General features: G+C 41.1%; 1 protein-coding gene and 1 pseudogene across 2 annotated transcripts; both read right to left on the reverse strand.

The window, feature by feature from the left end:
• Positions 1-5,820: 5,820 nt before the first annotated feature.
• Positions 5,821-67,086, reverse strand: Dbt (dihydrolipoamide branched chain transacylase E2). Of its 2 annotated transcripts, XM_004663945.2 has the most exons (11): positions 66,982-67,083; positions 57,624-57,747; positions 53,670-53,745; positions 44,071-44,252; positions 29,817-29,938; positions 24,520-24,736; positions 23,552-23,718; positions 12,723-12,800; positions 10,962-11,153; positions 10,714-10,785; positions 5,821-7,158 (listed from the first exon to the last, which is right to left on the reverse strand). In XM_004663945.2, the coding sequence occupies exons 1-11, from the start codon at positions 67,030-67,032 to the stop codon at positions 6,991-6,993; spliced, it is 1,449 nt and encodes a 482-aa protein (XP_004664002.1). In that variant the 5' UTR covers positions 67,033-67,083; the 3' UTR covers positions 5,821-6,990. The 2 variants fall into 2 exon arrangements, with proteins under 2 accessions (XP_004664002.1, XP_044994732.1); XM_045138797.1 differs by lacking the exons at positions 44,071-44,252; positions 57,624-57,747 and having other exon boundaries at positions 66,982-67,086.
• A 43,153-nt stretch (positions 67,087-110,239) lies between these two features.
• On the reverse strand, positions 110,240-115,082 carry LOC101593921 (annotated as a pseudogene).
• Between the last annotated feature and the right edge of the window lie 29,097 nt (positions 115,083-144,179).

Here is a 144,179-nt window from a genome sequence, read left to right on the forward strand (position 1 = left end):
GATCTCTACTTCTCTGCTGCCATTTTAATTTCTTATACACCTCACTTTTTAGTAAAAGTGTGTATTTTGCTGGGTTTTCTTTGGCTTTTTCTCCCCTAGGCTGCTTTGACATAGTTCCTATGCTGCCATCTTAACCGGAAGTCGAGCTTCCCTGGCAACTTTTTTATATTCCACTTTCAAGTAGGATCAAATGGTATTTGTCTTTCTGTGACTGGCCTATTTTTTCCCCATTTTATCGATGACATAAGTGAAAGGATTTGTTTTGTTATTTTTTTTTTCAAGGCAGGGCCTCACTCTAGCCCAGGCTAACCTGGAACTTACTATGTAGCTCAGGTTGGCCTTGAGCTTATGGTGACCCTCCTACCTCAGCCTCTCCAGAGCTGGGATTAAAGGCATGAGCTACCCCACCGGGCCCAGGTTTTTTTTTTTAACACCAGAAAGTATTATATTTTGTCTATACATATTTTCTTTTCTTTCTTTTTTTAAATTTATTTACTTGAGACAGAGAGACAGAGAGAATGGACATGCCAGGGCCTCTAGCCACTGCAAACAAACTCCAGATGCGTGTGCTACTTGTGCATCTGCCTTAAGTGGGTCCTGGGGTAATTGAACCTGGGTCCTTTGTCTTTGCAGGTAAGCACCTTAACAATTAAGTCATTCCTCCAGCCCCAATATATACACATTTTCTTTATCCACACCACAGTTGAGCACTTACATTGTTTCCAGTTCTTGGCTATTAGAAATATTATTGTAATGAACATGAGACTGCAGATACCTCCTCAACATAATGATTTCATTTCCTGTTATGTAAATACCTGGGGGTGGTATTGTTGGATATATAGTAGTTTCTTTGAATTTCTTTTTTTCAGGGCTGGAGAGATGGCTTAGTAGTTCAGTACTTACCTGTGAAACCTAAGGACCCTGGTTCAAGGCTCGATTCCCCAGGACCCACTTGTTAGCCAGGTGCACAAGGGGGTGCACGTGTCTGGAGTTCGTTTGCAGTGGCTGGAGGCCCTGTCATGCCCATTCTCTCTGTGTGTGTCTGTTGCTCTCAAATAAATTAATTTAATAAAAACAACAAAATTAAATTTTTTTTTCAGAAAATTTCATTCACATTTCACACTTGTTATCTTTCTAACAATAGACTTTTTTTTTTTTTTTTTTTAAGGTAGGGTTTCCCTCTAGCCCAGGCTGACCTGGAATTCACTATGTAGAGGGTGGCCTCGAACTCTGAGCATCCTCCTAAGCATCTTCCTACTTCTGCCTCCCAAGTGCTGGGATTAAAGGCTTGCGCCACCACGCCCAGCTGAATAGTCTTCATGACTGGAGAAAGATACCTCATTGTGATTGTGTATTGGTGATGTGGACTTTTTATATGCCTGTTAACCATCTGTATATTTTCTTTTGTCTATTTAGGCTAATAGTCCCTTTTTGAGTTTTGCTGTTGAGTTTTTGTGGTTGTTTGATTCAAGTGTCCCCCATAAACTTAGGTGTTCTGAATGCTAGGTTCCTAGCTGATATAGATTTGGGAATTAACACCTCATGGAGGCAGTGTATTGTTGGGGGCAGGCTTATGGGTGTTATAGGAGCCCCCCGTTAGTGTTTGGCACACTGTCCTGTTCTTGTTGTCCACCTTATGTGGGCCAGGGGCTGATGTCCACCCTCTGCTTATGCCATCGTTTCCCCCTGCCATGGTGGAGCTCCCCCTGGAGCCTGTAAGCCAAGATAAACCTCTTTTTCCCACAAGCTGCTCTTGGTTGGATGATTTCTACCAGCAATGCTAAACTTACAAGTTTTTAAAAAATATTTTATTTTATTAATTTATTGGATGGGGAAAGAGGGAGAGAGAGAGACAGAGAGAGAGGGAAAGAGAGAGACAGAGACAGACAGAATATGAATGGACGTGCTAGGGCTCTGGCCATGGCAAATGAGCTCCAGACACAATCAAACCTGGGTCCTTGGGCTTTGCAGGCCAGTACCTTAATTACTAAGCCATCTCTCCAGTCCCTGCTCTTGGGTTTTTATTTATTTATTTTTTTGTTCATTTTTATTTATTTATTTGAGAATGACAGAGAGAGAGAGAGAGAGAATGAGAGAGAGAGGGAGAGAGGGAGGCAGTTAGAGAGAGAGAATGGGTGCGCCAGGGCCTCCAGCCACTGCAAACAAGCACTAGACATGTGTGCCCCCTTGTGCATCTGGCTAACGTGGATCCTGGGGAATCGAGCCTTGAACCAGGGTCCTTAGGCTTCACAGGCAAGCGCTTAACCACTAAGCCATCTCTCCAGCCCTGCTCTTGGGGTTTTGAAGTTTCATATGTACATTTTGGATCTCAATCTCTCCCATTCTCTAGGCTATTTCTTCTCTCTTATTTCCTCTGCTGTAGGGAGCTTTTCAGTTTGATATATTCTCACTTATTTTTGCTTTATTTTTCTTAAAAAAAAACCAAAAAACTGTTGCCATCCCAATGTCTTGAAGCAGCTCTCCTATGTTTTCTTCTAGTAGCTTTATAGTTTCTGGTCTTACATTTTAGTCTTTCTTTAAGTTGGATATTGCTGTAGCCCAGGCTGACCTGGAATTCGTTATGTAGTCTCAGGCTGGCCTTGAACTCACAGTGATCCTCCTACCTCTGCCTCCTGGGTTCTGGGATTAAATGCATGCACCACTATGCCTGGCTACATTTAAGTGTTTAAAAAGAAATTTAAAAAATTATTAATTTGCAAGCAGAGAGAGATACAAAGCAACAGAATGGGTGTGCCAGGGTCTCTAGCTGCTGCAAATGAACTCCAGACACGTGCACCACTTTGTGCATCTTGCTGTATGTGGGTACTGGGGAATCAAACTTGGGTCTTTAGGTTTTGTAGTACGTGCCTTAGCCTCTGAGACATCCTGCCAGTCTTTAAGCCACATTCAGTCCACATTTTTGTATCTGTGAGAAGCAGGAATATAATGCTGTTCATCTATACATAGATAATCCATTTTTTCTAGTACCATTTATTAAAAAAGACTGCAATCCTCCCAAAGCTTATGATAGTTTGAATGTATGTCCCCCATAGACCCAGGTGTGTGTGTGTGTATGTGTATGTTTTTTTCCCCGAGGTAGGGTCTCACTGTAGCTTAGGCTAACCTGGAATTCACCATGTAGTCTCAGGATGGCCTCAAACTCACAGCAATCCTCTTACCTCTGACTCCTGAGGGCTGGGATTAAAGGTGTGTGACACCACGACTCAGGTGTTTTATTAGAGCTTGTAACCCTGGTCTCCAACCCTGTGGTTGGAGGAGGTGTCACTGCGGTAGGATCTGAATTTCAGAAAAAAGGCATGCAGAGAGGCTTGATTTCTGCCTGGCTGCCTGCTGCTTGCTTGCTGGTTCTTGTTGGCTGCTTTTGTTTATTTGCTGGCTGTTTGCTTGTTTCTCTTCACTTGGTTATATCAAAGCAGTTTCTTCCATCTTTGATGGAACTTCCCTCCTAGTCTGTAATCCTGAAATAAATCCCTTCTTCCCTAATGTGTGCCTGGTTTGGAAGTTCATCTCAGCAACACGGAGCTGACAACACTTGCTCTTAGTATCTTTGCCAGAGTGTGGACTTCTCTGTAGGCTGTCTGTTCTGACCCACCGTGTCAGTACTCAGGCCGGCCCAGTGAGGCATGCTCTGACCCACCGTGTCAGTGTTTAGGCTGCTACAGTGTTCATTTACTTCTGCAGGTTTGTAGGACACTGAAGTCGTGCACAGCAATGACTTCTGCTTTATTCCTTTTGCTCAAGATAGTTTTGTCTACTTGAAATTTTGTTTATTAGCAAGCAGAGAGATAGAGAAAGAAGAGTGAATGGGGACACCAGAGCCTCTTACCTTTGCAAATGAACTCCAGATGCATGTGCCACTACTCATTTAGCTTTATGTGGGTACTGAGGAATCAAACTTGGGTCCTTGGGTTTTGTAAGCAAGCACCTTAACCACTGAGCCAACTTTCTGGCCTCCAGGTTTTCCATTTCTTCATGACTATATAAGCAAGCTGTATGTTTCTAAGAATTTGGCCAGTTTTAGATTATCAAATCTTTTGACATATGATTGCATGTAATGTAAGATCCTTTGTGTTTCTGTGGTGTCTCATAAGGTCTCCTTTAAAAATCTCTGATTTTGAGTTGCCTTCTTACCTCTCCTTCATCGCATTAAAATTAAAAATTTTAATTTATTTTTATTTATTTGAGAGCGACAGAGAGAGGAAGAGGCAGAGAGAGAGAGAGAGAATGGGCGTGCCAGGACCTCTAGCCACTGCAAAGGAACTCCAGATGCATGCACCCCCTTGTGCATCTGGCTAACGTGGGTCCTGGGGAATCAATCGAGCCTTGAACTGGGGTCCTTAGGCTTCACAGGCAAGCACTTAACTGCTAAGCCATCTCTCTAGCCATAAATTTTTTTTAAAAGTATATATACAATGGACTATGATGTAGTCATATAAAGCGTGATAATGTAGAATTACTTGTTACATATAAAGTTGTCCATAATATGGCAAATTTAAAAAGTCAAATTATGAGGCTGGGCATGGTGGTGCACACCTTTCATCCCAGCACTTGGGAGGCAGAGGTAGGTGGATCACTGTGACTTCAAGGCCACCCTGAGCCTACATAGTGAATTCTAGGTCAACCTGGACTAGAGCGAGACTGTTTCCTCGAGAAAAAAAAAAAAAAAAAAAAAAAAGTCAAATTATGTCAACAGTGGTATGACTGCAGGTACTATTTTGATTTTCAAATACTTTATTTAAGGGGGAAGAGAGAGAGAAATTGGGTGCACCAGGGCCTCTAACTATTGCCTTTGCCACCATGTGCATCTGGCTTGTGTGAGTTCAGGCAAGCACCTTAACTGTTAAGCTATCTCTATAGCCTAGATGTTTGTTTATAATTTTCCATGTTATCTGAATTTTTTCCTTTCTTTTCTTTTCTTTTCTTTTCTTTTCTTTTCTTTTCTTTTCTTTTCTTTTCTTTTCTTTTCTTTCTTTTTCTCCCTTCCTTCCTTCCTCCCTCCCTCCCTCCCTCCCTCTCTCTCTCTCTCTCTCTTTCTTTTTGTTTTTTTGAGGTAGGGTCTCACTCTAGCCCAGGATGACCTGTAATTCACTATGGAGTCTCACGGTGGCCTCGAACTCAAGGCAATCCTCTTACCTCTACCTCCCGAGTGAGGGCTGGGGTTAAAGGCATGCGCCAGCACACCCGGCTCCTTCTTCTTTTTTTTTAAGACAGGGCACCATGTATCATAGGTTACCCTTGAACTTACTTTACAGCCAAGGATGAACCTGAACTTCTGATTCTTTTGCCTCCTCTTCCAGAGTGCTGGAATTATAGGTGTATACCATCATGCCTAGTTTTATGGGGTGCTAGGGATTGAACCCAGAGTTGTGCATACTATGCAAGTACTACATTAAATGAGCTACACCTCAGTCCAAATCCCTTTAGTTTTATTTATTTATTTTTATGAGAGAGAGAGAGAAAGACAAAGAATGAGAATACTGGTGCACCAGGACCTCTAGCCACTGCAATCAAACTGCAGATATATGTGCCACCTTATGCACATGTGTGACCTTATGCGCCTGGCTTACATGGATTCTGTGGAGTCAAACCTAGGTTCTCAGGCTTTGCAGGCAAGCACCTTAACCACTAAACAATCTCTCCAGCCCCCCTTTAGTTTTTTGAGATAAGGTTTTTGTAGCCCAAGTTGGCTTTAAACTCACAATCTGCCTGACACAGTATGTTAGAATTAGAGGTATGTAACACAACGCTAGGCTTTGAAATTTTTTTAAGTTAGTATATAAAATAGTAGGTTTCATTATATGAATTTATAAATTAACAGAATTTACTTTATTATTTTGATCTATAAAGGAGTCCCATCTAAAACAAAATCAAGCAGACAACAAAATGACCTTTCTTTTCTGTCATAAAACTTCACTTGAGCAAGTAACTTTGCTGTGTTGAACTCACTGGATGACATTGGAAGCTACTTAAATTTATGAATCAGATCAATATGCTCTATTAGACTTACCTCAATGCTATTCCTCATTAAAGTGAGCCTTTAACAAAATGATCATTATGAAGCCTTGATTTTTGTATAAAATTTATTTTTATGTCCAAAATTTCTGAGCTCTTTGCTTATTCATGTTTCTATTCTGAAATAGGAGAACAGAATAGACCCCAAATCCTTTTCTTATCCTATTTTTGGCTGAAGATCAAGAAAATTAAAATGCAGTGAACTTCTGAGCATAAAAATGTCCATAGCCACTGTATTTAAATTACTTTTCTCATATTAAGTGAATTTGCAAAGGTAAAATTCTCCCTCAAGAAAATGTCACAGAATTTCCAAAACTGGAAAAGTACACCCATTTCAAACATACACCTTTAACAGCCTTACTAGTTATAAAACTATAATTAAGACCATATAATCATTTCCATTTAAAAAATGTTAATTTATATCTATGAGACACTTATATAAAACACTACTTTCTTACATAAAGCAAGGGTAGATCCCTGGTTTTCATAAAAGATAATTGCACTTATTTTCTATAACCGTTGCCATGATTTCAGGGAAATGGAAAATATATTTGTATATAAATTCCTTTTCCTAAATTAAGTATAACTTAAGATTTTCATTAAAAAATCAGTTAAAAAAATTAAAAAAGAAGACAAGATAAATGCTACATGTATGGGTTACTCTTAGTAACACTAACTGTGTTGCTGCTTGTTTCAATCCATTTGACACAGTGAGTTGTCATACTCTGACCTATAGGGTGTGGCTGTTCCAGGAGGACTGGTACACTACACTGTCATTCTTTTTCCACAAAGCAACAACAAAGCCTAACATGACAGCGATAAATACTGTGCTTTGAGCCTTAATCAACTAATACAAATCATCCATAATACCAGTTGTAACAAAGGCTATACATGGGCATTGCTAGGTTTTCCATACTCTTTGGAAGCTCAAAAAGTTCAAGGATGTCTCTTTTATCTTCATTTCAGATCTATAAGCATCAAAGCTGGGTTTTCTAAGTAGGATTTCCACAAATTTGAGAAGCGTGACATTGTGGCTCCATCAATGACTCTGTGATCAGCTGACCAGCTCACGTTCATGATCTGTGCTTTATAGATGTCTCCTTTCTGGTTAAATCGGGGAAGTGCCTAGAGATGGGGAGAACAAAGAAGCAATGAAAGAGTGAGTTTCAATCCCTGGAAGCTCAGGCTCTGACAGCAATGGCCTAAGAGCAGGCAAGCTTTCCTCCCCACAGCAGAGAGGAAGCACAGCCCATGACTTCTGAAAATGTGGACTCCGACTTCTCCCATGTCTGTGAGATTATGCCTCAAATTTTTGCTTTCTCTAAGGTCCTTCCTATTCTCTATACAATTTCCATATATGAAATTTCATCTTAGGTTTTAAACTCTTTACCATTGTATTCTTATTGGCTCTAGGGAGAAAAGGACAACTGTGGCAAGGAAGGTACTAAGGCTCCTCTGTGAGGACAGTGAGGTAGCAAGCCACAGGCACAATGGAGGAGGAGAAGCATTCTGAAGGGAGGGTTGGAGGAACGACAGAACAGGCAGGTGGCAGCAGAAGGAGCCAGGGATAATGGTGGGAAGCAGATAACAGGGAGAATGTAATAAAAGGCAGTGCTTCTCTATCTTTGGTAAAGAACATTAAAAAAAAAAAAATAATTCTGGGCTGGAGAGAAGGCTCAGTGGTTAAAGGCACTTGTTTATAAAACCTGATAGCCCAGGTTTGATTCCTTGATACCTATGTAAAGCCAGATGCACAAAGTGGCACATGTATCTGGTGTTCATTTGCAGAGGCAGAAGGTACTGGCATGCCCTCTCCTTACAAATAAATAAATAAAATATTTAAAAAATAATAATTCTAATCTATGATGGGCTACTTTGAAAAAATATGTTAGTGTTCAGTGGTAGAGTGCTTGCCTGGGTTTGATCTCCTGTACCACAAAACAAACAATAATAAAACAAAATACACTAAAAATGAACTATTATAAAAAGAAATAAGAAACACATAAAATATGAATTCATAGATAAAATCACTCTGTCCAATTGTCAGAAAAGCTTCTAAGCTCTACTCTTCCTATCTGTGCACACACACAGCCTCAAGGCATGGAGTGACAGCCCCAGGTTGACGCATGTTCCCTGACCTCATGGAGTAACATCCATGTAGATCTCTATTAGACACAGCAACTACCTTGCCTTTGATTTCTTAAAATATATATTTTTAAACATTTACTTTATTCACTTTTATTCAAGAGAGAGAGAGGGAGGGAGAGAGAGAGAGAGAGAGAATGGGCATCCAGGACCTTCAGCCACTGCAAACAAACTCCATATGCATGTGCCACCTTGTGCATATGGCTTATGTGGGTCCTGGGGAATTGAACCTGGACCCTTTGGCTTTGTAGGCAAGCACTTTAACTGCTACACCATTTCTCCAGCCCTTAAAAAATATTTTTACTTATTTATTTGCAAAAAGAGAGTGATAGAAGAGAGACAGACACCGAGAAAGGGCATGCCAGGCCATCCAGCAGCTGCAAACAGACTCTAGATGCATGCACCACTTTGTACATCTGCCTTTAGGTGGGTACTGGGAAACTGAACCTGGGTTGTGAGGCTTTGCAGGCAAGTGCCTTATCCAGTCAGCCATCTTTCCAGACCATCTTCTCTGCATTATTGAGACAGGTAAGACCCTGTCTCAAAAAACAAACAAACAAAAAACTCAAGAAACAAAAATTAAAAAATATATCTACTAAGTAAGGTATAGTGGTGCACTGAGCGCACAAGTTTTAGGCCAGCGATGTTACAGAATGAGAATGCATCTCAATCAATCAAGCTAACAACAACAAAAACAAAAAATGGGCTGAAAAGATGGCTTAGCCAGATGCACAAAGGTGAGACAAGCACAAGGTTGCTCTTACTCACTAGGTGACGCAAGTGTCTGGTGTTCGATTTTAGTGGCTGAAGCCCTGGGGCACCAATTTTCTCTCTGTCTTTCTCCTCTCTTCCTCTCCCCCCACCAAAAAAAATTGGCAAACAAAACTAAGTACCACATATTGAGAAGATAACGACATGCAGTATTATTTACAACAGCCAATAAAATGGAAAACAAATCCAAATATTCATTGACAGATGAATGGATAAAGAAAACATGGTTTATACACATACAATAGCTTAAAGAAAATGAAATTCTGGTTTATACTACAACTTGGTTGACCTCTGAAAGTAGCATGCTAAGTGAAATAAGTCAGGCATGAAAAGACAGATATTGCATGATTATTCTTATTCTTATGTGAAGCACCAGAAAGTTCAAATTCAGAGACAGAAAGTAGAATGGTAGCTACCTTGGGATAGAAGGAAGAAGGAATGGGAAATTACTGGTCAGTGAATATAGAATTTCCTTTTTCCTTTTTTTTTGGGGGGGGTTTTTCAAGGTAAGGTCTCACTCTAGCCCAGGCTGACCTGGAATTCATTATGTAGTCTCAGAGTGGCCTTGAATTCATGGCAATCCTCCTACCTCTGCCTCCTGTGGGCAGGGATTAAAGGTGTGCACTATCATGTCCAGCTTCATTTTTCCTATTTTAAGCTGGGGCATGGCAGCACAGGCCATTAGTCCCTGCACTGGGCAGGCTGAGGTAGGAGGATGACTTTGAGTTCAATGCCAGCTTTGGGCTACAGAGTGAATTCCATGTTATCCTGGTAAAAGAGACCTTTTCTCAGGAAAAAAAAAACCAAAAAAAACAAATTATAGACCGGTGTGTTGGTGCACACCTTTAATCCCTGCACTCAGGAGGAAGAGGTAGGAGGGATCACTGAGTTTGAGGCCACCCTGAGACTGCATAGTGAGTTCCAGTTCAGCTTGGGCTAGAGTAGGACTTCACCTGAATAAAACAACAAATATACATACATACACACACACTTTGCATGTGTGTGTATGGGTAGACCAGGACCTCTTGTCACTGTATAATTCTAGATTCTCATTTGGCTTCACATAGAGGCTGGAGAATCAAACCAGGGCCAACAAGCTTTGTAAGCAAGTGCCTTTAACCACTGAGCCATCTTCCTAGCCAGACACCTACATTTTTGTTGGCTTTGGCTTTACATACCTGTAGTTCCAGCAGTTTGGTGAGAAAAGCACAAGTATTAAGAGTTCAAAGCCAGGTGTGGTGGCGCACGCCTTTAACCCCAACACTCAGGAGGCAGAGGTAGAAGGATCACCATGAGTTCGAGGCCACACTGAGACTACGTGGAGAAGTGAAAAAAAAAAAAAAAAAAAAAAAGAAAGAGTTCAAGGCTAGGACTGGAGACATAGCTTAGCAGTTAAAAGTACTTGCTTACAAAGTCTGATGGCCCAGTTTTGATCTCCCTGGTACCCATGTAAAGACAGATGGACAAAGTGGAGCATGCAACTGAAGACTGCAATGGCAAGAGATCCTGATTTATCCATGTTCATTCTCTCTCTCTCTCTGCTTACAAATAAATCCTAAATTAAAAAAAAATAAATAAAAATAAAGACTTCCAGACCAATGGTGAGTTCCAGGGCTAATTCTGAGGAAGAAGTAATAGATTTACTGGACCAAATTCCAAACTCAAACCTAGAAAGTGAGGGCAAAACCTTAAAAATTACTAGTCTTCTTTGGATTCAACCTCCCAGTTTGCTTAAATTGAATTTCAACTGTTTAGTACACATACCTTAATTGATCCTAGGGCCCCAATGGCTACTTCAGGTGGCAGTATCACTGGTTTGGCGTAGGTTCCACCAATCTTAGAAGAGAAGAAAAAAAACCTAAGTTTTCTGGGAACACTAGACAAATGACTATGTGATCAGAAATTTAAGTTCTGATTAAAAAAATAATAAAATAAATGCAAATTTAAAAAAAAAGAAAAAAAAAAGAAAGAAATTTAAGTTCTGGCTCATGGATATAAACACTGTGACTCACTGATCCGATGTTAGAAAGAGTGAATGTCCCTCCAGTAAGGTCAGTGGTACTGAGTTGCCTGGAAGAACCCAGTTTCTGGAGGCGGTTCAGTTCAATAGCAATCTCAAATATAGAGCAGATCTGAACATTTTTCACATTTGGGACAATCAACCCCAGCTCAGTATCCATTGCGATCCCAATGTTATGAGATGCCTAGGAAGTGAAATAAAGACTTATGTAATAGAATGTTTTTATAAACTATTTTATTTATTTGTTTATTTATTTAAAAGAGAGAGAGGGAGGGAGAGAATGGGTACACCAAGGGCCTCTAGCTGCCACAAACTCACTCCAGATGCTTGTGCCACCTTGTTATATGGGTACTGGGAAATCAAACCTGTGTCCTTTGGCTTTGCAGGGAAGCGCCTTAACCACTAAACCATCTCTCCAGCCCTCAATAGAACTTTTAATAAATAACCTAATGGGAAAAAGAGGATTATCTTAAACCATTTTCTAAAACAAAGGTGAAAAACTGTTTTCCCCAAGTGATGTATGCGATACCCTATAATTCCAGCACTCAGAGGCAGAGATAGAAGGATCATCATGAGTTTTAGGCTTGCCTCACCTACAGAATGAATTCCAGGTCACTCTGGCATTGAGTGAACTCCCTGTCTCATTAAAACAAAACAAAAAAACAGTATTTGCTAGGATGCAAGTGATTAAAAAATAATTTCACGGTTGGAGAGATGGCTCAGTGGTTAAGGCAGTTGCCTGCAAAGCCTAATGATCCAGATTTGATTCCCCAGTAGCCATGTAAATTCAGATGCACAAACAGGAGCATGTATCTGGAGTTTGTTTGCAGCGGCTGGAGGACCTGGTGTACCCATTCTCTCTGTCTCTGCATGCAAACAAATACATAAAATATTAAAAATAATTTCACAACAAAACTTAAGACATTTTAGAAATTATAAATTTTTACTGGTAGGTGGGTAAGACATATTTTTAGGCTATCTCTCCCACTGAATTACCTGCCTCCACCCCTTCAACTTACTTCTAATTGTATATTTTCTTTTCCTAAAAAATATTTTATTCATTTGACACATGGGGGAGCATGCTAGGGCTTCTAGCCACGCAAATGAACTCCAGATGCATGGCTACTGGGGAATTGAACTTGGGTCTTTAAGGCTCTGAAGGCAAGGACCTTAGCCACTAAGCCATCTCCACAGCCCTCAGTTGTATGTCTCTAGCAAGAAATGCAGACTGGAGAGGCAGCTTAGCTGCTAGAGATGCTTGCTTGCTGTGACACCTGGTGGCGGGGTGCACTCTCCCACATAAAGCCAGGCACCCAGTGGCACATTCATCTGAAGTTCATCTGCATCTTCAGGAGGCCCCGACCCACTCATTCTCTCATCTCTTATTCTCTCTCTCTTCTCCAATAAATATAAAACTATTTGAAAAAATTCCAGGAATTTAATCTTGAGATTTTGGTGCTTATTTTGGTGAGGGTAAGTAGAGTGCCACTGTTTTCCTTCCATAGATTTCTATTATTTTAAGCATGAAGCCAAAAGGGCTTAAAAAATGACAAGGTACATAACTGAACAGTATCATTATTAAAAAGTAAACCAAGAATAAATAATTCTTGTTTAATGCTTTATGTTATACCTTTAATTTCTATCAAAAAGGAAAAGATCATTATAAGTGTAACAGAAGTCTCTACTCTATAGGTCGACCTGCAACACCCGCTGTTTATATTTACAGTGACTAGTTCCACAGTGGATAGCCAACCTTGTATGTGATTTTCTGGCAGTTTTCATCCACAGAAGCATTCAATATGGGAAACTGTAGTAATCCTAGAGAAGCAGCCTGTTTGACAGAAAGACAATGCCATGTGAGCACTTTATTTATTTATTATTTCCAAGGTAGGGTTTCACTCTAGCCCAGGCTGACCAGGAATTCACTATGTAGTCTCAGGGTGGCCTTGAATTCACAGAGATCCTCCTACCTCTGCCTCCCGAGTGCTAGGATTAAAGGCGTGCACCACTGTGCCTGGATGAGTACTTTTTAAAATATTTTATTTCTATTTCTTTACTTGAGAGAGAGAGAGAAAGATAGGGAGGCAGTGAGAGAGAGACAGAGAGAGAATGGGTAAGCAAGGGCCTCCAGCCACTGCAAACTAACTCCAGGTGCATGCACTACCTTGTGCTTATGTGGATACTGGGGAATCAAACCTGGGTCCTTTGGCTTTTCAGGCAAGTGCCTTAACCACAAAGTCATCTCTGTAGCTCGTATGTGAGCACTTTTAACACAGACAAAAAGAGGGAATATTGCATCAGTAAGAGGTATAAGAAAAAAGAGGACGACAACTCCTATTTATGCTGAGTTTTTCTTCAAGACCATGTGGACCAAAGCATTACTTCCATTCTTTCCTATAACCAAGGTAAAATTGGGTTGAACTAGTCATTTAAAAACAAAAGATAAAATAGTCATGTTGCTTGCAAACATTAAGCAAAATTTCAAAATACTAGCAGTTAATCTATATAGTTGTACCTATAAAGTTAAAAAAAAAAGAAAAAGTCTCAATGACCAGTGCACAGTAGAAATGAAAAACACAAGGGCTGGAGAAATGGCTTAGTGGTTAAGACACTTGCCTGCAAAGCCTAAGGACCCAGCTTTGATTCTCCAGGTCCCATGTAAGCCAAGGTGGAGCATGCGTCTGGAGTTCGTTTGCAGTGGCTAGAGGCCCTGGCACACCTATTTTCACTCTCTCTCTTTTCCTCTTTGTGTCAAATAAATAAATAAAAGAGATAAAGTGTTAAAAAAATTAAAACACAAAAAAGCAGTTAGGCTTTCCCTGTATAAAAAGAACACGCAGTAAGAATTTCAACGTGACTATGCCAGTGTGCTACCTTGTGCCCTTGGCCTAGTGAAGGGCAGAGCTGGCTTAAACTTGCAGTTCAGAGCCTGGGTCTTGCTTAATCACATTCCCTTGTGCCTCCATTAATTTCTCCCCTTTGTTTCCCTAACCCAAATGTTCTTTGGTTTTTTTTTTTTGGTGGGGGGAGTTATGTGCAGTGTGTGGTATCTGCATGTGTGTGTACACTGCAGAAGCCAGAGGAAGATGACAGGTGTCCTCCTCTATGGCTCTTCCACCTTATTTCCCTGAGACAGAGTCTCTCACTGAACACGGAGCTCTGGAGTTTTCAGTTAGCCTGGCTGACTGGAGAGTGCCCCAGGAATTCTACTATCTTTGTAACTCTCAGTGCTGGAGTTATTGGCATGTAAGGCCAGGCCTGGCTTCTGACATTGGTACTGGTGATAGTGCTCAGGTCCTCGTGCTTGCACAGCAAGTGCTCTGACCTGCTGAGCCATCTCCCCAGCCCTCCACATGTTCTTGATGGACTTTGCCACTCACTGATGATCTAGCACACAAGGTTTATGCATTGGATTTAGTAATCATGCTTTGTTTTGAATTTAAAAGGAAAATAAAAATGCTTCTGGTTATTCTTTAAAAGAATTCTCTTGGAGAACCAAGACCCATCCATAAGACAAGAAGGTAACTAACTGCTGACTACAGACTTGCCACCTCTACCACATCTGCCACAGCTGGGAGAACGTGCCACCTCTACCGCGGCCTGGGAGAATGTGCCACCTCTACCACATTGGTCACGGCTGGGAGAACCTGCCACCTCCACCACGTCTGCCATGATCCGGGAGAACGTGCAGGGAAGACAGCCAGCTCCAGGGTGGTGGTGGCAGACACAGTGATCAATCACAGCCTGTCAGAAATCCAGAGGCTACAAAGAACTCAACACAAAGTCACACTGACAATAGGCCTGCCATGACTCAGGGAACATTGTAGAAGAGAAGATGCTAAGTAACAGCCACAGAGTGGATAGAAATACCCCGAGACATGGTCCCCCCAGGATCCTACTGAGGTCTTTATAACCTTACAGTGAATCCCACAACTGCACTGAGGAGGTCCCCTGGGTAACAGGAATAGGGGTGAGAGCATAAAAGAGTGTAATTTCTCTCCTGTGTGTGTATATAAATTTTTTAAAAAAGTATTCTCTCAGGAAATCAGTCCAACAGCTGACAAATGAGACTGTGAATTTCAAAAGCTTCAAGGAACAGAGGAAAGTTAACTCTGTAAATGGGCAGCCTACAGAACTGAGAAAAATCTTAGCCAGCTACGCATCTGACAGAGGACTAATGTCTAGAATATGTGAAGAATTCAAAAGCTTAAACACCATGCTAGGCGTGCTTGTACATGCATTTAATTTCAGCACTTGCGAGCTGAGGTAGGAGGGTCTCTGTAAGTTCAAGGCCAGTCTGGAGCTATAAAATGAGTTTCATCTAGGTCAGCCTGGCCTAGAGGTAGATCCTACCTCAAAGTTTTTTTTTTTTTAACTAAGCAACAAGAAAGCAATCCAGTCAAAAGATAGGCCAAGGAACAGAATAGAAAGTTCTCAAAATAAAAAGTATAAATGGCAAGGGCTGGAGGGATGGCTTAGTGGTTAAGGCATTTGCCTGCAAAGCCAAAGGACCCAGGTTTGATTCCCCAGGACCCACGTTAGCCAGAGGCACAAGGGACACATGCATCTGGAGTTGCTTGCAGTGGCTAGAGGCCCTGTCACGCCCATTCTTTCTCTTTCTTTGTCAAATAAATAAATACGAATAAAATATTAAAAAATGGCCAATAAATATTTTTTAACGTGTTTAGCAGCAGATCAGGAAAGTAAAAATTATATTTATTTTGAGATTCTATCACACTCTAGTCAAAATGATTTTCATCAAGAAAACAAATAACAAATGCTGGTGAGGATGGGGAGGAAAGAGGAACCCTTAGCCATTGTTAGTTGGAGTGTAAACTGGTATAGCCATTGAACATCAATGGGGAGGGTCCTCAAAAAACAAACAAAAAATACTACTTCCCCCAGTATGGCTGTTGTCTAGTTTCCCTGAGTTCCTTACTCACATAGTATTGTTATATTTGTCTAAGGGTCAGTGGCCTTGATGGGGGAAAGAAAAGTTGAATGCTTGAACTCGACTGCTGGAGGATTTTATGAACACAGAGGCCTTTCACAGCAGTGAGCTAGGACAGGTCAAGGAAACCAGACATGGAGGTGGGGAATAAAAGGACTGAAGAGATTCTGAGTCTAGTGAAAGGTTGGGGCAGTAGGTGTAGAGTATAATCCAAATTTTAAAAAAGTAACACAAGATATATGTCCAGAGATTAGGTTATTTTTCTGTTATCTAATACTTTGTATAGTATATTTAAAAAATGTTTTAAAATGTATGTGGTCATTTAAAAAAAAATTCAGCAAATTTAATTTTCAGTACATAGTAGCACAAGGAAAATAATAGCAATAAAAGACTTTTAATCTACTAAACAGCTGGTCTACTCTGGCTTCCAAAGAGACATCATCAGGTGGCAGAAAGCAGAAGCAGTCACAGACACAGAGGTGGTACTCTTCTGCTGGTAAAGGCAACCTTCTCCCTGGGGTCTTTCTCTTCTTTTTCCCTTAATGCCACCAGTTGATCCCAAACACACTTTCTAAACTTCCCATTCTCTAGCTCATTCCCTTGGCCTATAAATCTGGCCCCCTTCTTCCATGAGGAGGTGCAGAAAGGACAAAACTCTCCCTGACCTTCTCAGACAGCTATCTATTAACTACCCTCTGCACCTATCACCCAGCCTTTCACTAGATTCAGCATCTCTTCAATTCTAGTTAATTCTCCAGCCAACTGCCAGGAGTGCCTTAGGCCACTCATGACCTTGTAGTTACTTCTCGAAACAGTCTGTAACCATACTGGCCTACTGACCCTTGTGACACATGGCTGCTACCTGCTTCTGTCTTCCTTCTCCTTCTCCAGATGTGGAGGTGGTGATCTCTTGGGGGGTGGAGGGGGGGAAAATGTCTGAGCTCAGTCATGTGACTTGCTTTGGTCAATGGGAAAAGAACAAATTCTACAGTGGAGCTTGGGAACAAAAGGGCTGGAGTAATTTCTTTTTCTTTTTTTTCCAAGGTAAGGTCTCACTCTAGCTCAGGTTGACCTGGAATTCACTATGTAGTCTCAGGGTGGGGTGGCCTCGAACTTATGGTGATCATTCTACCTCTGCCTCCTGAGTGCTGGGATTAAAGGTGTGCACCACCATGCCCAGTGGGTGGAGTATTTTGATGCTTCTCTCCATCCCTGCCAGACCTAGGAGACTATATATAGATGAGCATGCTGGGGACAGGAGAGACATACAAAAGAGAACTTGGCTAAGATCATCAGACTCATGCTGTCCACCTGTAGGGCTGTGTGTTTATTAATTCTAAACAGTTGATATTTTAAAACATTAAATGTTGAGGTGGATAGCTTGCTGTATGGCTACTATGTGACTACTGTTCTCCTATTAGCACTGTCTGCCAATTCCTTCTACCTACCCCTGGGAAGCCCGCAGCTGCCTTCTCATTCACATACAACTAGGGTAACATCACCCATCTGCTTCTATTGCCTTGTGATGCTCTGACTAAGTGAGGTAGGGACCTGGAATTACAGAAACTGACTCTTAGATTTGCTTACCCAAGAATGGGCTCAGTGCTTTTTAGAGCAGAACTGAAAGAAGGAAAGCTGATTATTGTTGGAGTGAACCTGCTGCTTCTGCTGTTGCCACTGCTCTGATGTTCCCGTAGCTGCTGCCTCCACTGACAGACACTCTCTAGTGTCTTCACGAACAGCAAAACCCCACAATATATGAAGAATTAGTATTACTTGGGCCAAGGACAGGCAGTGCATGTGAATGAGGGTCAAGGAAATCTTGACTCTTCTTTAAATATATGTTAAAGGAAGGGATTTAGGGTTATAATCTGTTGGACTCCACTGATCCAGAACACACACATACTCTGTTCACAAAGCCAATCACATTAAGCCCACTTCTTGTTTTGAGCATTTCTGTGGTCAATTCATTACTTTTGATGTGTCCAGTGCTTTCAATGTGTGGTTAGCATATGTAACTCATGTACACATCTGGATCAGCAGCATGACCAGCCACTGAGGTAGCAGGGCAAAGAGCATGGCTTAAGTTCAGTCAATGTCTCTTAACATTCCTTGTCAAAACTGGTCATCTATGTTGTCCAGGGCAAAGGTAAACTAAGGCAGAGGAAACGTGGTCATATGGATTTAAGTAGGCAGATTACATGGTTGTCAGATTAATTTTAGGAAAGTTACCAGACATAAACTTAGTATAAAAAGCATCTCACAGATAGAAAAAAAGACCTCAAAATTCATATGGAATGGCAGCAGGCCTTGGATATCCAAACGTATCCTCAGCAAAAGAAACACCTCTGGAGTCTCCACCATACCTGATCTAAAGCTCTATTACAAAGCCATAATAACAAAAACAGCATGGTAGTGACATAAAAACAGAAACATAGACCAATGGAACAGAACTAAAGACCTTAAGTCAAATAACTATAGCTACTTGATCTTTGACAAAGGTGCCACTGAAGCAGATTGGAGAAAAGACAGCATCTTCAACAACTGGTGCTGGAAAAATTGGATAATCACATGTGGAAAAATGAAAAACTAGACCCACTCATCTCACCATACACAAAATCAAGTCCAAAATGATTAAAGACTTCATTATAAGATCTGAAACTCTTTTCCTACTGGAAGAAAAAAACAGGAGGAACTCTTTATGATGTAGGAGTGGGGAAAGACTTCCTGAACAAAACCCCAGTAGCCCAGGAAATTACACAAGTACCCAGCCAATGGATCTCATGAAGCTCAAAAGCTTTTGCACAGACATACCGTAAGCAGAGCCCATAGATTACCCACAAAAGCCTAATATCTAGAATCTACAAAGAACTCAAAAAACAAAACAATAAGTAATCAAACAACCCACTCTAAAAATGGGGCAGAGAACTGAATAGGAAATTCTCAGAGGAAGAATTACAGATGGCTAACACACACTTAAGAAAATGTTCAACATCATTAATCATAAGGGAAATGCAAATTAAAACAGCCATGAGATTCCACTTTACTCCAGTAAATATGGCAACAATTAAAAAATCTAACAATGACAAACGCTGGCGAGGATGTGGGGAAAGGGGAACCCTCATTCACTGTTGGTGGGAATGTAAACTTGTACAACCACTATGGAAATCAATATGGAGATTCCTGAAAAGGATGAACATCGAGCTACCAACAGACCCAGTTATTCCCTTACTGGGCATTTATCCTAAATGCCCCATGCATCAATATGGAGATATTTACTCAAACTATGTTTATAGCGGTTCAATTCATTATAGATAAGAACTGGAATCAACCCAAGTATCTATCATTGGATGAATGGATAATGAAGTTGTGGTACATTTACATAGTGAAATTCTACTCAGCAGTAAGAGAAAAAATAATGCAATGAAATTTGTAGAAAAAAATGGACAGACTTATTGGATCAGCTCATATATCATGAACACACACAATCACAGAAAATCACAGACAAACGCCTAACCTGGACCTGCTTGAGTTGCTGACATACCTGATAGACAACTCAAGGCCCAGACAACAGGGATGGAAGGGTTTTGGGGGAGGGGGAGAAACAAGCTCAAAACTACATCCAAAATGAACTGGTACCATAGAAACCTTTATCCTTGGAGACAGACTAAAAAATATAACCCTCAAAAGGAGTATGGGAGGAACATTTGAAAAGAAGGACCCTGGAGACAGTAGGATAAAGCCTAAGCTTAAAAAAAATTTTTTTTTCTGCCTCTGGTCTGTAACTCTCAGTACCACAGATTGGTTGCTACCCACATTGAGCTGCCGATAGGAGAGACCTACAAGGTCCCCAAATTAAGACAACTTTCTTTCAAAGCACTTGATTACCTGCCTGAGGCAAAAGCTAAGATGCTATTGCTGAAGGCTACAGACACAGAACATGGAGAGACCTGGCTGTAACCCAAAAGAACCAGTCCCCAGACAGCCTGATTAGTGCTGGAAAGTGCTACAAGGGGTACAGGGGAAAAGTGGCCAACAACAGTCTGAGCAACCAGAGATCAAAGCTACTCGGAAGCAAACACCCTGACAGGATGTAAACACCAGGGCAACAGTGGCACACAGCCTCAGTGGGTAACCAATAGCTTTCTGATTGGCTAAGTGACCCACTCTGGAATTGGGAACCAGATCAGAATCCTATGGAGAAAAAGATTATGCTCTCCAGTGTCAAGCTCTCACTAGTTTTTGGCTAAAAGAGGGATTACATACACCAAATTCTTCAGCTAAGCCACAGCTGAAACCACAGAGGACCTGTGGAGACGAGCCAGAGTGCCTCTTCCATGCTGAACCTGATAATCAGTGCCAGTATGTAGGAGGACACTCAATACCTAACCAAGCAGAGATCCAGAGGCTCCTAAGAGCTCACCACTGAAGTAGACTTAAAACTCGCCTACCATGGCTCAGGGAATATTGAAGAAGAGGGGGAGGAAAGATTATAAAAGCCACAGGTTAAGACATCATGCTCAGAGACATTCCCTCCCCCTCAAAACAATTGACTATTGCTCCCACAATGCATAAACCACAACCCCATAAGGAATACCTGCAAGCCCACTGAGGAGGGTCCCCAATGAATGGGGGCTGGGATAAGGGAAAAGTGGGTACTGACATATGATGTACCCATGTGAAATATGTTAATAATGATAATGATAATAAAAATATTAAAAAGGAAACATCTTGCTTCCATAGTCTTATAAAAGTTATTTGTAAGGTCTATAGAAGTATTTTCACAGGTTTTTCCATAGTTAATTTCCATATTTCATTCTCATAATTTGTTCTTCCAGAACATTCCCACAATACTGTACCACCCTAATAAAATGCAGACACTTTTCTTTCATGTAGAGCAATCCTGTACATCTCTTGCATGCAGAGCACCTGCTCACTTGTCAGGGAAGCTGCTTCAGAATGGTTTCTGTCTCATGCCAAGCAAACATTGACAACATACTGAGATGGTGTCACACTGGGAAACAAAAGAGCATTTAATAGAAATAGGACAGCCACAGAAGGCTTCTAGAGTTTCTATATGAGCATGATTTGATATCACACAGGTAAAGAGGAAATGAAAGTCAGGCATAGTGACTTGTGTCTGTAATCCCAGCACTCAAGAGGCTGAGACATTGGGAGATCCAGGTTAGCCTGGGCTACATAGTGAGACTGTTTGAAAACCAAAAACAAAAAGGGAGATGGCACACACCTTTAATCCCAACACTCGGGAGGTAGAGGTTGGAGGATTGTTGTGAATTTGAGACCAGCACAGGACTACAGAGTCAGTTCCAGGTCAGCCTGGGCTAGCGTAAAATCCTACCTTATAAAAGGGGAGGGGGGTTGGTGTGGAGTGGGAAATAGAAGAGAGGAGAGGGGAGGATGCATTTCAGGTAGAACTATGTATTCCAGCAACTATTTATAAAGGGATTGATTATGAGAGGGAAAAGACAGAGAGGCAATAGAGACTTTGAATAAAAATATAATAAGGGCAGTGAAAAGGAACCAATGAAAAGAAGCAGGAAATAATGCAATCTTTTGATTGAAGGGCAATTTGTCCTAGTACAATGTGAAGAAAGAGCCAGAGCAAACCGCAGTTAGAGACATTATTGTGCTCTCTGGAGTAACAAACTTTTCCATTTGTTAGCTGTATGTCCTTGGCAGGTTTCTCAACCTTCCTGAGTCCTAATTTCCATGAGACTAAAATGGAAACACCAATATTTACATGTCAGGAACACGCTATGAATTAAGATACTGTACACAGCAGGCTTACTACAGGCCTGGGCATAGCATAGCTACTTCCCAGTGGTCGTTAATATAAATTATACTCCAACTTGCTTGAGGTCAGCTGATGGTCTGATTCCATTTTCTAGTGGCTTAGCACTAGGAAAGATTCTCAGAAGTGCACAATAAATGTGTTGAATGATAAAAATAAACACATCCAAATGATATGCAAAATCAACTCCCAGTCTCCTGTTAGTTCAAACCAGGACTTTTCTATGACCCTTTCAGAATTAAAGGCTTGGGTGGAAAGATGGCTCAGTGTCTAAAGACACTTGCTTGCAAAGCTTGGCAGTCTGGGGTTTAATTCCTTAGTATCCATGTAAAGCCAGATGCACAGAGTGGCCCGGGCATCTGGAGTTTGTTTGCAGTGGCAGGAGGCCCTGTTGTGCCTACTCTTTCTCTCTTTGTTTGCAAATAAAATAAATAAAACCTATGATGGGGGAAGTCATGAGCCCTAGTGGTGTAACACCCGCTGGTGTCTGGCTAAATGCATATTCTATATACTGTGCTCACCAAACTGCTTAGCACTTCTCTTAATGCTCATACGATATATTATGCTACTCTCACTTTTGGTTAGAGAAGTTTCTCTTTACAGGTGGTGGTGACCTCTGGGATGACTCAAAAGGCATCATGGTGTGGAGAAGCAGTGACAGAACAGTGTTCAGCACTAAACATCTCTATTATACCTTCCAAGAGTCAGGATCCATTGCGGTAGAGTTGGCAGAAGAATGTAAGAGCCAAAGGAAGGATAGGACTCCTTACAATGCACTCTTCCAGACACAAAATGGCCTGGATATCCATGACTTCACAGTGCCTGGCATTACCTACATAAGACCATCATAACAGGAGGAAAGATGATGATATCAAAATAAAAGAGAGACCGATTGAGAGGATGAGGGGATATGATGGAAAGTGGAATTGTGAAGGGAAAAGTGGGAGGGGGAGAGAATTATCATGGTTTATTGTTTATAATTACGGAAGCTGTCAATAATAAAAAAAATAAATAAATAATTTAAAAAAGAACTAGAGGCTTTCTTTACCTGTCAGAACAGCCTTCCGCCTAGCTTAAAGAGATAGGCAGATAGAAATGATACAGAAATTTGGGGGCTAAAGAGATTGCTCAGTGGTTATGGCACCTGCCTGTGAAGCCTAACAATCCAGGTTCAATTCTCTAGTACTCACGTAAAGCCAGATACACAAAGTGGTGCAAGCATCTGGAATTCATTTGCAGTGGCTAGAGGCCTTGGAGCACCCAGTTTTTTTTCTCTCTCTCCCCTTGCAAATAAATAAATATTTTATAAATTCCTATGTAACAAAGAAATGGTGAGTTTGAACATTTTTAAACTATTAAATGACAGGAACTAATATTATTTATTTATTTATGTTTATGTGTGTGCATGCACACATGAGTGCTAGGGCCTCTTACCACTACAAATGAGTACTTGTACTACTTTTTATATTTTGCTTATGTGCATGGCTTAGGAATTTAACTTGGTAGGCAGGTTTTGCAAAGACGCTCCTTTAACCACTGTGCCATCCTCCCCACTGTGTAGAGAAGTAATTTTTTTTGTTTGTTTTTTTGAGGTAGGGTCTTGCTTTAGCCCAGGCTACCTAGAATTCACTAGAATTCAGGCTGGCCTTGAACTCATGGCGATCTTCTATCATTGCCTCCTGAGTTCTGGGATTAAAGGCATGTGCCACCACGCCTGGCAGAAGTAATATTTTTATTCAACATAGTTAATCTATTTTATCTTTGTGGAACAAAGCATAAATGTCCCTCTTAAGCCTTGCTTGAAATGGATGGAACTCACCTTTAAGAAGAAGGGCATAAAGGAGAGCTTAATTCCACGAGCCAAAGCAATGGGTTTTAATTCTTCCCGCAGCTTAACGAGTTCAGTAAGGTCAATCTCGTCACAATAACCAAAGTGAGGAATCTTTAGGGCGGCAGACATGGTCTTGACCATTGCTTTCTGAAAGCCTAGAAAACAACTACTATTTACAAATTTACAGTATCATATGGAAGTGTTTCTAAGAAAAGCTAGATTATCACATCATTATAAAAAATATACACCAAGGCTGGAGAGATGGCTCAGCTGTTAAAAGCACTTGCTTGCAAAGCCTGATGGCCTGGGTTCAATTCTCTAGTACCTATGTAAAGCTAGATGCTCACAGTGGCACTTGTGTTTGACTTTTGTTTGCAGTGGCAAGGGAGCCTGCCATGTCCATTCTCTCTCTCTTTCAAATAAATAAAAATACTAAGCACACAACAGAGTAATATTTTATTTATTTATTTGAGAGAAAAAGGGAGCGAGAGAGAGAGAGAGAGAAAGAGGGAATGAATGAATGGGTGTACCAGGGCCTCCAGCCACTGCAAATGAATTCCAGATGCAGGAGCTCCCTTGTGCATCTGGCTTACGTGGGTCCTGGAAAATTGAACCGGGATCCTTTGACTTTGCAGGCAAATGCCTTTACAGCTAAGCCATCTCTCCAGCCCAGGAATGACCATTATTATTATTATTTTTTTTTTAAAAAGAATTGAGCAAGGCACGGTGGCACACACTTTTAATCCCAGCATTCTGGAGGCAAGAGGTAGGAGGATTGCTGTGAGTTTGAGGCTAGCCTGAGACTACACAGTGAATTCCAGGTCTGCCTGGGCTAGTGTGAGACCCTACCTCCAAAAACAAAACAAAACAAAACAGAATTTCAAATATCACATCACAACATGTGTGCAGTAATGTACCCAAAATCAGCTGCGTCATGTGACTGCTTTTACTCTTACCTGTAATAGGCTCTGTTCTGTCTTTGCCTGTGAATACTGGTGGTTTTGATATTGGCATGGGAATGGGCCGGTCTTTGGGTTTTGGTGGAGGTGATATAATTTCTACTTTTGGTGAGGGAGGCAATATGGCCCCTGTCTGCTTTTCCAAAAAGTTGAGAATATCTTCTTTAAGTATTCTGCCATCTTTTCCAGAGCCAACAACTTCACTCAGCTTAATCTGAAATATAACACAATAAAAATATAATGCCTTAGAAAGAAATCTATAATAAAGGATTAAAAAATGAGGTTTAGTTAAACTTGTGTCTCTGCAAAATGAATTAGTTCAAAGTAGTAACATTTTTATCATCTTAAGAGATAAGCTATGGGAAACCTATAAAAACAATCGTTTCTTTTACACACATTGCTCATTTGATTTGTCCATTTAAGTCTATTCCATAATTCTTCACTGATCTTTTCTACTCTTGGAGACTACATAAAAGGGAGAAGAGAACCTATGAAGAACAAATACTAAAACAAATGTAAACCAGTTTTGGATGTTGGCTACCTGTTCAACATATAGCTCAATTAATTATGTAAAAGTTCTTTCAGCCTCGTGTGGTGATGTATGCCTTTCATCCCAGCACTTGGGAGGCTGAGATAAGGAGGATCGCTGTGAGTTTGAGGCCAGCCTGAGACTACATAGTGAATTCTAGTTCATCCTGGGCTGAGTGAGACCCTGCCTCAAAAACAAAACAAACAAAAAGTTCTTTCAAATTTGTCTTTTTCTGATGGTTGTGTTGGAATTAGTAACATAAAAATATTTAATTCTTCACATACACAGCATATTTGTGTTAGTTTCTAAGAGTTACTGCCCACCTCCTTTGCAATAGTTATAAGTACTTGCTTACAAATCCCACCATCCTAGGTTCAATTCTTAGTACCCACGTAAAGCCAGATGCACAAAGTAGCGCATGCATCTGGAGTTCGTTTGCAGTGGCTAGAAGCTCTGGCATGTTTGTTCTCTTTTTTTTTTCTCTCTCTACTTGTAAATAAATAATTTTTTTGCGGGGGGGTTTGAGGTAGGGTCTCATTCTGGCCCAGGCTGACCTGGAATTCACTATGTTGTCTCAGGCTGGCCTTGAACTCACAGCAATTCTCCTACCTCTGCCTCCTGAGTGCTGGGATTAAAGGCGTGTGCCACCATGCCTGGCTAAATAAAATATTTTTTAAAAATGACTTTAACAGATTTTGTCACCCAAACACAGCTTGGAAATGAACTCTAAGAATCTCAATAAATAATTTCTACATAATTGTAAACAACTCTAACACCATTCTATAGTGTTTTGCTTTGCGTTTAACTTAGGATTTAATGTAACCCAGGCTGAGCCCAAACTAACTATGCAGTGGAGAATGACACTGAACTTTTGATCCTGCTGTTTTGGGATTTACAGTTATGTACCACCACACCTGCCCAGTATACGTGGTACTGAGGATTAAACCCAGAGCTTCATGTAAGCTAGGAGAGTGCTCAACTAATACAGCTACATCCCCAGCTCCCTGCCTTCCTCTTTTCTTGTTGATTGAGACAGTGTCTTGCAATATCAATCAGGCTGGCCTCAAACTTATGATCCTCCTACCTCAGTTTTCTCAGTGTTCGCAGTATAGGCATGTGCCACCATACCTATTTTATTTTTATTTATTTATTTTTTTGAGGTGGGGTCTGACTCTAGCTCAGTCTGACCTGGAATTCACTATGTAGTCTCAGAGTAGCCTTGAACTCATGGCAATCCTCCTCCCTCTGCCTCCCAAGTGCTGGGATTAAAGGCATGTACCACCACACCTGGCTCCTGGTCTTTAATTTTAAATTCAATTCATTAATGTACAAATTGCAACAAAATTAGTGATTTGTGACTACAAAATCCATTATTTAATTTCTGGTCATCAAATATCCAAGTTATTATACATGTCTTTAGGAAGTATATAGGAAACCCAAGCAATATATTTCTTCTACAGGTCATCTTTCTATAAAATTAAGAAAAAATAGTAAACTTTTTTTGTTTGTTTTGAGACAGGGTCTCATATAGCCCATACTACCCTCCAACTCAGTATGTAACTAAGGCTGGGCTTGAACTCCTGATTCTTCTGTTTCAGCCTCCCAAGTAATGGTATGAGAGGCATGTGTCACCATACTAGTCTTAGTAAAATGTTTTATAGCTTTTTATTTTTGAAACAGGACCTCCTTACACATATCTCATATTGCCCTGAAAGTTGCTATGTGGTTCAGGCTGGACTCCAACAGTGGATCCTCCTGCCTCAGCTACCATGTCCAGGTGGTTTACTGCTTCTAGACTGGAACATAAGACTACCATGTCGCCTGATGAATGCAACAAAATACTTCACTGTGTAGTGTTTAATTTTTACTATGCAGTGGTAGTTTGGCTATGAATATGTTCCCCATAGCCTGAGGTATTTTAAAAAATATATTTTTTATTATTTATTCATTTATTTGACAGAGAGAAAGAGAGAGAGGGAGGGGGGAGGTAAATGGGCATCCTAGGATCTTTAGCCACTGCAAATGGACTCCAGATGCATGTGCTACCCTGTGCATCTGGCTAATGTGGGTCCTTGCTAAGCCATCCCTCCAGCCCATGAGGTATTTTGTGTGTGTGTGTGTGTGTGTGTGTGTTTTGAGGTAGGGTCTATCTCTGGTCTAGGCTAACCTGGAATTAACTATGTAGTCTCAGGGTGGCCTTGAACTCATCGAGATCCACCTACCTCTGCTTCCCAAGTGCTGGGATTAAAGGTGTGTATCACCATGCCTGGCTTTCCATGAGGGAGTTTTGATTAAGCTGGCAACTTAAGTCTCCAGCAGCTTGCCCGAGGAGGTGGATCTTTGTCTAGCCCTAAGGTGAGGCAGAGCAGTTTGAGCTCCGGATGTTCATGTTTGCTGGCTGTTTGGTGCTGTCTCTCTGCTTGGATCTATGGAAGTGAGCCAGCCTCCTCTGCCACTAATGGTGGATTCTGTAAGCCCACACCCTTCCCTCTCATAAGCTACTTCTGGTCTGATGTTTATCCAGCAATGCAAATGTAACTCCAAAATATGATAAGTGGCCTTCATATTTGAACATAATTATTATACAAGTTTTTACCAAAGGTAAATAGTGGCACTAGTCTATAATCCCAGCCCTGGAAGAATGGGAGCTGGGTGAGGGTAAGGCATGTGGATTGTAAATTCATGGCCTGTCTGGAAAATGTGGCAAGTGCCTGTCTCATGAAGAGACAGAGAGTGAGAGAGAAAATCAATAGCATATATCCTAATTTACATAAGCATTTCTCTCATTTGGAACACAAATGTACCTTCTAAATGTGGGTTACATAAAACACAAGGAAATAATGTCAATGTATGAAAATGTCACAATGAAACCTATTATATGATAGAGTTAATATACACTGATAAAAAATGAATAGGTGGGCTGGAGGGATTGCTTAGCAGTTAAGGCGCTTGCCTACAAAGCCAAAGGACTCAGGTTCGATTTCCCAGGACCCACGTAAGCCAGATGCACAAGGGAGTGCACATGTATGGAGTTTGTTTGCAAGTGGCTGGAGGCCCTGGCCTGCCCATTCTCTCTCTCTCTCTCGAGCTCCCTCTTTTTCTGTCAAATAAGTAAAAAAAAAAAAAAAAAAAAAAAAAAGAATAGGAGCAGAGGAATTGGGGAAATGAGCAAGAGCGCTGTTTTCTTGGTGAACCTGATATCAGCACAAGGGTGAAGAAGATAGACACTGAGGACATTCAACTCCTTCCAAACCAGAGATCCAGATGTTCCTAAGAGCCCATCTGCGAAGCAGACTTAAAATGCACTCAACATGACTCAGGAATTTTATAGAAGAGGGGTCAGAAAGATTGTTACAACCATTAGTTGGGACATTTTGCAAAGAGGCACTGCCTCTCCCCCATAACTGACTGCTGCTCCCACAATAAATGACCCACAATCCTCATGGGGTTGACCCCAAGAGGGCCTCTGGAAGTGGCATGGGTGAGGGAAAGGATGGTACCAACATGTGCTGTTTACATACTAAGTGTGTCCATATCTAATCAAAATAAATTATAGAAAGTGTTGGAGGCCAGACTAAGCTGCATGATAACTGTGTCTCAAAAAACAAACAAAAAATAACAGAAACAACAACAAAAAAAAATGAATAGGGGCTGGAGAAATGGCTTAGCTGTTAAGGCACTTGCCTGCAAAGCATGAGGTCCCATGTTTGATTCCCCAGGATCTATGTAAGCCAGATGCACAAGGTGGTACATGCACCTGGAGTGTATGCACCTGGAGTTCTTTGTAGTGGCTGAAGGCCCTGGTATGCCCATGTTCTCTATATGCCTTTTTCTCAAATAAATAAAAACAAACAAACAAAAATGAATAGAAGCTGGGTGTGGTGACACACACCTTTAATCCCAGTGCTAAGGAGGCAGAGGAATGAGGACTGCTATGTGTTAAGGCCAGCCTCGAACTACAGAGTGAGTTCCAGGTCAGCATGGGCCAGAGGGAATCCACCCTACCTTGAAAAAGGGAAAAAATAAACAAAAGGAATGGAAAACAAAAGATACAAAGAAGCTGGGCATGGTGGCAAAGGCCTGTAATCTCAGAACTTGAAATTCACCGTGGTAGGAGGAGTGCAAGTTTGAGGTGTGCCTAGGCTCTAACAGCATGTTCCAAGCCAGTCTGTGCTATGTAGAAAGATTCTATCTAAAAAGGGCTGAGGATGTAAATGAGTGGTACAATAATTCCCAGTACATTCACGACCCTGGGCTGGAGCCATAGCAACACATGCACAGAAGCACAAGTGTGCAGGAACACACCACACACTCTTTCATCTTCTTTGGCTAGTTTTTCGAACTTAGGTAGGAGAGCTGGCTCTATGGATCTGGACATTTCCACTAAGCTTCAGTTCTGTTCCCGTGGTCATTTAACTACTTTTCTCAAAGACAAACAAAGTTTACATGGTGGTGCATGGTGGAGAGCACTCAGACATTTTAAGCAGGCTTCTGTTCAAATCCCAGGTCTGATTTGTTCCAGTGTAGATAAGTTAATCACCCTCCATGACTTTTCCCATCAGCAAAACAGTGAAAAGCTAACCACTGAAAGAGCTGCCGTAAGGATCAGAGAAGGGTGTACAGTCTGGCAACAAATGATGAGCAAGCACTGGCTTCAAATGGCAGTCTCTCTGTTAAGTTCTGGCTCTGCAGGAATGATGAACCAACAAACTCTCCCTGCCCCCCTCAAAGGTAGTTTTTTTTTTTTTTTTTTAAATAAATTTACATTGTTTTCCATTGCAAGGCGGCGAACTGCAGGTGTTGCTAGTGTCTTCTGGCCCTTTATCTCTTGGTGTGTGTGTTCATCGTGGGACATGGCAGGTGTTTCAACAACATCTTCCTCTGAATCTAGGAACAAGGTAAAACAAAACTCAAAGGTTATAGTCCAATTTCATAATAGAAAACAAACTTAGGGGTGTAGCTCAGTGGCACAGTGAATGCAAGGCTCTGGATTCAATCCCTAGCACTGCAAAATAAAATAAAATAAAATAAAATAAAATAAAATAAAATAAAATAAAATAAATAAAGTAGAGAGGTAGAGAACATTCAACATCCTAATAATGGGCATAGAGTTGGGAGAGGGGTATCAATATCTAGTATGTTTAAGTATTAATACCCCAGTGTATACAACATGTCTGTTATCATATTATAGCAACTATAAGTTAATTTGAGGGCTGGAGAGAGGGCTCAGCAGTTAAGGCGCTTGCCTGCAAAGCTTAACAACTTGGGTCTGATTCCTTAGAACCCACGTAAAGCCATATGCACAAGATTGCACAAGCCTTTGGAGTTTGTTTGTAGTGGCTAGGGGCCCTGGTGCACCCATTCTCTCTATCTGCCTCCTTCTCTCTCATAAACACGTAAAATAATTTTTAAAAAGTGAATTTGAGACTTTATAAACTTTCAGACATTGTGTTTTAAGCATCCCTTTAGCAGTTCTCATTTGTGTTTATTACAGCATAAAGCCAGAGTAAATTGTGAGGTAAATGATATAAACAAATTGCAGAGATTCTAAGACTTCTTTTTTTTTTTTTTAAAATACAGAAATGTTTCTATTATCAGCAAAGTAACATCGTTTTTTTTGCATCTGTTTTTTTTAAAATTTTCATTAGCATTTTCCATGATTATAAAAAAAATCCCATGGTAATTCCCTTCCTCCCTCCCCCACACTTTCCCCTTTGAAATTCCATTCTCCATCATATTACCTCCCCATCTCAATCACTGTACTTACATATATACAATATCAACCTATTAAGTACCCTCCTCTAAGACTTCTTACACACTGTTCTTAAGATGAGAGCATCTAATGTTTGTGCTGCTTTAAATATGGCTTCAGGAATTCTATGGTTAATACTAATGTGATTGTCCTGGCATCCTAACTAGAGGTGTTAAACAAGAAAAACTATCAAGGTATTAACAAGGGTTTTTGCTGTTGTCTGAGGCAGGATTTCATTCTAGCCCAGGCTGACCTGGCACTCACTCTGCAGCCCCAGGCTTGAACTCATAGCACTCCTCCTACTTTAGCCTCTCCAGTGCATAAGCCACCATGCCCAGCTAGCATGTTATTATATATTTTTAGAGAGAGTGAGAGAATTGGCCCACTAGGGTCTCAGCCACTTCAATTGAACTCCAGATGCTTGCACCACCTAGTGCTCATGTGCGACCTTGTGCTTGCATCACCTTGTATATCTGGCTTATATGGGATCTGGAGAAAGATTGAACATGGGTCTTTAGGCTTCGCAGGCAGGCACCTTAACTGCCAAGCCATCTCTCCAGCACTAGCATGTAGTTTTGAAAGTAAAAAAAAAAAAAAGTTTCTGTAAGAATTTAATTATCAAATTTGCAGTCAGGAAGGCCAGGTGTGGTGGTGCACACCTTTAATCCTAGCAGAGGTAGGAGGATTGCTGTGAGTTCAAGGCCACCTTGAGACTACATAGTGAATTCCAGGTCAGCCTGCACTAGAGCGAGACCCTACCTTGAGGAAAACAAAAACAAAACAAAACAAAAAAACAAAACCCACAAAACAACAACAAAAATGGAGTCAGGAAATTGATGGGGTATGGCAGAAAATGTGTCTGAGCTGGTAAATTAAAAGCTTCTAAAGATCAACACCAGCTGGACCTGACACTGACATTCAACTTCAAGGAAATAAAAACTTTCCATACAAGTGATATAGCAAACTTTCCTGCCATGGAGACAGGCATCCTCTCTACTTAGCTAGGAATTAGCCTCATGGAGCTTTCAAAATTCCCCTGAGGGTGAGAAAGGGAAGCAAATGAAAGGTTTTCACTGGACATACTACTGTATGTCAAATACTACATAATATGAACACACTACTGTATGTCTAATACCATATAATATGAACATGCTACTGTATGACAAATAACACCCAGAAAAAGTATTCCTCATAATAGATGGTGAAAGGAAAACTTTCCATGAAAAAAGTCAACTCTATGATTATATGAACACAAAGCCAAACCTACAGAGAATACTTGAGAGAATACTCCACACAGAATAATTAAACAATCAGTCTTAAGAGCCAACAAGAAAATCAGACCAGGCTCAAAACAATACATAACACAAGAAAGCATCAAACCCCATAAAACACCTCATCAATACAGAGATTAATTCAAACCTCACAGTAATAACTTTAAATATTAACAGTCTTAACTCACCCATCAAAAGACACAGGTTATCATGATGGATAAAAAAACTGGACCCTTGCATCTGCTATCTTCACAAAACCCACCTTACCACTAAAGATAGACACCTCCTCAGAGTGAAAGGTTGGAAAATGATATTCCAAGCAAATGGGAATTAAGAAAAAGGAGTACTGCTATATTAATATCTGATAAAATAGATTTCAAACCAAAAGTAATCAAAGGACAAAGAAGGCCACTTCTTACTCATCAAGAGAATGATCCAACATGAGCTCATCACAATCATAAACACAGGTACACCACAGTTGATAAAACAAATCTACTCGACAATAAAACAGAAATAAAGACCAGCACCATCATAGTCAGAGACTTCAATACTCAACTATTATCAATAGACAGATCATCCAAGCAGAAAATCAACAGAGAAATAATAGAGCTCAACAACATCATAGATCAACTAGACCTAAAAGATATCTACAGAACATTCCACCCCAACTCTACAGAATATACACTCTTCTCAGCAACCCATGGAACCTTCTCCAAAATTGACTATGTATTAGGTCATAAAGTGGGCCTTTATAAAGTCAGGAAAATTGAAGTAGTTTCCTGCATCTTGTCAGATCACAATGCTTTAAGGCTGAAAGTTAACAAGAGACATATCAAGAACTCCACCAGCTCCTGGAGACTAAACATTACACTTTCAATATTTTATTATTTACTTATTTGACAGAGAAAGAGGGAGAGATACAATGGCGTGACAGGGCCTCCAGCCACTGCAAATGAACTCCAGATGCATGCGCCCCCTTGTGCATCTGGCTAACGTGGGTCCTGGGATTTCAAACCTGGGTCCTTTGGCTTTGCAGGCAAATGCCTTAACCACTAAGCCATCCCTCCAGCCCAAAACAACACACTTTTAAACAATGAATGGGTTGTCGAAGAAATCATAAAAGAAACTTTAAAATTCCTAGAAGTGAATGATAATGAAAACACAACCTACCAAAACTTATAGAACACAATGAAGGCAGTCATAAGGGGAAAATTCATAGTCCTAAATACCTTCATTACAGAGATCCCAAATCAATAACCTGACTGTCCACCTATAAAGGTGCTGGAAAATCAATTAGTATCCAACCCAAAGAGCTCCAAACATAAATAAATAATCAAGATTAGAGGAGAAATTAATGAACTGGAAATTAAGAACACAATTTTTTAAAAAAATTATGAAATGAAGAGCTGGTTCTTTGAAAAAATAAACAAGATTGACAAACCTCTGGCCAAATTGATCAAGGAGAAAAAAAAGGACATCTCAAATTAACAAAATCAGAAATGAAAAAGGAAAGATCACAACAGACATCAATGAAATTGGAAGAATCATCAGGGCATAGTTCCAAAACCTCTATTCCACAAAATTAAATAACCTGCAAGAAATGGATGAATTCCTAGACACATACCACCTACTCAGAGCAGATTAATCTCCTAAACAAACCTATCACATCCACAGAGATTGAAAAGTTAATAAAAAACTTTCCCTAAAAGAAAAGTCCAGGACTGGATGCTTCTCAGCTGAATTCTATAAAACCTTCATAGAAGAACTAAAACCAATTTTTCTCAAACTGTTCAGCATAACTGGGGACCAGGGAATCCTCCCTAACTCCTTTTATGAAGCTAGCATCACCCTAATACCAAAACTAGACAGAGATGCAACAAGGAAAGAAAATTATAGGCCTATATCCCTAATGAACTTAGATACAAAGATACTGAACAAAATCTTTGCAAACCGAATTCAACAACATATCAAAAGCATTATCCACTTGATCAAATAGGCTTCATCCCAGGGATGCAGGGCTGGTTTAACATGTGGAAATTGGTCAACATAATATACCACATAAATAAACTGAATTATAAGAACCACGTGATCATCTCAATTGATGCAGAGAAGGCTTTTGACAAAATACAAACACTACCTCATGATCAAAGCACTGGAAAGAATAGCCATGGAAGGTTTCTATTACAACACAATAAAGGCTATATATAAAGCTGTTAAAGCCCAAATGATACTTAATGGGGAAAAACTCAAGAGTTCCCACTAAGATTGGGAATAAGACAGGGGTGCCCACTCTCACCACTGATCTTCACCATAGTACTAAATGTACTAGCCCACGCAATAAGACAGGAGAAAGAAATAAAAAAAGATTCAAATTGGAAAGGAAGAAGTGAAGTTAGCCCTATTTGCAGATGACAAGACCTGAAAGTCTCCATCTCAAAACTTCTAAAGGTGATAAATTGCTTCAGCAAAGTTGTAGGATACAAAATCAATGCACAAGAATCAGTAGCTTTTCTATATGTAAAGGACAAATATATAGATAAAGAAATCAGTGAGGCTGTCCCATTTTCAATAGCAACAAAATAAATTAAATACCTTAGAATAACATTAACTAAGGATGTGAAAGACCTATATAATGAAAATACTAAAACACTCAAGAAAGAAATTGAGGAGGACTTGAGAAGATGGAAAGACCTCCCATGCTTCTGGATAGATAGAATTAATATTATGAAAATGGCAATTCTACCAAAAGCAATATACAGATTTAACATAATACCAATAAAAATACAAGCATCATTCTTTATAGAGATTGAATTCATATGGAATGTCAGGCCTTGGATATCCAAACCTATCCTCAGTAAAAACAAAACAAAACAAAAAAGCCCAACAAAACACCTTTGGAGGAATCACCATACCTGATCTAAAGCTATATTATAAAGCCATAGTGACAAAAACTGCATGGTACTGGAATAAAAACAGAAACATAGGCTAATGGAACAGAATTAAAGACCCAAACCTTAGGTCAAGTAACTACAGCTTCTTGATCTTTGATAAAGGTGCCAATAATTTAGACTGGAGAAAAGACAGCATCTTCAACAAATGGTGTTAGGCAAATTGGATGACCATATGTAGAAAAATGAAATTAGGCCCACTCACTTTGCCATACACAAAAATCAAGTCCAAATGGATTAACAACCTCAATATAAAACCTGAAATTCTTCAAGTACTGGAAGAAAACACAGGAGGCACTCTCCATGATACAGGACTGGGAAAAGACTTCCTGAAGAAAACCCTAGTAGCCAAGGAAATTAAACAAGTACTCAATCAACAGGATCTCATGAAGCTAAAAAGCTTTTGCACAGACAAACATAAGCAGAGCCACTGAATGGGAGGAAATCTTTCTCAGCTATACCACAGACAGAAACCTAACATTTAGAATCTACAAAGAACTAAAAATGCTAAACAAAACAAAACAAAACAAAACAAAAAAATCAAACAACCCATTCTAAAAGTGGGGCAGAGAACTAAATAGGGAATTCTCAGAAGAAGAATTACAAATGGCTAACACACACTTAAGAAAATGTTCAACATCCCTAACCATTAGGGAAATGCAAATTAAAACACTATGAGATTCGACCTTACCCCAGTAAGGATAGCAAACATTAAAAAATCAAATGAAAACAAATGTTGGTGAGGATGTGGAGAAATAGGAACACTCATTCATTGTTGATGGGAATGTAAGCTGGTATAACCACTGTGGAAATCAATATGGAAACTCCTGAAAAGGATGAATATAGAGTTACCAACAGACCCTGTTATTACCTTACTGGGTATTTATCCTAAAAACTCTACATCTCAGTTCAGACATATTTGTTCAACCATGTTTATACTTGCTCAATTCATAATTCATAATAGCTAAAAACTGGAATCAACCCAGGTGCCCATCATTGGATGAATGGATAACCAAGATGTGGTATATCTACACAATGGAATTCTACTCAGCAGTAAGAAAAAAATGACACATTGAAATTTGTAGAAAAATGATAGAACTTGGAATAGATCATTGTAAGTGAACTCACAATCACAGAAAGACAACTGTTGCATGATCTCACTCATCTGTAGTTACTAATGTGGATTGGCTCAAGTTGCAGACATAACTGAATAGCATCTTGAGGCTTGGACGAAGGGAAAAAGTGGGGGGCACAAAACTGAACCCAAATTGAATATATATATATATATATATTGATACAGAATCCTATATCCTGGAAGTCATGCTAAAAGGTGGAACCCTCAAGAGGGCCTTAGGGGGAGAACCTGAATCGAAGGGCCCTGGAGAGGGTGAGACGAACCCACCTAACCTCAAATTTCTCCTGTTTTTCTCTCTTCTCTTTTTCTTTTTCTTTTCCCTTGGTGCTGGTCTGTAATTCCCTGTACCAGGATGTGGTCTATATCCACAATGAGCTGTTGATCAGAGAGACCTACTAGATCTCCCAAAACAAACAAGACAGACTTATGTCAAAGCACTTGATTACCCACCAGAGGTTACTGCTAAGACCCTACTGCTGAAGACACCAGACAATGTCAGCATGGACCATGGAAAAACCTAGTTGGAATCCAGAGGAGAGCCAGTCCCCAAACAATTAGCCCATCTAATGCTGGAAGGTGCTACATAAGCTACCAGGGCAAGGTGGCCAACATCAATCCAAGCAACTCAAAGTCTAAGAGACTCAGAAGCAAACAACCTGACTTGTGTGATGTTCACAAAAGCACAATATTGGCACACAGCCATGGTGGACTTAGACTGGCTAACAGTGGAAAGGAAACCATATCTGGAACTGGGAAACAAGTCAGAATCAAATCCAGATAATGATTTTGCCTTCCATTGTCAAGCTCCCACTAACCTTCAACTATAAGAGGGTCTATACCCTTTTAATTCTCTCTAAATTAATAATGGTCTTCCCATTTAACTGGTGCTGACTTCATTCTCTGTTGGAGAATGTACTTCTTTTTCTCAGATGGGAGCTGGACCTGAGGAGATAAATGACCCAGTGCACTCCACCCTAGCCCCAGCCTCAGCTGAAACCACAGAGGAATTGGGGAAATGAGCAAGAATGCTGCTTTCTTAGTCCATCTGGTATCAGCACAAGGGTAATAGAGATAGATACTGAGGATACTCAACATCTACCAAACCAGAGATCCAGAGGCTCCTAAGTGCCCATCACTGAAGCAGACTTAAAATGCTCCCAGCATGGCTCAGGAAATTTTGTGGAAGAGGGGGCAGAAAGATTGTTAAAGCCACAAATTGGGACATTTTGCACAGAGACAATGCCTCTCCCCTATAACTGACTGCTGCCCCATAATGCACCACCCTCAATCCCTATAGGGTTGACCTGCATCCCCTACAAGGAAGGCTTCTTCAGAAAAGGGGCAAGGAGGAAGGAAAGGATGGTACCAACATGTATTGCTCACATACTAAATATGTCCATATCTAATAAAAGAAACAAGAAACAAAATTCCCCTAAGGCAAAGAAAGGGGAGCCACCGAAAAGTTTTCATTGGACACACTACTGTATGTCAAATGAACTACTGTATGTCAACATGAACACACTACTATATGACCAATACCACATGACACGAACATACTACTATATGTCCAATACCATATAACAAGACCATATTACTGTGTGTCAAATACCACACAACAAGAACATACTACTAGATGTCAAATATCACCCAACATGAACAAGCTACTGTATGTCAAACCACATGGCATGAACATGTCAAATGCCACCCAACATGAACATGTTACTCTAGGTCCAATACCACATGAACATGCTATTATATGTCAGCTACTACATGATATGAACATGCCACTGTATGTCAAATACCACCCAACATGGACACACTATTTTATGTAAAACACCACAACACAAACATGCTACTGCATGTCAAATACCATACAACACATACAATATCTTCACTGAATCTTCAACTAAGACAGGCATAGTATTTTCATTTTCCAGACATAAACATAAGGACTGAGGAAGAAAGGGATTGGTATATGCATGATCACATAACTCTTAAATCAAAGAGCTGACATTCAATCCTATTACTGAATCAGTCTGTGTTATTTCTACTAGGCTGTAGTTCTAATAACTTTTCTTTCAGGTCAAAGTAAACAGGACACAACTCCTGTTGTTCAAGATGCAATTTTGTTCACCTTTCAGAATCCCTTTTTATTCTCCATTTCCAAGTTCTTGGAAAGACTAGCAAGAAAAATTAGCTTAGAAACTAAGATTTAAAGGCAAATCCAAGTATTAACCAAGTGTATCATACATCAAGATTACTATATTATTTCTAAAAAATTAAATAATTTATTGCCATTCACCTTCCTGGAAGATAATTTATGATCTATCACCTATTTCCTGTTGCCTTTAAGAATAATTTACGCATAAATATGAGTGATATAGAAGACTATCTTTTTTTTTTTTTGGAGGTAGGGTCTCATTTTAGCCCAGGCTGGCCTTGAACTCAAGGTGATCCTCCTACCGCAGCCTCACAAGTGCTGCGATTTAAGTATAAACCACCATGTCCAGCTGATAAAGCAAATCTGTGAGAAGTCCCTTGTATACTGAGAATGTGGAAACTGTATATATGAAAGGCCAACTGAGTATACTTTTATATATCATAGATACAAGCTGGCATGCATGAGTTCAGTCAGCTCTTTTCAGGTAAGTGTGAATGGTCAAAGCACTCACAGGTATCACTTGGGAAGTTATACATACTTTCCCTCATCAAAACCAATATGACACTCCAGCCATGAAAAGCAGACTATGACCATGTTGCCAAGACATGACCAGAATACCATTAGCATTGAAAGACAGGATTTGGTTACTGGTACTTCTACTAAGGTATCTGCACATGACTCAGTCCCACCTACACAGAAGCTTAACACAAGAGTATTATATGAGACCAAAAGTTGGAGACTAGCTTAAGAAACATAGAAAGACCCCATTTCAAACAGAGTCTAGCCTGGTCACCCTTAGCACTCAGATCGAGATAGAAGGATTACTGTGAGTTTGAGGCTAGCCTGGGGCTACAGAGTGAGTTCCAGGTCAGCCTGTGCTAGTGTGACACATTACCTTAAAAAAAGTCTGATAGCCTTTAGTCCCAAAATTGGGAAGGCTGAGATAGGAAGATCCGTATGAGTTTAAAGCCAGACTGAGGCTACAGTGAGTTCCAGGTCAACCTGGGCTAGAGACCCTGGCTTGTAAGAGAAGAGTGGTCTTGAGCTCATATAACTTTTGTGATTATGGTTTTATGCTATAATTATCTTTCACATACAAAATACAATATAATTTATACTACTAAAGGGCTTCGTGTGAGGTAATTTTTAATTCACAGCATTTTTTGGTTTTATTATACTACAATGAGGAAAAATACAAACAAATTTGACACTGTAAATTTTGGTTTAAGATAAGGTACAATACTAAGATTTTACATTTCCACAATTACAGTGATACAAATTTCTATCAGTAAACACAATCTACTGTTCTATCAGCCTGTTTATTTGATATATAGGCTTATATGTCAGTTTATTCATACTGCAAAAAATTATAATAAAACTACACATGCCAATCCTGAGCCAATAATACATAAATAATGCAGGAGGTATCACTGTACCTGACTCCAAGCTGCATTACAGAGCCAAGGTAACAGAAATACACATGTAGATTAATGGAACAGAACAGATACAATCCTACTCATCTACAGCTACCTGATTTTTGACAAAAATAACAAACATACTCATTGGAGATAATACAACTGCTTTTGCTCTTTAATTAATTAATTTATTTTTGAGGTAAGGTCTCACTCTTCTAGCCTCTCACTCTACAGGCTGACCTGGAACTCACTCTGTAGTTCTAGGCTGGCCTTGAACTCATAGCAATCCTCTATCTCTGCCTCCTGAATGCTGGTATTAAAGGCATGTGCCACCATGCCTGGCAAAATAGTTTCTTTAGCATATGGTTCTGGGAAAACTGGATATCCACATGCAGAAGAATAAAACTAGATACTTATCTCTCACCCTGCACAAAAATCAACTCCAAATGGATTAAAGCTATTGACCTGAGGTCTGAAACTCTGGAACTGACAGTGCAAAATGTAGGGAAAGCACTTCAAGATATTGGAATTGGTAAGGACTATCTGAATAGATTGAAAAAAGTGAAGTATAGACTTCACACACAGATAGCTAGAAAAATTAAGTGTTACCATCATTTGAAATAGTTAACACAGCTTCTTAACTTGGAGGACCTACAAAGGAAATGATTAAGCATTTATTCTATCTCTGCAGCAATTGTATTTCAGAGTAACTCAAAGCACCAGTGGATAAGGGGGAAATTCCATGTCACAAAATATTTCTATACTATAGCATTAAAGGGAGGAGAAAACACAAAATTATCCATCTGTACCACTAACAATTGTTGATTCAGGAAAGACTTTCAAATCGTATTAGAAACTAGTTCCACTTTGTAAATTACATCGTATAAGTGGCCCTCAGTGTACAAGGGGAAACCACAGCAGTTTAATGGAGGAGTATTCTTACCTAACTCAGCATGTCAACTTAATGCGACAATGGCAGGTCATAAGATGTTGTGTGTGAACTGACCTGAAGCAGTATGAAATATATGAACCCATCCAAGAAGCATTCTAAGATAAAATATTAACCTTACTTTCAGCTTATAGGAAATGTAAGGGCTAGAGAACATGGATTTCAAATTATTTAATCTTATATTAATTATAAGCACTCAAATGCCCATATTTAAATGTATCCTCAAAAATGTTTACCAATATAAAAAAGGAAAATGCTGGGCATGGTGGTACATGGCTTTAATCCCAGCACTCAGATCAAGGTAGGAGGATCACAGTGTGTTTGAGGGCAGCCTGAAACTATGCAAAATAAGTATCATCATGAAGGAATAGAGAATGAGAGTAAAAGACAATTAAGGGATGTAATAAGCAAGTGAAATGCACTGGGTCCTAGCTTGAATAAAATGACTTAAATTTCAAGGCTATGTGTGGCAAGTGGGGAAACCAAAATATCTACTACCTGGAAACCAAGCAAAATACAAAGCATTGCCATGAAGACATACAGCTCCTGAGCCAAGCAAACAGACAACAGACTATACACTATCTAGATAAAAATTATACATGTGAGCTGGGTGTGGAAGTATATGTCTTTAATCCCAGCACTTGGGAGGCCTAAGTAGGAGGATCACTGAGAATTCAAGGCCAGCCTGAGACTACATAGTGAATTCTAGGTCAGACTGGGCTAGAGTGGGACCCTACCTCAACTCCCAGCCCCCTAAACAAATTATCCATGAGTATGTATGTCTTAGAAAATGTCTAAAATGATACAAATTTATGTACTAATTGTGACTTATGATTATAGGAATATATATTTTTTATTTTATTTTCTATGTTTTATTTTATTTTTATTTATTTTATTTTTATTTATTTACTTGAGAGAAAGAGAAAGACACAGATAGAGAGAATGGGTGCACCAGGGCCTCCAGTCAGTGCAAACAAACTCCAGATGCATGTGCCATCTTATGTGGGTCCCAGAGAATCAAACCTAGGTCTTTGGCTTTGCAGGTAAGTGCCATGCTAAGCCATCTCTCTAGTCTAGCCCCATTTTCTATATTTTATAACTTTCTACAACATCCCACTTTATAGTAAAAAAAAAGATTAAGTGAAAAAGAAAGCCTACAATAAGACAACTCCTACGTAATAGAAGCAACATCACGGTGAAAAATAATTTTTTGGTATCAGAGCATCTACATTCTAAACTGTACTGTGTTGGTGATTGTGAGTGCCACTGTAGTGGCACAGTGTTTGCCTAGCATGTGACAGACCACAGGTTAAACTCTCACAACTGTACATAGGTAAATAAATAAATAAGTTGACCCTGTCACTGACTATTGGGGAAACTGCTAAAATATTCTGGTTGAGTCCATTTCTTTATCTGTTAAGTAGAAAAAGACTAGCAAAATTATAGATCTAGGGCTGGGAAATGTCTCAGTGGTTTGCAGTTAAATTGCAAAGCCTGACGGCCTGGGTTTAATTCTCCAGTACCATTTAAAGCCAGATGTACAAAGTGGTACATGTGTCTGAAGTTCATTTGCAGTGGCAAGAGGCCCTGGTATACCCTTTTTCTCTCTGTCTCTGTCTCTCTACATATAAGTAAAAATGTTTTAAAAAATAGGTCTAAAATATTTCATAAATTCTAATGCAGGCTGGAGTGATGGCTCAGCAGTTAAAGGGCCTTGCTTATAAATTCTGATGGCCCCAGGTTCAACTCCCCAGTACCCGTGTAAAGCCAGATGCACAAAGTGAAACATGCACCTGGAGTTCATTTGCAGTAGCAGAAGGCCCTGACACACCCACCTGCTCTCAGTTTCTCTCAAATAAATATATAAACATACTTCTTTTTGAATTCGAAAATCTAATTTTGGGGAAAAATGATTATTAGTTATATTATTATTATTATACAGATTATATAGAATTAAGAGTCATCCAACACTCGTTCAAATATTCCTTCCAGATTTCTGAAGTAGACCATTAAATATCTGTCCAGCACTTTCCAGATAGAATGTAGGCTTATGATTTTCAGTGCAGAACTTACTGTTTCACCAGCCTGTTATCAAAGCTGTTTCTCAGAGGATGAGCTTGTGAATTTCTGTGGTGGAGTCAGCTGTCCCCAAAGAGTGTGACCACTGTGTTAGTTTTCCTCTGGAACAGTCTCATACTGAATTCCCTTTCATCAGAATATCTACTGCCCATAAATATCATGGCTGCTACTACTTCTGAATACTGTTATCTTCACTTTCATTGACCTTCCTTTTTCCCCCTACCTCTCCTAAAGGTATTTATCTTTTATATATATATATACATACATATATATATATGTATGTATGTATGTATATACACACACACACATATATATATATATATATATAAATACACACACACACACACACACACATATATACACACATACATATATGGACATATATATGTATATATGTTTTATATATATAATAAGAATATATTATATATATATAATTCTATCACCAATGAAAATACCCACATACATTATGCAAAATACATTAATATAAACACATATATCTATATGAATGAGTGGTGGACTGGTTTGGGTACACTGTGCTTGGAGACCTGGTCCTCAGGGTGGCAAAACTGAGAAGTGCTATGAAACCATTAATGGGAGGGTGGGGCCTGAAGAGGCCTGAGGATGTTGGGGTGTTTTCTCAGCAGGCAGCTCTGCAGCCCTTGTGTTCCTTCCCTCTGCTCTGGCTCCTACATATGACTGCTTTCTCCTACACGTGCTTTCGCCATGGGGTGACACCACTGGTCGTCCAGGCCAAACAAAGGTACCAGATGTGGACATACTTTTACTCTCTAGTCCTCTCATGTTAGATTTAGTCTTTCTGTACTCTAATTTTTGTTCTTAGTAACCAATATTCAGGACCTGAATCTGAAATTACCCAAAGAGCTTGCAATATTTTTGAACACTGAAGTGTCTAGAAGGCAGGCATCCACGTAAATGAAATCTTATTGTACTTTTAACATGCTGTCTGATCAAAAGATAATCATGTGTCACAGACAATCTTTTCTGTTTCCGTAATTGTCTTCTAAACCCCAACTCAGATCTTGTAAGTTCTTAACAAGAACAACAAAAAAATCACTTTTTCCCCCCTGGTTTTTCAAAGTAGGGTTTTGCTCTAGCCCAGGCTGACCTGGAATTCATTCTGTAGTCTCAGGGTGGCCTCAAATCCACAATGATCCTGCCTCTGTCACACAAGTACTGGGATTACAGGTCTGTGCCACCATGTCTGGCAAGGACCACTTTCTATTGGGAGCCAATGACAAATGGACAACAGTGATAAATTTGGCAAAACAGATGAACACATTTATAATACCTTTTAAAGCTTCTGTTTCTATGTCTACTAATGGCTTCCCCACATAGGCAATATCGTCTAGATTATAATAAAGTTTTTTAATGACTCCATCATAACGACTAGTGATGGTAACAGAAGCTTTATCACTTTGAACTTCACAGATGCTATCAAACTGAGACACGGTGTCACCTTCTTTTACATACCTGAAAGAAAAAGACAGGAGACACTTTACACAAGCAATCATGATTGGATGCCATTCTACATGTCTAAACACAATACTTAGTTACACTGGACTCATGTTACCAGCATATCTTCTTAGATGATATGCCAATAAGTATTTCAGAGATGAAAATAGCTTTAATATATTGCTAATAAATGGTAAACTATACAAAAAATATTTTTATTTATTTATTTGCAAGGAGAGAGAGAGAGAGAGAGAAGGTAAGTATGGACATGCTAAGGTCTTTTGCCACTGCAAACAAACTCCAGATCCATGAGTCTCTTTGTGTATCTGGCTTTACATGGGTAGTCATCCCTGAGCTATCTCTCCAATGATAAACTTTAAAAATTATTCCTACCTCTAAAGATTGAATAACACATTCAAGTTTTCTATTTGATTCAGTTTTTGGTAAAAAGAAGCCCTCCAAATGTTATCTTTAAAGTGACATTTCCTTTTGTTGTCTAATACTATGAGCATTCCTCCCCTTCCACCTTGTGTGTGTGTGGTGTATTATTAGAACATCCATAACTGGAAAAATCTAAAATCTGAAGTGTTTTTAGGATTTTGGAAGCTCAACTGACAAAGCCTATAATATTCGAAATCTAAAAATTCCCAAATGAAGCCAAGCTTGGTGGCACATGCTTTTAATCCCAGCACTAAGGAGGCAGTGGTAGAAGGATCAATGTGAGTTCCAGGTCAGTCTGGGCTAGACAGAGACCCTACCTTGAACAAGACAAAAAAGAAAACTAAACAACAAAAATCCCAACTCTCCAAGATGAGCAGTAATTTTTCTCCTGAACATTTCAGATCAAGGATACTCAACTTTTCTTTCTTTCCTTCCCTCTTTCTTTCTCTATTTCTTTCTTTCTTCCTTCCTCCTTTCCTTTCCTCTTTCTTTCCTTCCCTCCTTCTCTCTCTCTCTTTCTTTCTTTTTGAAGCAGGGTCTCACAGGCTGACCAGGAACTCACTCTATATATAGCATAGTCTGGCCTTGAACTGATGGTGATCTTCCTACCTTAGTCTCCTAAGTGCCTGAGTGCTAGGATTAAAGATGACTGCTACCATGCCCAGCTTGCTTGCAAAGCCTAATAGCCCAGGCTCAATTCCTCAGTACCCATGTAAAGCCAGACATACATATAAAACGGTGCATGCATCTGAAGTTCATTTGCCATGACATGAGGCCCTGGCATGCCAATACTGTCTCTCTCTCTCTCTCACACATACACAGATATATTGTGTTTTTTTTTCCAAGGTAGGGTCTCACTATAGCTGAAGCTGACCTGCAGTTCACTATGTAGTCTCAGGGTGGCCTCGAACTGACTGACCCTCCTATCTCTGCCTCCCAAGTGCTGGGATTAAAGGTGTGTGCCCTCGAACCTGAAGTAAAAATATTTTTAAGACAATAAGCCTTCAATATACATCATTTGTAATTTTATGAATTTCCTTCCTGTCCTTCCTTCCTGTGCTTCTGAGATAGGGTCTCCCTCTAGCTCAGGCTGACCAGAAATTCGCTGTGTCATCTCACGCTGGCCTTGAATTCATGGCACTCCTCCTATCTCTGCCTCCCTAGTGCTGGGATTATACATTTTTGTAAACAGTTTGGGGGTGGTAGCACATACCTTTAATCCTAGTACTTGCAAGGCTGAGGTAGAAGGATAACCATGAGTTCAAGCCAGCCTGGGCTACAGAGTGAGTTTGAGGTAGGTTAGTCTACTGTGAGACCCTGCTTTAAAAAAAAAAAAAAACAAAAAAAAACAAGCTTCCCTCCCTCCAGAAGTCAAAGAATGTTTACAAAAACGTAGAAAAGTGGTTATATCTTTGTTGTTGTTGTTGTGTTGAGGTACGGTTTTACTCTAGCATGGAATTTACCAGTCTCAGGGTGGCCTCCGACTCACAGTGATCCTTCTACCACTGCTTTCCAGGTGCTGGGATTAAAGGTATGCTCCAGTCCACCATACCTGGCTAAAAGATAGCTATATCTTTTTTTTTATTTTATTTTTTGGTTTATTTTTATTTATTTATTTGAGAGCGACAGACAGAGAACGAGGCAGACAGAGAGAGAGAATGGGCACACCAGGGCTTCCAGCCACTGCAGACGAATTCCAGATGTGTGCGCCCCCTTGTACATCTGGATAATGTGGGTCCTGGGGAACCGAGCCTCGAACTGGGGTCCTTAGGCTTCACAGGCAAGCGCTTAACTGCTAAGCCATTTCTCCAGCCCAAAGATAGCTATATCTTATTAAAAATAGTAAGCTGGGGGCTGGAGAGATGGTTTAGCACTTAAGACTCTTGGCTTTGAAGTCTAAGATCTCATGTTCAATTCTCCAGGTTCCATGTAAGCCAGACACATAGTGACACAAGCATGCAAAGTCATACATGCGCACAAGGGGGACATACACGTCTGGGGTTCGACTGCAGTGGCTGGAGGACCTGGCATGTCAATTTCCTCTTTCTTTCTCACTCTCTTTCTCACTTTCTCTTGCATTAAGAAAAAAAAAAAAACGGTCAAGTCTGTTGGGCTTGCCTCAAAAGAGAAAAAAGTTGGAATTAAAAAATATATATATTTTACAGAAGGAGAACATGGGGGAGAACAAGCCTACATCAGTATATCAGTAACAGAGAGCCGGCTGCCCATCAGGAGATGGTCACCTCCACCTCATCTGCCCAAGCCCAGAAGTCATTACAGGGGAAGTAGTGACAGGAATTCTGCTTTCATGGTAAGCTTGGAAACCAGTTCCAGGGAAATAGTGACAGATCCTATGGTCACTGAAACCTCATCAAAACAAAGATGTAGAATCTACAGAGAAACTACACCAAATCAGGTCTCTGTCGTGTCCACCAAGGCTCAGGGAGCATCATGGAAGGGAGGTGGAAAGACTGTAAGAGCCCCAAGGTAGGTGGGAATAGCCTGAGACACCACATTTCCCATTGTTGCAGAGACTGACTAAGACCTCTCGATCCCCACAATGAATACCAATGAGCCCCCTGAAGAACTGCAACAGAATTGGGGTAGAGGAAAGGGGTTCTACATGTGCAACCTTAAAAAAAAATCAATCAATTCATTTTTTTTTTTTTTTACTTGCTTACAAGAGACAGAGAGAGAGAGAGAGAGAGAGGGGGAGAGAGAGAGAAATATCAGTGCTCTAAGACCTCATGCTGCTGTAAATGAACTCCAGACACATGAGCCACTTTGCGCTTCCAGCTTTATGTGAGTACTGGGGAACTGAGCTGGGGCTGACAGGCTCTGCAAGCAAATGCCGTTAACCTCTGAGCCATCTCTCCAGCCCCAGTAAGTTAGTTAAATTGTTAACAGTTAAGTTGCCTAGTCACGTTTTCTTCTAACTCTGCTGTGACCTTGAGGAGCAGTAGCCACGCAGGAGGGCTTGGAACTCACCTCCAGAGAACTCTCCACTCCTGCCTTGTCTGACAGCTCTAGGAAAAGCTGCATTCAAAGGTTTCTCTTACTGGAGTTGGAAATACAACTCAAGGCCTATTCTTTGGGTGTTTGCTAAAACTGCCATTTTGGCTGGAACAGAATAGAAGCTGAAGCGAGGGCACAGCCAAGAATTTCATAAAGAACACATGGGGAATGAGATGTCAACACACAGGGCCTTTTTAAAGCTCTGACGTACTCTAAGGAATATGAGAAGTCATGTGAGTGTGCAGGGATATGTACCTGCTCAAGGAATACCTTCAAGGGCCCTAATCCACCTGTCACCTCTGGTTGACCCTTAGGCATTGGGAAAACAGGAAATAGAGGCTGAACAGACCAGAAATTGCTAGAGGGCTGAGGGTATGTTTAATGCTCACACAGATCCTTGGCAAAGGAGTGAAGACTGATGGGGAAATCTCTGCCTAATCATTAGGGGTTCACGAGGCTAACAGACATCAGTGGTAGGGGTTAAAAGCAGATTTGACAAAATCACTGCTACCTCCTCCAAACCAAGAGCAACAACAAAACTCCTGGGGAAAAGCCAGGAGTACTCAGGAAACTGAGGCTGGAGGATTACTGCAAGTTTGAGGCTACAGAGTGCGACTCTATTTCAAACAGAACAAAAGGCACTGGAAGCCAGGCAGAGTGGCTCATGCCTTTCATCCTAGCACTTGGTAGACAGAGTCCAAGGCCAATATGGGACTACATAATGAATTCCAGGTCAGGCTGGGCTAGAGTGAGACCCTATTTCCAAAAACAAGTGTGGATGGGGGAGGCTGAAGGATGGGTCAACAGTTAAATGCAGTTGCTTAGAAGCCTACCAGCCAAAGTTCAGTTCCCCAGGACCCATATAAAGTCAGAAGCACAAAATGGTGCATGCATCTGGAGTTCCTATTCAGGAGCAGAAGGCCTGGCACACCCATTCTCTCTCCCTGGGAAGGTATGGGATTTGACTTCCAGATTTTCCATATTAGAAAGTTCAGTTTTCAGTAGCTGGGCATGGTGGTGCACATCTTTAATCCCAGCACTCGAGAGGTAGAGGTAGGAGGATTGACGTGAGTTCGAGGTCACCCTGAGACTACATAGTGAATTCCAGGAGAGCCTGAGCTAAAGTGAAACCCTATCTTGAAAAAAGAAACAAACAACCAAATAAAATAGTTGAGTTTTCATCCAAAAAGTAAGAGACATAAAAAGAAATTGAAAACTGTGGCTCATACATAGAAAAAATGAGTAAAAAATTCATCCTCAAGAAATTCTCTATGTTGGATTTACTATACAAAAAGCTTAAGTCAAAAATGAAAAGTTTCAAGGCATGCTGGCACACACCTTTAATCTCAGCACTTTGGAGACAGAGGTAGGAAAATTGCTGTGAGATAGAGGCCAGCTTGGGACTACAGAGTGAGTATAGGTCAGGCTGGGCTAAAGTGAAACCCTACTTTACAAAAATAAATAAATAATAAGTTAGTGGGCTGGGAAGATGGCTAATGGTTAAAGTGACTTTCTTTTTTATTTTATTTTTTCTCAATTTTATTAAATAAAGTGACTTTCTTGCAAAGACTGCTGACATGAGTTCAATTCTCCAGCCACTATGTCAAGCTGAAGAGGCATTTGTTTGCAGCAGCAAAAGACTTTGGTGTGCCCTCTCCCCCCACCCATGTGCACATAAGACAGTCCAACTATGAATTTTCCAGTCTGAGGAATGAAGAAAAACTGGACACAACCTTGGAGACCTGTGAGACAATGTCATCAAGCATGCCAGTATATACACACTGGCAGGGTGGAGAAATGCCTCAGTGATTAAAGATCTTTGATTTCAGAGCCTGATGGCCTGATTTTGATTCTTCAGCACCCATGGAAAATGCTAGATACAAAAAGTGATGCATGTGTCTGGAGTTTATTTGCACTGACTGGACAATCTGGTGCACCTATCCTCTCTTAAATAAATCACACACACACACACACACACACAGGCTCAGGAGGAGGGCAAAATAGACATAAAGAATGGCAGAGAGTAGCTGCCAACACCTGTAACCTAGAATGTGGAAGATTAAGGCAAGAGTTTAAAGTCAGCTTAGGATGCCTATCTCAAAACAACAAAAAATTCAAAAGTTAAAGAAAGAATGGGGCTGAGGAGATGGCTGGGTGTTAAGAGTGCTTGAATGCCTGGGAGGGGCTAAGAACACCCAAATTCGATTCCCCAGGACCCACAAAGGTGGGTAGACACACACATATCTGAAACTCTAGTCCATGGTGGATGAAGATAGAATTGCTGGGGCTCACTAACCAGAAAACAGCAGCTCTGGGTTGAGAAAGAGACCCTTCCTCAAGGTGTATGCAGATAAGCAACAGAAAAGGGCCCCTGAAGTTCCCTTCTGGTCTTGACACATACAAACTCATCTGTACACATATGCATACATGACATACAATCCACGGCACATACTGTTGCAGTCAGGAGGTTCTCACAGCTGGTAGAAATCACCTGACCAAGAGCAGCTTGTGGAAAAAAGAGGTTTATTTTGGCTTACAAGCTCAAGGGGGAAGCTCCACGATGGCAGGAGCAGAGGATGGACATCATTCCCTGGCCAACATAAGGTGGACAATAGCAACAAGAGAGTATGCCAAACACTGGTATGGGGAAATTGGCTATAACACCCATAAGCCTGCCCCCAACAATACACTCCCTCCAGGAGGCATTAATTCCCAAATCTCTACTAGCTGGGGAACTCAACATTCAGAGTACCCAAGTTTATGGGGGACACCTGGATCAAACCACCACACATACTACACACACAACCACCCACCTATACAATATAGTAAGAATGACCCAAACTTCCTAAATGATGCAAGATGTTAAGCCAATTCCAAGGAACCTCATCAGTTGTAAGGGATGGTTTCTCATCAGAAAACATGAAGGCAGAAGACAAATAAATTGCACATTCAATGTGAGAAAGGAAAGGACTGTAAGTCACAAATCTTATGTTCAGCAAAACTATTCTTGATAAATGAAGGAAAAGTTAATACATTCCCAGATAGACTAAAACAAATAAAATTAGTTACTGGCACACTTACCCTGCAAGACATATTAAGACTCCTTCAGGCTGAAATGAAAGACAATGACAATAACTCAAATCCACATGAAGAAAGAGGAGTAGTAAAGGTAAGTATATAGTTAAATTCAAAAGAGGACTGAAACTATACTAGAAATAGCTGCTTGATACAAAAGAAGGCAGTGATGGAAAAACACAGGAACCAAAACACAACATCTACAAAATGAAGATTAAAATGGAAAACAAAAATTCTATCTTATTAATAACTACATTAAATATAAATAGTGTAAAAATCTCCAGTAAAAAAGTAAACAGAATGGAATTGTCTAAATGATCCAACTATATGAATCTCTCTCTGTCTTATTGAGGTCCACTATGTAGGCCAGGTTATCCTCAGATTTGTGGCATTCCTGTCTCAGCCTCCTGAGTGCTAGGATTACAACAGGTATTTGCCATCATGCCTAACTAAGATACACCTTTGTATATTCTTTTCAAAGTAAAAAGAATTAAAATTGAGGGAAAAAATAAAAATATGTTGACTGAAAATGAAAGGCCTTTACTCCCAGCACTCAAGAGGCAGAGATAGAAGAAGGCCAGCCTGAAACTAAACAATGAATTCCAGGTCAGTCTGGGCTAGAGCAAGACCCTACCCCAAAAGACAAACAACAATAAAAGAATAGGAAAAAGGTAGAGTATGCAAACAAGAATGAAAAGGGAAATTGGATTAATTATAATGTCAGGCAAAATAGATAGTAAGATAACAACACTTGTAGTATCAAAATTTTTATGTTGGAATTTTGTCAAATGTTTTTGAAATTCAAGTGTTTTCCTACTTTACTTAAACACTGACTCTCACAAATTCTAAAAATAAATGAAATTATGCTGCCATAAATTATACTTCTTTGCATATTCAAATTTCTATTCTCAGATTCCATTCTATAAGAAAATCTATTTTTTTTTACCACTTTTTCAAGTACAACACAATACATATATATTTTTTCCTTGACTTATTTATATATACTAAGTTAGAGAAGTTAGAATATACACAGGGCTAAAGAGATGGCTCAGCAGCTAAAGGTACTTGCATGTATAGCCTGCTGGCCCAGAGTTCAATTCCCTAGTTCCCACATAAAGCCAGATGCACAAAGTAGTACATGCATCTGGAGTTTGTTTTCAGTGGTAAAAGGCTGTGGCATGCCCATTTTCTCTCCCTCTCTCTTCCCATAAATAAATAAATTAATTAAAAAGAAATGTATATAGTCTTTTGGAGATCTTAAAGGCATTACCTGCATAAAACATTCTTTGGTCATTTCTACAACTACTGTTAAGTTCTGACAACCAATGATGTTACCCTCCCTTTACACCTAAGAGAAAGTCAGTAGGAAACAGGTGTCACATGGAAGGCAGCTAATAGGTTTCAAAGTTAGTGTCCTCTATTTTGGAGTTCACTGTCTCACAATTCTGTAATGCAATCACAGATAACTGCAAAGAACGACTGTGTTACTAAAGTCTTCTTCTGCTTACATAGCTGTTGTGGTAAGTAGAGAAGTAGAATATTCACTCAATTAGATTCTTTTATAAAACATTATTTATTTATGACAGAGAGATAGACAAAGAGAGAGAAGGAGAGGGAGAGAGATGGGTGTGCCAGATACTCTAGCCATTGCAAATGAACTCCAGATGCATGCACCACCTTGTGCACCTGGCTTACATGGGTACTGGAGAATCAAACCTGGGTTCTTAGGCTTCACAGGTAAGTGCCTTAACTGCTAAGCTATTTCTCCAGCTCTTATTATAAAATATCTTAAAAACATTTTATTTATTTATTTGAGAGAGAAAGAATATGACATGTCAGGACCTCTAGCCACTGCAAACAAACTCCAAATGCATACCTACCTTGTATATCTGCCTTTATGTGGGTACTGGGGAATCGAACTTGAGTCCTTAGGCTTTGCAGGCAAATACCTTAACAGCTGAGCCATTTCTCCAGTGCCTCAATCAGATATTTAAAAGAATCTTTGAGAGCTGGAGAGATGGCTTAGCAGTTACATTATATACATTAAATTCTTCCAAAAAACATGGTGGGCTGGGTATAGCTCAGTGGTAGAGTGTCCAGTAAGTATGCTCAAGGGTTTGATCCTGGTTTTTTTTGCTTTGTTTAGTTTTTTTTAAGACAGGGTCTTACTCTAGCCCAGGCTGACCTGGAACTCACATTGATCCTCTACCTCTGCCTCCCGAGTGCTGGCTTTGGATTTGATTCTTAACTCCTGCCTTACATATATATATGTGTGTGTGTATATATATATATCTGGTTTATATCAACTTATCATCTTTTAGAAATTTATTTCTCTTTGGTTGAACTGAACTAATAGATAGACAACTTTTCAGTCACCTTCTCTGCTGGAACAAAACAGCCACCCAGAACAGCTTAGGGAAGAAAAGAGTCTATTTCAAGATCACAGTTTCAAGGGGAAGTTTTCTTATAGCAGGAAAAGCATGGAAGAGCTCTGGTGTTGCCATAGCAACTGGCAGAAAGCAGCAAGAGTGAGCTGACTACAGCAATGAGGGCTCGGGCTGTACCACTTCAAGGCTTGCCCACAGCATCATATTTCCTCCATCAAAAGTGCCACCTCCATAATTACCACCAGTGGGGACAGAATATGAAGCTCAGTCACAAACACATGAGGCTACAGGGGCCCCTTCACATCCAAACTTCACCATAGAGAGCTAAGGGGTTTTAAAGAGAAACAATAATCACTAATAAATCACCTGAAATAAAATGCTTTGATATATGATGCATTTTACCCTTGTGCCTTCAGAAAGGCACTGTATATGAAGAAACTTATCAATTTAAATTGATCCATACTTATTTATATTCAGATTAGTCTTACATTCACTTAAATTGTTTGTGTTGACTTACCATTCTTTAATGGTTACTTCTCGAATTCCTTCTCCAATGTCTGAGAGTTTGAACTGAACAACCTGTCCTTGCAGAGCTTCAAAGACAAACAAGAAAGGGTCTCATTAAATATGGACATATTTTCTCTTTTAAAATATTTTTATTGTGGCTGAAAAGATGGCTCAGTGGTTAAGGCATTTGCCCATAAAGCCTAACAACCCAAGTTCGATTCCCCAGTACCCACCCACATAAAGCCACATACACAAAGTGGCACATGCACCTAGAGTTTGTTTGTAGCTTCTAGAGGCCCTGGTGTACCCATTTTCTCTGTCTCACAGTGATCCTCCTTCCTCTGCCTCCTAAACTCTGAAATTAAAGGCATGCACCACTATGCCCGGAAAAATAAATTAAAAAAAAAAAAGTTTTGGGGGCTGGAGAGATGGTTCAGTGGCTAAGGTGCTTGCCAGCAAAGCCTAAGGACCCAGGTTCAATTCTCTAGTACCCATGTAAAGACAGATGCATAAGGAAGTGTATGTGCCTGGAGTTCATTTGCAGTGGCTATAGGTCCTGGCGCACCCATTCTCTCTTTTTTTTCTCTCTTCATTAACTAAACAAATAAATGTATAAAATATTTTTGTAAACTGAATAAAAGAGTTTGCATTAAATATAAGAAGCCTTGAAGGCCAGATGTGGCAGTGTGCACCTGCAGTGCCAGCAATTCAAGAGGCAAAGGTGTCAGGGTTGCCTGAGCCTTGGCACTGGAGGCCAGCCTGGGCAACATGGTGAGACCTTGTCAAAAGATGACAGATGGGTAGATATACAAACAGACACATAGATTATAGATAAAGAGAAGGAAGGGAGGAAGGAAGAAAGAGATTTATTTATTTTTTTCAATTTCACATCTTTACCTGGGCATAGTGGCACACACCTTTAATCCCAGCACTTGAGAGGCAGAGGTAAGAGGACTGGTAAGTTTGATGCCAGACTGAGACTCCAGAGGTCAGCCTGGGCTAGAGTGAGACCCTATTAAAAAATTAATTTCACATCTTAAAAAAATTTTTAATTTATATGCAAGCAGAAAGATAGAGAGGAGACAGAGAAAAGAGGCCTCTAGCTACTGAAATGAACTCCAGATGGCTGCAAACAAACTCCAGATGCATGTGCCACTTTGTGCATGGGTACTGGGGAATCGAACTGAGGGTGTTAGGCTTTGCAGGTAAATGTCTTAACAGGTGAGCCATCTCTCCAGCCCCAATTTTACATCTTTACATCAATAAGCAATTCTACTTTCATGATTTTTTTTTCTCATAGGAAGTAACTGGAAAATTACATAAAGATTTTTGCTTCACAATACCTTCTGTAAGGTTAGAATGAAAACCTGGAATCAATTTATATAATCAAAAGGTTATGAGTAAATACATAGTGGCACCTCTGTACACAGTAATACTGTACAAGGAATAACAAGAACTTATAAATATGATCGCACATAGCACAAGTATAGCCACATATGGCTGAAGATAGGGTATGAAGCATGCATTCCATGTTAAGGTATCTGAACTTTATCCTAAAAAAGAAGCCATCAAAAGCCAGTGGTAAATCAATATGGTCACATAATCTTTGTAGCTAGTCCTGTCAAGAAGCAGAGTCTGGGCTGGGAATGTGGTCCACTAGGTAGACTGATTGTTTAATGTGCACAAAATGCTGAGTTTGATCCCCAGTACTGAATAAACTGGGCATGCTGGTACACGCCTGTATTCCAAACACATGACACAGAAGCAGGAGGTTCTAAGTTCAAGGTCATTCTCAGCTACATAATGAGTCTGGGGCCAGCCTGGTCTATAAAAAAGAGAGAGAGAGAGAGAGAGAGAGAGGTAGAAGGCTGGAGAGTGGGCTTAGTGGGAAAGGTGTTTGCCTGGGAAGCCTAAAAACCCAGGTTCAATTTCCCAGGACCCACATGAGCCAGATGCACAAGGTGGTGCATGCATCTGTAGTTCGTTTGCAGTGGCTGGAAGCCCTGGGACACCCATTCTCTCTTTCAAAGAACTAAATAAAATACATTAAAGGGATGGAGAGATGGCTTAGAGGTTATGTGCTTGCCTGTGAAGCCTAAGGATCCTAGTTTGAGGCTCCATTCTCCAGGTCCCACGTTAGCCAGATGCACCAGGGGGCACACGCATCTGGAGTTCGTTTGCAGTGGCTGGAGACCCTGGCGCGCCCATTCTCTCTCTCTCTCTCAAATAAATAAATAAAAATAAACAAAAAAATTTTTAAAAATACCTTAAAGAAAGGAGGTAGAGTCTATTTCACCACTTGCTTAAATCTCTGCTGGCCTGTGGTCACTTTGACTTACAGAATGAAGCCGCCTGCCAACGTCCTTAAAACCTCTCTCTCTCCCTTACCAGAAGCTAATCTAATCTAATGGAATATAACAAGAAATATGAAAGAGAAATGAGATATCCCAGTAGAAAACCAGCACCAATTGCTAGACAGAGACACATGAGAGAGACTATCTTGGACCCTGTAGCCTAGACGATTTTCCATCAAGTTCAGTATTATTAGTGTAACCAGAAAGGAACCAACCAATTAGCTCACAGAATCCTGAGAAACAACCAGTCATTACTGCTTTAAGCCACCAATCATATGGTAACTTGTTAAGTCACCAATAAATACCAACAAAGAGAGTAGGGATTGGCCAAGGCTAAGCAGGGCAGGCAGTGTAGAAGTTTCCTGTAAGAGACTAAGAACTAGCCCTCTTAATAGAAGACAGATTTAAGAAACGTACAAGGTAGGCTGGAGAGGTGCTCAGTGGTTAATGACGCTTGCTTGCAAAGTGTGGCATCCTGGGTTTTGATTCCCCCACACCCATGTAAAGCCAGATGCACAGTGATGCAAGTGTCTGGAGTTCCTCTGCAGTGGCAAGAGGTTCTAGCATGCCCATTCTCTTTCTCTGCCTTGAAAGTAAGTTGTTTTTTTTTAAAGAAACATATAAGGTATAAAATTAATAGGCTTGGTGGATTGAGTCAAGATGACTCTAAATTTGTAGTTTAACTAGAAAATGAATAAGCAGAGATACGTAGATAGAGCTTGAGGAACTTAGGCTATACATGGGACACTGGGACAGAGATGCACAGTCAGCAGTTGGTAAGATGCCTGAGCCAGGGCTACCCATCCAACCACCACCACCACCACCAAAAACACACACACACAGGAGAGTGGGGTCTGCTAGAATTCCTCCCACCTTTTCATGTCTAGCATATACTAAGGTCCCTATATGTATCAGTCTAAAACTTAATCATAAAACAAAAGATAAGTTTCTTTGTTCATGTTCTCAATAGAACACCAGAAAAAAAGCTCTTAAGCTTTTGCCAAATCTAATACTTAAAGACTCAGGTTATTTACAGGGGTTGATACAGTTGGGAAAAAGGTAAGCGCATGTTGAAAGATAAGGAACTTTCTGTTTTGGGTGATTTCATCACATCGTTGTAACATGGGAGAGTCAGTGTTTCATCCAACAAACAATTCAATAGTGTATATTAGTGTATACAAGGATAATGCTTTTGTTAAGACAACAATTTATCGTGCCTGAGAAGGTCATATGAAGAAGACCTGACTCAGCATAACCTAATCCCAACTGTGGCAGGAGAAGGAGGGACAGCAGAACTGGACAGACATGGGAAGAGAAGGGCTAGATTTCAGGTCACCTTTTTTTTTTTTTTTATTTTTTTATTTTCAAGGTAGGGTCTCATTCTAGCCCAGGCTCATCTGGAATTCACTATGTAGTCTCAGGGTGGCCTAAGACTCATGGTGATCCACCTACTTCTGCCTCCCAAGTGCTGGGATCAAAGGTGTGCACCACCATGCTGGTCCCCCCACTTTTTTTTTTTTTTTTAACATTGGTTAAGTCTTCAATTACTGAAAAAGAAAACTGATAAGAAACTTACTTTCCATATGGTATTTGGTGGTCATCACACTTACCAGCTGTTGTTTTTAGCAGGCGATAAGGATGACTGTACTTGAATGAAGGGAAACCGAGGAAACACACACATTTTGGCTTCAAAACATGCACATTTCTACATGTTTGAAAATAGCGAACACAAATCTACCAGCGAGAAACAAAACAAGAAAGCATTTATAAATTATCTTAGGGGCATGAAAGCTCTTCAACTTTGTCTAATACGCATAAAATTTCAATCACCAGCTCCCCTTCTGCATAGAAATGTATAAAATTATCTTAATGTCTTATTTCTAAAGATACACTGAACTTTACAGAGTTCTATTTCAAACTCATTGGAATCATAATGTCAATAATTATCATGGAAAAATCCAGAATACTTGGCAAGTAAGAATAATCAAGTATATGAAACTGATTATTTTCTATAGTATTACTGTCCAAGAAGTCAAGAGAGCATAACACTAACATAAAGAGCATCAGTCTGTCATATGACACCCACAGAGTGGGACAAGTGTCTGGTGTTTGCAGTGACAGAGTCTCTGCTGTGCTCATACACAAATGCACATGAAAAAATATATATTTTGGTTTTTGAGGTAGTGCTGGGATTAAAGGTATGTGCCACCACATCCGACACAAATATATTTGTTGTTGTTTTTCGAGATAGAGGTTCACTCTAGCCCAGGCTGAACTGGAATTCACTATGTAGTCTCAGGGTGGCCTCGAACTCACAGTGATCCTCTTACCTCTGCCTCCAAAGTGCTGGGATTAAAGGCATGTACCATCATGCCTGGCTATTTTTTCTTTTTAAGAATTATTTGTTTATTTATTTATTTGAGGGGGCAGATACAGAATGGGCACACCAGGGCCTCTAACCACTACAAATGAACTCCAGACAAATGTGCCACCTTGTGCATCCAGCTTTATATGAGTACTGGAGAAATAATCCTGGGTCCTGTAGCTTTGCTGGCAAGTACCTTAAGTACTAAGTATCTTAACTACTAAACCATATATATAAAATACATACATACATACATACATACATACAGTTTTGGTTTTTCAAGGTCGGGTCACACTCTAGCTCATGCTGACCTTGAATTCCCTATGTAGTCTCAGGGTGGCCTTGAACTCATGGCAATCCTTCTACCTCTTCCTCCTGAGTGCTGGGAATATGAATATATATGTGTGTATGTGTATATGTGTGTGTGTGTATGTGTGTTTGTAAACTTTATGTAGGAGTAACTTTTACTTTAAAAAAAGTCATGAACATTAAGCCAAGTGTGGTGGGGCACACCTTTAGTCCCAGCATTTGGGAGGCAGAGATAGGAGGACTGCTTTGAGTTTGAGGGCAGCCTAGGACTACTGACTGCCAGGTCAGCCTGGGCTACAGTGAGACCCTATCTTGAAAAATAAAAATCATGAACATCAGTTACATACATTAGTTATTTAGGAGAGGGCAGTGGGGCCTACCCATTTTGTCCATGTTGGTGTTGAATGCCTGGATTCAAATGATAGTCTTGCCTCAGTGTTCTAAATAGCTGGGACTATGGGCATATACCACCAGGTCTAACTTGGTATGTCATCTTTGAGTACACATTTTTAAAAAACATTTTTTATATTTTATTTATTTGAGACAGAGAGAGAAAGAACAGGCATGCCAGGGCCTCCATCTACTACAATCCAACGCCACACACATGTGCCACCTTGTGCATCTGGCTTATGTGGGTACTAGAAAATTGAACCTGGGTCTTTTAGGCTTCAGTCAAGTGCCTTAGTGGCTAGTCCATCTCTTTAACCCACAAATGCATTTTTTTTTTTGTTGTTTTTTTTTTGAGGTAGGGTTTCACTCTAGCCCAAGGCTGACCTGGAAATCACTGCGTAGTCTCAGGGTGGCCTTGAACTCGCAGCAATCCTCCTACCTCTGCATCCTGAGTGCTGAGATTAAAGGTGTGCACCACCATGCCCAGTTCATAGTTTTTATATTTGACAGGAAGAAAGAGGGGGAGAGAAAGAGAGAGAGAGAGAATGGGTACATCAGGGCCTCCAGTCACTGCAAACGAACTCCAGATGTATGTGCTACCTTGTACATCTGGCTAACATGGGTCCTAGGAAATCAAAACTGGGTCCTTTGGCTTTGCAGGCAAATGCTTTAACCACTAAGCCATCCCTCCAGTCCTCTACCCCTGGTTCATATTTAAAAATATATATTTTATTTATTTAGTTGAGGGGGGGGAAGAGGCAGATAGGGAGAAAGAATAGGTGTGGCAGGGCCTCCAGCCACTGTAAACAAACTCAAGATGCATGCACCACTTTGTGCATCTGACTTATGTGGGTGCTGGGAAATCAAACCTGGGTTGTTAGGCTTCAAGTGCCTTAATGCTGAGCCACCTCTCCAGAGACAGTGACATGGGGGGTGGGGGGAGAGGAAGAAAGAGAAAGAAGAAAGGAGGAAAGAAAATAGGTGTGCTGGGGCCCCTGCAACTGCAAATAAACTCCAGAAACATGTGCCACATTGTGCCTATGGCTTATGTGGGTACTGGGGAATCCAACCCAGACTAATAGGACTTGCAAGCAAGCACCTTTAACGACTGAGCCATCTCCCTAGCCTTGATTACTCATTTTATTTATTTATTTTTTTTAAATTTTATTTATTTATGAAAGACACACAGAGAGAGGGAATGGGTACACCAGGGCCTCCAAGCACTGTAAATGAACTCTATATGCATGCGCCACCATGTGCATCTGGATTCATAGATCCTGGGGAGTCAAACCTGGGTCCTTTGGCTTTTCAGGCAAGGGCCTTAATCACTAAGCCCTTAAAAAAAACATATTTCATTTATGTATTTGTTTGTAAGACAAATGAACTCCAGAAGCATGAGCCACTTTGTACATCTGGCTTTACTTGGGCACTAGGGAGTCAAACCCAGGTCACCTCAACTGCTGAGTCAATTCTTTTTTTGAGGTAGGGTCTTGGTTTAGCCCAAGCTGACCTACAATTTAGAATTCACTACATAGTCTCAGGCTGGCCTCAAACTCACATTGAGTTGTATCTTTCCCTCCTGAATGCTTTGATTAAAGAGATGTGCCCACACTCAGCCAACTCATTTTTTTTTTTTTTTTTTTTTGAGGTAGGGTCTCACTCTGGTCCAGGCTGACCTGGAATTAACTCTGTAGTCTCAGGGTGGCCTTGAACTCACGCACTCCTCCTACCTCTGCCTCCCGAGTGCTGGGATTAAAGGTGTGTGCCACCGCACCTGGCCAGCCAACTCATTTTTATAACATCTATATTTTATTCTTGTTGACAGTAACATGTGGGGATAATAAAACCTAACTAAAATAATTCAAATTGGCAGCTTAAAACTGAGCAGGCAGTGAAAGGGATTATCTTCAAACAACCACTGTTTTGTTTTATTTTAATAGTGTATGTTAATTATCTATAATATTTATATACATATATGTATATAATATTGATATATGCACACATGCCTTTTTATCCCATTCACATCCTCCATTAGTCTTGCTTGCTTCCCTCCACTGTTCCCCTTTCTCTTCCCAGTCTTCCTTCCATTTCCAAGAGGTTTTTGTTTTGTTTTGTTTGTATGGTGACCCAATGAATTTCATTAGGACTGCTTATTGGATCCTAGATCAGAGATAATTTTCAGGAGCATGAGCACCTTACCAGTGACAGCCACTGAAAGTCTTTTCCTCTCTCAGCTGCTCAGGGAAGAATGGGGCATCAGAGAGTTCTCCCCCTAACTGCCTACAAATCCTCAGGGAGGGGTAGGACCTCCTGGGCCCTTCTCCCAGCCTCATAACAGGATGCTGACAGCCCCAATCTTGTGCAGGTCTTGTGCCTACAATCACTGCTGTGAGGTCAAGAGTACAACAGCAATGCCAAACTCACTCCCCTTCTTCCTCTGGCTCTTACACTCTTTCCTTTTTCTGTAATGCTCCCTGAGCTTTGATGGGGGTCATAGGATGTCCCCATTTATGACTGAGCCCCCAACAGTCCCTTATTCTCAGCACTCTGCTATGACTGCTGTTTATTGCACAGAGATTTTTGACCAAAAGCAACATTAGCACTAATTTTTGGATATAAACATAAATATTTAGAAGGCAATTTGATGGACACATAATGTCCACTTAGCAAAATGACAGCATTCACTTCCCCACGTGGGCCTGTGACCTCCCCAGCCATGGGTTTTTGGCTAGGTTCACAGTATCAGATAATGATTTGCTCCTGTGAAGTTGGCCTCAACTTGAATTAGAATATAGCAGGGGGCTGGAGAGATGGCTTAGCAGTTAAGGCGCTTGCCTCCAAAACCTAATGACCTGTGTTTGATTCCTAGAACCCATGTGAAGCTACATACACAGTGGCACATGCATCTGGAGTTCATTTGTACTAGCTGAAGGCCCTGGTGTGCCCATTCTCTTCCTCTCTGTCTGCTTTCTCTGTTTGAAAATAAGTAAATACATACCTCTGGAAGGAAATTAAACTGCAAGAAGATTCTGCCATCAATAATACAGCTCTTACTGAGAAACTACCAACAGATTAAGAGGAGGCACAAATATCAAATTAAAAGCAAATTAGAACTATATATAAATATTTACTTTTAACTAATTAAATTATTTATTTATGAGAAAGAGAGGGGGGAGGGAGGGAAGAAGAGAGGGAAGGAGGGAAAGAATGGGTTCATCAGGGCCTCTAGTCACTACAAACAAACTCCAGATGGATGTGCCACTTTGTGCATCTGGCTTATATTGGGATTTGAACTTGGGTCCTTAGGCTTTGCAACAACTAAGCCAACTCTCCAGCGCTTTAGAAATTTTTATTTATTTATCTGCTAGGAGAGAGAGAGAATGAATAGGCACATCAGGGCCTCCAGCCACTGCAAACGAACTCCAGGTGAATGTGTGACTTTATGCATTTGGCTTACATGGGTACTGGGGAACTGAACCTGCAATAGCAGAATTTGCAAATCAGTGAATTTAACTGATGAGCCATCTCCCAGCCCCAAATTAAATTTTCTTAAGTGGGGTTGGAAAGAAGGCTCAGCAGTTTAAGGCACTTGGTTGTAAAGCCTGTTAGCCTGGGTTGGATTCCCTGGTACCCACATAAAGCCAGATACACAAAGTGGCTTATGTATCTGAAGTTGATGTGCAGTAGCAGGAGTCCCTGGCAAGCCCATACACTCAACTCTTCCTTCCTCTACTCACCCCAGAAATAAATAAATTTAAAAACCATTTCTTGCCAGGAGTGATGGAGCACACTTTTTTTGTGTGTGTGTGGTTTTTCAAGGAAGAATCTCACTGTAGCTCAGGCTGACCTGGAATTCACTATGTAGTCTATCGCAGCACTTGGGAGGCAAAGACAGGGGGGTCACTGTAAGTTTGAGGCCAGCCTGGAACTACAGAGTGAATTCCAGGTCAGCCTGGACTACAGTAAAAAACAAACAAACAACCCCCCCCCCAAAAAAAAAAAACTAAAAAAGAACAATTCCTTAAGGGCTTAAGATAAGGTAGGTACTTGAAGTTTTCACATATATTACCTTCTCTCCATCTTTTAGGATGCACATCACCTTTTTTTTTTTTTTTTTTTTTGGGTTTTTGGTTTTTCTAGGTAGGGTCTTGTTCTAGCCCAGGATGACCTGGAATTCACTATGTAGTCTCAGGGTGGCTTAAACTCACAGCGATCCACCTACCTCTGCTGGGATTAAAGGCGTGCGCCACCATACCCAGCTCATATTACCCTCTTTAACACATGAGAAATTAGTGGACCATTTGAAGTTATTTGTCCAAGGTCTTACAACAAGTGGGCAAAATTAAGCTCTGAAACCAAGTCAATTTGACATCAAGACCCAAGTTCTTTTCTGTTCAAGGTAGGGTCTTGCTACAGCCCAGGCTGACCTGGAATTTACTAGGTAGTCTCAGGGTGGCCTTGAACTCATAGCAATCCTCCTACCTTTGCCTCCCTAGTGCTGGAATTAAAGGTGTGTGCCATCATCCCTGGCTCCCAAGTTCTTTTTTAAAAATCACATCACATCGTGAGATGTACAAGAAATACTCCCTACTTTCAAAGTTATAATCTCAGTTGAGCTGATTCATTCATATTATCAGCATTTCTCAAACATGATCTTATGTTTTTGTAAATTTATTTATTTTGGGGGGGGCAGATAGAGAATGAGCAAACTTCTAGCCACTGCAAACGAACTCCAGATGCATGCACTACCTTGTGCATCCAGCTTGCATGGATTCTAGGGAAATGAACATGGGCCTTACAACCTTTTATAAAAGATTTAAAAACACACAAAAAATTAAGATTGAAAAAAAAAACAACAAAAAGTTTTTCTTACTGAATCATACAACCAATATTTATGAGTGTCCACAATGTGCCAGGATTATATACAGAACAAAAGAGATGTGATTCCTTCCTGTATGTAATGTTGTATACAGGAAAAGAGAAAGCCAAGTAAACAGTCAGCACCACAATGGGGAAATGGAGCATGCTAAGGAAACCTGGCTTGAGGTTAGGTTGACCTAAGTATGAATAGAAATAAACCAAGAGATGAGGAGTGTTACATATGAGGCATGAGGAGTAAGGCAGGACTCTTTAAAACAGGGCTGGGGAGATGGTCAGCAGGTAAGGTGCTTGCCTGCAAAGCCTAATGACCCATGTTCAGTTCCCCAGTAGCCACATAAAACCAGATTCACAAAGTGGTACAAGCCTTTGGAGTTCATTTGCAGTGGCTGGAAGCCTTGGTGTGCCCATTTTCTCTGTCTCTCTTCTTGCAAATAAAGAAAGAAAGAAAAGTCTTAAAAACAGAGGAAACACAAAGTCAAAGGTATGGAGTTGAGAGTGCTACATGTGTTCAACTACCTAGCTTGTCTCATAGAATTCTCATGTAGGTTAGTGTGGAGTAAAGGGAGGCCATGCCAGAGTCGAAATGGGTTGGTTTGTAATAAAGAATGAAGCCTGAGAGACTGGAAAAGTTTGGATCACAATTTCCCTGAGTCATGTGATTGTTGGACATTTTTGTTTTGTTTTGTTTTGAGGACAGTCTTTTAAGTAAGAAAACAACATAAGTGCCTTACTTTATCAGACTGGCCTGCTTGAACTTTGGAAAATGCATTAGAAATCAGAAGCAGAGGGCCTAGTTAGGAAAGATCAAGATGCCTATAATTAAAGGTGAAATGGAAAGCAGTGGCTAGATTTCTTCAGAGTTAGAAGCTAGAATCAAGAGAAACAGGTTTTTGTCTGGAGCCCCGAGTCTAACGCATCTCTGAGGAATTACAGCACACTGTGCGATGGCTGAAGGTTAGCTTTTCCAAGCTCCCTTGTTAGTAGTAGCCATGTAACACTGTTTTAGCTGATTAAGTCTTCCTGATATCCTCCTGCTTTGAAGACTGAGGCAGAAGTTATAGTAAATATCTCATGGCCATGAGGGAAATGCCAAATGAACTGCTGAAATGGTAGTCCTGATGATGATGAACCACTTAAATCACTGGCAGCTGTCATTTAATTTTAGGATGCTCTACATGCACAGATACCTAATTTTCTGCTCACTGGCTGGTTTTTATTAGTTGCAACTGAAAGAACACATATAAATATATGGATACTTGGAGATCTCTTGGACAATAGGATTATGAGTCTGCAGTACAATTGTTTGGAAGACGGGGTTTAGGCAATCAGCCTAGAAGGTGACTAAATCCAAAGTGGGTGAGGTAACTTGGGAGGTGGGAAAAGTTCAGGGTGTCCCATTCTAAGTGCTTAGAAAGAAGTGGTCATACATCACTGACTGACTGATCTGTGCTCTGGAAAATACATCTTTAGACAATGTAATCGACATACATCTTATAATGCTCACACAAGCCAAATGACCTCTTACACACCTACGGTATATGGGATGGCCTATTAATAGCCCCCAGGCTACTAACCTGTGCACGTTACTGCTCTAAATACTCTAGGCAATTGTAACATAGTTGTATCTACCTACACACATCTAAACATGGAAATGGCACAGTGAAAACAGGTGAGGGCTGGGGAGATGGCTCAGCACTTAAAGGCACTGCCTTGCAAAGCCTGATGGCCCCAGTTTGATTTCTCAGTACTCACATAAACCACAAAGCAGTGCATGCATCTGGAATTCATTTACAGTGCAGAAGGCCCTAGTGCACTCTTTCTCTCCCCTTCTGTCTCTCTCAAATAAATAAATAAAATAAAATAATTAAAAATATAAAAAGAGTAGGTGATAAGAGTTTTTCTTCTCCGTTACAATATTATGAGACCATGGCTATACATTCAGTGGTTGGCTTAAACATCCTCATGTAGTACATGACTATATTTAAAAGCTGGGAAGAGAAAGCAGGGACTGGAATCAAGTGACCAGAAATGCAAGAAGAATATTGGGAAGCTGGTGTTTCAGAAGGCAGGAATGGAGAGCTCTTAGAGGGGCAGCCAACACCCAGCAGGATGCTGCAGACAAGAGCCATCTCCCGTGTCCCTCAGACTTACTCTTTACAAGCCGCAAGTTCAGAGCATCTTCTAAGAACTCCTCTGACGCCCTCTCCGGAAATGTTCAGTCTCATATGGTCCTGTAGTTCTAAGCACTTGTCCCATCCCAACACGTCTCACTGCTTTCTTATCTATATGTCTATTGCTGCCTCCCTCTCTCACGTTCTCCGGTACAAGGTTACAATTTCAGGAGGAAAGAGATGGTGTCTTATACCTGCATCCCTTGTGCCCAGCACATGACTGGTACACACAGCAGACCCCTGAAGGGTTTCGTGAGATCAGGAGCTGACCAGTGTGGGAACGTTTAGGGAAATGGGGCACGAAAGTGTCTAAGAAGAGAAAGTTGATGCAAATAGGGTAAAACAGCATCATGAATGTGGTATGTCCGCACTGGTAAAAGACTGAAAGAGGGGGAACTGCAGGGGAAGAGGAGGTGGGGTGTTTGGACACCCGAAAGAACAGGCCACAAGAGTGAATCTCAAATTTGAAGTTTAATTCTTTTTGTGACCCGTCTTTTCCTCTAGACTACAAATTCCCTAAGTCAGAAGTCGGAATGCTTAAAGAATGAACCAGTATTTCCAGCACCAATCACAACACCTGGCACCTGGAAAGCGCTCAGTCCCGGGTGAGCAAATGGAGGACTCACAGACAGGGCAGCGCCGAGCGCAGACCCGGTCAAGCAAGAGGAGAGGGTGCTTTCACAGCCCCGCCAGCGCGCCGCCTTCTCCGCCCTTTTGCACGCATCCCTCCCGGTCCCCATCACGTGCGCCCGGGTCCGCGTGGTGCCCGGAGAAGCAGGCCACACACCATCCGTATGACATTAATCGCGTCCACTCCTTCCCAAGCTCAGCTACGGACTCAACCCTGCTCACCAGCCTCCCAGCGCAGTGGCTCCAGGTCCTCAGCACGCGCGCTGCAGCCATCTTACTCCGGAAGCACCGCCCGACCCGACACCCGCCGGGAGAGACGCCTACTCGCTGCCACCGACCCGCAGCCCGGGGACGCTCCTCCCCGCTTGGCCAACGGGAGCCGAGGAGCCTCCCACCAGGAAGCCAATCAGGGAGCGGGACGGGGCCAAGCGAGCGCCCCAGCCCGAGTCTGGGGGAGAGCCGAATAGGGGAGCAGGGCTGCTCGAGTTTCAGTTCTGGGGCCCGGAGGGACCCCTGCATCAAAAATTATCTTTGTAACCCATGCAGGTAAAACACGGAGATGGGGGAAACTATCTTAAGGGCACTCACCTGAGAAAGTCAACTGAAGATCAGAGGGGTGAAAATTGGAACATATTGATACTTTGTAGCGAGGCTCGGTACCAAGACCCGCCCACAAGAGCATGCTCTGTGACTAACATTTCCCATTGAGTGTTCTCGATTTCTGGAATTGGCGTCTCAGTATTTTTTTCTTCCCATGGAAGATGACCTAACACCTAAAACACAATGTCATCATAGTCTTTCCTTCTTACAGAACGTCCTTAGGTGCGATGGCTTTACATTGGCAATAGATGCTACATATTTATAACCCCGACTCACTTGCCTTTTGTGGAAATATCAAATTCAGGCCAAAAGGAGCTGAGCAGTGGTGCACTTTGGGAGCCAGAGGCTCATGAGTTCAAGGCCAGTTGGCCTGAGCTAAGCAAGGCACTGTCTTTGAGCACGCCTCTAGTTCCATCACACTGGAAACAGAGATAGGATGGCTGTGAGTTCAAGGCCAGTCTGAGATTACATAGTGAATTTCAGGTCAGCTTGGACTAGAGTGAGATCCCTACCTCGAAAAGGGAGGCGGGGGGTGGGGGGGCTGGAGAGATTGCCTAGTGGTTAAAGCACTTGCTTGCAAAGCCAGAGGACCTTGGTTCCATTTCCCAGGACCCACATAAACCAGACGCACAAGGTGGCACATGTGTCTGGAGTTTGTTTGCAGTGTCTGGGGGCCTCTCCCCCCCTTTCTTTCCTTCTCCCTCTTTCTCTCAAATAATAAATTAAAATATTTAAAAATTTTTTTTTTAAAAAGAGAAAGAAAAAAACAATAGGAAGGAGGAAGAGGAAAGAGAGAAGACAGAAAATATCATAAGAATGTTCTTTAATAGGCAATATATTTGTTGAAATGTCCATTGTGACATTTGTCTTTCCTTGCCTCTTACATGGGAAGGAAAATCTGTACAGATGTCTATAAAAGTATGGGGAGAGGGGGAGCTGAGCAAAGACAATGTGATCCTCAACACTGAAGATTAACAATTGAGAAACAAAATCACAGGCATTTCACAACCTCGCTGTGTAATATTACATAAATGTATTATTTTTGCCTGGCAGTGTTTTACACACACACATGCATATGGATATCTATTGTAGACATCAATCATAAAGTCCCTACCTTTATCAGAAAAGCTGCAATGGCCAAAAGAACTGCAGCTGTTTAACTTTGCCTATTTAAACTCTCTAATAGATGCATTGAATAAACCAGACAATCAGTGGTGCATGTGTTTCTACCAGAGGTAGAAGTTGTTCCTTTGAGGTGAATAATCTGCCCTCCCCAGCTCCAGGGCTGCTACCTAATTTAGGGTTTCCTGAAACTCTACCTTATTCTCAAAAAATAACTAGCTGGGCTGGAGAGACAGCTTAGTGGTTAAGCGCTTGCCTATGAAGTCTAAGGACCCCGGTTCAAGGCTTGATTCCCCAGGACCCATGTTAGCCAGATGCACAAAGGGGTGCACGTGTCTGGAGTTCGTTTGCAGTGGCTGGAAGCCCTGGTGGGCCCATTCTCTCTCTCTCTCTCTCTCTCTCTCTCTCTCTCTCTCTCTGCCTCTTTCTCCCTCTGTCTGTCACTCTCAAATAGATAAATAAAAATGAACAAAAAAAATTTGAAAAAAATAACTAGCTTATCCGTGGTGGCACAAGCCTTTAATCCCAGCACTCAGGAGGCAGAGGTAGGAGGATCGCCATGAGTTCAAGGCCACCCTGAGACTCCCTAGTGAATTCCAGGTCAGCCTGGGCTAGAGTGAGACCCTACGTGGAAAAACCAAACCAAACCAAAACAAACAAACAAAAATCCTCTTTCCTTTATCATCTTTTTACCTATTGTTGAACTATTGTTTCTATATTTGATATGTGTTCTTATCTTTGCAGTATCAGGAATCTGGGACCTGTTCACTAGGCATGATTGGAGCTGTCTAACAAGCTCCTGCTGATATGGCTGCTATTAATCAGGTAACAACACTTTGAAAAGGAAGACCAAGATATGGACCTAAAGGTGTACACTGCATACACACGTGTGTGTGTGTGTGTTCTATGTGTGTGGTACTAGGACCTTGTACATGCTAGGCAAGCACCCTACAACTACCACTGAGCTACATCTTCCAGACATTTATTTATTTATTTATTTTATTTTTATTTTGAGATAGTGACTCAAATTTACCCAGACTGGTCTTAAAGTTGTGATTTCCCTACCCGTGCCTCCTTAGTAGCTGGGATTACTGATCTGTGTCACCAGGCTTAGTTAAAAATGGAAAATAAAATTAACATTAGATATTTCATTATATTTCATTCTTTCATTATAGGATATGATTTACTATTTTGCTTTTAGGATTTAAAAGTTATTAGAGTATATTCGTAGTGTAAGGTGGTGGGCGGTCATAATGACATATTGCCCTCTCTCATTCTCCTGCTGCTGGGCCCTTTCTCTTCTCAAGTAATCCATCTTCTATTTTCAGATTCTTTTGGTGTTTTATGAGGTAAAGTTTCACTATACCCCAGGCTGATATGGAATCCACTATGTAGTCTCAGGGTGGTCTTGAACTCACAGTGATCCTCCTACCTCTGCATCCTGAGTGCTGGGATTGAAGGCATGCACCATCACACCTGGCTATTTTCAGAATTTTTGAGCGCTCAGCAGATAAGATACTTGCCTGCAAAGCCTAATAACCCCAGTACCCACATAAAGGCAGACACATGAGGTGGTGCATGTATCTGGAGCTTGCTTGCAGTGGATAGAGGTCCTGGTACACCCTTTCTTTTTTTCTGTCTCCTTGGAAATAAATAAATGAATTTTTGAGAAAAACAATGTTGTACAGAGTATCTGTCATACCCAGACACTGAGAGGCAGTGTTCATCATTCCTCATCAGATGGATTAAAACTTCTCCCAATAATTATAATATGGTTTTGTGCTGTTAATTTGAATTTCCATATTTATTAACAAGTTTGAGCATGTTTACATATGCTTAATAATGATTCCTTTTTTTGTTTTTTTTTATTTTAATTTTAATTAACATTTTCCATGATTATAAAATATATCCCATGGTAATTCCCTCCCTCCCCACCCCCACACTTTCCCATCTGAAATTCTATTCTCCATCATATTACCTCCCCATTACAATCATTGTAATTACATATATACAATATCAACCTATTAAGTATCCTTCTCCCTTCCTTTCTCTACCCTTTATGTCTTCTTTTTAACTTACTGGCCTCTGCTACTAAGTATTTTCATTCTCACCCAGAAGCCCAGTCATCTGTAGCTAGGATCCACATATGAGAGAGAACATGTGGCGCTTGGCTTTCTGGGCCTGGGTTACCTCACTTAGTATAATACTTTCCAGGTCCATCCATTTTTCTGCAAATTTCATAACTTCATTTTTCTTTACTGCTGAGTAGAACTCCATTGTATAAATGTGCCACATCTTCATTATCCACTCATCTGTTGAGGGACATCTAGGCTGGTTCCATTTCCCAGCTATTATAAATTGAGCAGCAATAAACATGGTTGAGCACGTACTTCTAAGGAAATGAGATGAGTCCTTTGGATATATGCCTAGGAGTGCTATAGTTGGGTCAAATGGTAGATCAATCTCTAGCTGTTTTAGGAACCTCCACATTGTTTTCCTCAATGGCTGGACCAGATTGCATTCCCACCAGCAGTGCAGAAGGGTTCCTTTTTTTCCACATCCCTGCCAACATTTATGATCATTTGTTTTCATGATAGTGGCCAATCTGACAGGAGTGAGATGACATTTCCCTGATGACTAGTGACATAGAACATTTTTTTAGATGCTTATATGCCATTCGTATTTCTTCCTTTGAGAACTCTCTATTTAGCTCCATAGCCCATTTTTTGATTGGCTTGTTTGATTCCTTATTATTTAACTTTTTGAGTTCTTTGTATATCCTAGATATTAATCTCTATCAGATATATAGCTGGCGAAGATTTTTTCCCATTCTGTAGGTTGCCTCTTTGCTTTTTTCACTGTGTCCTTTGCGGTGCAAAATCTTTGTAATTTCATTAGGTCCCAGTGGTTGATCTGTGGTTTTATTGCCTGAGCAATTGGGGTTGTATTCAGAAAGTCTTTGCCAAGACCAATATGTTGAAGGGTTTCCCCTACTTTTTTCTCTAGCAGTTTCAGAGTTTCCTGTCTGATGTTAAGGTCTTTAATCCATTTGGATTTAATTCTTGTGCATGGCGAGAGAGAAGATTCTATTTTCATCCTTCTGCAGATATATATCCAGTTTTCAAAACACCATTTGCTGAAGAGGCTGTCTCTTCTCCAATGAGTATTTTTGGCATGTTTATCGAATATCAGGTGGCTATAGCTACTTGGGCTTACATCTGGGTCCTCTATTCTGTTCCACTGATCTACATGTCTGTTTTTGTGCCAGTACCATGCTGTTTTTGTTACTATGGCTCTGTAGTATAGGTTAAAATCAGGTATGGTGATACCACCAGCTTCTTTTTTGTTGCTCAGTATTATTTTAGATATTCGAGGTTTTTTGTGATTCCAAATGAATTTTTGGATTTTTTTTTTGTTCCCATGAAGAAAGCCTTTGGAATTTTGGTAGGGATTGCATTAAATGTGTAGATTGCTTTAGGTAAGATTGCCATTTTCACAATATTGATTCTTCCAATCCAGGAACAAGGGATGTTTCTCCACTTTCTAGTGTCTTCTGCAATTTCTCGCTTGACTGTTTTAAAGTTCTCATTGTAGAGATTCTTTACTTCCTTGGTTAGGTTTATTCCAAGGTACTTTATTTTTTTTTGATGCAATTGTGAATGGGAGTGATTCTCTGATTTCATCCTCTGTGTGTTTGTTGTTAGCATATATGAAGGCTACTGATTTCTGTGTATTTATTTGGTATCCTGCTACATGGCTGTAGGTTTTGATCAGCTCTAACAGCTTGCTAGTAGAGTCTTTAGGGTCCTTTATGTATAGAATCATGTCATCTGCAAATAATGATAACTTGATTTCTTCCTTTCCAATTTGTATCCCTTTTATGTGTGTCTCTTGCCTTATTACTATGGCTAAGACTTCCAAAACTATATTAAATAAAAGTGGGGACAGTGGACACCCTTGTCTTGTTCCTGATTTTAGTGGACAAGCTTCCAGTTTTTCCCCATTTAGTAATATGTTGGCTGTAGGCTTGTCATAAATAGCCTTTATTATATTGAGATATGTTCCTTCTATTCCCAGTCTCTGTAGGACTTTTATCATGAAGGGATGTTGGATTTTGTCAAATGCTTTCTCTGCGTCCAATGAGATGATCATGTGATTTTTGTCCTTCAACCCGTTTATGTAATGTATTACATTTATAGATTTGCGTATGTTGAACCATCCCTGCATCTCTGGGATAAAGCCTACTTGGTCAGGGTGAATGATCTTTTTGATATACCCTTGTATTCTGTTTGCCAATATTTTAGTTCTTTATAGATACTATATATTAGATGTTTGTTAGAGGTATAGCTGGTGAAAATTTTCTCCCATTCAGTGGGCTATTAATTCTGTTGATGTTCAGTAGCTTTTTAGTTTCATGTGGTCCCAGTGGTTAGTGTTGATCTAATTTCCTGTGCTACCGAAGTCTTAGTCAGGAAATTTTCCCCTATGTCTATATCATGGAACATCTCCCTGGTTTTTCTTAGTTGTTTCAGAGTTTCAGGTCCTAAATTGAGGTCCTTAATACATTTAGAGTTGACTTTTGTGCAAGGTGAGAGAAATGTGTATATTTTAATTCTGTACATGTGGCTATCCAATTTCTCCAGCACCATTTGTTGAAGAAGCTGGCTTTTCTCCCGTGTGTAATTTTTTGGCCCCTTTGTCAAAAATGGGGTAGCTGTAGTTGCTTGGATTTAGAGATGGGTCTTCTATTCTATTCCATTGATTTGTGTGTCTGTTTTAGTTACTATGGCTTTGTTGTATACCCTTTGCATCAGGTATGGTGATACCTCCAGACATATTTTTTATTGTTGTTGTTGAGGACATTTTTGACTATTCAGGGTCTGTTCTTCCATATGAATTTTGATACTATTTTTTCTATCTCTGTGAAGAACATTGTTGGATTTTTCATTGGATTTGCATTGAATCTGTACAATACTTTTGGTAGGATGGCCATTTCACAATATTAATTCTTCCAATCCATGGCCATTGGAGGTCTTTCCATATTCTCATGTATTCCTCAATTTCTTTGTACATTGTTTTTATGTTTTCTTTGTATTTTCACTCCCTTGGTTAGTGCTATTTCAAGGTATTTAAAATTTTTTGTGTGGATATTTTGTGTCTTTGATAAGCCTTGCTTATCTCTTTCTTCTTATGTTTATCTTTGTCATATAAGAAGGGCATATACTTTTTATGTATTGATTTTATATCCTGCCATTACTGAGAGAATTTATTACCTTTAAGAGATTTTTGGTGGAGTCTTTTGGGTCACTTACCTATAAAATGCTGTCTTCTGCAAATAGGGCGAGTTTGGGTTTTTCTTTACCCATTTGTGTCCCTATATTTGTTTCTTTTACCTTATTGCTTGAGCTAAGTCTTCAAGCACTATGCTGAAAAGCTAGTGAGAGTGGGCACCCCTGTCTTGTTCCAGACATTAATGGAAAGGTTTTGGCTTTTTCCCCATTTAGTGTTATCTGCACCTTGGGTGCTTTATGAGTAAGCCTTTATATAAAATATATATAAGGGGCTGGAGAGATGGCTTTGCAGTTAAGCGCTTGCCTGTGAAGCCTAAGGAACCCGGTTCGAGGCTCGGTTCCCCAGGTCCCATGTTAGCCAGATGCACAAGGGGGCGCACACATCTGGAGTTCGTTTGCAGAGGCTGGAAGCCCTGGCGTGCCCAATCTCTCTCTCTCCCTCTGTCTGTCTTTCTCGCTGTCAAATAAATAAATAATTAAATATATATATATATATATATATATATATATATATATATATATATATATATATATATATATATATATGGCTGGAGAGATGGCTTTGCGGTTAAGCGCTTGCCTGTGAAGCCTAAGGAACCCGGTTCGAGGCTCGGTTCCCCAGGTCCCATGTTAGCCAGATGCACAAGGGGGCGCACACATCTGGAGTTCGTTTGCAGAGGCTGGAAGCCCTGGCGTGCCCAATCTCTCTCTCTCCCTCTGTCTGTCTTTCTCGCTGTCAAATAAATAAATAATTAAATATATATATATATATATATATATATATATATATATATATATATATATATATATGGCTGGAGAGATGGCTTTGCGGTTAAGCGCTTGCCTGTGAAGCCTAAGGAACCCGGTTCGAGGCTCGGTTCCCCAGGTCCCACGTTAGCCAGATGCACAAGGGGGCGCACACGTCTGCAGTTCATTTGCAGAGGCTGGAAGCCCTGGCGCCATTCTCTCTCTCCCTCTATCTGTCTTTCTCTCTGTGTCTGTCGCTCTCAAATAAATAAATAAAAATAAAATATATATAAAATATGATCCTAGTCTCTCTAATGGTTTTTTGTTTTGTTTTGTTTTGGTTTTGATTTTTGAAGTAGGGTCTCACTTTAGCTCAGGCTGACCTGGAATTCACTATGGAGTTTCAGGGTGGCCTTGAACTCACGGCAATCCTCCTACCTCTACCTCCTGAGTGCTGGGGTTAAAGGTGTGCACCACCATGCCCACCTCTCTAATATTTTAATCATAAAGGAGTATTATATTTTGTCAAAGGCCTTTTCTGTATCTATTAAAATAATCATGTGACTCTTGTGCTTATTTATGTGATGAAGTAAATTACATTAATTGATTTCCATATGCTAAACCATCCCTGCATCCCTGGAATGAAACCTACTAATCCATGTGGATGATGCTTTTGATGTGTCCTTGAATTCAGTTTGCAAGGATTTTATTGAGCATTCTTTCATCTCGGTTCAATAGGGATATCCATCTATAATTTTCTTTTCTTTTCTTTTCTTTTTTTGTTTTTTCAAGATAGGGTCTCGCTCTAGCTCAAGCTGACCTGGAATTCACTAGTCTCAGGGTGGCCTTGAACTCATGTGATCATCCTACCTCTGCCTTCCGAGTGCTGGGATTAAAGGCATGCACCACCACACCAGGCTTAGGTTTCTATTTTTGTTGTGTTTCTGGTTTAGGTACTAGAATACTGCTGGCTTCATAGAAGGAGTTTGGGAGCTTTCCTTATTTTGTTCGAGAGAGAAAGTGTGTGTTTGTGTGTGGGTTGAGGGGGGGAGAATGGGTACACCAGGGCCTCCACCACTGTAAACAAACTCCAGATGCATGCTCTACTATGTACATTTGGTTTATATGGAGTTGGTAATCAAACCTGGATCCTTGGGCTTTGCAGGAAAGCACCTTAACTGCAAAGCCGTCTGTCTGTCTTTCTTTCTTTTCAATTGCGCGAAATAATTTGAGAAGTGGTCTTAGCTCTTGACTGAAGGTTTTGTAGAACTCAGTAGTGAATATACCTAGGTCTGGACTTTTTATTATTGGGAGACTTTTAATTACTTTCTTTGATTTTGTTAGAAGTATTGGTTTGTTTAGGAAGTCCATCTGTTCTGGATTTAGTTTTGGAAGGTGGTATGTAAGAGTCAAAGAATCCATTCATTTCTTCCAGGTTTTCCAATTTTATGGAATATAGATCTTTGAAATATGCCTGGTGATTCCCCCAATTTTGTTGGTGCCAGTTTTGAAATCTCCATTTTAATTTCTAATTTTGTTGATTTTAGTCCCTCTTTTTTCTTTTGATCAACTTGGCCAATGGTTTATCAATCTTACTTAATTTTTCTTTCTTTTTTTTTGCTTATTTTTATTTATTTATTGGAGAGTGACAGACAGAGAGAGAAAGAGGCAGAAAGAGAGAGAGAATGGGTGTGCCAGGGCCTCCAGCCACTGAGAACAAACTCGAGATGCATTTGCTCCCTTATGCATCTGGCTAACATGGGTCCTGGGAAATTGAGCCTCAAAGAGGGGTCGTTAGGCTTCACAGGCAAGCACTTAACTGCTAAGCCATCTCTCCAGCCCATTGTTTAATTTTTCTAAGAACCAGCTCTTTGTTTTATTTATTTTTAAAATTGTTTTCTTATTTCCAATTTGTTTGTTTTTGCTTTAATCTTGATAATTTCTTTCTATCTGTAACTTTTGGGCTTGGACTGTTCTGTTTTTCCAGTGCTTTCAAATAGATGTTTAAGTTATTTATTTGAAGTTTCTCTATTTTTGTAATATAGTCATTTAGTGCTATAAACTTCCTTCTTAAAATTGCCTTCATTGTGTCCTATAAGTTTTGGTATGTTGTGTTTTGATTGTAATGCAGTTCAATAAAGGAAATGGATAGCCTTTCTGATTTCTTCAACAAGCCACTCATTCATGTTTAGTATTGAGTTGTTCAGTAGAGTCAGGCTCTAGGAGTTGGTGTGTTTTGTGTTGTCACTGTTGTTGATTTCTAGCTTTAATGCATAATGCAGGGAATTATGTCATTTTTTTCCCATGAATTTGTGGAGACATGCTCTATGCCCTAATATATGGCTGCTAAGAAGTATGTATATTCAGTAGAATTAGGGTGGACTGTTCTGAAGGTGTCTGTTAGGGCCTTTTGATCTATGGCATCATTTAGCTCTATTGTTTCTCTGTTTATTTTCTGCTTAGAGGACCTGTCTATTGATGAAAGTGGGGTGTTAAAGTTTCCTAGTATTATTGTATTAGGGTTTATATCTGTTTTATTATCTAGTAAATTTTGCTTTATAATATTAGGTGCCCTTGTGTTTGGTGCATGTTGCAGTCACGTTGTGGGAAGAAACACCCAATCAAAAGCAGCTTGTGGTAGGAAAGGGTTTATTTTGCTTACATACTTGAGGACAAACTCCATAAGGGTTGGGAAAAACAATGGCATGAGCAGAGAATGGACATCACCTCCCAGCCAACATCAGGTGGAAAACATCAGGAGAAGAGTGTGTAAAACACTGGCAAGGGGAAGCTGGCTATAATTCCCATAAGCCCACAACAACAATATACTTCCTCCAGGAGTCTGCAATTCCCAAGTTGTCATCAGCTGGGGACCTAGCTTTCAGAACACATAAATTTATTGGAGACACCTGAATCAAACCACCATATTCCACCCCTGGCCCCCATAACCATACATGATGTAAAATACAATGCATTTAGTCTAATTTTAAAAGTCCCTATAGTTTTTATCAATCACAATGACATTCAAACATTCCCATAACTGAGCCACAACCCCTGCCCTCAGAAAAAAACAAACAACCCTAATGGCACATGATAAACATTGACACTGCAAAAAATGGCATTGGACATAACAAAGAAATACACGATTTAAAACAAACAGGACACACTTCAAACTCTGTAGCTCCAAGACTGACAACTCTAATCAGTGACAAGTCTCCAAGTACAATAAATCTAACCAATGACAAGTCTGTGGAGTTCCAATTCTGCCCCTCCAGCTTACTCACAGTCCTGGAAAACTTCATTTTGTGCTAGCAGCTGTCTGTGGCAACCATCCCATTGTCCTGGCATCTCTAGTAGGTCTCTACTGCAATCCATGGTTCATCCACATGGCTCTATCAGTTCTCCAGGCAGGTAATCCAACATGCCTGCTTTACACTGTCCATGACCATGTCCAAAAAACCAAAATGTGTTTCAAATCCAATGACCCTTTCTTTCCTGCATTTGTTATACTCCATAGTACCAGATAGACTACCAATTTGTTAATCTGTTGGGTAGTAAGCAGATGGAAGAACAGAAAACTTCTTCAGCATTAGGCCCCTTACTTCAAAAGAGTTCCCATCCTTCTTGATGTTCCAGTGCCGATCACCTGGCCCAATCTCAGTAGTTGCAATCTAATCTTTCAAACAATTACATTTGAATGGGCAGCAGTTCCAGCCCAAAGATTAAATTTCTTTCTGTGCCATATCCTTCTGCTCACAACAGTCAATTTCTATGCACAAGTTCCCAGGACACAGGCAGGCAGAACACAGCAAGCCTCTCACATAAACTTCTAGCCCAGTCGAGGCAAAGCTCTTTCATACACACACACACACACACACACACACACACACACACATATATATATATATATTTTTTTTTTTCAAGGTAGGTTATTACTCTAGCCCAGGCTGACCTGGAATTCACTATGTAGTCTCAGGGTGGCCTCAAACTCATGGTGATCCTCCTACCTCTGCCTCCCAAGTGCTGGGATTAAAGCTTTTTTTTTTTTTTTTTTGAGACAGGGTCTCTCACTGAACCTGGAGCTCCTAGACTAGTTAGCTAGTCTAGGGCTTGATTTTCCTATGTCTACCTCCCCAGTGCCTGCCACCATGTCTTGCTTTTACATGGGTGAGGGGATTTGAACTCAGGTCCTTTTGCTTGTGCAGGACTCACCCATTGTCATTCTGAACTCAGAGCTCAAGCAAAGTTTCTCAGTCAGTCAGACACCTTTGTCTCTCTCTGACTCCTTGAATTTACTAATACCATATAATAATTTACCAAATCTGTAAAAATTTCTCCATAACTTTTTCCCACTTTTGTTTTCTATAAGTATTAAAAGCAAATTCCAAGCTAGGGAAGTAATTCCAGAGTTTAGAAAGAACTTGCTTAGGCAGCCCAAATTCCCAGATTTGATGTCTTAGCATAGCATCAAGATGGGTGTGATGGGGCATGCCTATAATCCCTCATGAGGTAGGTGGAGCAGGAGGATCAGAAATTCAATGTTATCCTCTGCTACTTAGAGGCCAGGATGGGCTAGGAAGCCACCATAAATGAATGAATAAGAAAATAAACAAATGCACATTCTCCCACACCTGCAGCAAGATTGCATTCTGTAGTTTCTCTGAGATTAAAAAGAAGGGAAGAGAGTAATTGAATGCAAAAGTACTTGAAGAGATAAAAGAATACAATAACAGAGATTAAGAACATAGATTAGTGCTGTGGTACAATTATAAAGGATGCTGTTGCAGTAAATTCATATTGCTAACAGAAAACACTCAGCCAAGAGAAGTTTATGGGTGGAATGGCTTAATTTGGCTTACAGACTTGAGGGGAAGCTCCATAATGACAGGGGAAATTGATGGCATGAGTAGAGGATGGACATCAGCTCTTGGCCAACATCAGATGGACAACAGTCACAAGAGAGTGTGCCAAACAATGGCAAGAGGAAACTGGCAATAACACCCATAAGCCCACCTCCACCAATACACTGTTTCTAGATTTTAATTTTAATTTTATTTAATTAATTAATCAATTAAATTTTAATTTTAATTCCAAAATTGCTATAAACTGGGGACCTAACATTCAGAACACTTAAGTTTATGGGGTACTCCTGAATCAAACCACCACAGATGCTTAATGAGTTATTAGGAAAGAAAGACTGTTTCTTGAAAGACAGTCTGAAGGGTTCTTTGAGCTAAGATGTGTTGGGACTAGAGATGTTATAAAAATTAATGTTATCTGGGCATGGTGGCACACACCTTTAATATCATCACTCGGGAGACAGAAGTAGGAGGATCATTGTAAGTTCAAGGCCACCCTGAGACTACATAGTGAATTCCAGGTCAGCCTGGACTAGAGTGAGACCCTACCTTGAAAAACCAAAATGAATAAACAAATAAATTAATTAATATTAGAAGCATGACTTCTAATTTCAGTCTTGTAGGGGGAAAGATTAAGTTTTGATTTAGTTAAGAGCCAGAACCCATGCCGTCACAAGATCCTGGGCATTGGTGTCACACCTACATGTTGATGCTATTGAGTTCCCATGGGTCTCTACTGAGTGATGAGCAGGAGCAGCCATTTCAACCTTGGATAACCAGAGAGCCTCCTGTGACAGGCTGGCATTGTCCATAGCATGCTCAATAGGGTCCAGACCCACTTTTGCAGGTCTGAGATTGGGCCGTGAGTTTGCATGCACTACTTTATTTAGTTTGCCAGTGACAGAGAAGGAGATGTCTTGGGATTGCTTAATGCCTTCTCTCTTCTTGGCTACAATCCCTGGCCCCAGGGGTGGAACATGCCCAGGCTGTCTTCGGGAACCAGTATTATATCTGTGAAAAAAAAAAAATCCATCTTTCTTGTTTTTCCAGTAGCCAGCAAGCCCTCTTTCTTCTTTTAATAAGCCAAACCTTACAGTCCATAGTTCTTACTGCATTCAGGTCTTCGAGCTCTGACAAGAATGGTCCATCAACTTGTACTTACAGCACTACAAGGCATCTCTTAGGCCCAGGTTTCAAATTCTTACATATCCCTCTCAAAAATCAGCTCCAGAATACCAAAGGCCACAAAGTGAAGCAGCAAAAATTCCACTTCTCAGTACCAATTTTACTGTTGCACACAGCTTCACATTGCTGGCAGAAAACACCTGACCAAGAATGGCTTGTGGGAGAAAGGGTTTATTTTGGCTTATATACTAGATGGAAACTCCACAATGGCAGGGGAAATGATGGCACAGACAGAGGGTGGATATCACCTCCTGGTCAAAATCAGGTGTAAACCAGCAACAGAAGAGTATGCCAAACACTGGTAAGTGGAAGCTGGCTATAATTCCCACACATCCACCCCGAACTGCCTTCAGGAGGCTCCAGTTTCCCAAATTGGCACCAGCTAGGGACCTAGCATTCAGAACACATTAGTATGGGAGACACCTGAATCAAAACACCACAGTGCACATAAGTTTGTGATTGTAATATCTTCTTGTTGAATTGTTTCTTTAAGGAGTATGAAGTGGACTTCTCTTTATCTCTTTTGATTACTTGTGGTTTAAAGTCAATTTTGTCAGAAATCAGTATAGCAATTCTTGCTTTTCTCTTGTTTCCTTTTGCTTAGAAAATCTTTTTTTTTTTTACCCTTTTACGGTGTTTATCTTTAATTGTAAGGTGGGTTTCTTGTAGACAGCAAATGGATGGATCCAGATTTCTGTGGTTTTTGATTAGAGAATTGAGCCCACTTATGTTCAGAGTTATAATTGTGAGGTGTGTATTAATCCCTGTCACACTGAAGGTTCTGAGGAGTTTCGTGTTTCCCTGTTCACATGCTTTATGTCTATACTAGTTTTGAATGTTTCTTTTTTTCCTCCTCATGTGCATGTTGGTTCATCTTCTGAGTGTGGAATATTCCATGCAGTATTCATGAAATTATAAAGCTGGTTTATATCATGGAAGTTTTTTCTTTCACCTTCTATTATGAGGGATAATTTTTCTGGGTACGGTATTTTGGGTTGGCAGCCATGGCCTTCTAGCTTTTGAAATATCCTGTTACAAGCTATTCTGGCTTTAAAATTTTTCATTGAAAAGTTGGATGTAATTCTGATGGACTTACCTGTGCATGTAATGTACTTTCTCTTACAGATTTTAGTACTCTCTTTTTGTTTTCTGTGTGTAGTGTTTTGATTACTATGTGATGTGAGGTGTCTCTTCTCTGGTATTGTCTATTTGCTGTTCTGTGTGCCTCCTTACCTAGGTTGGTCTCTCTTTTTTTTTTTTTTTTTTTGAGGTAGGGTCTCACTCTAGCCCAGGCTGACCTGGAATTCACTATGTAGTCTCAGGGTGGTCTTGAACTCACAGCGATCCTCCTACCTCTGCCTCCCAAGTGCTGGGATTAAAGGTGTGCGCCACCACTCCTGGCTTTGGTCTCTCTTTTGTAAGGCTGGAAAAATTTCCTTCAATTATATTGCTGAAGATATTCTCTAAATCCTTGACCTTTATTTCTTCCCCTTCCCATATGCCTGTAATCCGAATACTTGGTCTTTCTAAGGCGTTCCAAAGTTCCCTCATATTCTGTTTGCACATTTAAACTTGTTAATGTTTCTGGAGTCTCAATTTAATTCTTGTGTCTTGTCCTTTAGTTCTAAAATCCTGTCTTTATCATGGGAGCCTTTTAAGAGGGTTATTTCATTTCTGTTTTCTGCTTTGTTTTTCTTCAGCATTTCTATCTCTTCCTTGAATTCCATTTTTTCCTTCCTTCCTACTTCCCTCCCTCTCTTCCTTCCTTCCTTCCTTCCTTCCTTCCTTTCTTCCTTCCTTCCTTCCTCTCTCTCCCCCCTCCCTCCCTCTTTCATTGTTTCTTTCTTTTCTTTTCTTTCAAAGTAGTCCTGCTCTATCCCAGGCTGACCTGGAGTTCACCCTGGAGTCTCAGGGTGGCCTCATACTCACAGCAACCCACCTACCTCTGCCTCTCAAGTGCTTGGATTAAAGATGTGCTCCACCATGCTAGACTTTCCATTTTCATTTCTTGATTTGACCTTTTTAGTGTCTCTTGGACTTCATCCCTGCATTTGGATATGTCCTTATTGAGCTTAGTCCATTGGCCTATGAGCTCATTTATTTTTTGATTATCCTAAAACTCCTTTAGTCTTCTGTTGATCTCTTTATTTTTTATTAATTTGATAGAGAGAAAGAGGGAGAGAGAGAGAGGGAGAGAGAGAGAGGGAGAGAGAGAGAGACAGAGAATGATGCCACCGAGATGCTTGCGCCTCCTTGCACATCTGGCTTACATGGGTCCTTGAGAGTTGAACCAGGATCTTTTGGCTTTGCAGGCAAACACCTTAACCACTAAGCCATCTTTCCAGCCCCTGTTGATCTCTTTTTGATTGACTTCAATGTCATTAAGCCATTTATGGAGTACTGTTTGCTGATTCTCTTCAGCCATTGATTGAGTTGTTTTGTTGATTATCTTCCATTTCCTTCATCCATCCTTTAAATTCATTTTCCCCAATTTGTTGAGCCATCCTTTGACTTATAATTTGCTTTTTGCTGATTTTTTTCCATTTCCTTCAGCCATTCTTGGAGTTCCTGTTTCATTTCTCTTTGCCTAGTTTTTTTCCTAATCAACCACCCATTTGTTCATTGTGTCATTAAGTTTGTTTAAAACACTTGTGAGGTTTCATTTTGAGCTTTTCTGTCTTGGGTTTCTCTAAGTTTCCATTGGAGGCTTATGTTTGTGGGACTAGTCATGGTGGGCATCCCTTTGTTGGGATTTGTGTGTTGTTGGCTTTGTGTTGTATCTGCCCATCTTGAGATCAGTTGTCTCACTGAATATACAGTGATAACAGCTCTTGTATAGCCTGTGTTAGGTAGCCTGGTCCAAATTGATCATAGTGGGTGTGAGACTGAAGACACTGGATTCAGGTGTGTGCACTTGAGCCTAAAAAGGGTCTACTTTGTGTGTGCCACTTCCTGACAAATATACATAGGATTTTAGGGGACTTGGCTTACCTGGAGTCCAAGCTAGGTATTAATATTCTAGATCTATTCCCTGTCTGGCTTTCTAGCATGAGATCAGCTCCAAGATTCTCCTGGGGGCTGGTATACACTTGCCTCAGCTTCACCCCTTCTTCAGAAAAAAAATTTTGGGGTGGGGGGAATCTTGCAAGGTGGGTGTGAGAATTAGAATACAAGTTGTTTGGCTGCTTACTGCTGAACTTTCCCTGGCTTGTTTTGTCCTAGGCAGTCATCCTGGGATGAGTCTAGGCATGGCATGTGTTGGGCCTTGAGAGGCCCAGATGCAAGGCCTAGTGGAACTTCCTGAGCCTAGCTAAAGTTTGGTGTCCTGTCTCTGGCCAACTGTGACTTAGCAGGGTGCCAAATTGCCTCTGGCCTGCTACTTATGCAAAAAAAGTTAGAGTTCCTGCACATGCTTAGAACCAATCATTTCAAATTTGTGATACACTATTGGCCCTTACACCTCCTGAGATCCCCACCTTTGTTCTCAACGCTATATAAACACCTGCCTGTTACAATAAAGTGAGACCCTGCTTTGACAAGTCTCTCGACTCAGTGGTTTTTCTCAGGTGACTAGGAGAGGTCCTGAGTTGTCAACACTTACCATCCCACTCAGCCCCAGGAAGAGACCAGTGGGACCAGCTCTCCCACAGCCTTACCTGCCAGTGAACCCGGCAGACTGGTGCCCAATGTGTGAGGCATCTCTCTGATGGAATAACGCTGATGGACCAATTGGTCTGTGGGTGAGTGTACCCTCATAAATTATGAGACAGTCCTCATCCAACCCAAATCCCTTGTGCTCGCCTAAGCCCTTGTATCCATCCCTAGGCCCCCTTGGAAGCACTCCTTGGCACTCTAAGGGTCCTACACCCCTAGATCCCCTACAAATCCTTTTCAGACAAATCCTTTTTAGACCTCCTCTGCACCTTCGTCCTACTATGGGGATGGCACCGTCGGGGGAGAAACAACCAACTTCTTCCCTGTCAACATTAACCCTGGCAGTAATCACCCCACTACTTGGTACCCCTGGGAGGCTCATGATCTAAAGGACCTTAAAAAGGGTGTCAGAGGATGGACCTAATTCCCCCTGGGTGGAGACCATCCTCCAGGGTTTGGCTCATCATGAGTGTACCACCCAAGATTGGAAAAACCTTGCTAAATCCATTCTTTCTGGCCCCCTATAAATAAAGTGGCATGCCTTCTTTCAGGATGAGTGCCATACTCAGGTTGAGTGGGATCAGGCTGCTCAGCCCCCAGTCCCAATCACCTTCGGCATGCTCTTGGGCACCGCTGATGCGTTTTCCATGGGCCACCAGCAAGCTGCCATCCCTGATCCATAGCAGGATCAGGTGTGGGCTTTGGGAATGGACACATGGAGGAAACAAGAGGAAGACCAATCTGAGCCCCCCCATCACAGGAATCACACAAAAAGCTAGTGAAGACTTGGCTGCCTTCATAGAGAGGGTTGAAAAAAGTCTACAAAGAAAGTTTCCCCCTGGCCCCCTGCTAGACCAGTTCATTAAAATGCTGGTCTGGGAAGGCATGACGAGTGAACATAAGTTGGCCTGCACTAAGCTAAAAGATCACTGCATGAGTAAATGGATTATAGCCACCAAAGACGTGGGATCCAGCTCCCATCAGGCGAGGCCCATGGCGTCATCATTACAGAGTGCCCGTCATGAGGATATGGCTGCCCTGGTCTGTGCTGTCCAACAGACCTCAGGGGGAAAGGGGAGATCTTGTTTTGGGTGCAGCAAAGAGGGTCACTTTAAAAGGGAGTGCCCCAATCGAACAAAAAGATACCCCAATAGTCCCTGTGGCCCCTAATGTGCCCTGTACTCCCTGCCCCAGGTGCAAAAAAGGTTTCCATTTGGGCCAAGGATTACAAATCCAAGTTCAGCCTTCAGGGTGAGCCTTTAAACTCCCCCAGGGGCTATCCTCAGCCCCATTACATACTGGACCATGCCCCTGATTCCGGGACTAAGGCCAAAAATGACACTGGGGCCGACTGCACTGTCTCTCTTGAGGAAACAATTTGGCTGATAAAATGGCTTCTATGCCTCAGTGTGATGCTAATTAGAAAGGGGGAAGTCCCTCCTTCATGGCAGTTAGTCCCTGGTCTGCCTTTACTTGGTGTGGGTGGACAGTCAATGTCCTGGGAAATGCCCAACTGGCAGCCCTGGACTGATTCTGATGGTAACTGTGGGGAGGTGTGCCCTTTGGTGCTGTCTGGCCTAATGGCAAACCTACTAGGTCAGGATATACTTGGAGAAGTTGAGGCTTATATCACCACTGAAACTATAGGAAGCAATCCTCGAGGGCTCCACCCTAATCATCTTTGGCAAATTGATGTCACACACTATTCTTCATTTGGAAAGCTTAAATATATTTTTCTTTCAGTTGATACCTTTTCCTATACCTCTTGAGCATCAGCATATGCCAGGGAAAAATCTAAACATGCTATTAGCCATATGCTTCAATGCTTTGCCACCCTTGGACTACCTGACCAAGTTAAGACAGATAATGGCCCCTGCTTTGTAAGCAAGGCTTTTGTAAATTTTCTCCAGTCCTGGAGAATCTCATACTCCACAGGCATCCCATACAACCCCTAGGATCAAGCAATCATTGAAAGATATAATCAACTCTCAAGACTCACTTACAAAAACAAAAGGGGGAATCCTTATCCTCACACGACCAACTAAAAAAGGCATTATTTACCCTAAATATTTTAAATTTTTATAAAGAAGATAAATAATTATCCCCTTTTCAAAAACATTGGTCCTCACCTGTTACCTATAGTTTTATCTGGGTAAGATGGAGGGACCCATTGACTGGGGCCTGGAGAGGATCAGACCCACTCCTCACAGTAGGGAGAGGGTTTGGATGTGTCTTCCCTCAAGATGAAAAAACACCCATTTGGGTACCAGTGAGAGACCTAAAATATTTGTCCCAAAAAGGGGACACTGACAATCACTTCTCCAGGGAGTGTCCCACCCCTGGAGACTGTTCCTAAAATGGTTTTCACCCTGCTAAACCAAACAACTCCATCCCTTGTGGAGGATTTCTGGCTTTGCCTCTGATCTGGGTCTCCCTGGCTGCTTGCAGTAATCACCAATGATAAAAATACAATTGCCCATACTACCCTAAAAAATTGCTCAGCCACCTTCCCCATCCCCGTCCAGCTTTTCCCAATGTCTCCTTCTGGAACTTGCATTTGGGCCCCACCTTCCCCTAATAACTCCAATACAGATGTGGGATACATTCATCCTTCCTGCTGTACTTTCAACACAACTGAACCCAGTGCTCAATGCTGCCCACCTCCTGGAATGGTTTATGTTTGTGGAGGTGGGATGGCCTGTGACTTTCTGCCCACCAATTAGATGGGCCTTTGTGCCCCAGCCACCTTGATTCCAGATGTTGATATCATTCCTAGAGATGAAGGCTTCCCTATAGCCTCTTTTAATTATATCAGAGGGAGACCTAAGAGAGCTGTACAAATGATACCTTTACTTGTTGGGTTGGGAATAACTGCAGGCATGGCCACCAGGACAGCCGGGATGGGTATGGCAGTCCATCCCCACAGAAAGCTCTTTCTCCAGTTGATCAGTGACATAAAAGCTGTGTCCAACACTATCCTTGATTTCCAACAACAGCTAGATTCCCTGGCTGAGGTAGTCCTACAAAACAGGAGGGGACTAAACCTATTAATGGCTGAAAAGGGAGGCATATGCTTGTTTTTACAGGAAAAATGCTGTTTCTATGCCAATAGATCGGGAATTGTTCAGGACAAGATCAAAAGGCTTCAAGAGGACCTGGAGAGGAGATGGTGGGACCTTCAAGACAACCTAATGTGGATGGGCTGACATCGCTTCTTACCCTACCTCCTCCTTCTACTTGGACCCCTCCTTCTCCTTCTCCTTCTCCTTCTCCTTCTCCTTCTCCTTCTCCTTCTCCTTCTCCTTCTCCTTCTCCTTCTCCTTCTCCTCACTGTTGGGCCTTGTGTAATTAACAAAATTACACAATTTATTCACCAGCAGCTAGAGGCAATAAAACTCCATCAGGTTGAGATATATTATCATAGGCTGGCAACTCAGGAATTAAGTTCCTTATATGACCTACTACCACCTCCTCTGCCCTCCATGTGACCAATGATGGATAAGATCTCAGACTGGCTGAGACAACCTAAGACAGGCCATGGAATGGGTTCTCAGTGAGCTAAACCCATGGTACCCAGTGATGAGTAAGATCCCCAGAGGGGGACAATCTAAGACAGGGGCCATGGTGACTAATGCTCTTACACAAACAAAAGGGGGAGATGTTGGACCTTGAGAAGCCCAGATGTGAGGGCTAGTGGAACTTCCTGAGCCTAGCTAAAGTTTGGTGACCTGTCTCTGACCAGCTGTGACTCAGCAGGGTGCCAAATTGCCTCTGGCCTGCTACTTCTGCAAAAAAAGTTAGAGTTCCCGCACATGCTTAGAACCAATCATTTCAAAAGTCACAATAAGCTATTGGCCCTTACACCTCATCCCCTCCTGAAATCCCCACCTTTGTTCTCAACGCTATATAAACACCTGCTTGTTACAATGAAGTGAGAGCCTGCTTCGACAAGTTTCCTGACTCAGTGTAGTTTTTCTCCGGTGACTAGGAGAGGTTCTGAGTCGCCGACACTTACCATCCCGCTCAGCCCCAGGAAAAAAATGGTGGGACCGGCTCTCCTACAGCCCTACCTGCTGGTGAGCCCTTTGTGCTCTGTCTGGTTTCACAGTGGTGTGCATCCCTGCTCCCCTCTGACCTTCTGCTGGTTTGTTCCCTCCCTGGAGGGTGCCTGGAATGGCATCTCATATTTTTGTTGTTGTTTCTATTTTACTACTTTCTGCCCTGAATTTTTATGTTTTCATTTCTTCTACTGATACTTGGTTTGCATGTTCTTCTTTTTCAAGAACCTTAGTGTATACCATTAAGTTGTTTATTTGTGACCTCTCTATTTTTTTTTTTTACAAAATAGGGTCTTCTTCTAGCCCATTCTGACCTGGAATTCACTATGTAGTCTCAGGTTGACCTCAAACTCACTGTGCTCCTCCTACCTAAACCTCCTGAGTGCTGGGATCAAAGGTGTGTGCAATCACACCCAGCTCTAATTTCTTTTTTCTTCTTTTTGGATTTTCGAGGTAGGGTCTCATTCTGCTCCAGACTGACCTGGAATTCACTATGTAGTCTCAGGGTAACCTCAAACTCAGTGTAATCCTCCTACCTCTGCCTCCCTAGTGCTGGGATTAAAGATGTGCGCTACCACACCCAGCTTCTACTTTAATATAAGCACTTAAAGCTATGTATTTCCCTCTTACAGCTGGCTTCATTTTATCCTATAAGTTTTGTTATTTTGTGTTTTCATTGTCATTAGATTTTATGATTTTAAAAAATTTCTTTCTTGATTTCTTCAGTGACTCCAATTATCTTTCCATAGTGTATAGTTTAGTTTCCATGAGTTTGTGTATGTTCTATAGTCTTTGTTGCTGCTGATTTGTAGTTTTATGCCATTGTGATCAAAAAGAATACCAGGACTTATTTCAGATTTTCTGTATTTGTTAAAAATTTTTTTGTGTCCTAATAGATGGCCTATTTTGGAGACTGTTCCCTGTGCTGCTGAAAAGAATGTGTATTCTGAAGCTGGGCATGGTGGCGCATGCCTTTAATCCCAGCACTTGGGAGGCAGAGGTAGGAGGATCACCATGAGTTTGAGGCCACCTGAAGACTACATAGTTAATTCCAGGTCAGCGTGGACCAGAGTGAGACCCTACCTTGAAAAACCAAAAATAAAATAAAATAAAAAATAAAAAGAGAATGTGTATTCTGTAGCATTTAATTTATTTTGTTTTTCATTTCTAACATTTCTGATTGGTATTTCTATTTCCTGGTGTGCCCATTCTCTCTCTCTAAGTAAATAAATAATAAAAAAATGGCTTATGAGATTTGGTCAGAGTAAGGGTATAAGGCCAGGGCATAAGGAAGGCCTTACTCCCAAGGCTTAACATGCCATACATATGTGGCATTTCAATCAAGAGTAAACTCAAGTGAAGAACATTGTGTCCTGTGATCTTATGTAACTGTAGGTTCGGATTGCTATTATTGCTACATACCAGTCAACGGCTACATTAGCTGGCCTTGCTGAAGCTCATATACTCTTCCAGAGCTAGTGAACACCAGACTGGTAATGATTCTGGGTACATATGTCTTGTTTCATGTGCATTTCTTGCTATATAAAGAAGACCCATATAGGTACCTCATCAAGGTTTCAGCTGAAACAGCTCTGGCTGCTGTCTGGGTTGGAGTCAATAAGTAAAATGAATGTCATGGCCATGACTTTAGGACCACAAGGTGGCTGGCCGGAAAGCCACTCTTCAGTGCTTCTGCAGTCTGGGCCAAGCGCTGCATGGACTCTTTATCTTGGCCTCATCTGTGAAGTGGGAAGTGCAGGTGTGAGGTGTGGGGAGAACACAGACCAGACCACAGTCATGAAGGGTCAGGGTCCAGACAAAAAGACAGAGGTGTTGTGTCCTGGGCTTCAGTGGAGGGTGGCAGAGGGATGTCTGTTGCCATCTCCTAGGCACTTGGAATTAGTAAAGGGGCAGTGGCTGTGCATTTTGGTGGCTCTGTGGACTGTGTCCTTTTGGACATATGCCTTCTGGGAGAGGGGCAGGAGGGAGAAAGAGTGTGTAGCCTTCACCTTCCTAGGGACAGAGCAAGGCAGGAAGAAGCAGTTCTGTCCTCCCTCTGACACCAGGTTCTGCTGGGTGTGAGCAGGCAGAGCTCTGTATCAAGTGACAGTGGTTTTGAGCAAAGCTCTAGCCTTTCTGGAAGTCTGTTTCCTTCTAAAGAGGCATGATGTCAGCTGGCTACTTCTCATGTAAGGTCTGCTAACTGTTAGAGAGTATCAGACCTTCCTGCAGAACACTAGAGCTCAATGGAAGAGGAGGAGGCCCTGAATTAGTGCTCAGTCCACCTGTGAGATCACTGATGTCAGGAAATGGAGTGACTCTTGGGGAACTCTTGCTTGTCTCAACCTTTGATCTGGCACATGCTTGTGAGGAGTTTGATTCCCTTTGTAGGTACCATAAGGAGCACTAGGAAGCCATATTCTCACATCAGCATGCTTTTGCCCAATAAGCAAATGTTCAAATGCAAGACTGTATTATCAGAAGCTGAGCTGCACAAATTTGGAGGAGCCAGGGCATGTAATCCATGTTATGGCTGTATATTAGCCTTCCCACAGCCCTTAGAGATGGGCCAAAGCTTCATTTTGCAGAGGAGGAAACATACTGTATGAATTGCTTCATTCTGAGGATAAAATTGATGTGGTAACTAATGATTTTCACTCCAACTTTGGAGTGAAAGCAAGAGAAGCTGGTCTTCTTTGCCTTCTGCTGTTCTTCTCACTGGCAGCTGTATGAGTATTTACATATGATTATTATCTATATGATTAGCTTTATCTGTCTTAATCCATTCCTACATCGCCCCATCCCAGTGGCTGTGTTTCAGGAGGATAATTAGAGCTTGTTAGATTTGGGGTTCATAATAGAAAGCAGACATTTTTTGAGCCCAGTGTTTTATTTAACTCCAGGAGAGATGTATGAGGTCTGAAATAGAAAGGAAACTTTTGAACCTCAACAGAGATATTGGATCTGAAGCAAAGAGGAAGTGAACTTTGGATCCAGGAAAGACTGGGGGGACCCAAAGTTAAAGAGAGGGAAGCTTGGAATCCTGATTAAGGGGAGGAAGAAGATTTTGAGGGTTTTCAGGAAGGGGAGGGAGAGAACTACAATAAAACAGGATTGAGCTTCCTTGGCCCAAGGTAGCTGAAGGCTCCATGATGGGTGGCATTCCTTTTCTGGACCTGCATTTATTTATTTATTTATTTATTTATTTATTTATTTATTTATTTATTTATTTATTTATATTGACAACTTCCCTAACTATAGACAATAAACCATGGTAGCTTCCTCCCCTTCACTTTCCCCTTTCCAACTTCCCTCACCATCATATTCCCTTCCCCTCTCAGTCTCTTTTTTTCATTTTGATGTCATCATCTTTTCCTCTTGTTATGATGGTCTTGTGTAGGTAGTGCCAAGCACTGTGAGGTGATGGATATTCATGCCATTTTGTATCTGGAAGAATGCATTGTAAGGGGTCCTACCCTTCCTTTGGCTCTTATATTCTTTCTGCTACCTCTTCTGGAATGGACCCTGAGCCTTGGAAGTTGTGATAGAGATGTTTCAGTGCTAAGCACTCCTCTGTCACTTCTTCTCTGCACTGTGGTGCCTCTGAGTCATCCCAAGGTCAAGGCCACTCACCACCATCTGAAAGAGAAGCTTCTCTAAAAGTGAGAGTGGCATTAATATATGGGTATGAACATTAAGAGAAGTGCTCAAGGGGCAGTTTGGTGAATGTAGTATATACATTTAGCCAGATACCAGCAGATATTACATCTCTAGGGCTCATGATTTTCCCTGTCATAGGTTTTCAGTATCAGGCAGGTATTCCCTCCCATGGGAGCAGGCCTTCAGTCCAATTAGAGAGTAGTGGCTTCCCCCATAACAGACATGACACTATTATACCCATTGGCTCATTTGTCTTGGGTGGCCAAGTTTAAGGCTTACAGTGTTCACTTTTTAAAAATATCTCCACTGGTGATTTTTCTCTTTTCCATGGAACTGCATGCAGAATAGCTTTTTCCAGCTTTCTGTCAGCTTGGATCTGTTCCTTTAAACTTTTTATTAACAACTTCCATAAACACAATTCTCTTCCAATGCCTTCTTTCCCCCACTCCTGTATCCTCCTCCAGTGAACCCCCTCTTCTTTCCAATTAGTGTCTCTTCTATTTTGATGTCATCATTTTTTTCCTCCTGTAAAGCAAGTCTTGTAGAGCCACTGTGAGGTCATGATTGTCAAGAGCATTTTGCGTAAGCAGTCCCTCCTTCTTTTGGCTCTTACATTCTTTCTGTCACCTCTTCTGCAATGGTCTTTGAATCTTGGAGAGTCTGATAGAGATGTATCACTTAGTGCTGAATACTCCGCTATCACTTCTCAGCATGTTGGTGAGACTTTTTGTTTTTAAAAATTTTTTGTTTTTATTTATTTGGGGTGGGGAGAGAGAAAGAAAGAAAGAGGGATAGAAAGAATATGTGTGAGACAGGGTCTGGCCACTGTGAATGAACTCCAGCTGCATGCATCATTTTGTGCATCTGGCTTTACATTAGCATCGAGGAATCAAACCCAGACCTGCAGGTTGTGCAGGTAACTGCTATTAATTACTGAGCCATCTCCTCTACCCTTTTTATAAGTTTTGAGGCAGTCCAGTTGTCACTGCCATCTGAAAAGAGAATCTTTAACCAAAGTGAGAGCAGCACTAATATATGGGCATAAACATAAATATTTAGAGGGCAGTTTGGTAGGCATAATATATGTATTTATCTAGACAAGAGTAGTTGTTTCTTCTCTGGGGCTTATGATCTCTAAAGCCATAGGCTTTTGACTAGGTTTCCAGTACCAGCCATGAATTCCTTCCTGTGGAGTAGGCCTAAAATCCACTCAGGGAGCAGCTGGTTTTGTCCATAGCAGATATGCTACCATTGCACCAGTTTGTACATTTGGCCTGGCTAGTCAGATGTAATGTTTTTGGGGTCCACTGCTAGTTAAGATCCTTGATGACTTTTCTTTCCTAATACACTGCACATGTCTTTCCAGTATCCTGACAGCTATTCAATAGAGAAGAGGATTCCAGCTCAGCTCCAGCTTGAATTCTCAGTAACCTGCAGCTCCAGCATATAGTCTTCAGCACTAGAATCTTACCATCTACTTCTGCTGGGCAACCAAGAGCTTTGACAACATTTTAACATTATAACATTTTGGGCACATCAAGGTCCTTTATGGCCAACAACTGGCTGGAAAGTATCTCACTCCTGGCACTGGATTTTTTTCTAATAACCTTCTATGGCTTCTGAGTACAACATTATCCACCTACACAGGATACTTTTGTCTGGGTCTTGATTTTATGGCCACTTATTAGGATTCTATGGAGTGTCTTCAAAAACTTCCTCAGGGAGGTTAGATTTGGATTACCACATCCTAACCTAGGGCAATAGGCCATGAGGAGGCCTCATTCCTCATCCAGCCCTTGGGACAGTGAGGCTCAGTCAACTGCCTTAAAAATAGATAGGGGTTATCTGGTTGTTGAACACCTATTGTGAGGGGGTGAGCAGGAGGGGCAGCTTTCTGGAAATCTGACAAAGCTGAGGCAGCTGGTGAGCTTCTGAGCTCTGACTTCTGACCTCTCCTGTCACTTGCATATGTTCTCACCCTAGACAATTTTTGAGACAGTGTCATTTATTATTTGAATCATAACTACTTCCCATAAGCTCATGATTTTTTATTTTTATTTTTTTTTAGTTTCTGATTCTCAATGTAAAGCTGGTTAAAATAAATGACCAGTGTCACAGCCTGAATGATTGCGGAATTTGGAAGACTGTGGAAGAGGTGGTACATTGCTGGCAAAAGTAGGTCACTCTGGGTGGGCCTTTGAAGATTATAGCTTGGTCCTATTTATAGCTTTGCTGTCCTTCCTGGTCTTCCATAATGTCACCATCATAGTGAAACCCTACTGTGCTATAAGCAGAGCTTAGTGTACAAATGTGGTGGGAAGTTGGATGACCAGATTGCTAGTAGATGCGTGGATAGGAATGGCTGTGCTTACCACCTTTCAGATGGAAACAAGGACTTTATTGGGATTTGGACCAGAGGCCATTCATGTTACATTCTGACAAAGACTTTGTCTATGCTTCAGCCATGTCCTAAAATTTGAGTAAGGTTGAATCCAAAAGTAACATAACAGTTAACTTGGCAGAGGGAATCTTAAGATAGTGTGACATTCAGACTATGATATATTTACTGTTGGCTGCTTTTAGCCAGGTTTACAGCTAGAATCAGGAGCAAAATAATGTGAAAAATATGTAGTTTTGTCAGGAAAAAAATCAGACACAAAGACATGTTGAATTTTGTCTAATGCCTTTCCTGAATTTGTTGATATGATCATGTGATTTGTCTTTTTAAATATACTTAATTTTTTTATTTATTCAAGAGAAGGAGGGGGGGAGGAGAGAGAGAGAGAGAGAGAGAGAAGGAGAGAGGCACACCAGTGCCTTTGGTCATGGCAAAGGAACTCCAGATACATGTGCCCCCTTGTGCATCAGGCTTTACATCTGGGTATTGGGGAATTGAACCTGGATCCTTAGGCTTTGCAGAAAAGTGCCTTAACAGCTGAACCATCTCTATAGCCCATGATTTCTGCCTTAAGTCTATTAGTATGGTTCTTACACTTACTGATTTGCTTGTGTTGAATTAACCTTACATCCCTGAATGAAACCAACTTAGTTTTGATGTATCATATTCTTAATGTTTTCTTGAATTTGATTTGCAGGTATTGAAGAATTTTGCACCTATGCTCATAATGGAGCTTAATCTGTAGTTTTCTTTTTTTGTTATTTCTTTCATTTTTTGAAAAATGTATTTTATTTATTTATTTGCAAGAAGAGTGATACAGACACACAGTGGGAGACAGAGGAGAGAGTATGGGCATGCCAGGGTCTCCAGCCACTGCCAACACACTCCAGATGCATATGTCACTTTGTGCATCTGGTTTATGTGGGTACTGGGGAGTTGAACTCAAGTCATCAGGCTTTGCAGGAAGCACCTTAACCACTGAACAATCCCTCCAGCCCCTTTTTGTTATTTGTTTATCTGGTTTTGGTATCAGGGTGCTACTGGCTTTTAAAAAAATATTTGAGAGAGAGAATGAGACAGAGGAAGAGAGAGAGAGAGAGAGAGAGAGAGAGAGAGACAGACAGACAGACAGACAGACAGACAGACAATGGGCATGCCAGGGCCTCCAGCCACTGCAAACCAACTCCAGATGCATGCACTACCTTGTGCATCTAGCTTACATGGGTCTTGGGGAAACAAATCGAGGTCCTTTGTCTTTGCAGACAAACACCTTAACCACTAAGCCATCTCTCCAGCCTGATACTGGCTTTTTGCAATGAGTTTGGTTGTATTCCTTCCCTTTCTGTTTTGTGTAATATTTTAAGTGTTGGTATTAGATCTTCCTTGATGTTTTTTTTATTTTCATTCTTTAAAAATCCAGCAGTAAATTCATTGTTCCTGGGCTTTTGTTTGTGGTAAGACTTTAAATTACTACTTTATTTTTATTGTTTGTTATAGGTCTATATACATTCTTTATATCTTCTTCTTCTTATTTTTGTGTGTATGAGTATACAAAGTGTTCATACAGATGCTCATGTCCTGAACATAAATGCCTGGAGGTAAGAGGAAAATATTGGGTATTCCCTCCTCTAGCACTCATCTGCATGTTTCCTTGAAAAGTCTCTCACTGATTTTGGAACTTGGTGTTTTGTGAGCTCCAGTGTTTCCCAGTATCTGCTTCACACAACATTGGGGTTAAAATTTTGCATGGTCATGCCTGGCAGTTTTTTCATGGGTGCTAGGGAATTAAAATTAGGTGATTTCAGGTCTTCTCAGGACCTTATACATAAGTCGAAAATGTCTTTCTGCACTGAGTCATTTCCTTACACTGGCTGTTTATATATTTTGGGTTTAATTTCAGTAGGTCACATGTGTTTAGAAATTTATCCATTTCATCTAGATTTTTCAAATTGATGAAATATAAGTTTTCAAAATATTCTATGCTGAATTTCTGGATTTCATTGAAGTCCTGTAGCAATTCCCCTTTCATCTCTAATGTTGTTATTTTGGGTCTGCTATTTCTTTTGGTTGCTTGGGCTGTGGATTTGTCAGTCTTGTTAAATTTTTTAGGGAATCAATTGTCTGATTAATTGTATATGTTCTTTTAGTCTTTATTCATTATTTTCTTCCCCGTTCTTTTTGTAATTAAAAATGGTATGTGTGATATGTACATGTGTGTGTATATCTGTGTACAATGTGGTGTATGAACATGTATATGCACTTGCAGTGCTCCATAGGCTCACCTGCACTGGTGGTCATTTTCCTGCAGAGACCAGAGTGGAATGGTGGCATATCACACAAACTTTCCTCTTAGGACTACCTTGGCTGAATCTCAGATAATCTGATAGGTTGGATTATCATTTCTCTCCCTGATTTCTTCAAGGACCCACTGTTTGTTTGAAAATGTATTGTTCAGTATCAAAGTGTTTGTGTATATTCTAAGGTTAGTCTTGCTATTGATTTCTAGTTTTATTCCATTGTGATATAAAAGAATGTAGGAAATTATTTGATTCTTTTGTATTCATTAGGCTTATTTTATGGTAAGTTTTAGAGAATGTTCCATACACTGCTGAGAAGAATTTGTATTCCCTGTCTTTTGGGTGGAATGCTTTGTAAATATATGGCATGTCTAGTTGATCATGGTGTCATGAGCTCAAGATCCAGATTGCAAGTTGTTTTCTTTTATCACTTTATATTTTATTGGGGCTTGAATGTAAAATGTACTTATAGGCTGATGTTTTTGTACTCTTGGTTGCAAGGGGTAGTGCTGTTTAGGAAGGCTGTGGAACTTTGCTCGAGGAAGTGGCCACTGGGGGTTGACCTTGAGGTTTTATAGACCATCCCCACTTCCTATTCATATTTTCTGCTCCTTGACTGTAAATGGAATGTAATCAGTGGGCCCCATATTTTTGTTGTCATACCTCCCCTGCCATGTTGGAAAGTTTCCCATAAAAAACTGTAGGCTAGAATAAACTCTTAAGCTAATTCTTTTTAAAAACTATTTATTGATAACTTCCATAAATATAGACAATATACTATGATCTTAATCACCTCTCGTCACCCTTTCCTTTTCCCTTCCCAACCATCTCTCCATCACATCCCTTCTTCTTTCCAAATAGTCTCTTTTTCACCTTGATGTCATCATGGATATCAAGGCCACTTTGTGTTTGGATAACAACATTGAGAGTAGTTTTCCCCTTCTTTTGGTTCTAACATTCTTTCTGCCACATCTTCTGCAATAGTCCCCAGACATTGGAAGATGTGAGAGGTGTCTCTCTTAGTCCTGAGCACTCCCCTGTCACTTCTTCTCAGCACTGTGGTGAGTTTTGCATCTCCCCAATTGTCATAGCCATCTGAAAAGAGAAGCTTCTCTAACCAAAAGCAAAATCAGCATTAATATATGGGCATAAATTTAAGTGTTCAGAGGGCAGTTTGTTGGCCATAATAGATGCATTTAGCTAGACAATAATAGTCATTACTCCCCTAGGGCTATGACCCCCCCCCCCCCAGCCATAGGCTTTGACTAGGTTTTCAGTACCAGGCATTTATTATCTCATATGGAGCAGACATCCAATCCAATCAGAGAGCAGTTAGTTTCCTCCATAACAGACCTGCCACTATTGCACCAGTTGGCACATTGTTCCTGGGTATAAGGCTAGCAGGGTCTACTGTTATTCACACCATTGGTGACTTCTGTCTCCCAAAGGCTGCATGCAGCATAACTCTTTCCAGCATTTTGACAGCTAGTCAACAGGGTTTCCAGCTCAGCTCCAGTTTGATTTCTCAGTGACTTGTAGCCCAAGCATTTGGAGAGTTTCCCCCTTAAGCTGATTCTTGTGAGATATTTGTTTGCAGCAATGAGTAAAGTAACTAGTAAAGTGTTTTCCCAGATTTAGCAACTAAGATACATAGAAGCCATTATATCTTTGATCCAAGTGGGCCAAACTCTATCCAAAGTTGGCAGAAGTTGGTATCATCATCCACAGTGTACTGGTTTTGAAGGTATGAAAGTCGCAATATTGAGGGGATCATGGACTGGCCTCACCGTTTCAGAGAGCCTCTGAACCTGGGCAATGTGAAGCAGGTTCAGTTTCCCTGAAAGTAGGCCTTGTGAAGCCACTGTGTGAAGTGGTGAAGATGGAACCTAAGTTGCAATCAAGACCAGGACCAAGGGACTTCCATCAAAGAAAGCTGCGGGCTTGGAGCAGAAGCAGCCCCAAAGCAAGACTATGTGTAGTACAGGCAAAAGAACTGGAGTGGAGGGGCTACTCAAGCCCTTTGGAGCCCAGGTTATTTCATCATGAGCCCCAGATGCAGAACAATGAGCTGCAGGGATTGGTGTTTGTCATGCAAGGTTGTGAGCCTGTGGAGACAAGTGGCAGAATATTGTGGTGTGAATGTGTAATGTCCAACACAGTCCCATGTGTTTGAATATTTGGTCCCCAGCAGGTGGTGCTGTTGGTAAAGGTTGTGGAACCAGTAGGAGCCTTTCTGGACAGAGGAAGTGGGTCACTACAAGCCTTGAGGTTTTATAACCTTATCCCACTTCCTATTCATCCTCCACTGCTAGACTGTGGCTGCATGTAAATAAACATAAAACAAAAAAAATTTAAAAAAACAAAACAAAACAAAAACCTATAAACTGTAAATCCGATAAACCTGTTCCTTCTGTAAGCTGCTTTTTATCAGGTGTTTGGTCACATAAATGAGTAAAGTAACTAATACACAGTTTGTTTTAGATAGGGTCTCACTGTGTAGCCCAGACAAGCCTCTAACCTGCAATCCTTCTGCCTTAATTCTTGAGTGTTAAGATTATAGGCTTGTACCACCACAACCACCTTTTGATTAGGTTCTTGCATAATCTCAATTAATGGTCTGGAAATTCTGAGGTTATAGCATCATAACAAATTAAGGGTGGAGAGCTTCATTGGCATTCACTTGAGGTTCTAGAAACAGGCAATATCTCCTCATAAAAGAAGCATCTTACTTTTATGGAGCAAATATGTCTAATTTGCTGAAGAAAGGAAGACTCTAGCTAGACATGAGAACAGCAGAAGCAGACCAAAGAAGCATATATATATATTTTTTTTCAAAGAGTAACTTCCCTTATAAATGTTATGGCAAAGTAAACCCCCACAGGCTACAATTGACATGTTCGTTCTTTCTCTCTCTCCCGACTTTTAAAAAGATATCATATATAACAGGTTATACATTATTTTCTCCTCACCCTAACTCCTCTTACCCTGGGGGCTGTCTTCAATGGGGTTCTGGTATGACTGTAGGGTCATAAAGACTTCAATCTGTCCCTACAGGGTAGTGGGGAACCATGCCTCATGGTATTCCTACCTACTCTATGGCTCTTACAATCTTTCTGCTCTCTTCTGTAAAGTTTCCTGAGCCATGGCAGGCCTGTTGGCAGACCGTTTTAGTACTGAGTCCTTCGTAGCCTCTGGATTTCTGCTTGCATAGGTTTTGATTATTGTAAGTGTATGTTACCATCACCCTGGGGTGGTTGTCAGCGCTCATGATGTTACTTCTGCTGTAATTTCTCCTGGGCCCTGGCAGAAATGGTAAAGGTGGAAACTCTCTTGGTGGGTAGTCAGCTTTCTTCCTGTCTTATTGATGGGTCCTGACTTTTTAGAAGTCAAATAAACACCTTATGATTGACCTTATGTGGAGACTCCACCTCGTTTTTTATTTCCTGCTGCTAGGGCAGGAATTCAATCTAATCAAACAGCTCTTCTTAAATGTTCTTTAACATAAGGAGAGAAGGATGAACTCTAGTGCTAGTTATGCCTCTTATGCTATGTGGGACACACCTAAAGACAGAGGAGGCAACCCTAAGGTTTAGCAAGAGGCACCTTTCTATGCCAAGAATCCACTCACATACCTGCTTCAATTTATTGCTATCCTTGCAGACTTTACTCGGTCTGGTTTTGACTGCTGGCTCCATGATTATTTAACGACTATGTCATCATTTAAGCTCCTAAACTATTATTGAATGACCTCTTCTTCGTGGGCAAATTGAGAAGAATGAGAGAGGGAGATAGAAGTAAAGAAAAGGACTAGGGATGAAAGCAGAGAATATGGGGCAACAGACAACTGGGAGATAGAGAAAGAAGGAAAAAGAAGGAGGGGGAGAATGAAGAAGAAAAGAAGAAGAGGAGAGAAGCTAAATTTGGAGGTGGAAAGAGTATATTTGTACAATTTAGACTCACTAGGAAATAAATTTAGGGGAAATACAAACCTATTACCAAAGATTTCCTAGATGACATAATTTGAACAGGAAAAACAGTGGAAAAGCAGGCAAGTTTAATAAGATGTATAGAGACTATAAAGAGAGCAAAATGTTATATTTCTCTACATTTCTTTTTTTTTTTTTTTTTTGGTTTTTCGAGGTAGGGTCTCACTCTAGCCCAGGCTAACCTGGAATTCACTATGGAGTCTCAGGGTAGCCTCGAACTCATGGCAATCCTCCTACCTCTGCCTCCCGAGTGCTGGGATTAAAGGCGTGAGCCACCATGCCCAGCTTCTACATTACTTTATACTGCCTAGTCTAGAGAAACACAGAAGTCACTTCTTTGTAGGAGGCTCTGTTGATGGTAGACAAACAGGAGGCTCTGCTGGGATGAATAGTAGTATTTCCTGGGCCTGCATTGTTTAGCAAAGTCCCTAAGATAAGCAGGACTCCTGGTCACAGGCCTACCTCGCACCCCCCAGGTGGCGCTTCCTGTAACTGACCAACATATCTGTTTACAAATTCCATTTTTTTTCTTTTATGGCTGTAATTGTCACATGTAAATTGTGATTTATGGTTTAACTCCCATCCTGGTTTTTGTTTTTCTTTTTCTAACATCATGTGGTTATTTCTAGTAAAAGCTGATACTCTGCACAATTCAGGGATGCTGTCCCACTGAGATTCCCTCTGGGGCACAGACTTGGTATACCAGACTATCTTTTTTTTTTCTTTTCTTTCTTTTTTACCCAATAAAACTTTGACTCATATTCCATGAGTCGATAGTCTTACTTATGGGACACTGGACCCCATAACATCTTGGGGGCTCATCCAGGATCCACATTTCAAGACCTCCCTCCCTGACTCTGGGGCAACTCTACTGGGGAAAGACCCCTAGTCTTGGCCCAAGAACCATACCTCCATCTGTCTGCATGTTCCTGGGTTTAGAGTTGGTAGCAAGTGTTATGAGCATGTAAGGACCAGCATATGGTCCAGGGACAGTTTAGATAAATAAGTTTGTTTTTCTTTGTGTGTGAGAGTAAAATTGCAAAGTCAACCTTTGTAAGCAAAAATCTAAGAGTAAGCTGAGTACAATGACATAGTAAGAGATTACCAGAAGGTGTGTGTGGAACCCTAGATAAGTAGTGGAAAATACAAAAACCCCAGCTGCTCAGCAGCCGATGTCCCAGTCCTCCTGACACTATGACTGACTGAACGGCCGCTCAGCAGTCCGGACTGAGACCTCCGCGAGATGCATCACTGATCCGAATTCATCTGCCCGACACACTGTCCGAACGACTGAGACGACTGAGACTCGCCTTGAAACACCGCGAACCGAGAAAAAAGTTGGAGCACGGACCGCGCCACCAGGTTGTAAAACGTCAGAAATCTCGCAGACCAAGTCTCGCGTTGAGACCGAGTCTCGCGATACTGCGTCCCAAGTCTCGCGATATCAGGTTGTATACATGTTAGACTCATTAGAAATATTCTTGTGTTAGTAGTGATGAATATAATTTGGATATATATTATATTAGCTATAATATTAGTTGTGATAGTTTGGACTTGCTTGTGTGTGACTTTCATCCCAGTAAACTCCTTTGCGAGTACACCAGCATCTGAGTATTATTGACCTTCGTGGGCGGAATCCTCTCAACCAATCATCTTTGAGAGTGCTCGCGACAAGCAAGCCATTGATGGGGACCTTTTGCCTAGGACTGCCTCCTCCTTTATTGGGTAAGAAACCTCTAGAGGTGCTATTCCTACTACTATTATTATTTTTTTCCTGGTCTTACTGTTTTTCTGGTTTTTCATGCTTTTCTGGGTCCAAGATGGAAGCTGGACACAGCATTAATTCCCTTGGACGAGGGATCAAGGGCTGCCCTTGACCCTCTCTGGGTCTGTTCAGAGATTTCGAATGGAGGTCTATTTCTGATTCAGTTTTGGCTTGACAGCACATCTGTTTCTGGTTCAGTTTTGGTTTGGCAGCCACATGGCAATTGAAGGTACCAAACTGATGCCATGACAGGTACCACTCTAACTAGGTCTAAGTTTCAGTTTCTCAGAGAGGCAGGCAGGACTTCTGGAAAGGGCCTGCTTTGACATGTGGTTGGGAAGATAGCTGCCCAGAAGCTGAGTCAGTTCCTGCACATGCCCAGACATGTCCTATGTGTCTTCTACCCCAACCAATCAGAGATGCACAACTGTAACTGCTGCTTGCCTAGCCAGTCATTTTATTTTATTTATTTATTTTTTTAATTTTTTTTTCTTGTTTATTTAGTTGAGAGTGACAGACAGAGAAAGAGGCAGAGAGAGAGAATGGGCATGCCAGGGCTTCCAGCCATTGCAAACAAACTCCAGACACGTGTGCCCCCTTGTGCATCTGGCTAACGTGGCTCCTAGGGAATTGAGCCTAGAACCAGGGCCCTTAGACTTCACAGGCAAGTGCTTAACCGCTAAGCCATCCCTCCAGCCCCATTTTAAAGATTACCTAACCTGCCTAGAATTCCCCTAGACGTAGCTGGCCAAAACCTTAGGACCAATCAAAAGATTACAAGTATAGTTACTGTTCAAATTAGCCAGTCATGTTAGAAAAGACTAAGCCCACCAAAATTCCTCTAGTTGTGCTTAAAAGGAGCCTGTGAGTTCCTCTCAGGGTCACCATTTTGTATGAATGGTCAACCTCCACATGCTGGCTGATTCTGCAGAATAAACGCTCTTTGCTTTTACATACTATTTGAGTCTGGGGTCTTTTTTTCAGCGATTCCTGGACCCTTACAGCAATGTCAGGAGAGCCATTATTGCAAGCATGTTTGTGTTGTGTTTGTTTGTCCTGTCCTCATCTTTAAAGATGAGTCAAAATCATTCTGTTAAAAAAATCTCGTTTAAAACTGGTTAAAAAGCACTTTAAAGCCAAGCATGGTGGTGCATGCCTTTAGTTACAGCACTCAGGAGGCAGAGGTAGGAGGATTGCCATGAGTTCGAGGCCATCCTGAGACTCCATAGTGAATTCCAGGTCTGCCTGGGTTAGAGTGAGACCCTACCTCAAAAAACAAAAATCAAAACAAACAAACAAAAAAGAGCACTTTACAGATCTTAAGAAAAAAAAAGATAAACAATAAAATGAGCTATGCCTACTATCCTAGCTACTTGGGAAGCTGAGACAGGAGGTTCCAATGTGATAGCCTGACTCCACATTTTAAACCATGTGACTTTTAAATTGCTTGATAAAAATAAGAATAAGTACATAATTTTAATTTGAACTGTGCCTGTTATTTCCTCATTTGTTTGGGTTTTAAACAAATAAGACATTGTTTATAGAACCTTTTGGTTTCTTTATTAATCCAGATAGTCCAACAGGTCTCTCCTAAAGTTTTTGCTGACATTTGATTTTTCTTTTTTTTTGTCTTTAAAAGTCAGATTTAACTAAAGTCTATGGTGAGCTGAATTTTTATATAAACAATACCATACTTTGTCACATAATATCATAAATATAGTTACTGAGTTTATATTCTAGGTCAACTTTAACTTATATAAAGGATTATTAAAAACAACAAAATTCTATCTGAGGTGGTGACTCATAATTTGCCAGGTATTTTTAAAAGATTATAATGTCCTGTTACTTAAAAGGAGGAGGTAACTGGCCTGAGTTCAAGGCCAGCCTGCCTCAAAATAGAAACAAAAATTTGACTTAATAAAAGTATTTACAAATGTGTTAGAGGTATTGATAAAGATTATCCCCAAAATGTTTGTTATGTTTTGCCTTGTATTCATAGAAAATGTATTTCATGGAGTTTATTAAGAGAAACTATCTCAAATCAATGGGTTACATAAAATCTAAAAGTATATTTACTGGTCTTATAAAGCAAGTTTTGTTGTCAGGTAGAGATTTTTTTGGTGACCTAAATACTAAGGAAGGCTTTTTCTCTACAAATTTCCAATAGTAAGATGGTTAACTCTTTGAAGTCAGACCACTTGCTTATTTGTCAATGGGTAATAAGATTAATCAATTTGGTGTAGTTTTTCGTAATAGCGTTATAAGAAAGATGGTTAATTATGGGTTAGAATGAGATGATTAAAGGAACTGGGAAGGTATATTTCAATGTTGGACATAGAATCTTATTAAAAATGCTTTTTGGGGCTGGAGAGATGGCTTAGCAGTTAGGTGCTTGCCTGTGAAGCCTAAGGACCCCGGTTCGAGGTTCGGTTCCCCAGCTCCCACGTTAGCCAGATGCACAAGGGGGCGCACGTGTCTGGAGTTTGTTTGCAGAGGCTGGAAGCCCTGGTGCGCCCATTCTCTCTCTCCCTCTGTCTTTCTCTCTGTGTCTGTTGCTCTCAAATAAATAAATAAAAAATTTTTAAAAAATAAATAAAAATGCTTTTGGGCTGAAGAGATGGCTTAGCAGTTGCCTGTGAAGCCTAAGGACCCTGGTTCAAGGCTCGATTCCTAGAGCCCATGAGCCAGATGCACAAGGGGGCACACACATCTGGAGTTTGTTTGCAGTGGCTGGAGGCCCTGGCATGCCCATTCTCTCTCTCTCTCTCCTTCTCTCTCTGTCTCTCTCAAATGAATAAATAAAAATTGAATAAAATTTTAAAAAATGCTTTTTGAGTGGAAGTTAGATCAGAATGTTAAAGTATGTAAAGAAAGATGTGTATATGCAGAAAGGATGTCAGAGATCCAAAAAAGACCAAATTTTTCCTAAAATTAATTTCCTTTTAGAAGAAACAGAAAAGTAATTTTCAAGCTAAAATATGTTGGGATAGCTTGCTTAAGCTTTATCAAATTTAAGTCATAGGTAAAACATAAAATTGTTTTATGTTAATAAAAATTTCTATGGTACATAAAATCAATGGCTATCAAGATTAATCTAAATTCATTGGTTGTCAAATGGTGTTTTTTCTTTCAAAACAGATTTGTCAAGGGTTGTATTAGAATTTAGCTGGCTGCTTTGACTCAACTAAGACAAGATTCTGCTCTATTGTATATAGACTAGCTGTCTCATCTCTGGCATCTTCAGTCCAGTGTTTATAACAAAATTAACTCTTAAGACATATTCCCTACTTTAGGGTATAGCCTCATGCTTAAACAATGGTCCTCATCTGAGAAAAATTATTTCGAACTCTGGTTCTGTTTCCAATGTTCCCTGGGTAATTGGTACCCACACAGGTATATGAACTAATCAAAGATGTTTCCAAACACAGGTGCTAAGACTTTATACTGTCTTACTTGTCCTTTTCTGACACTTTTTAGATTAAATTAATTAGTTTATAAATTAATTGGGATTGTTTTCAATACTAGTAACAGGTTCTGCCTGTATTTATAGCTATTAGATAGTTAAAGTATAAAATGTGCCTACTCTCTATACCTCAGGTATGGCTTATGCTGCCACAGGACAATAAAATTTTAGAAGTTTAGACAAAATGATTTTAAGTAGCTCTTGTGTCATTCTTTAACTAAATCTACTTCAGTAATCAAATGTGCTATATATGTACATACATCCAGGCTGGTGTAACTTCCTTTCTGAGTTTGTTAATCACCTACGCAGAAGCCAAAGCCAACTGGAATTATTGGAGCAAAAAGCGCCAACATTTTGGCCTGTGCTCCCAGGTCATGAGGCCACTGGAGATGATGGGACACTTCTACACTGGTCCCCTGGTAAGTCACCTGTCTTCCTGAGCAGGGAGGATATGGAGGCCCAAACAAAACTGATGTACAGTCTAAAATAGGAGAGTCACAATTGAGGAGCAATCAGTCCTCCTGACTTCCCAAAGAAGGGAAAACTACTTGGCCAGCATGGCCCTGACTCATCCTAATGGACAGAAAACACCAGTAAACTATAGGGCTACTCCTTGGTCCCTAAAGTCTCTTTGGAGAACCATTAGTGACCTCCAAAATTAATCCTTGATTAAATTCTGTCTGCTTGGTCTTAAACACTCAGAGAGAAATGTATAGCTAAAGATAAAAAATATCTTAAATATATGCGTGGCCTATTAAGTAATACAAGAGCTTTCCAAGAGGGGAAACAAACAAGACCTTAAGACATTGTTTTCCACATAGTTCTCATTCTATAATAAAGAAAAACAACCATAGATGTCAGAAAAGGGTTACTTACAAATCTAAGTTCTGGGACCAAAAATATATATTTGTACAGCCTTTAATGGCACCCAATGACTCTCTATTATAACTCTGCTAATATCTCCCATCTGTTTTACAAACCATATAGAAACAGATTCAGGCCATGTCAAGCACTACTGTGCCATGCAATGAATAGTTTGGGAAGAAAATCTCAGCCAGCTCACACTCAGAAGGTCCTGAGATAATCCAAACTCCCTTGACCACAGGAAGGATCAGTTTGCTATGTGCTTACTTCTCATTAACTCCTTACATTTATTCTTTCTCCCCAATGTTGTCTTCCAAAATTATCTTCCTGAATTCCATCAATGCACTTCTGGGATCTCTTAGATAGTTCTCCTCTGTGGGAACTTCATGCCCCATTCAGCAGGAAATAGTAAGGATCTGATATCTTCATGTCCCTTGTCTCCTAACAGTGGTTGGAGTGTCTTCTCATGAGAGGGGAATATAAAGGGGAGGGGTAGAGTTAGGGTGACTGAATCCCTGAAGGTAAAAGAGGAGAAACATTTTTCTTATCTCTTGCCCAGTTCCAAAGAACTGTTTTTCCATGTGTGCACCATGCCACTGGCTCTGCAAAGGACAGGACTTGCCCTCTTTGATGCTGGTCAAGTTATGTCTGTCTGCCTGTCCAGCTCTATACTGACAAAAACTGAATGCCTGCTCAATATTTCCATAACCAGGACCAATTATGTTAAGACACCCACTCTTCTATGATGTAAAGAAATAACCACCCCATATACCTTTTGTTCCTCATCCTTGATTGTTCCACAGGTGTGTCTCTATGAGAAAAAAAGGTGGCCTACAAACTCTGTCTGTACTGAGAGAGATTTTCACCCCTCTGCTGGTGGGCCTTAGTGTGATGCTGTCTCTGGGTGCCTCCAGTGACCAACAGTCTCAAATCTCTCCAGAGACAACTGAGACAACTGTGGGTGTGGTACTTGAAAACCATCTAGCCTTAGATGTCATTACTGCTGAACTTGGGGGGATATATGTGGTTTTGGGACAAGAATTTTATTTTATGTTAATGAATCAAATGTTGTTAAATAAAATGTTAAAACTCAAGCAAGGAGCTGCTTGACAGCTACAAGCCTGAGGACCCCACCACCGGGTTCTCTTAACCTTTAGTTATTTGGCTTCTCCCATTCCAATGGCTGTGCAAGTAAAGGGGACAAAACAAAAGAGGATTAGACTTACTTCTTGTAAAACAAGGGGGCCTATATATAGCTTTAGATAAAATAATAATTGGTTTCAGTCTATGTTTAGCTGGTCTCCATGATGAACTTCCCTTATCTCTTCTATCGCTGGCCTCCTGATACTACTTCTCTTAGGCCTTACCATAGGACCCTGCATTATTAATACTCTAAGTAGATATATAAAAAATAGAATTTATTCTGTTAAACTTATGGTATTATGGACACAATATGCCCCATCTGCACCTGAAAAAACTCTAGACATTATCCCTCATGAGTCAAAGATTTAACTCAGTGCCATGTCAGAGGGGGAATTGTAAAGAGAGCAAAATGTTTTATTTCTCTACATTTCTTTACACCTAGCCTATGGAAATATAGAAATCACTTCCTTGTAGGATGCTCTGTTGATGGTAGACAAATAGGAGGCTCTGCTAATGGGTGGTAAACAAGAGGCTCTGATGGGCTGAATAGCATTTCCTGGGGCTTGCATTGTTGAGCAAACTCCTTAAAATAAGCGGGACTCCTGGTCACAGGCCTACCCCACACCCCCCAGATTATACTTTTTGTAACTGACCAACAGATCTATTTTCAAGTTCCTTCTTTTTACTTTTACGCCCATAACTGTCACATGTAAATTGTGATTTAAGGTTTAACTCCCATCCTTTTTTTTTCTTTGTAACATCATATGGTTATTTCCAATAAAAGCTGACACTCCAAACAGTTCAGGGATGCTGTCCCCCTGAGATTCCCTCTGGAGTGCAAACTTGGTATACCAGACTATCATTTTTTCTTTTCTTTTTTACCCAATAAAACTTTGCCTCACATTCTGTGAGTTAGTGGTCTTACTTATGTGACACCAGACCCCATAACAAGACAAAATGCCCTTTTGGAATTGGAACTTCATTAGGAAAGGTGTAGCCAGGGGAAGTTCCATAAATGGCAGAAGAAGCTGGCCTGTCTTCACAGTTCCCAGCAGAAAGAGAAGCACAGTCAAAAAGCATACAACAAACTTCAGGAACTCCAGCTAGGCACAGTTTGCATCTCTTTAGATTGCAATCTCAAACCCACCACCACACTTTAAGATCCACCCAGTGACACCGCCTCCAGCCAGGTGGTTGCAGATGCAAACTACAAACTAATAAAACACTAGATATATTGGGGACCATCTATTCAAACTACCATACCTGGTAACATGACTATGGTCTTATTTTCTTGCTTGGCCCCGGTCCCAGGTAGCAGAATCTCTTAAAAACACCACATCAGCATTATAACACCAGAAATCCATGATTTGCCATCATCATGTGAATTGAAAGGCAGAAATCCAGAGCTAGGAATAACAATTCTAACTCATATATCCAGGAGAATTTTAGAACCTTCAGCAATACTGGCATTGGGGGTGAAGAGCAGGCATATCTGCTTTTCCCTCTATTGCCCCAAACCATATTTTAAAGCATGTTAGGCCTCCCATGAATGAATACATCAAAGTTCTTGGTTATAGAGGGGCTCATGGCCAGGGCTGGGCAAGAGGGAATCCATGGGAGCTAGGACTCTTCCAGGGAGAATCTCACCGGGTTCTGCTACCCCCCTGACAAAATAATACAGACTTCAGGATTCAGGGGAAAATAGATCCTTTCATATTAATATCCCTGGTGAACTAGTGAACTCCCAATAAACTAGGTAGAGAGCAAGACTCCACATCCAGGACCTGGGAAAAATAATCCTTGCTTCCCAATGATGCAATAAATGAAAAGAGGCAATCTGTCAGTCATCTAGTCCATGTACCCAGCCTTCCTGTGTGAATCCATTTCAGGCCCCTCATCCTCTACCTGCTTCCCCTCAGTAACTCCCATTCCATGCTTCAGCTTTGATTCTGGCCATGGCTATACTTAGATATAGGTGGAAAATCATAACCGTGCCCATTAACAGAAAGATGCAGCCAACTCAGGTATTAATAAACATATTTCTTTTCATTGAGTTTCATGATGTGATGTGAGTTTTTCCAAAGAGAAGACATTCCATAACCTTTTAATAGGGAGGTGAAACCAATGGACAAAGTTCTAAGTTGCAAGAGGTTCCAAATAGTTTAGAACCAGCAACTGCGCCTTTAGTCACAGCAGCTGAAGCATAGCAGCTGGTGTCCTTGGGTGAGTGCTTAGGGCAAAATGCTATGGCTGGACGGTTATTGAGAAGGCTTTTCTTGACACTGGTCACTGTGTTAAAGGGAGGCAGTTGTACCTCTGTCCTTTTCAGGGGGCCCTGGCCAAATATCTCCTGACAACACCCAGGTCCCCATGCCTGTCATCTTCACATCAGGGAGTCTTTGTCCTCAGCGTTCCCTTGTGCTGCTCCACTAGGGATCTGATCCACTCCCTTGTTCTCTGCTTGGCTTCCTCCCAGATGAAGCAGGGTTCATAGCCCAGATCTCGCTGAGCTTTCTTGTAGGAGACAGTGAATTTGGCATTACTCACTGTGAGTAAGTAACGGGTAAAGGGGGGCCTATAGTTGTAAACTGGTCGCAGCAGGAAGCTCACTGTTTCTAGCGTGAAAGCAAGCCAGTACAGCAGGGTCAGAGGAAGTGTCCTGCTGGAGTCAAAGTGGAGGCCCCATTCCTTACTCAGGGTGTAGTATAAGGTATCATAGCTTTGGTGAGGTGTGTCATCTGAGATATAGTAGAACTGTCCTTGGATGTTTGGTGCCTTCTTAGGATCCCTCAGGCCTCTGCAGGCCAGAATATGCGCCCAGGCCACATTGCCTACGTATGCTGGATTGACCACAGAAGATGGGCCAATTTTTTAATAATGCCATTGTTGTGTAGGGCATCAGTCACTACAGCAGAAAGCATCTGGCTTCCTTCCCCATAGATGTATGGGACTCTTAAGGCACAAGTGTAGAAGGTGCCACCATTTTTCAGAGTGCTCCCACTGGCTGCCAGCACTGCCTTCTCAGCCAGCCTTTTGCTGTAGGGGTACGGCTCAGACCACACACTTTCGTGATGCTCTTCCTCACGGCCACTCTGCACGATCTCCCTGTAGGAGTTCGGTCCAGCTGCGGCAATTGAGCTGGTGTAGATGAAGATAGGCACACTGGCTTCCACACAGGCATCCAACAGAAGCTGAGTGCCTGTCCATGGGAAACACATGGTTAATGTCAGGAAATAGTCCACCCTGTTTTGTTTTGTTTTTTCTATTCCACACTTTAGTGAAGAAGGTTATTTCTGATCTGACTTATTTATTCTTTCCCTTAGCTCAGTTGTGCCACAAATATAAAAAAAAGTGGCAAAATGAAGATGGGTTGACATATAAATTCTGTGACCTTGTCTAAGTGAGCTTCTGCTGTGCTTTTTCTGCCATGGTAGATCTTTCCTGGGAACTGTAAGCCAAAGTAAACCCTTTCCTTCCTTATGTTTCTTCTGGCTTGCCATTTTGTCCTAGCAAAGAGAGGAACTAATACATCCAGATACAGTACCTTTTACATTGACATCTATAATCGTCTGTCTGGGAATGGCACCCCAAACGTCAAGATTGAGGCAGTGTGGATGACAACAGAGATGCCCTGGCAGGCTCTCCTCAGGCACTGGGCATCCAGGATGTCCCCTTCCAGCACTGTCACCTTGCTGTTTGTTTGCAGCTCTAGAGAACACAAGAGCAGGTCATTGGGAAGCTTTCTTAATGGACTGGAGTGTTTCCAATACACAGTAATATAAATCTTCAAGGACAGTCATACTGTGGAGATACTGGTGAGGGAGCCTATCCATTGAAGGAATAAGTAAACGAATGCACAAAATTCAGGATATCTAACATTTAGTAGAAAAATTAAACATCTGTTTCTACCTTATTGTTTTTCATAAAATAAAAATATGTGTAGAATATAAAAGTTGTTAAAAACAGTTCATGGGAAGCTCGTCAGTCTCAGGGAGAATCAACTGGTAGTAAGAGGGAATACCTAGGATTTAATTCTGTGGAGTATAAGGAATAATGTATAATTTTGGAGTGAAATGAATCAGAGGCAGAGTTGTGTCATGGGAAGCTAACATGGCCTTAGGATGTGTAATGCACAGGAGTGGGGGATGTAAGAGAAAGCTGGGTCATGATTCAGAATGACCTTATGAGAGTTCTAATGAGGATGAACCATGTCCCAGCAGTGAAGGCAGAAAAGGAAGACATACAGGTATGAATTTCAGGACATGCTCTCACAAATCCTGATGCTTACTGGATCTAGGAAGAGCCCACAATAGTTAAACTCAGAACTGGTGGTTACTTCTTGGTTGACTTGGATAATAGCATGTTTTCCATAAGCATTACATCACTCTTGCCCCTTTTCAATAAATATGAAGGGCTGCAGAAACTCAGAACTCCACTGGCACTAGAGCTTGGGGTCCCTTGCCCTCTTCTTATGCTAAAGTCTCATCTCTGAGTCCTTATTTCAGTTTCCCTTCTTTCCTCTCCTTGTGTCTTTGGTCTAGTGAGTAGGCTCCCATAGAACTCTAATAAGATAGGGAAATGGGGCTCAGAAAAGTTCAGGGACATAGTTATGAGCACACATCCATGGAAGACCCAAATAGTTCCCTGTCTCCAAGCCTTGACCACTTCCTTGTGTGCTCAAAGGGAGAAGACTTGCATGGAATCAACTATTCTGAGAGAAATACTTGGCAGTGAAGAGAAAGAACCTGATACAGACCATCAGAGAGTGAAATTCAGGACTGTGAAAATGTCGCCTGGGATACAAATAGAACTGCTTGCTTTCTTAATCCTCTGCTCAGTGTGTCTGTCCAGGATCCTTCCCCTCAGAAGGTAAAGCCAGACAGAACTTGCATGAAGGAAGGCAGAGAACAAAGTGGGTTCCTGTCTGAGGGTGGAATTCTATGTTGTGTACGCTCTACTCTCTCCTACTTTAGCTTCTATACTGCTGGCTTCAGAGATGGAGTTGCTGTGATCCTGAGATGCCCCAAGAGGGCATCCTGGGATTTACATGGTGGAGCCATAGCCCTGGTCTTGCTCAAGTCAATGTGTATGCATTGTTGTACTTGGAGAAAACATATATTTACTTAGGCAGTACATGGTGCATTACAGGGAACCCTAGGGAGAAGCTACAAGACAAACGTGATTCAGAACAAGCTCTTCCCCCCAGGATGCCTTTCTTCCAGCTGTGGGACCATGGACAAGCTGATTAACCATTGTGCCGGTGTCTCTGTGCCTATCAAAGTGGGAATATGAATTTTGCCTGCATGAGGAGATATTAGGAAGAACACTGTATGCATGCAACACTGAAGAACCTGTCCATTCATCACTTCTCATAAGCCATCACCACTAAGGAGCTATTCCTCTTGGCTGAGAAGAAATGATATTCAGTTTGTATATATTGCTGAGACACTGGAATTGCAAAAATAGAACTGGTTATATCTTCATGTCTGATTATCAGAGATACCACTGCAGCAGACAGCACAGAAAGTGCTGGAAGAGGTCTGAGAAGAACAGTGGATGGGTGTTGTCCCAGATGGCTACCAAAATTTCTGTGGGCATTTCAAGGTCCTTGGGTAGTGTGCACTTTTAGGGAGGCAGCTAGTTCCCTGAGGATTAGAAGAGGACAGACAACTGGTTTGAGGAATGTGGAGGGCACAATGAATGAGTCAGAAGACTCACTGTGCCAAGACTCAGCTTTAGGAACAAGTTATGGGGACTCAGGGATAGGGTTCAAGCCTAAATTCAGAATAGTCCCCTATCCTTATTTCATCCCAAGGTTATTAGTACTCAGAAAGGTGAGTCCTCTTTCCTTTCCTTTCCTGAAGAGTGTTCTGTGGACATAAATATGAAGCAGGTGTGACAATATTCTATAAAGCTAGTTATTGTAAGTGCACCAGAGGCAGCAAGGTAAAAAATAAAAAGAAGAAAATAATGGGTTATGCCATAAAATTCTTAAGTCACTTTATTTTATTTATTTATTTATTTTAGAGAAAGAGAGAATGAGTGTACCAGGGCCTCCAGCCACTGAAAACAAACTCCAGATACATGTACCACCTTGTGCATCTGGCTTACATGGGTCCTGGGGGGTTGAGCCTCAAACCAGGGACTTTAGGCTTCACAGGTAAGCACTTAACCACTAAGCCATCTCTCTAGCCCTCTTAAGTCACTTTCTATGTGGGAATGGAAGGGAAGGGAAAAAGGAATGTTGAGAAAGACATAGTAGGAAGCCAGGTGAGGCCTATGTAATCCCAGAGTGCTTATATTGTCTTTAATCTGCATTGGGTCCTGTGACTGCTCTGGAATCCACCACTCCTTGGGTCTCTCTCCCTCCCTCTCTCTCTCTCTCATAGAAATTTATTTTACCTTACTACTTTTAATTTTGATTTTATCAATGAAACAAATGAATTCCTCCATTCTAGACCAAAACAAGCAATCAGATCACGAACATTCAAGAGGCAGGACTTGCCTCTCTGTCTTCAGCTTAATTATCTTTTACTTGTGGTGTACAGTGATTGACAAGCCCACAACCTCCAGCACATTCAGAACTCGTGTGATTTCAAGATGGGAAGGAGAAAGGCCTGGAGGCCCAGTGACTGCCTATGGTTGTACTCTATAGCTCTGGGTCAGGCCTGGATCCAGTCTCCTCTTAGTTGGGCAGTATCTTTTAAGCTGTGCTATTCCTGACTCCTCCTGATGACTGCAGGCACAGGAGGAACCTTAGAATTCCAAGTGCCCTTTTAATTTATTTTTAATGTATTTATTTGTTGATTTTGTAAGCAGAGAAATATAGAGAAGAGAGCTAGACAGAGGGAATGGGGGTGCCAGGACCCCCAGTTGCTGCAAACTCCAGATGTGCATTTGTGCATTTGGCTTTACATGGGTACTGGGGAATCAAACCTGGGTTGTTGGGCTTTTCAGGCAAGTGCCTTAACCACTGAGCAATCTCCCTAGCCCCCAAGTGTCCTTTATTTGCTAAACAAGGAGCCCTACCCATGCCCAATGAGGGTTCACCATGAAGTCAGACACAACAGCCTTGAGCTTACTTACCAGAGAACCTCTCTCTGGTTTCTGGTCTGAAGACCTTGTCTAGGGCTCTGACCTCCTGTAGATCCTTCTCCTGGACCAACAAGTTCATGATCTTCTGCCCCAGGAACCCTCCTGCTCCTGTCACCAAGCAGCTCCACCTAGGCATGTCTATGTAGGATGCAGATCACAGCAGGGAGCAGGTGTGCTATAGGTCACCCTAGCAAGACATAAAAAGTGATAGTCACAGAAATTCCTTATGATGACAGCAAGGGACAAACCTACCTGAATATAGTTTCTCCCACTGTATTTTCACAACACAGGTCACTGTTGTGATCCTAAAATATAAAGGGATTTCACCCCAGCAGCGAGCAAGAAATCAGTCTGAAGTGGATACCAACTGGGTGGCTCCTCATCCAAGTCAACTCTGATGTGTCCAGCAGGAGGCAGTGTCAGATACATAGGATGGAACAGCCCCCAGCTTTCTTTCTCTCACCTGATGCCAGTCTCAAGCCCAGGATGTCTCACCTATGCTTACAAGGAGCTTGCTGCAAATCAGGGATTCCAATAATCCCTTGTCTTGTTTGACTGAGTTGCTTGAATTTATTCATGTTTCTTGGTTTATTGTAAAGGACACTATAAGCAATATAGGTCAAGAGATGTATATAATGAGGTATAGAACAGGGGTCCCAGAACTTCCCTGGCTTTTTTGGACATGCCATCCTGCAGGATCTCTGATGCTCATTACATGGAACTGCATGAAGACTGTCCTTTGTGTTTTTATGATGACTCATTCTATAGACATGGGTCAAGCTGACACAATCATGTCAGAAAATGTCCTGTCATGGACAAACATAGCTTGACCATGTTCTAACAGGCTAGATGAGGAAACCCAATCAAACCAGTATATTTGGCTTTTCCTCTACTCCTTCCTTGCAAGTATGAGACAGAATCCTCCAGAATGAGAATGATCCACTCCTGTGGACTAAATTGAACAGGGATTTGAGCTAGGATCTGTTACAATTAAGCACAACACAAAAATATGATAATGTAAGAAGCCTTATTGTGGTTACTGATCATGTATCCTAATAATATATTTATAATTTAAAAAGACACTGCTACCTCATCTGAACACTATTCAGTCTCTATTAATACATCTAGTTAATACAAAGGTCTTGCTGGGCAAAGTGTTATGTTGCATAACAACTCAATCCAAGGAGGCTGATAAATGGCCCATAACCTCCAGGAAGGATGGAGTGGATTGCCACTCAATGTGAAGAAACAAAATATAATGAGATGTTATGCTGAGGTGGGAGGGAATAGTAGTTGAAGGTAGTCATCAATAACAGCTACTGTTATGTGACCAGTTACAGAAATGAGGCTCAAAATGTTATTCATTTATGTCTTATTTTCAGAACACGCTTATATAATTTATGTACATATATTAAGCAAATATTCACATTTTCTTTTCTCATCTATAACTTTACCATGTAAGAAGCCATCAACTGAGAGAATATTCAGTGCTATTATATTAATAGGAGGGTGTGGGCCTCTGTGTCCAGTTGGCTCAATAGACCTGATAGACTCAGAGCACAGAGGGCAGCCGGAAGCATGCAGGGATAGAGAGGCCACAGGGGAACACAGGGCTGCATTTATAGTCCTGCCCTGAAAATATGTGGAAGAAAGACCAGAACAACACACCAGAACAAAAAAAAAATCTGACAGGTTGCCCAGTGGCATTGCACCTTGTCAGTCTATAATGCCTTATTTGCCAGTTAAAGTAGGAAACCAGCTATAAGCACCCACAGGTGCCACACCTTTGCTCTTTATGGCTGAAAAGAGAAATAGACGAACAAGGAAGCCTGAAGATCCATGAGGACTGTGTGGGTCTGCCTTTATGCATGAGATTTGTGAATCAGTGCTAGCAGACAAGAGCAAAAAACAAGTGGTAAAAGGATACTGGCCACTCAGAGGCAGTGTGCTTCCTCCAGAAATATAGCCATGGCAATGCACCACTGCTGTGGCCTGAGGGGCCCAGGCAGCTTCTGAGAGCTGGAGGGTTTGGTCCCTGTCTTTGATTTCTTTGACTCCTGAGGTGAGTAGTCCTTTTTCTCCAGATGTTGCTCCATGAATGTGCAGGTGGTTAAGGCATACTGGGAGTCAGTCTAAGTGGTGGCTTGCTTTACCTCTGCGAGGGAAGTGCTCTTGTTAGTGCATGAAGCTCATCCTTTTGGGCAGACCAGTGATTGGGCAGCTGACCTTCTATGCTCTTGTTCACAGTGATCACTGCATACCCACTGTGGTACTCCCCCTATTGTAGGTTTTGGCTCCTGTCAGCAAAATGTTCTATATCTGAGTTGGGGAGTGGCTCACCTTTTAAGCCTGGTTGGGAGGGAAAGAACTCCATGACTTTTGCACAAGTATGATGGGCCTTCTCGCCTCTTTTGGTAGGTATATAGCTTGGTTTAGGGTCTAAGCTGCTTTTACCTATATTTGGGGATTCTCTCCTAACTTGGCCTGATAGTGAGCCACTTGTTCTCTTGTCATCCAGCAGCTAGATGTTCCATTTAGCAAAGGGGTGACTTGGTGCAGTACTTTGACAGTGATGCTCTGTCCCAAAGTCAGTTTTTTTTTTTTTTTTGATTCATGCACCAGTACTACTGTGGCCACTAATGCCTGCAGGCAAGGGGTCCATTCTGAGGCCATTGGGTCCAGTCTTTTGGACAGGTATGCTGCTGGTCTATTCCATGGGTCTAGTCACTGGGTTAAGTCCCATAACCCAATCCTCCTATTTCATGTACATATGGGGCAAAGGAGCTGGTGCCATCAGGTGCCAGTGCAGGTGCCTTGCCTAGTCTTTTCATGAGTTGGTCAAAGGCATCCTCCCCTTCCTTTTCTCACTTCAGTGAGTCTATGGTGAGCCCTCAAAAGCCATTGTGGAGAGGATTAATGATAGCAGAGAATTCTGGGATCTAGAGTTGGCAAAACTCAGCTGCCCCTAGGAATTAATTCCCTGAGTTGTTCTTAGTTTTGGGATGGGATATCAGATGATGTTTCATTTTCATCTTTGCCCTAGCTTCCTCTGTCCCTGACTGAGGGGATACTCTAAATAGATGACCTCCTTCTGACAGACCTGAGCCTTCTTCTTAATTTTTTTTTGTTTATTTATTTGAGAGTGATAGACAGACAGAAGGAAGCAGATAGATAGAATGGGTGCATCAGGGCCTCCAGCTACTGCAAACGAACTCTAGATGCATGCACCCCCTTGTGCATCTGGCTAATGTGGGTCCTGGGAAATCAAGCCTCGAACCAGGGTCCTTAGCCTTCACAGGCAAGCACTTAACCACTAAGCCATTTCTCCAGCCCCTGAGCCTTCTTTTTAGAGAACTTATATCCTGCCTCTTGGAGGAAATGCAACAGCATCTCACTGCTCATCTTGAAGACCTCTCTTGCAGGAGCTGCTAAGCAGCATATTGTCAACATACTGCAAGATGGTGAACCCAGTGGGTCAGCAGTTTTCTAAATATTTTGCTAGTGCCTCCCCAGAAATCGTAGTGGAGGGCTGGAGAGATGGCTTAGTGGTTAAGGTGCTTGCCTGTAAAGCCTGAAGACCCATGTTTGACTCTCCAGATCCCACCTAGGCCAGATGCACAAAGGTGAGGCAAGCACAAGGTCATAAATGACCACTAGGTGGTGGAAGTGTCTGAAATTTGATTGCCATGGCAGAGGACCTGGCATGCCAACTCTCTCTCTCTCTTGCTCTCTAAAAAAAAAAAAAGGTAGGGGAGGCTTTGAGGCCATGGAGCAGGTGAGTCCATGTCAATTGCCCCTTTGAGCCAGTCTCTAGGCCTTTCCATTCAAAGGTGAACAGTGGCTGGCTTATTTCTGATAACCTTAGGCAGAAGAAGGCATCCTTCAGGTCCAGACTGTGGTCATTGAGGGGATCAGACTCAGCAAGGTATATGAATTGGGGACCATGGAATGCAGGGTCTCAGTGGCCTTGTTGACCCTGTGGAGGTCTTAGTCTGGCTGATAATTATTGGTCCCTACCTTCTTCACCAGGAGCAAGGGGTATTCCTTGGAGATTGGATTTTCTTGCAGGACCCTTTGAGTCTTTTGATGTGGGGTGCTATTCTAAGCTGGCTTCCAGGGAAATTGTCTGTGCCTCACTGGGGTGGCATCTGTTTTTTGCACCAATACCACTGGTGGGTGGTCCCTGGCAAGGCCAATCCCTCATTATATGTCTCAGATCTGGGGAAATCACTCCAATTACCAGTTAATAGTTGTGGCATATTGAGTCTTTTCCTTGTTGTCTCTTGGTGAAGCCTCTATTCCTCTTCTGGGTGAACTTATAGCATCAGCACAGGCAGGGGGCAAGTGTTGGCCATGGGGCCTAAGTCCATGGTCATGGTAGTGCCCAGTTTAGACAGTAATTCTGTTCCTAGTAGAGGTCCTGAGGCCTCAGGCACATGCAGTAATCAATGGCACACCTGGTAGCCTTCTACTGAGCAACCTCATGGTTCACAGAACCAATATTTCTTTTTATTATTTATTTATTTATTTATTTATTTGAGAGTGGCAGACACACAGAGAGAATGGGTGTGCCAGGACTTCCAGCCACTGCAAACAAACTCCAGATGCGTGTGCCACCCTGTGGATCTGGCTAATGTGGGTCCTGGGGAATCGAGCCTTGAACCGGGGTTCTTAGGCTTCACAGGCAAGCGTTTAACCACTAAGCCATCTCTCCAGCCCCACACCATCTTTAAAGAGAAGCTTCTCTAACCAAAATTCAAAGCAGCACTAGTATATGGACACAAACATAAATATTTAGAGGGCAATTTTGTAGGCATAATTACTGCAAGTTTTCTTTTTAGAATGTGAGGTATAGTCAGCCACTTATTAAGTCTGACTTTTTGTCTTGCCCCTTCATAGATGTTTGTCTCCTCATTGTCTGGCAATGGCTTTGAGAGTTTGCAATCATTTAATGAATTGATATGTTTGGGCACATGGGGAGGGGACTAATTGAAATCACTAGTGTGTTGTTAACTCTCTTATACTTTTTGTTCTATTGAACTTAAGGTTTGATGTACTGATGTTTTAAGTTAAAAACATGAACATTTGATTCTCTGCCAAGTAATCTTTTCCATCTTACCGTGGGATAGTAGGGAGTGAGAACAATTTGGGATGGAGATATGGGAACAATGGGATGGTGGACAGGATGATGAACAGATCATTAGAGTATTTCTTCCCTTAGTATGAAATTGCTATAGCAAAATGGTTTTAAAACCACAGGTCTCCATGCAATGGGCAGCTTTCCCCTCCTGCAGAAAGGACTCTCCTAGAAAGAAGAGCACCAAGTTCTTCCTGAGAGACAGGGAGGGCCTTTCTCAACACCAACTCAGCTCCTGAAGATGTTGGATGAAAACTTGGTGTTGGATGAGAGGCTGAGCATTTTTTTTTTCTTTTGATATTTGTTCTGGGACCTAGAGTATTAATAGTCATTTTTTAGAATACAAAGTGATTCCATTTCACTTACAAGTATCATACAGTGTCATCTTGTTAATATACTTGTAATGAGCTTTGAAAATGGCATAAGGAAGAATCTTGTGTTAAAAAAACTTTTGAAATATGTGTAGAGCTTTGTATACTTTTGCATGTAGTCCTTTAGCCACTGAACTGTGCATTTAGTAAGGTGAAATTCAACATGCTACCCAACACCAACTTGCTAGTGGTTCTGGTGAATCTTCTGCTACTATCAGTCTTTTGTTCTCTGAAGGTCACATGATCAAAGACTTGTCTAGAAGGCCTTCTCTCCTCACTCAGCCAGACATTGTTGAATTGCATTGAAAGGATAAAAGTTGCCTTATTTCTGCTGCCCTGTTTTCTAGCTGCTCTGCTAACCTGCCTTTTTAAGCTTCTGTAATATGGCTTGCTTGCTGCTGCACTGAATCACAGAACTGCCATTTTGCAACTGCCTCCATTTTGTAAAAAGTATGCAACCGCCTCCATTTTGTAAAAAGTATACCATGAGGACCTGACCTTTTGTACGCCCTACCCAATCAGAGGGACCCACACGAGCCCACCCCGTGGGCCCCACCCAATCAGAGGGACCCATGGCTGGAAAGCCCCTATGACTCTGCATACCTGTGGTTTTAGCCTTTATAAGCTGACCAAACTCCTGGCTAGGGGCTCTTCACCCCTCCTGCGAGAGGAATCTGTGTTGAGCCCCGATGCATCGGATTCAATAAACCTCGTGCGGTTTGCATTGAGAGCGTCCTGCGTGAGTGTTCTTGGGTCGCGTAGACAGCCCTGAGCGGGGACCCCTCTGGGGAACCCCACATTTGGTGCATTGGCCGGGAATCTCTACAAGACTCCAGACCTCATTTAGGACCCCTCAGAGGTAAGAGGCGCCTCCTGTCTTGTCTGTGTACATCTGTACTTTTATCTCTGTCCTCTGGAAAAATTTTCAATTTCAACCGGTTTCAGTATCTGGATGCCTTCCCTTTGGGTGCTCTGAGTCGGGGCTGACGGGCCTGAGGACCACCACCCAGCAATCTGGAGGACGCTCCTGATTGACCCCAGGAGACAGGTTTTTCTGTCTCCTATCTGAAGAACTCGGATCGAGTTCGCCTCTGTCGGGAAGCATCATCTGGGTCCCGCTCGCCGCCATCTGCTTCAGTTTCATTTTTACTCGAGCAGCGATCGGGCCGCCTTTGTCTCTTTGTTCTCGGTGTTCTCCAGATCTTTTTGTTCTCCTATCTCTTTTATTCCCCTCCTAACATGGGACAGACTATCTCAACCCCTTTGGACTTGACTTTAGCTCACTGGACTGATGTTAAGAGCCGAGCTCATAGTTTACCTGTTGAAATAAAGAAAGGAAAATGGCAAACTCTATGTGAGGGAGAATGGACTATGTTTAATGTTGGATGGCCCCGAGGAGGGACCTTTAACCAGATCTTATTCAGGCTGTTAAACGGATCATCTTGCAGGAGCCCGGAGGCCACCCCAACCAGATGCCTTACATTTTTACTTGGCAGGATCTTGTCCCAGACCCGCCTTCCTGATTGAAGCCCTGGATTCCTCCCCAGCCCACTAACAGTAGCCCCTTGGGGGCCTCAAAAGTTCTCATTGCAGGACCCCCCAGGAAGAAAAGAAGATTTACCCGGACATTCAGATGGAGCTCCTCCTCCTGGATTCACCACCACCCTACCCGCCAACCCACACCCCCACAGCTCCTCCTCCTGCCCCCTCACCAGAGGGGGACAGGGGGGCCCAGCCACGGGGACCTGAAGTAGGCTAGCACTGTCTCCTGATACTACCATTGCCCTACCACTCAGGGCTATAGGACTCCCACCCCCTTTAGGACCAGGGGACGACCCAACTCAGAGACCTCTGCCACCCCTACAATATTGGCCTTTCTCCTCCGCAGACCTTTATAATTGGAAGACCAACCACCCTCCCTTCTCGGAGGACCCCTCAAAATTAACTGCACTCATGGAATCCCTAGTTTTCTCCCACCAGCCCACATGGGACGATTGCCAGCAGTTACTCCAGACCCTCTTCACGACCGAGGAGAGGAAACGTATCCTGTTGGAAGCCAGAAAGAACGTCCCTGGTGACGACGGGTGCCCAACGTGGCGGCTCGAGGCATGGACCCCTGCCGGACGGAAAGCCCCCAGCACATGAGCTCCGGAGTGTTCCTGAATGGTCACCGCTTCTCTGCCCAAGAAGACGGCAAGACCTGGTAAGTTTTCCCTCTTCATTCTGTCCCATCAAGATGGGCCATTCATTGTCTAAAGAGGCTTCTTTCATAAAGGATTTAAAAGCTTCTCTCAGAGAGCGAGGAATACAGGTAAAGAAAAAGGATCTTATACAGTTTTTTATTTTTGTTGATAAGACATGTCCATGGTTTATGATTGATGGACCTAACATTCATCCCAAGAAATGACAAAGGGTCAGTAAAGAATTAAATCAAAAACTTACTACTGAAGAAATGGCAAAGAGTCAACACCTCTGTCTCCTGCGTGAGATATGTGTCGACCCCAGAGCTCTGGTTTCCTGAATAAAGCCTCATGCTTTTGCAGCAAGTTGGGTCTCCTGTGTGTCTTTGGGTGCGTGCTATCTCGAGACTTGAGTGAAGGTCTCCCTCTGGGGGTCTTTCAATTGAGGACTCGTCCAGGGATTTGCACGTCTACCCCGGACTCCAGAGTCCCTCTTGGAGGTAAACAATGTAACTGTCTGTAGCGCTGCTTGTCTGAGTGTTTGTCTGAGTGTTTGAGTGATTTCTGTTGCTCTGATCTGTTTTAATTTCGGTTTGGGCAGCTGTTGTTCAGGACCGTGAGGACCTGACAATGGTGGTTGGCAGGACCACAGGCTGCAATCCTGGGGGATGCCCCAGGATCTGAGGAGAGTCAGGGTGGCTGACAGTCTCCTATCTGGTAAAGGAAGATTGTGTATTTCTCCTCCAGGAGAAACCACAGAGGCATCTTCCATCTGAAACTGCATTTGGTTTTCTGTTCTGGACACATCGGAGGTGTCACGGTTTTTGGTTTCTTTTTGTCAGTATCTATTTTGTGTTTGTTTGTGGACTCTTGTTTCTAATTATGGGACAGACTATGACGACCCCCCTGACTCTGACGGTATCTCATTTCTCTGAAGTTAGAAGTAAGGCTCATGACTTATCTGTAAAAATTAAAAAAGGTAAATAACAGACTTTCTGCTCCTTTGAGTGGCTGCCAGAGGGAGCATTTGATCTAACCATTATTTCTGCTGTTAAGAATATTGTTTTTCAGAAGGGACCCATTCTCACCCAGATCAACAGCCATACATCCTGGTCTGGGAGAGTCTAATGATGGATCCCCCAGCATGGGTCAAGCCCTGGATCCACCCCCGCCACGGTCAGGCTCCCGAGTCCTGGCAGTGGCCCAACAAGCCACGAGAAAACCAAGCCGAATGGCCACAGACCCCTCGGCTCAGCCCAAAATATATCCTGAAATAGAGGACCCTCCCGAGTGGCCCTCTGCCCCGATTCCATCTCCCCCACCTTAGCCCCCTGCTCTCCCCGCACCAGCTTTGGCTGAGGGAGGAGGAGATGGGCCCGCTACAGGGACTAGAAACTGAAGGACCTGATTCCACCGTACAAGCCTTTGGTCCTCCCCCTGACCCTAGCATGTCTCAGGCCCAAATGAGCAGCCTACCTAGCTCCCAAATGAGATTGATGTGGGATTCCCTCTCACCCGACCTGAATGGAATTACAACTCAGCAGAAGGTAGGGAGCAACTGACAGTCTACCGCCAGGCTCTGATGGCAGGTCTCAGGGGGGCTGCTCGCCGCCCCGCGAATCTGGCTAAGGTAACCTCCCTCTATTTTTTTAGAATGCTTGATGGAGGCTTCCCGGAGATATACTCCTTTTGGCCTTACTTCTCTGGGTCAACAGGCAGCGATAACAATGACATAGATAAGGCAGTCCGCTCCAGACATTAAAAAGAAATTACAACATCTGGAGGGTTTACAAGATCTAGCTTTGACAGACATAATTAAGGAAGCTGAAAAGGTTTATCATAAGAGAGAGAGAAAAAGAAAAAAAAAAAAAGGAAGCAAAAGAGAGAAAAAAATAATGGGAAAAGGAGACAAGAAAGGAACTTAAATAGGATATTGGCTGCAGTGATAAAAAAAAAAAATTTTCAGGCTGAAGTATGTTGGGATAGTTTGCTTGAGCTTTATCAAATTTAAGTCATGGGTAAAACATAAAATTGTTTTATGTTAATAAAAAAATTTCTGTGGTGCATGAAATCAATAGTTATCAAGTTTAAGCCAAAATCATTGGTTGTCAAATAATGTTTTTTTCTTTCAAAAAGATTTATCAAGGGTTATATTAATATTTAGCTAGCTGTTTGGGCTCAGAAAAGACCAGATTCTACTCTGTTATATGTAAAGTAACTGTCTCAATTTTGGCATCTTAAGTCCAGTGCTTATAACAAAATTAACCCTTAAGACATATTCCCTACTTTAGGGCACAGCCTCATGCTCAAACAATGGTCCTCATATGAAGAAAAAAAAAAAATCAAGCTCCATGGTTCTGTTTCCAATGTTCTCTGGGTAATTTGTACCCACACAGGTATCTGAACTAATCAAAGATGTTTTCACACAGGTGCTAAGACCTTATACTGTCTTACTTGTTTTCTAGGTTAAATAAGTTAAGTTTGTAAATCAACTGGTACTGTTTTCAAGACTGGTAACAGGTTCTGCCTATACTTATAAATGTTGGATATTTAAAATGGGAGATGTGCCTACTTTCTATACCTCAGATATATATATGAATTATGCTACCACAGTACAACAAAAAATTTTAAAGATAGGACAAAATGATTTTAGAAGCCCTGTGCCATTCTTTAGTTAAGTCTATTTCAGTAATTAAATGTGCTCTATATGTATGTACATCCAAGCTGGTGTAACTTCCTTTCTAAGTGTGTTAATCACCTATGTAGAAGCCAAAGCCAATTGGAATCATCGGAGTAAAAAGTGTCAATATTTTGGCCTATGCTCCCATGTCATGAGGCCACTGGAGATGATGGGACACTTCTACACTGGCCTCCTGGTAAGTCACCTGTCTTCCTGAGCAGGGAGGATATGGAGACCCAAACAAAAGTGGTGTACAATGTAAAACAGGAGAGTCACAATTGAGAAGCAATCAGTCCTCCTGACTTCCCAAAGAAGGGAAAACTACTTGGCCAGCATGGCCCTGACTCATCCTAACAGGCAAAAGATACCAGTAAGCTATGGGGCTACTCCTGTGTCCCTAAAGTCTCTTTGGAGAGCCATTAATGACCTCCAAAATTAATCCTTAATTAACTTTTGGCTATCTACAAGGTCTTAAACACTCAGAGAGAAATGTATAACCAAAGATAAAAAATAGCTCTTTATTATTAAGATTAAATGTTATGTATATGTTTCTGATAACTCTGCTAGCATCTCATCTGTTTTACAAGCCATGTTAAATACTACTGTGCCATTTAATGAACAGTTCTGAAAGAAAATCTCAGCCAGCTCATCCTCAGATGGTCCTGAGATGATCCAAGTCTGTCTACCTGGATTCCCTCGACCTACAAAAAGACCAGTTTGCTGTGTGTTCACTTCTCAGTAACTCCTTACTTTTATTCTTTCTTTCCAAAGTTATCTTTCAAGATTATCTTCCTACACTCTGGGGTACATTAAAATAGTTCCCCTCTCTAGGAGAGATTCTCTTACTGCAACAAGTCTCCACTTCGTGTCCTGTTCAGCAGGAAGTAGTAAATGATCTGATGTCTTTGACCCAGCCCCCTAAAGCAGTTAGAGTTTCTTCTCATGAGAGGGAGAAATAAAAGGGAAATAGACTGTCTATACCATACGTTCCTGTTGTCATAGATAAAGTTTACTTAAAATAAGTTTATTTAAAGTTCCTCAAATAAAATTATAGAGCTTGGTTGAAATGCCATACAGATTAAAAGTTCTAGGACCTCCCTTTTATGAGGGAATTGCCATCCTTACATCTCCTGAGTCTACTAACAGTGCAGAGGGATTATTCTGGCACTCTGCCACAGAGGGAGGTATTACTCTTGCATCCATTTCCGGCCTCAGACTGTGTCTATTAGGCCCTGATATGCTCCCTCCTCTGACTCTTGAACCAGTATGCAACCAAACTGCTATTATCAATGACTCCTTTATATATACTAAAGCCCCTAGTAACTCCTATCTTGCTTGTTCCATGGGGCTGACTCCCTTTATTGTCAACAAGGACTTTTTACTATTGTGTTGTAGTTATAGTTTTGCCACGATTTTTCATTCATGATTCTGAAAGTTTTATATCTACTATAGATCAAGGCATTGCCTCGATGGTAACCTCCCAACAGCATTTTTCACAACTCAGTGCCTTAGTGGACAGAGATCTTAACCTCATACATGAGGGGATACAAGATCTCAAAGATTCTTTGGCCTCGCTCTCTGAGGTTGTACTTCAAAACCGGAGAGGGCTAGATTTGGTGTTCTTAAAGGAAGGGGGACTCTGTGTAGCCCTCAAAGAAGAATGTTGTTTTACTTAGATAAGACTGGGCTAATACAAAATAGCCTTGATAAAGTTAAAAAAAAAAATCTAGAGGATAGAAAAAGGACTCGAGAACAACAAGAATCTTGGTATAAAAATTGGTTTTCCACATCTCCCTGGCTATCTACTTTGCTTCCTAGTCTTTTAGGCCCTTTTGTTGGATTCCTTTTACTTATCTCCTTTGGCCCCTGGGCCTTCAGACACCTAACCAGTTTCATTAAGAGTCAGGTAGATTCTGCAATCAAGCCGGTTACTACCATCGCCTTGCACAGAAGAAACATCTGCCGCTGACCTGCCAAAAGAACAAGACAACCCCCCATCTCGACCCTTAGACTTTACCTCCCTGCAAAAACCCACCCTGGGGTGGAAATTTTGGTCCCGACCCTCCGAATAATAACTCAGGTCTCCGCGACCCCTCATACTAATTGGTTACCAAACATATTTCCTCCAGGAAGAGAGAGCCTATAACTACCCTTACATTAGCCTTAATAATGGGGTTGGGTGTTGCAGGAGCAGGCACCGGCATAGCTTCCCTTGTCACCTCCAACCAACAGTACGCTCAGCTCAGCTTAGCAATAGACAAGGATCTACAAGAGTTACAGTCAGGAATGCAGAACCTAAAGGACTCGGTTTCTTCACTTTCAGAGGTTGTATTACAGAATAGGAGAGGCCTAGATTTATTATTTTTACAACAGGGGGGACTCTGTGCAGCTCTAAAAGAAGAGTGCTGCTTCTATGAAGACAAGACTGGATTAGTAGAAAACAGCTTGCAGAAAGTACAAGGAAGCCTAGAACAACGCAAACGGGAGAGACAACAGAACCAGTCTTGGTATGAATCTTGGTTCACCAGGTCCCCCTGGATGACTACTTTGATCTCCACCTTGCTAGGGCCACTTATCATCTTAATTCTCCTCCTCACCTTTGGTCCATGCATAATAAATAGATTAGTTACCTTTATTAGAGAAAGGATCAGCACCGTCCAAGTCATGATACTTAAACAACAGTACCAGTCTCTTGCAGAAACTGAAATTCCATGATGGAATTATGACAAAGAAAAGGGGGAAATGAAAGGATAAAAGTTGCCTTAGTTCTGCTGCCCTGTTTTCTAGCTGCTCTGCTAACCTGCCTTTTTAAGCTTCTGTAATATGGCTTGCTTGCTGCTGCACTGAATCACAGAACTGCCATTTTGCAACTGCCTCCATTTTGTAAAAAGTATGCAACCGCCTCCATTTTGTAAAAAGTATACCATGAGGACCTGACCTTTTGTACGCCCTACCCAATCAGAGGGACCCACACGAGCCCACCCCGTGGGCCCCACCCAATCAGAGGGACCCACGGCTGGAAAGCCCCTATGACTGTGCATACCTATGGTTTTAGCCTTTATAAGCTGACCAAACTCCTGGCTAGGGGCTCTTCACCCCTCCTGCGAGAGGAATCTGTGTTGAGCCCCGATGCATCGGATTCAATAAACCTCGTGCGGTTTGCACTGAGAGCGTCCTGCGTGAGTGTTCTTGGGTCGCGTAGACAGCCCTGAGCGGGGACCCCTCTGAGGAACCCCACAGTATCTGAAAATCTCAGATTGAGGAGGGTTTTAGGTCCATGCTTCTGGGTGGCTTGATCCTGAGCTTCTTACAAACTGAATAGCCTAATTCTCCTAGAGCAGTTACCACTTCTTGTTGGGATAAGACACTGACCCAGAATCAGTTTATGGGAGGAAAGGGTTTATTTCAGCTTACAGTTTTGATGGAAAGTTTTGTCACTGTGGAGAAAGCATGGCAACTGGCTCAAATGTTCGCACCTCAAAGTCCACCCTCAGCGACACACCTCCTCCAGTAATGTTCCATTTCCCAAAGGCTCCACTAGGAAGCCTAATTCTAACACTGAGGCTATGGGAAACATTTTATATTCAAGTCACAGCATCTCCTTTGCTTAGAAAACAGATCTACACTAGACCTGCAGACAGCGGTATGCTGAAAGGTCCCATTGACCACTTCCACCCCTCTTCTTTTTAGGTAAGTGGAGCACAATGAGCAGGAGTTTTAGAATTTTAGTGTGTGTGTGTGTGTGTGTGTGTGTGTGTGTGTGTGTGTGTGAATATGCGTGTGCACAGATATGTGCACTCCAAGCTCACACATGCAACAGACAGAGGAAGATTTTAGCACCCCACCTACCTTGCTCTTCCACTTTATTTCTCTAAGCAGACTCTCTCATTGAACCTGAAGTTCCCCATTGTTCACTTAGGTGGACAGGCTAGGAATCCCCTTCAATCCCTCTGTCTCTGCACTTAGCACTATACACAACCTTGCTCATTATTTTTTAATGTCAGTGCTAGGGATTGAACTGAGTTTTTCATGCTTAAGATTCAAATATTTTTACCTGCTGAGTCATCTCTCAGCCCCTACATTTTTATTATTTATTTATTTATTTTTATTTGAGGGGGGGAAGGGAAAGAATAGGTACGTTAGGGCCTCTAGCCCCTGCAAAAGAATTCCAGATGCATGCACCACCTTGTGCATCTAGCTTATGTGGGACCTGGAGATTTGAACCTGGGTCCTTAGGCTTTGCAGGCAAGCACCTTAACCACTAAGCAATCTCTCCAGCCCTCAGCCCCTACATTTTTAAAAAATATGTGTAAACAACAAATAACATGAATTACTTGTGACACTCCCTCCTGTGGCTATGTCCCTAGTGCTTAGGGTTTCTTTCCTTCTCTTCTATAAAGGTAGCAATTAACTTTGAACCTATGGAATTTTTAACAATTTGATCTTACTATAAGCTTTTTACTATTCTAAGAACTAATGTGGTTACAACTGTGTCCCCAATTCTTGGAACAAGTTGAAAAGCAGTGAGATATCTTAAAATTATCTTCCATGTTGGAAAACTCTAAAACTGTTTGAGAATCCAGTGATATTACAAATATATGACACAAAATTGCCAAATTTTTATTTTAAGTTCTTAATTAAACATTTTTCATAAAAGTAAAGTACATTTTTATTATCATGTTTAAGTTATAGGATATTAAAAGACTAAGCATTAAGCAAGAGATGTGAAAGTTAATCTCTATTGTTAATGATTGGACCAGGAATCAAGTATGAAAGACACCCCCTAGGGAAGGCATTTCCAGAAAGGGTTAATTGGGGAAATCCCCTTCCATCAAAGTGGGTGGCCCTTCTGGAAGCCATGTGTGGTGGGGGAGGGGTCGGACAGGGAATCCAGATTTTGGCTTCCCAACATGCACTAAAACTAGCAACTCTAGGAATCCTTCAGATTCTAAGCACCAGATTTGGACTGCTGCTGCATCTAGTTTTTTGGATTGAGCAAGGACTGGGTTCTGAACCAATCCAGTGTGCAGATGGCCATTGTTGCACTAATCAGCATCTAACAATTATGACCCATGCTAACTAGTAGTTTCACTTCTCTCTCCATCTCTGTCTCATCTATCCATCTGTATCTACCTATCATCTATCTATTATCTATCAATCATATATGTATCTCCACTTCCATCATTTACATATTTTCATTTACATGCTCTTACTAAGAAGGTGGTTCACATGAAGAAAACACAACATAAAGAAACCATGGAAACCAGAGGGCTATGTGTAAAGAACTTATTTCATTTATTTTACTCAACTCAAGAATATTGTGTTTGATTTTTAAAAATTTTTTTGTTCATTTTTATTTATTTATTTAAGAGCAACAGACAGAGAAAGAGACAGACAGAGAGAGAGAGAATGGGAGCGCCAGGGTCTCCAACCACTGCAAATGAACTCCAGACACATGAGCCCCCTTGTGCATCTGGCTAACGTGAGTCCTGGGGAATCAAGCCTCAAATGGGGGTCCTTAGGCTTCATAGGCAAGTGCTTAACTGCTAAGCCATCTCTCCAGCCCATGTTTGATTTTGAAGTGTTGCACAGTGGAAACTCACATTTGGTTGGCGTAGAACTCACAGTTACAAATGAAACTATTCCAAATGGCTTTATCTGATGAAGACTGACACTTAGTTATTCCCAAGAAAATACTAGCCTGGTAGGATGGATAAAAGCAATTGAAAAGTCTGTTTATTTAAGAAGGGGGACTGCCTGACTTTTCATAAATACCTACTGGGGCACCTCCAGGCAAGGCCAGTCAGTGCCTTCTATGCAGGCTACATGGGACTAATTCATGAACATGGGGATATTCATCTATTCAATTTCTCATTACCTAGGATATGGTAAGTGAGCCTCATTTGCATGGGCAACTGACAATTCAGTGTACATGTGACTGGACACAAGAGGTTAACTCAGTGCTTACTGATTGAGAGGGGAAACTGAACAAGACCTGTTTTTAAAATAAAAATTTGTTCAAGGTAGAGAAAGGAAGGGAGGAGGATACTTAATAGGTTGATATTGTATATATGTAATTACAACGATTGTAATGGGGAGGTAATATGATGGAGAATGGAATTTCAAATGGGAAAGTGTGGGGGTGGGGAGGGAGGGAATTACCACGGGATATATTTTATAATCATGGAAAATGTTAATAAAAATTTAAAAAAAAATTTGTTCAAGAAACTTTGTGGAATGAGGACTTCTTAAATGTCCATTATGGCATGTTTTGGAGAGGGCTTTGAATCAGGAACTTTGAACCCTAACCAACTGTATACCATAGTCTATCCCTCTTCTTCCCTCCACTTCATCATAGTGAAAGCCACAGTTGTCCACCACCACAAGAAATATTTGAAGAAAATAAAAAGAGCCAATCTATTAGATTGGTGAAAAGCAGGTGAAAGATCCTCAGTGCTGGTCTTCTCATCCAGAAAAGCATGACTACGGTTTTTTATGCTCTTGTTTTAACTTGGGTCTAATAACCTTGAACTCTTGCTACGTGCATATTGCTCTCTCTCTGATAATGAGTCACTGGGCCATTGGAAACATGTTAATGTTATACCACAGGTACCTATTCTCATAGGTTTGTGTTTTCTTTCCTGACTAATCAATAGTTTGAGAAAATTGAGAGGTTTTACAAAAATAAGTAGTTACAGAAAATAAAAGTCTTAAATTATTCTCTAAAAACACATTCCTATAATAATTTCCAGTAGTAGTGTCAGGAGTTTGTCAGTGAGATTACTCTTTATTCATATATATACAATGAATATATATATATTATATATATATACATATATATATGTACATATATATATTGTATATATATTGTATATATATATGAATATATATATATTGTAGGCAGAGTCTTACTATAGCCTGGGCTGACTTGAAATTCACTCAGGCTGGCCTCAAACTCACAGTGATCCTTCTACCTCTGCCTCTTGAGTGCTGGGATTAAAGGTGTGCACACCTGCCTTTTATTCATATTTCTTAACCTGTCTTTGTTTCTATCTTATGAAACTATTTCATGAACAGCTCCTAAAGGAGATATGACCAAGATAGATAAGAAGAATTGTGAAAAGCACCTTATATGTTTAAAATATATTCTTTTGTTATTAACAAATACATATTGTACAAAATAATGATTTTCTTTATGGCAGTTTCATACATGAACATAATGTACTTTAACTGTATTGACATCCTCATTTCCCCTCTGGCCTTTCTCCTCCTTCCAATCTGTTCTCCTTCCCATTCTCAAATATTCTTCCTTTAACTTTCATGTATTTTAATTTTTTTCTTTTTCATTAACATATAGAAATTGCCCCAAATTATGGATTTCATTATGACATTTTCATGTACATATATAATGTGATTTGATCATTTGATTAGGATATTTGTTCCTGATGTTTACATTTTTAAATTTTTAATTTAATTGTATGTTGCTCATACAACATGTACTGGGTTGCCACAAATCCTCATCACTGTTTTGGCTCCCTCATCTATTAAGTGGGAATGATAATAGTATATATTTCTGTAGATGTTTATGCATTAAATAAAATAATATGTATAAAGTCTATTCATATAACAGGCAACCAATAAGTAAAACCTATTGAGTATTTCATGCTAAAGACTTATTAGACTTTAAATAATGACTCATTTAACCCTTCCAACACTTTGTCCCTGCTATTCCTCCCCCCTCTTTGATAGCTTTGCTTTTTTTTTTTTTTTTTTTTGCTTTTAATTAAGTAGGAACTTTGTATGGACACATCATGTGTTGGTGCCATCATTTTCCTCCTTCCTTCCCCCATCCCACTGAAGGCCCTCATCAGTGGGATTTCTAGTGTTCGCCATGGGGTTGTGTATGGGTTATAAATTGTGAGAGCAGCCATGTTTACTGTTTTAGAGGAAGCAGTTTTGTTGCTGGAACTGTTATATGCTGGTGAACACACATACACACATACTGTTGCAGTCAGGTTCACATTGCTGGTAGAAATCACCCCACTAAAAGTAGCTTGTGGGAAAAAGAGGCTTATTTTGGCTTGTAGGCTCAAGGGGAAGCTCCACAGTAGCATGGAAAAATGATAGCATGAACAGAGGGTGGACATCACCCCCTGGCCAACATAAGGTGGACAATAGCAACAGGAGAGTATGCCAAACACTGGCATGGGGAAACTTGCTATAATACCCCTAAGCCCACCCCCAACAATACACCACCTCCAGAAGACTTTAATTTCCAATTGCTGGTAGCTGGGTAACCTAGCATCCAGAACACTTAAGTTTATGGGGGACATCTGAATCAAACCACCACATTCCACCACTGGCCCCAGTAAACTGATAACCATACATGATGTAAAATGCAATATATTCATCCAATTTAAAAAACCTCCATAAGTTTTATCAGTTCCAAAGATGTTCAAACATTCCCCCTAATCCAAGGTCTTTTAACTGAGCCATAATACCAACGCCCCCCCCCCGCCCAAACCCATAATGGCACAGAATAAACATTCACACTGCAAAAGATAGCATTGGACATAGCAAAGAAATATTCAACCAATACAAGATTTAAAACAACCAGGGCAAACATCAAACTCTGTAGCTCCAAGTCTAACAAATCAAGTTAGTGATAAATCTCCAAATTCGATAATTCTAACCAGCAACAGGTCTCTGGAATTCTAATTCCGTCCCTCCAGCTAGGCTACTCACGGCTCTGGAAAACTTCATCAGAGCTGGCAGCTCGCCTTGGCAGCCATCTCGTGGTCCTGGCATCTCCACTGGGTCTCCACTGTAATCCACAGTTCATCCTCACAGCTCCATCGAGTTTCCATGCAGGCATCCAGCAAACCTGCTACACATTGCCCATGGCCATCTCCAAAATATAAGACCAGACCAAATTGCAAACTCAGTGACCTTCCCTTTCCTACATTTCTTATATTCCACAATACCAGGTAGGATGCCAATTTGTTAATCCAGGGGGAAATAAAGCAGACTTTGAAGGACAGGACACTCCATTAGCACTCAGGCCCCTTCACAAGAGTCTCCATTCTTTCTGTTGCCCCAGTGCAGATCAGCTGGCCCAATCTCAAAGGTTATAATCTTTTAATTGTAGCTGCATGGGCAGCAGTTCACCTAAATATTTCATTTTTTCTGTGTTATATCCCTCTGCTCACACTGATCCCTTTCTATGCAGAGCAACCCTGCACAACTTCTCAGGACATGGGCATAACAGCAAGCTTCTCACACAAACTACTAGCCCAGTCCAAGCAAAGCTCTTTCTCACCCTCATAAGCCAAACCTCACAGTCCATAATTCTTACTGCATTCAGGTCTTTCAACTCTGGCCAGAATAGTCCATCAAGCTGTACTTACAGCATTGCAAGGCATCTCTTAGGCCAAGGTTTGAAATCCTTCTACATTCCTCCTGAAATAGCTCTAAAAGGCCAAAGCCACACAATCAGGTATCTAGCATCAATCCCACTCATTGGAACCAGTTACTGTTGCAGTGAGGTTCGCACTGCTAGTAGAAATCACCCCACTAAGAGCAGCTTGTGGGACAAAGAGGTTTATTTTGGCTTATAGGCTCAAGGAGAAGTTCTACAATGGCAGGGGAAAATGAGAGCATGAGCAGAGGGTGGACATCACCCCTTGGGCAAGACAAGGTGGACAATATCAACAGGAAAGTATGCCAAACACTGGCATGGGGAAACTGGCTATAACACCCATAAACCCTCTCTCAACAATACACTGCCTCCAGGAGACTTTAATTTCCAGTTGCCATCAGCTGGGGAACGTAGCATCCAGAACACCAAGGTTTATGGGGACACTTGAATCAAACCACCCCCCCCACACACATACATATATATATATATACATCCAAACATGATTCCAGAAACACTCATACTTATTCATATACATACTCACTTATTATTATAGTCCAACAATTATGTCTTAGTGCATAGTAAGTCCAAAATATAAAATGTAAGCTTAAGTGAGCAAAAGTATGTTATTCAGCTATTATAGCAGCTCAGGGGAATATTTGTTTTAAACCCTGTCATCTTAAAACCACCGTTTTTCAAGGTGAGTTGGCTAAGATTCTCCCCATAGGCATTAAAATAGTAAAGACTTTATATTTTTCCATGGTTACACAAATTATAATAGATCCTTATTGCCATATTTGTTTCTTCATCTCAAGTGGGTCAGCAGAACCCAAAATGGCTTAGAATAGCACTCAAATCGTTCCTTCTCAGACAGCAGACATATAAATAGATTAAACCCTCATACAACACCAGGAAACCCAAAATAGTTTACTAAAGCCAATCACCAAAATGACAGATAAGTGACACCAGTTCAAAATAAACTTCAAATAGCTTAAAGGTGCCCCAAGCAAGTGGGAAGGCACATGTACAGATTGGGGCTAAACTTACAAAGGGTCCACCTTTTTCCAGAGTCTAAAACAAAGTCTAAATAATTGTTTATCCACTTCATCAAACAGAGGTAAACACAATCCAGTGCTTGACAAATTGGTAAAGTCAGCCGAGAGTAGCAGGTGGAAATTTCCCTCGTCACTTTCTCAACACACCATCTCTCTCCCAGCTGCCTTGGTAGGTCTTATATATATATATTTATTATATATATATATTTATTTATTTGCGAGTGACAGACAGAGAGAGAAAGAGAGAGAGAGAGAGAGAGAGAGAGAATGGGCGCGCCAGGACCTCCAGCCACTGCAAACGAACTCCAGATGCGTGTGCCCCCCTGTGCATCTGGCTAACATGGGTCCTGGGGAATTGAGCCTTGAACCGGGGTCCTTAGGCTTCTCAGGCAAGCGCTTAACCACTAAGCCATCTTTACAGCCCCTTGGTAGGTCTTTTTTAGAGCTCCCATTCAGGTGAACTACTAGGGTCCATAGCTTCCCACACTAAAATGAAGTTTAGGTTGTGCTAAGCAATGTTATTAAAAGGTAGAATGAGGAAACCTCAGCAGAATGGTGGTGGAGGAGAGGGGGCATACAGGTATAATCTGATGGGAACATGACCAATTTGCAATATTTCATATATCAAAGTTCTAGAAAAGGAAAAAAAGGCAGAAAGAAAAGGTGCAACAGGGAAGAGAAGGAAAACATACACACATGATAAACAGGGGTGGGCTTTTCTAAGACAGAGTGGCTCATGGAAAGAATAGGACACCCATATGGGAGTATCTGCAGGAAGAATCACAACTAACTTCCTTTGTTGTCAGGAGCTGCAGCTGCTCTTTGACCTTGAGAGCTAAGGGTGATCACTAATCTCCTAATCTCTTGATTCTAAGGCATTGTTTAGTATACAGCCTATGTGAAGTGGGTGCCTGATACAGAGGGATTAACATACAACCCTGGTGAAGCTGACTTTAGGCACATAGGCATTGTCAAAAAAGCTCTATCTTGGGCTGGAGAGATGACTTAGCAGTTAAGCGCTTGCCTGTGAAGCCTAAGGACCCTGGTTCGAGGCTCGGTTCCCCAGGTCCCACGTTAGCCAGATGCACAAGGGGGCGCATGTGTCTGGAGTTCGTTTGCAGAGGCTGGAAGCCCTGGCGCACCCATTCTCTCTCTCTCCCTCTATCTGTCTTTCTCTCTGTGTCTGTCGCTCTCAAATAAATAAATTAATTAAAAATATTTACAAAAAAGTTCTATCTTCTGTATATAAGTTTATGTTTGCCTGAATAAACCTGAGCCTTGATCAGAACTTGTCTTGGCTCCATTCCTTTTGTTCTTGCCTCACATTCATTCCCACTCCCTCCTTCGAGGCCCCTTACAGCCTTCGTGCTGCAGGCCGGCACACTGTGGCACCCAGAACATGGACTTGAATACGAGGGACTTCAATGAGGAATTCCAACATCAACTTGGGATCCGTGGAAGAAAGTGAAATTTAAAAGAGGACTGTGGTTGCCTGCTCATTCTTTTTGAATAAAGTAAGTTGGCGCAATTATGGGACAAGCAAAGAGTAAAAAGGAGCTAATTGCTGTAGTAAAAGATATTTTAAAAGCACAAGGAATTAGGATTACATCAAGTTCTTTAAGCAAATTTTTTGATTTCATTAATAAAATGAGCCCTTGGTTTATAGAGCAGGGAAATTTTGATTCAGATGTTTGGGATAAAGTAGGGAAAGAATTAAACTTCTTTTTACAAACTCATGGTCCTGGTAAGGTTCCAGTAATTGCTTTTTCCTTATGGTCCTTGAAAAAGGATGCCTTGGATTCAGGTACAAAAGATAGTTTAGTGAAGCAAATGCTAGATCACACTCTAGATGTTATTGAAGAAATTAGAATTCAAAGTCCTGAAAAAGGGACACATGTTACTCACAAAGAATTGAATAAAAAATTGCAATCTTTACAAATTTCTAAAGAAAATAGTGACGAGGAAGAGGAGGAATTAGAAGAAGCAGCAGGATTAGAGAAAGAGGCCACTAATTATCATGCAGATTGGGACCCACCATGTCCCTCTGCCTCCATGCCCCCCACACAAGTATATGTAGCAGAATTTAAAAATGAGGTGTCAGCTTTAAAGGAGAGAATAAACCTAGGGAAAGAAAAAAGAAAGTTAAAAGATGAGTTAGATAGTATTATTAAGAAGCCTTCTGAAATTGTCGACATATCTTCATTGCATCCTACTCAGCCTGTTTTTAATTGCTCCCCCTTAGAAAGGGTAATACAGAAAGCCGTGGAAGAAGGTGATGAGGAAGCACAAGCTTTCCCATTAGTTTATCCAGTAACTGTATTTCAACAGGGTGATCAAATGATGAGGCAATATACTTCCTTTAATTTTAAAGACATAAAAGAATTAAAAACAGCTTGTGCACAGTATGGACCTACGTCACCATATACTATGTCAATTATAGAAACTTTGGCAGGGAAAATTCTAACAGCAGATGATTGGAAATCTATAGACAAAGCTTGTTTATCAGGAGGAGAATATTTAATTTGGACAGTAGAATTCTATGACTTATGCAAAAAGACTGCAATGTTGAATCAACAGGCAGGAAATGATAATTGGAATGTTGATATGCTTACTGGGGAAGGAAATTATGCTGGGAATGACAATCAAATTGTATATCCCCCTGTTGTTTACTAGTACTATGCAGGGATTACAAATAGCTGCAGCAGCTCATAAAGCGTGGTTTAATCTTCCTTCAAAAGGAGAAGCTGCAGGGGAGAATTTAACTAAGATTATACAGGGTCATGATGAGAATTATGCTGATTTTGTAGATAGATTGATAAAAACGGCAGGAAGAGTATTTGGAAATGCTGGCGCTGGTATGGACTTTGTAAAACAGCTTGCTTATGAAAATGCAAATAGTGCTTACAAAGCAGCTATACGGTCTTATAGAAAGAAAGTTGATCTACAAGGGTATATTAGACTATGTGCTGATATTGGCCCTAGCTACATGCAGGGGATAGCCATGGCTGCAGCATTACAAGGAATTCCTTGTCAAATGGCCACCACTGCAGCAAGATCTGGCAAGTGCTTTTCTTGTGGAAAAATAGGACATATGAAAAAAAGACTGTCAAATTAAAAGAAAGAATGGACATTCCAATAATCCAACTCCTGGTCTTTGCCCAAAGGGCACAAGAGGAAAACACTGGGCAAATGAATGTAGATCTAAAACAGATAGAGATGGCAACCCTATTATCCAACAGCAGGGAAACGGGAGGAGGGGCCAGCCCCAGACCCCTCAAAGACAAGTTTATGGGACAATACAGTTTGTTCCTCTAACAGCCTGTTACAGCCAGTCTCCCAACTTCTCGGAGCCACCCCAGGGAATGCCGGACTCGACCTCAGTTCCTCCACCTACACAGTATTGACTCCAGAAATTGGATTTCAAGTACTGCCTACTGGAGTATGTGGCCCACTGCCAAAGGACAGTGTAGGCTTAATCTTGGGAAGAAGTAGCAGTGCTATGCAGGGATTACAAATAGCACCTGGAGTTATTGTGCAGATTTCACAGGAGAATTTAAAATTATGGTGTCTTCTCCAAAAACAATTTTTACAATATTGCCTGGTCAGAGAATAGTTCAATTGTTGCTCCTTCCAATGATAAGAATGGTAAGGGTCACTAATGTTCAGGGTCGAGTGACTTGAGGATTTGGTTCCTCAGATGCTTACTGGGTTCAACCTATCAGTAAGGAACATCCAAAATTAACTTTAAAATTAAATTGGAAGCATTTTGAATGGTTAATAGACACTGGAGCTGATGTTACTATTTTGTCTGGTAATCATTGGCCTGCTTCTTGGCCTAAGCATCCTACAGGGACTCAATTGAGAGGTATTGGACAATCCTCTTGTCCTGAGGAGAGTGCTGCAGAATTACTTTGGGAAGATGAGGAAGGAAATACTGGGTATTGTAAATCTTACATTATAGATAGTTTGCCTTTAAACCTGTGGGGAAGAGATGTTTTGAGTCAAATGAAATTGTTAATGTCCAGTCCTAATGAAGTTGTTACTGCTCAAATGCTTAGACAGGGTTACTTGCCTGGTAAGGGATTAGGAAAATGGGGACAAGGTGACTCATTCCCTATTCAAGTAGTTTCTAATGCAAATCATCAAGGGCTAGGGTATTTCCCCTAGTGGCCACTGGTCAGGCTGTGCTGCCCCATGCAGAGCCTATTTGTTGGAAATCTGATGATCCTGTATGGGTGGATCAGTGGCCTTTGATAGGGGAAAAACTGATAGCTGTTCAAACATTAGTTCAAGAGAAATTAGAGGCAGCACATATAGAGGAATCATCTTCACCCTGGAATACTCCAATTTTTGTCATTAAAAAGAAATCATGAAAATGGTGGTTACTACAAGATCTGAGAGCTGTAAATGTTACTATGCCTTTAATGGGAGCATTGCAACCTGGTCTGCCTAGTCCTGTAGCTATTCCAGCTGACTTTTCTAAAGTGATTATTGATTTGAAAGATTGCTTTTTTACTATACCTTTATGTCCATGAGATTGTTGCCATTTTGCTTTTAGTGTTCCTTCTAGTAATTCTAAGGAGCCCATGAAAAGATATCAGTGGAAAGTTCTCCCTCAGAGTATGGCTAATAGTCCAACTTTATGTCAAAAATTTGTGGCTAAAGCATTAGCTTCTACAAGAAGCAAATTTACTCAAATATATATTATTCATTATATGGATGATATTTTATTAGCTGGAAAAGAAAAGACAGATGTTTTGGCTTGTTTTTCTTACATGGAACAACAGTTCACTATGTGGGGATTAAAAATTGCACCTGAAAAGGTACAAGATTGCCATTTTTCTTATCTTGGGCTTTATTTATATCCAAAACAAATTAAACCATAGAAAGTTACTCTTAAAACACAGAACCTTACCACTTTAAATGATTTTCAGAAATTGTTAGGAGAGATTAATTAGATTAAGTCTTATTTAAAACTTATTACCCATGAATTAAAACATTTATTTAATATACTACAGGGAGACTGTAATCCTTCTTCTTTTTGTTCTCTTACACCTGAAGCTTCTAAAGCATTAATTACAGTACAAAAGGCTATAGAAGAACAATTTATCACTTATATTGATTATAGTAAAGTGTTGTGGTTACTTGTATTTCCTACCCCATATACTCCAACTGGATTGCTGTGGCAAGGAGCTCCTATACTATGGGTGCATCTTGCATCTTCTCCTCCAAGAACTGTCACTCATTATGATGGTGTTGCTAAAATAGTGATGGAAGGAAGAGCTGAATCTATTAAATATTTTGGTATAGAACCACAGGTTATCTGTCAGCCTTATAATTCAAAACTGGTTTCTTGGCTTTTTGCTTTTTCAGATACTTGGGAATTATCCATGGCAGGTTTTGCAGGAAGCATTGATAATCATTACCCTAAACATAAATTAATTCAGTTCTTCATGCAACATCAAGTCATTTTTCCTTGCAATACACAATTTTCTCCTATCAAGGATGCTATGTTGGCCTTGACAGATGGATCTTCTTCTGGCCTAGCTGCTTATTCTTTAAATGGACAAACATATACTTTTAATACTCCTTATAAATCTGCACAGTTTATAGAACTGGCAGCCTTTAAAGCTTTATTGCAACATACTGCTACTATATCTGTTAATATTTACATGGATAGCCAATATATTGCCCATTCAGTTCCTTATTTAGAAACCTGTAGTAGAATAAGTCCTTCTTCTACTGTTTACAATTTGTTTGCACAGGTTCAACTTTTGATTCTCCAGCGCTCAGCACCTTTCTATGTAGGACACCTTTGTGCTCATTCTGGCCTCCCCAGACCCTTAGCTCTGGGAAATGCTATTACAGACGAAGCTACTAGAAATTTTTTCTGTAGAAGAAGCTATTAATGTTCATAAGCATCATCATCTTAATGCTAATGGTGTCAATCCTTGAGGTTTGAATCCTGACCATTTATGGCAAATGGATATGATTCATGTTCCTGAGTTTGGAAAAATGAAATTTGTATATGTTTCTATTGACACTTATTCTGGTTTCATTTGTGCTTCTGCTCAAATGGGAGAAGCTACTAAACATGTTATTGCTCATTGTCTTCATTCTTTTAATATTTTAGGAGTACCTAAACAACTGAAAACAGATAATGGTCCAGGATATAGAAGTAATAAGCAATTTTATTCTTCTTTTAATATTGAGCATGTTACTGGAATTCCTTATAACCCCCAAGGGCAAGGTATCATTGAACAAGCAAATGGAACATTAAAAATCTGGTTACAAAAACTAAAAAGGGGGAAATGACACAGGGATCACGAGATCAACCAAGAGGACACTGCTGATGCTGATTATGTGGAGTCATCTACATCTTGCTTACAGTGACCTCTACTGGACCTATGTTCCTGACCCTCCTATATTACATCTGGTGACCTGGGAGAAAAAAGAAATCATAGTTCTAGTCAATAACACTCAGTTACTAAGTACGCCATCTAGTAAAAATATAAAATTATATCAAGTAATTATGAGTTCATATTCAGGGCATGGTCTAGGTATTCCACTATGCTTTTCTAAGACCAGCATAGTGGGAGGTTTTGAATTAAAGGAAAGAAAAATTACTGTAAAGCATGTGCAAGAGCAAGTATGAAGAAGATAAAGCAGGCTCAAAGAAGCAGAATTTCTATTTGGCTTCCCTATGGAAATCAAGTTACAGGGGATAGTCCACCAGAGGACTTTATTCCCTGTGAAGGAAATACAACTTCAATAACTCTATACATTGGAGAAAATGTGTAGGGAAAAAATTTATCAGGTATAATGTTTCTGGATCTACTAGATATGTTAAGGATTGGTCAGGATCAGCAGGTTCTATAGGGAATTAAACTCTATGGGTTAATGATTGGGCTACTGGATTGTCCTCAGGATTGTGGTAGTCAGAAAATGGACATCAGCAAACTTACATGTGGAAAATTGCTGCTGTTATGGGAGGTATAAAAGTTACATCTGCCAGCAATAATTCAAATAGTCTTCCGAAGGGAACTGTTATGGCCTGTGTTACACCACCTTATGCCCTGATGTTAGGAAATGTAAATATTACCTGGTATCATGGGTCTGAAGAAATGTTTAATGTTACCTGTGATAATTGTAGTCTGTCCAATTCTGTTTCTCATAATTCTCAAACTGTAATGATTGTCAAACAACCTTCATTTGTTATGATTCCTGTTAATCTTTCAAAGCCTTGGTATTCTGACAAGGGTATTCAAATTCTAGAGGTGGTCAAAAATAGTTTAAGTAGACAAAAGAGAGTTGTAGATTTAATTATTGCTGTGATTGTTGCATTTATTAAATTATCAGCTTCTATTACTACTTCTGCTGTTGCTCTTACATAAGAAGTTCATACGGCACACTTTGTTAATAATCTAGCTAAAAATGTTTCTGTCGCTTTGGGAAATCAAGTAGCCATAGATAAGAAGTTACAAGAAAAAAATAGATGCCTTGTTTGATGTAGTGACTTATTTAGGAGAGCAAATTCAAGGAATGAAGATTAGAGCTCGATTGGAATGCCATGGAGATTACCAATGGATCTGCATCACCTCTAAAACTTACAATGCTAGTTATGAAGATTGGGTAAAGGTCAAAATGCACTTAGAAGGAATTTGGCACCATGATAACATTTCATTAGATTTGGTTAATTTACATTCAGAAATTCTAGCTTTACAGAACAGTCATCTTGATTTTGATGCCACTAAGGCTGCTAATGATTTACTTGTTGCAATTAAGTCTGTGTTGCCTGGATGGGACTCGCTAAGTTCCTGGATAGGCAGCTTTGCAGCTGTGGGAGTTTGCCTTCTGCTTCTCTTATGCCTATTTCCTATTTTCTTCAAGTGTCTAATGAAGTCTATTGTGAATATTCATGCAGAGATCCAAGGTATGCACTATAGAACACGTCCTTGGCTCCTCAGATCTTATACTAATTCTCCCTGAATTTTATCTGGCTGGTAGCCAGAGACAGGTAAGATCGGGGGAGGAGGCATCCAACCTAAGACAGGGCACGTATTGAAGGATAATACATTTGTCCAATGACAGGTAAGGATGTTCTTCTGCCTCTGACAACCTAAGACAGGCACAGTCACTTCTTTTAATAAATAAGGCAGGGGGAGATAAAATAAAGTGGGAGCCACAGCTGCTCTTTGACCTTGAGAGCTAAGGTGATCTCTAATCTCCTAATCTCTTGATTCTAAGGCATTGTTTAGTATACAGCCTAGGTGGAGTGGGCTCCTGATACAGAGGGATTAACATACGACCCTGGTGAAGCTGACCTTAGGCACATAGGCATTGTCAAAAAAGTTCTACCTTCTGTATATAAGTTTATGTTTGCCTGAATAAACCT

The sequence above is a fragment of the Jaculus jaculus genome, chromosome 19, assembly GCF_020740685.1.
Source record: "Jaculus jaculus isolate mJacJac1 chromosome 19, mJacJac1.mat.Y.cur, whole genome shotgun sequence".
NCBI lineage: Eukaryota > Metazoa > Chordata > Mammalia > Rodentia > Dipodidae > Jaculus > Jaculus jaculus.

Coding starts and splice junctions, on each gene's coding strand:
- Dbt (XM_004663945.2), bottom strand. CDS start 67,032: ATGGCTGCAGCGCGCGTGCTGAGGACCTGGAGCCACTGCGCTGGGAGG. Junction 44,253..53,669: donor GAAGTAACCATTAAAGAATG/GTAAGTCAACAC, acceptor TTTTTCTTTCAG/GTATGTAAAAGAAGGTGACA. Junction 7,159..10,713: donor GGGCCCTAGGATCAATTAAG/GTATGTGTACTA, acceptor CCCCATCTCTAG/GCACTTCCCCGATTTAACCA.